Source organism: Oryzias melastigma, linkage group LG22 (assembly GCF_002922805.2).
Source record: "Oryzias melastigma strain HK-1 linkage group LG22, ASM292280v2, whole genome shotgun sequence".
Classification (NCBI taxonomy): Eukaryota; Metazoa; Chordata; class Actinopteri; order Beloniformes; family Adrianichthyidae; genus Oryzias; species Oryzias melastigma.
The window spans coordinates 9083379-9210083 of record NC_050533.1 but is presented as its reverse complement, the minus strand read 5'-3'; the positions used below and the strand labels follow the sequence as shown (position 1 = coordinate 9210083).

Genomic DNA, 126705 nt, shown 5'->3' with positions numbered 1-126705 from the left:
GGTCAGTGTCATCAGATGATGCATGCAACCTACTTCCTTTTTCATTTTTTTTTTTTTTGCATCCAGTTGTCAAACTACATATTCCTAAAAAAAATCTGCAGTTTTCTTGTTGAACCCCTCCAATCAAGTCTTTTTAAAATCATTTAAAAAGGAGAAAAAGATGGATGACGAGGGCTCATCCATCTTTAAATGCAACTGGAAACATTTTATAGGAACAGAGAAACTCTTGTTTTTAGACTGCATCAGTCCCCCCCTCAATGTGTTTTGCTGAACTAAAGGCTTAAAACCATGAATTTAGTTTTTTAAGTCAGACTTCTAGAAGTTTGTGTCTAAACCCCAGAAACTTTTTAAATTATGGCGTTTTTACAAATCTGCTGTGATGTTTTCTTTCCGGCATTCCAGTTTCAGGTGATATAAAACTAGAAGTGTGTTCCTGATCAGAGTTCGAACGGAATAACAGTCGCTGACGGATGCAGTAAAAGGCACATTCAATGATTTCATGTCATTTCTGTGTGTATCTGGTGTCTTAAGCTATTCCTTTGTGACAGTGAAGCCTCGCAGGTGTCACCAACATCCTCCCTTTTTATGATCTGTGAAGAGAGTGCGATAAAGATTTATGGGTTTGAATTTGTGTCCGCTCTGTCCCTGCTTTCTGCTGTATGCATCTCTCTGGGTTTGTTTCCTATGATTGCAAAAATGAAACGTAAAAAAACACCAATTAAAATAATTCATTTTTACAGACTCGGCTGTGTCGTGCTTGTTTTAACGCCTGGAGTTTTTGTTTTTTATTAACTAGACGGAAGGCTCTCAGAGACGCTGAACTGTAGGAACCAGGAACATTTCACGGAGACGCTCTGTGATTGTTTTGACAACTTGCGCTAAAGCTTTGCTCCTCAGGTTTCCACACTTCCATTAGCGGACCAGTCTGATACCCGGGGACGTTTCTACCACCCACCCACGCCAATCGTGGGATTGTGACCCCATAAGGCAGCGGCTTCCTAATGACAGCCTCGCTCTTGTCAACTTTAATGCACTGTCTAATTCAATCTGAGCATACAGAAAGCAAGATAAAGTGTGTGTGTCTATTTATTACTCCCTGAACTTAACTGCAGAGAAGGGATGTCATGATTAGTCAATTAGTCACGACTACTTTTTAAAATAATCAACAACTAATTTAATAGTTGTTTTTTCCCCTCAAAACTACGATGTGCACTTTTTAATGCTGCGTCTGTCATTGTCTCTGACAAACATGCTCGGTAGTGCTAATCCAGGTCAGTAGTGATGCCACAGGAAGTTCTAGAAAGAATCGGGTGCCATAGCAACACACTAACGGAGCTTGAAAGAGGGAAACTTAAAAACGAATGCAATATCTGCAAGTGTAACCCCATTGATTCTTCGTTGTGCTTATGGGAATAAATGACACACCCTCAGAGATCACCTCCATTTATTGCAGATTTTCCAGATAGAAAAGAAACGGATATCATGGTGTTAGCTGCCGTCCTAGCTCCTACATGAGAGTGACAGGTAGAGGGAGATCAGCTAATCCTTACATCAAAATAAAATGTCAAAATCTTTAACGTTTTTGTATATTTTCAGTAACAGAACTCAAATAATAACAGGATTATGGGCATAACTAAGATAAAAATGAGAATTCATATTGTTAACGTTACAGGATGTCCACCTCTCCCACCGGATAGTAAAACAGAAAGGGAAGAGAGATAGCAAGCGCTCAACAAATAAAGGAGAAACCACAGAAGAAGAACTCAACACTAAATTCAAGGGAGAAATTAACTTAGGGACAGCCAATATTTTGTGTAATTAAAATAGAAAGATCTCATCTCGATACACAAACTTCCACAGCAGCACTATGGGTGATGCATGAACACCTGAAGAGGAAGCACATTGTGACAGAGTATGATAACACTGAAGAGGGATCGTCTGCAACCTTTAACAGTAAAAGAGCCATTCGGGCTTGTTTTCTACTGATCAAAACCTATGGGAGCCGCAAACAAGTTTGTAGGATTTCCTTTCAAAATAAAAGATGCCTTGTGCCAGCCCGGATCATCCGAGTACAGCTCTGGACAGCATAAGAGAGTATGTGCTTTAAACTAATAAAGACTTTTTTAGCTTCAAGTTTAAAGCTCAACGATGGCTAAGATTTGTGTTTTACATCCAGTTTACACACGATCCAATTAGTCGACTAATTGAAAAAAATTGGTGTTTAGTCGATGATTAGAATAATCGTTTATGGTATCCCTACTGCAGGGGAACTGATGCCTTTAACTTTGACCCCTTCGGTGAAGGTGGGAAAATAATTTACGTTGAGGGGATTTGGTTGGAGGCTGATGAAAGGAGGAACGCTGACGGGAACAGGAGACGGAGAATCAAAAGAGTCTATGTGGGGCACGAAGAAAAGGAGTGAGTGCAGAAAGAGAAGAGCTGTGCAGAAATGCAGTCCTCCCTTAGCTCAGGGTCGCTGTCATTTCAAGCACAAGTGATAAAAAAAAAAAAAAAAAAACAATAACAGCTGAGCTACTGCAGAGAGCTGTTTTGTTCTGCTGAACATGCACACACTGGTGTTTGAGGGGAAGTGCTCACTTGCTCCTGCAGTGGCTGCAGTCCATTGTTGGGGGGGTCAAACTGGCTGCAGCTCCACATCTCTCGTCCCATGCAAACAAAGGAGCCCTGGCATTATTATAGCTTATTTCCAGCATGGAATTCTGCAGATAAGGTCATTGCGAGTGCTTCCCAAACACACATCAGAGAGCCGCCATTGTAGTGCTGGATGATTGCCTGCTTGGCGCTGGTGACAGTCACCGCAGAGTTTAGCCTTTTGTCTCTGGCTGAGTCACGTCCAGCCGATGGCACAGCTTAGAACTTCATCATCAAACACAATGAGGATACATTTCTATGCCCAAACAGTTTGGGGAGTTTCCGTGATCCGTTTTGTCAAATGATCTGGAGTGAGCGTCTGTCCCGCGGTACCATAAATAAACCTGATTAGATATGACATGGGGGGCTGTTATCTGACCTTCCACTTGGGGTCTGGCTAATCTCCCAGGTCAGCATCGAATCATCGCTCATGATAGCGCGGAGTTAAACACAATAATGTTGCCCCCCGGCAGCCCTCTGCTGAGTAACGCCAGTGGGAGTCCAATCCCTCAATCCTCTTACGGCCTGAAATGTGTGTTTATTATTTTTGCCTTTGAGTGGAACAATGAGCTCATAAAAGACTTTTATGAACCTGAACATAAAAGGGATTAATGTTTGGAAAATGAAGGCCAATCGAGAACTTTGAAGGGACACGTGCACGCAGGAATGTTTGTTTGTGCTAAAAACAGCCCCTCTCCCGCTGGATTGTGACTCGAGCTCAGACTGGTTGCTGTTATATAGTGAATTAGCTTCATGTGAAAGACCCTGTCTGACCCCCATTATACAGCCAGGGACACATTTAATTAGTAACAACTCACGTGAAACGACAAAATGTATTAATATTAATGGGGGTTTAATTGAGGTCGTTTTGGTCCCCCGCCGAGGCTTTCAACCTCCAAAATGGCTGACGTGTGATACTGTGAGGAGAAGGGGACCCACGGTCCGGTTCACCATTTTGTATGTGACCCAGCAGAAGATGACAACCAGTCCCCATAATTCATCCGAGGATGTCACCTTCCTGACAGATGAACAGGCGCTGTGTGTGTGAGTGTGTTGCAGGCTGGCGTTGGCGACACCCGCACACTTATAGGGACCCGATTGATTTTTAGGTTGGACTGTGCGCCGGCATAGACAAGCATGGGGTGTCCAGACGTGAAGGTCAAATCCAGCAGGATAATTAATGTCACCACTTTTTATGTAATGTTAAATCAAACCTTGGAACTGCTTCCTCTGGAGGATCAGCTGTTCAATTTAATTTAGGCTGCAGAGCGAGTCAATGAAAGCACAGGAGCCATTTCTCTTCACCCTTGGACACTGTCTCCATACCTTTAATCTTATTTTCATCAAGACCCAACAACAGGTAGACAGGGAGTCTGTCATGTTTCAACAATCTGCCCCAAAGGAGCCGCCGTTTCTGAAGAAAGTCAAGGTAAAGATGAACACAATCCCAGACGTCTCCTGAAAAATGAGAACGTTTTCTTCATCTTTCTACCAAAGGAGACAGAATTCACTCGCTCTAAATGAAGCATTTATTTCCCATGGCTATCACTCCACAAACAAAACTAATTTGCATCAACTGACTTGTAAGTTATTGCAGCCCTAAACACACATGGACCTCCAATGTAGATTGCTGTCTTCATTTTTGTTGACTCTTTTTTTCTCTCTCTCTCTTTAATGCAAATAAAATATAATTCATTTAGTCTTATTTAAAAAAAAAAAAAAAAGCTTCTGCTTTGTCATATAGGAACTGACACTGAACTGACACAATTTACATTTCTCTGACTCTAAATGACTATTAATGAAATGTTCAATTAGATATGTGGATCAAAAAACTATTTAGTCAGCAACCTACTTAAAAATATGAGACACCAGCAGTTTTTATCATAGGTATACCTCAACTATGAGAGGCAAAATAAAAATAAAAAAAAATCCAGAAAATCATATAGTCTGCTTTTTAATGATTTTTTTTGCAAACCTTGGTGGAAAATAAGTATTTGGTTAAGATTTCAGGGTCTCACAGACCTGTAACTTCTTCTGTAAGAGGATCCTCTGTCCTCAACTCGTTACTTGTATTAAAGACACCTGTTTGAACTCGTTATCTATGTAAAAGACACCTGTCCAATTCCTCAAACATTCACATTCCAATCTCCACTATAGCCAACACCAGAGCTGTCTAAGGACACCAGAAACAAAATTATTGTCCTGCACCAGTCTGAAAAGACTGAATCTGCAATAGGTAAGCAGCCTGGTGTGAAGAAATCAACTGTGGGAGCAATTATGAGGAAATGGAAGACATACAAGACCACTGATAATCTCCCTCCATCTGGGGCTCCCCGGATATTTCACCCCGTGGGGTCAAAATGATGTATCAGACGTGTCCCTCTGCTAAAGCCATTACATGTGAAAATGTTTGACTGCCATCATTGCCAACAAAGTTTATAAAACAAATATTGAGATAAACTTTTGTTATTGACTAAATACTTGTTTTCCACCATAATTTACAAATAAATTATTTAAAAATCCGACAATGTGATTTTTCTGGATTTTTTTTTTCCCCTTCATGTTGGCTCTCATAGTTTAGGTACACATGATGAAAACTACAAACCTCTCATCTTTTAAAGTAGGAGAACTTGCACACTTGGTGGCTGACTAAACACTTTTCTGTCTCAATGTGAATCTAAATTGGTACAAGTACATATCCATGAACCAGTCACTCTGGAGTAGGAGTGGGCAACACCAGACCTCAACAGCACGTTTTTCTGATATCAGTGTCACGTATGTTGGGAGAAGAAGCAGAAATGCAGACGCTGCTCCCTTTCCCTGCTCTGGAGTATGCATCTAACTAGTTGCGTAAAAAATGTTTTGCATTAGAAAAGAAACTCAATTAAAATATGGTGACTGAGCATTTCTTTCTTTCTTTTTTTTTTTTTTTTTTTTGGCAAATGACCCCCACATTGCTTTTTACATTTTAAGTATTTGCATGAACCCGTTTTTTGTTGAGGAGCTGGAGGGTGGAGCAATACTGTGTTTCTGTAGGGAACCGTGAAGCATGGAGGAAGTTCCTTGAATGTTTGGGACTTTATTTCTGCATTTATAGTTTCAGATTTAGTCAGGAATAATAATGCTCTCAGTGCTAAGAAATAAACAAACCCTGTCCAAAAAGTTAGAATAACAATTGTAATTCCAACAATATCAATTATAATTTCACATAAAAACTTAAACTTTCAAATGGAATACATTCAGGATCCACTGTTTAATTTTTTAAAAGTGCTGGTCTTGGTTAACTCTGGTTTCCTTGATCCAAAATCCCTGCAACAGCCTAACACAATGTTCAAGAGCATTTTATGATTCTTTCTGAGGATCTGGATTCAGACTATTGAAGTGTTGAAGATGGACATATCACTTCAGAAATTATTTATTTTGAATGATCATATTTTTTGTTTTAATCTTTTTGCTAAAACTGAGAAGTAAACTGTGGTTTATTCACAGTTTCTGAAATTCTGGTATCATGCCTTTATGTGCTGGAACCCCAATTTTTGTAGAAGTAAATACTTAAAATTAATTAAACAGTGGGACCCAAATCTTTGTTCAATGAAATATATATATATATATATATATATATATATATATATATATATATATATATATATATATATATATTTAATGGAATTCTGGAGTTGAATAAACTTTTTCATGAAATTCTAACTTTTTGGAAAGAGCCTGTGGCGTACCTTACCAACAGGGAAGCTTTGGCCCCAAATGTATTCAGCAGCAACCCCAAATTCACAGCCAGAGTAATTGAGAACTGTCTTCAGAGTAAAGAATAAGAAGTTCTGAAAGTGATAGCATGGCTCCCACAGAGCGATGACTTTTAAGATAATAATGATCAAGTGTGTCTGGGATTATATGAACAGACAGAAGGATGTGAGAAAGCCTACTTCCACAGAAGATTAGATCTGAGGTTGTTTTTTCAAGTTGTTTGGAACTATCCACCAGACGAATTCCTTAAAAAACTGGATGCAAGTTTACCTGTAAGAAGTTATGCTGACTTGAAGATGATAACACCTAATATTGATTTGACTTAGATTTCTCTTCCATTCATTCACTGTATTGGTTTTTGATTGATAGGCGAGAACATATAGGTATACTGGAGTGAGAAATGAGTATGTGAGAGGGTCAGAACAAATTATATTGAGTGTGCTGCTGCATAATTATTAGCTCAATTTCACACCCACAGGATATGGAAATGATTTGATTTGAACACTTTATTTAACACAGCGCAGAACTAAAAGGGGGACTCAAAAGAAAAGAAATCCCTGTTCTGGGGTTTCATAATTTGTGCTTTTTCTTGAAACAAGGCTTCTTGGCACCCATCACACAGTTGCGTGTTAGTAATAAATGTATATCACACAAACACTTTCAAACTGTAAATAATTTATTAGCAAGGAAACCTGTTACAACAAAGAACTATTCTACCAAATGCTACTTTTGCGCATTTTGGGCCAAATTAATGCAAACAAAATGTGAAAATACAAACGTAAACACAACTTCTCTAGTGTATTGTTAGTTTATCACGTTTGTAGTTCCTATTTTTATCATTATTATTATTTTAATTTCGTTTTTTTTTTTTTACTTTTAATCTTTTGTGATTGTTTTAGTTGTAAAAAATTAAAACGGCAATTATAAATAATTTTTTTTTTTACACTTTTTTTTCAAGAAATGTTTTACTTTCAATGAAAAAAATGATAAAAAATCTACATTGGTCCACAATTTTGATCAGGCAGCGTCGGCATACCTACCGAGGATGACAGGAGGACCCTTCCAGGCTCGGCGTATCACGGAAGCTACCGAGCCGGCTTTGCTATTAGGAAGAATTGTATTAGTTTATTTCTGCAGTTTAACCTCAAATGTTTTAACTTAATATTGATGCAATTGTTTTCATAGAAACCATGACATCTATTGTCTTATAGTAAAGAAAAGGACCTTAAATATCTTCATTCTTTAGCAGACTCAGTTAGCTAGCACCTGCGGTTGTGAAACTAGCGGCAACACTCAGGTAACGTTAGCTCATTTCGAATTCAAATTTATGACTTATTAGAATACGTATTAAAGCTTTAAACATCACTTGGACTTCTTCTGCTGCTATGGATTATTGTTTTTTAGTTTGGTTTGGATTAATACTTAAATGACAGCTGCTACGACTAAACAGTCCGGATGTTTAGACTGAATGCTTATTGGATAGAGAATCCACGCTCAACTTTTCTATTGGACCCTTTTGTTTACTATAAGAAAGCACTACATATGCAAAGCATCGTTTTGGTTGTAAAGTATCTGAAATGTCTTTGAAGTGATAATGATTTCCCGGTTTCTCTTCATTTTCTTTGAAATGTTTGGTGTAAAATGATAAATGGAAGATGTCTTGAAATAGAATTAGATTTGTAGACCCGCCCTGGGTATTTGTTCCCTTAGAAATCTTGAACAATCTTAGAAATCCTGAAGTTCTGAGGAAAAAAAGTATATATAAAACATCGAAAAGACTAAAGAAGTATTTGTGTAGGGGGAATGGATGATAAAAGAAAAGGGCTTTTGTTTTGCCATGCTGCGGTTGCAGAGTAGTAAGCAACAAAAAACAAGTAGAAAAAAAAAAGATAATTTGGAGTATAATTTAAACAAATAAAGAACAATGAGTGTGCTGATAAGTTTAAAAAACGAATCATAAAAATAAAAAAGATCAGATACATTGTTGCTTTTTGTCCTCACTTATATCACAAGAAAGGTGTCATGAAAGAACACATAAATAAATAAATAAAATTATTAATGGCGGTAGTAGAAAGATAACCTGTTTTTTAAATTTTTTTTATTTAAGATTAAAGTCTTGTTATTTACTTTTCTTGTTGTGGACAAAAAAGCTTTCCTTTTGCAGCTAAGCTAGCCCTATTTGTTCAGACTTGCCGTGTCAATAAAGTTACTGTATTTCTTTTAGCTTTATGGTTGTGCAATAATCTTCCTTTGCTGATATATTTGTGTTTCTATGTAGAAATTCACATTGTTGATATTGTAATAGACTTATCAATCAATGGCAAAGGAAATTTTTATTTACTTTTTGATACCATAGTTTTTAAAACGTGTTGCATTTCATATATACTTCCATGTTCCAACGTTGTTTTGGGTTATGTCTAAATGACTTAGTTGGTTCACTTTTGATGAAAAAAACTCATATATTGAAGGGGGGCCAAAGAAAGGAGCCATCACTCCCTAAAGTAATTGTTCATGCGGCAAAAGTCTTTGTTGAACTCATTAGCATACATTGTATATTTTTTATTAATAAATCCCTACTGATCTGTCTGTCAATTCCCTCCCTGGTTTAGGTTTGAGGATGTGGCTCTGCTGTGTCCTGCTGCTCTCGTTGCTGTCTGCTGTTTCTGGGGCTTCAGACTCAAAGGCAATCACAACCACGCTTACAACCAAATGGGCAAATACTCCACTGCTTCTTGAAGCCAGGTGTGACCTTGTTCTACGTATACTAGTGTCCTGTTTTGACTGTACTTAGTGTAATTTGTGTAACGCTTTGTGAGTTAATTAATGTTCAAAGACCAATTAAGTTGTGACCTTTAACGAGAGAACAAGGTTCTAATTGCTTTACAGCGGTAGATTTTGTTCCTTGACTCTCATTTTCTGACTTTGGAAATTGAAAACTGCAAATTTTAATCTGCATTTTCTGCTTTTGACACTGACACGCTTGCTTTCTCCTTGCCCTCAGTGAGTTTCTGGCTGAGGAGAGCCAGGAGAAGTTCTGGGATTTTGTGGAAGCCAATCAAAACATTGAAGGAGAGCATGATGGTAAATTGGACTCTGACACCCAGGTTTCACTTTCGATCTGTGCTGAGAGCAGCTGCGTTAATGATGCGTGCGCTGTGTCCTGGCGGTAATTACAGAGTCTGTGCACCCGTGCATGGAGCTGAACGTTATAATTTCATTTCTATCAAACCGTGACAGCTTTGCTTCTGTAAAAGTATCAAATGAAAGTTTTAATTAGAAAAGGAAAGTATTGCTTGATATTATAAGCCATCAGGATGTTTTGACTCATGCCTTGTGGGGTTTTTTATTTTGGACACAGATACAGATCTGGCCTACTATGAGCTGATTGTGAAGAAAGCTGGTGCCTTGCTCAGCTCCGTCCAGTTGAACATGCTGAAGTTTGCCCTCTCACTGAGAGCGTACTCTTCCACAGTACATTCCCTCCAGCAGGTAACCGGAGGATCACTTGAAACATCTTATTTGCCTCATTAACCATCATTTTAATTGCATAACTCATGATCATATTTGTAGATTGCTTCTACCGAGCCTCCTCCTTCTGGCTGCTCAGCTTTTATCAGCGTCCATGGAGAGAAGACATGCGATGTAGAAAAGTTGGATTCACTGTTAAAAACTGCGTCTGAAAGGTAAAAACAACGCAAATATGCACATGCATCAAGTAATTAGTGAGACTTGAGCGTAAAATCATTTTTTCTTTTAGACCAAAGCCATACTTATTCAAAGGAGATCATAGATACCCCGGATCAAATCCAGACGCTCCCGTTGTCATCCTCTACGCTCAGATGGGAAAATCCGATTTCCAGGAGTTTCATCGAGTCTTAACATCAAAAGTCAACGAAGGCTCGGCCACATATGTGCTCCGTCATTATCTGCTTGTAAGTGTTTCTCATACAAGAGCTTTAGATAAAATCTTTCCACACAACCTGAAAAAATGTGAAGTTATTCAACAAAAATATGCTTCTGAACAGTCTATTCTAAAATCTCATCAAGTTTTTGTTTTATTAAAGAAGAAAACTTCTTGTTTAAAACTTTGTGAGTGGACACAGGTGTTACAGATAACTAAAATATTAACTTCCAAGGGGAAATTATACGTTTAATATTTGATGCTTACTGTACAGAAAGTCTCATACTTGAGTTTTTATTAATATTTAACAAATTAAATAAATTAACTTTGAATGACTTGATCATTTAAATGTTAGCTAATTTATATTTCATCAAATCTAGCAATCTAATATAATGTAATAATATCTAATCCAATATATTTAGAGTTTTTGTCATTAACCGAACTCTGAATTGTTCTACATTTTAAATCAAATCAAAACAGAAAACTTGTTATTGATTGTTACATTTTAGATGGCTGTTAGTTTTTTGTGTGAATTACAAAATTTTACAGCATTGTTTTTTAATTTGAGCTTTATTAAAAAAATGGTTAAAGAACAAACATCAAGTGATGGTGCTTTACACATTAAAAATGGCAAAAATACTGGAAACAAGTTGAGTTTTTTGTTCCATAAAATTACAGACAGAAAACACACCAAATATTTAAAAAAATGTAGATTATTAGAGTAAAAATAAATCTATTGAATAAAGCTTTTTAGAATTGTAATAATTTTGGTGTAAAAGTACGCAGAGACTAAACATTTCACACCAAAACATGCAGCTTCAGAAGAGCAGGACCTGAAAGCTGAACATCCTGCAGCTGATTCTGGACCTGAGGGTCTTTGAATGTTTAGTGATGATGCAATGATGAGGAGATGAAGTGTTATTTGATGTGGTGTGGAGTGAGATGATTGAGAGCTTTAGAAGTCACAAGGAGAATTTGAATTAGATTTCTGTGCAGAGGCAAAAAAAAAACAGGTGATGTTCTACTTCTTACGGACCAGTGCTGCTGGAGTTTTGGTTAAGTAGAAGTATATATGTATATCTAATTAGATTTTTCTTATATTTTTACTTATTTTTCCAAAACCAACACACACTAATACAAATGTCTACATACATTTACAGTCTCCCTATATGTATACAAAACCTGAGAAATTTCTTACAAAGATTGAAATTGATAGGGATATGTGAGAGGGGTAAATCAAGCAAACATCAGTCATGTAAGGGTTCTGCCATCCCAAGGAACTTGAACCTTTTTGGAAATTCCAGCTGGATCCACAAATCCATAAGGATATCATCATTACCATTTCCCTTTAAGCCTTTTCATTGGTAGGATTTTGAAAATTCAAAGGTTTCTCTTTAATCCAGGTAATTAAAATTCATTTTTGTGCTATTAATAATCGCATACAAAGTAATTTATACTTAATTTTATCGGATAATTTGTCTGAAGGTCCAACTATATTTCTATCTATCATACAGTGTTTCCCAGTGATCTTTTACTTATGATTATTCAGTTTTTTCCAAAAATAAGAAAAACTTGTAATTTTATTAAAACATATTTTTCGCAGGGCAGAAGGAGCTCATTAGAAATTTGCCTCTGGGTTGTTGGTGAGACTATTGGGGTGTAAGTTGGAAGATATCCCAACATACCTTTGTTTACACTCTCCTTTTAGCTTACAGCTCCTCACATCCCTACACTAACATTAGCGTAGCAAAAAAAAAAAAAAAAAACAGCGAGCAATATCAGAGCTATGCAGCCGTACAGTTTAGAGCCACATGGGAGCTCAGACGAGGAAAGTTCAGACGTTAATGGATCTATTTGTCTACAAATGGAGCAGGGAGACTTTCACCCACTCATTGCAGTTGCTGTATCACAAACCTGAGCTTTTTCAAACCTTGGATTTTCATCTACCTCTGATCCAACACATTTTGAATGAAGAAATACTCAGAAACACAGTTTTAATCTTAAATTCTGTTATATATATCCTCAATCAACTGAAAAATGCTACAAGAACATGTTAAAAACACATTTTTCAATTACTTTTACATCTTTAGACTGGCACTAGTGTCACTCAAAGAAAGCCAGATTTCTGGTTTTCATGCTGTCTTTTTCTTTTCTTTTTTTTGTTTTGCTCCATCTAATTATGCGTAAATATTCCCAGTAGCTGTCTGGTGGACAGTAAGTTTTTGACCATGACTCTGCATATCTCTGAAGGTGATGAGCTGACAGCTTCTCCATCGCTTAGCAACCAACAGCTGGCACTGATCATTGAATGTTGTCACTAAATCAGCCTGCACATGTGTTTCTGTTGTAGGTAAAAGACGTTGATAGACCTTTTTACAACAATCTAAGCTTTGTTAAACACAGATGTGGAAAATTAGACAGCAACGTGGTTACTGTCACACTCCATGAACTCCTGTTGAATCCTTGTTTTTTTTTTTTTTATATATTTAAGCCTTTCTTTAATTTAAGCCTCAAGTCGCTTGTCAAGACGCATCAAGGGATATGACACACTTGCATTAAAGAAGAGGATGACATGTCTCTTTTCTTACATTCCTCTTCTTTTTTTTCTCCAGAACTCCAATGGAAAGAAAGTCCATCTGTCTGGATACGGAGTGGAATTGGCCATCAAGAGCCAGGAGTACAAAGCAAAGGATGACACACAAGTCCAAGGTGAACAAACTCACAGGAATACTCTCTTAACACACACTTTGTTGTTGTTCTCACATGAGTTTTGGGTTGTTTAGGGGAGGAGGTGAACGCCACAGTGATCGGAGACAAGGATCCAGTAGACGAAGTCCAGGGATTCCTGTTTGGAAAACTCAAGTTAGTGACTTTATGTTAGCTGGATCATTAAAATCTCATTATATATCACATCTTTTCTTTCCTGATGTGCAACTAACTACATCAATCAGTTCATTTCACGTCTTCTTTAGTCCATCTTTCGCTGCTGTTTCTCTCCAGAACTCTTTATCCAGAGCTGAAGGAGCAGCTGAAAGAACTGAGGAAGCATTTGGTAGAAAGCACCAATGAAATGGCTCCTCTGAAAGTCTGGCAAATGCAAGGTAGGCCTCCCTCCAAGCCACATTCCCCCTCTATCCATGTGCAAATTTTTTGCTCTTTCCCTGTGATTGACTAGATTTGTCGGTACAAACAAACAAATGGCGGCGGGAAGTATTTGCTTGTGGTATTACAAATATGTTCAACAGACCAAAGCAAACACTTCAGAATTGACAGAGGCAGCATGTCGACAGGCTGGCAGCTGTAAACTGTGAGGCTGTGTTCTCTTTCAGTTAATTCCTACAGACTTCTTTTTTTTTTTGAGTCACATTTATGAAATCAGGGCTACGAATGCTGTGAATGCTTGAAATGATTTCTGTGTGCCATCAAAAACCTGACAAAAATAAGAAATGCAGTGTTCTAACCTTCATAACAACCAGCTTAGATGGACTTGTGAACACTTTGAAGTCAGAAATTCAAGAGTTGTCTATATTTTAAAGTATGAAATATATGAATTTACTGTCCTTGCAGATTTTGATGCAAACATGCAGATAAATAAATGATAAAAAAATAGGCAGGCAAAAAATAGAAAGGTAAAATAGGTAAAAATAGTACAAATAATAGCTAATAACACTAATAAGTAACAGTTTATCAGACATTAGTGCAATTCTTAAAAGTTAAATACAAATCCATTCTGGGGGCTTAGCAGATTTTAGCCTCCTTTTCTTAAGAGTATCTTTTTTTTCTTTTTTATAACTTACTGTATTCATTTATCTTTATAGCAGTTTTTTGGGGCAATGCTTGATATCCATCTTTTTAGTACAACCCAGCCTCCTTTTTTACAGATATATTTTTGATTATATTACAGAATAATTTCACAATAAACCTAACCTGTCTAAAAATTCTCAATTCTAAGTGGTAAAGGTTGTCTTTTTTTTACTCCAAAAGACCACAAAATTTGAGATCTAACCATTTTTTAACAAAAGAGACAAAAATAAACTTAATTCAGTCTTATTTATATAGCCCAATATCATTATACAGTTTTCTCAATGGGCTTCACACCGGTAACTGTACAAAAACTTGAAATCACTCAAAATAAAAAACAATAAGTGGTTGCTAAACTAAACCGACTAAGCTAAACTGGGTATCCCTCGCTTTAGATCCTCCTCGATAGGGAAAAAGTGATTTCAGTAAGAATTGTGGGTTTGTCCTTCTTTAACTGAGGGGCACCAACACTTTTGTCTACGTCTGTATGTGCTAAATGTACATTTGTGTGTTAAAAATTTCATTTTGTGATTATTTGCAGATAATAAATGGTCAGAAAATAGTGTAATTTTTTTTTAAAATCACGATTAATTGCGATTAATTTTTTCCCAGGTTTGCGATTAATTGGTTATTTTTTAAAATTGATTAATCGGAATCCTCTGCGGCGAGGATTAGCCCTTAGCCCCTAAAAAAAACTATTTTGGACACCCCTACCCCTTTAAATTCCCCTACAGTTGGAGGGGTAGGGAGAAGCTGGAGGGGTAAAAATTCGGATTTGGCCATAAAATGGCAAAAAAAACAGGCGAAGCTCCAAAGAACTTTGAAGGATTTATTCCAATAAGATAACTCTTATTTTGTTTGTTTTAGATAAAATATGTCAAAGCTAAAAACTTTTTAAAAACCTTCATAATAAATTTTAAATGACAACAATGCAAATGGGGGGTCTGTTTTATTCCTAAGTCATAAACTTGCCAGTGACGTGAGGGACTACTAAACTATCGATGCAGAATCCGCATTATGTGAGCTACTAATGGTTTGTTTTTGAAACACAATAGCTGCAAACAGAATATTTATCAGGATAATACACTTAGTTTTGAACAAAATAAATACTACTGATATACACCATCACTATTTCTATTTTTCCTGGTATGAACCACTGAAGGAAAGCAAAGTCTTTTTAGAGATGAATAAAGAATTATTGAGTTCATCTTAATTGCAAACTCACAGTTTCTAAAAGCCTGAAGTGAATCATGAAGTGTGGTCAGGATGTGAGCCTGCAGCTGCTTTGATTGAGCTGAAGAAAGGATGTGAGGTGATGAGGGGGCCGAGCTCGACTGTCAGACTGACATGCCTGCGCCTGTCTTTATCTTCCAACCCACTGGGGCTCATTAGCTCAGCCTGTTTACAAAGAGAGGGGGACCTCAAGGGGCTGATAATCACACAGGCTACAACACCATTACAGGGATGCTCGCTGCATCGAATTAATCCTCACTGCATCTTTTCTTTTCTTAGAAACTCTGCTTCTTTGTGCGTTTTACGTGTGTTTATGTGTCGGTGGGTATATACTGCATGTAAACCTCTAATGAGGAAAAGCTGCACCTTTAGGTTTGATTCTTTGCCCTTTTATGCATTCAAATCCTTACACATTCTTGGAATTATTTCATGTCTTCCAGAGCTTTGTGAACACAAATAATTGTTGAAACCGCAGCACTCCCTCTTGTTTACCTCTTCTACTTTCTACACCCAACTTCTTTGAGATTTCAGATGTTTGGAAGAACAATAAGTAGCCTAAACTTTAACTATCTTGTTTGGAATCATTTCTCATTTAGGATATATCATTTTTACGTTGCTTTTACAACATTTTTACTGCTTTGGGATTGTAAACTTTAGCCCGCATTTTTAATTGCGCCTTCAGTGTTTTCATGCTTAAGGATAATTTTAATTAGGATGTGAAGACAAGCATGATAACTTGAAAAAATTATCTTATTAATATGGTAATTTTCTTGAATTATGATTATTTTAGTCATGGATGTCCATATGGAAGTGTTTTAACAGCAGTTAGATGAATTGCCATGACATTTCTAAACTTTAAATTGACTTTAAGCCTTATAATATTCAGACATCACAGTTAAAATGTGTCCAGAAAGCTCCTAAAAAATGATGATAGTGAAGAAAATGCATCTTTGTTTCTCTTTTTTTATCAGTTTCTTTAGTTTTATCCTCAATTTTTATTTTATTCCTGTCATTTTTCCTTTGCAGATCTGAGTTTCCAGACTGCTGCTCGCATTCTTGCAGCTCCTGCAGTCGATGCTCTCAATGTGATGAAAGACCTTAGTCAGAACTTCCCCACCAAAGCCAGGTAGAAGAAGGAAGAAGCAGAAATGAAAAAACCTTTCCGGATTTCAAACCTAAAAGCCTCTTTGCTTCTTTTGTCGCAGGTCTATCACTAAAACAGTGGTCAGCTCTGAAATCCGCAAAGAAATCATCGAAAACCAGAAGGTAAATGTTTGTCTCGTCATCCTTCTTATTTCAATATGTTTAAATTTCTCTTTATTTAATGTTTAAATCAGTAAATCATGGCTTTTTATGTCCAATAGAAAACATAAAAGTAAAATCCTAAGGATGCAAAGCACATATTTATTTTTAAACGTCTGTTTATATTTCTGGTATATGAATATCTTATTGATTTTAAAGCTTTTTAAAAGTTTTCTTTCTTTTACAAAAAGGCTAATGATCACAGTCGGTCCTCTACATCCCACATCAACACTTTCCGTCACCAGTAATTGGAAGAGACTCTTCAAAAGCAGAGCGGCTTACATTCCTTCAAATGTGTTCTTGGATAACACGTCTGTACAGTGCTGCCGAACACAAACTCACAACTGCAGTGATTACTTTTAGATGAACATTCAAACTCACCGTGGGTTTTATGTTTATGTCCGTTTGTATTTGTAGCCTTAAAATCGTACATTTTTTGGTGGTATCAGGGTCATAAATATTTAGGAGTTAAATGTCCTTGTTAGCCAGTGAATGACAGCAGCACAGCAAACATGTGTCACCTCTGGACACTTCATTAGATGAAAACCCAGTCCAATGAAAATCTCTTTTTAACGTGTTCTTGTAGCACTTTTCTCATTGTAGAGGACCTGTATAAAAGATGAAAACTACATTTTTGAATATTTCTTAATTCAAATCACATTGGATCAGAAAACCGGATGCTTGAAAAAGCTTGGACTAATGACGGCGGTCCTGAAATGGCGGTGCCAAAGTGTCCTCTCCCTCTGCGCACATCCTGGCCCGCTCACACTTTATTGTGCCAGTTTCAACATTTATGCTGTAGAGAATTGCAATTCTGGCTCAAAACTGTACGATAGGATTGATCCAATATTTCTTGTTGCTATTTTTTAAATGTCATTTTTCCTTCTTTTCTTTTATGGAAAGAAAGCTGGTGCAGGAGACAGAATGAAGGCTTTTAGGAGCATAGATCCACTAATAAGTAAAAAAAAAATAGTCAAAAAAACAATGTGGAGTGTTGTCGTCTGCTGTTTTTTTGTTAACCACAAATAAAGAGATTTAAAACAGGTAAAGTTTCAGTGTCTCAGTGCAAGGAAAGGAAGAGAGGGACACTACAGTATATTTTCTTTATCTCGTTATCAAGAGAATACGGTAAAAAAAAAAAAAAAAAAGTAGGGCAGGCTGTTTTCAGCCTCGGCATAACTCTGTGTTATTTTTGATTTTTTTAATCCCAACTGTCCGTATCTCTTTTCTTTTATGATATGACGACTTCTTATTTAGCTCTTCCCCTCCTGTTGGCGGGATGTTCTGGCAGTCGAGACTCGTTTGGATTTGGACATTAATCAATGTAAAGAACGGCGTAATTGCAGGCCGAGCACGAGCACAGCTCTTCTGGCTTCATCCTTTAGGGACATTTCTCAAAATGAGAACTCCAGTTTCTGTTTTTATTGGTTTCTCTGTGTGAAAAATTGTAAACAACATCAGACTGCAGAAGCATTTCAGCTTTGACAATGGCTTTGACTTTGCCTCGCTAATGATGAAACGGATGATTACCCCTTTTTGTTGTTGAGCCCTGCTTTTTAACACCCCCCCCACCCCTCGAAGCTGCGCTGCGTTATCTTGCGGCCAGCGTGGGTTCAGACAGACATCCTAATTACTAAAGCGGTGGTTCATTCAGCAGGTGTGCTGGATCCCACAGCGGAAATGATTATTGATTGAAGCCGTTTGGACAACAGCACTTCTTCCTCTCATATGCATGCAGACACACACAGCTAAGTGGGATGAGCAATATTTGTGTTAATCATGTCTTGTTGTAATTGCTGTGTCTGGAGTATGATTAATCGGATGTCTTTGTCTTTCTGTAATGAGATTTGACTGTGCCAGGATGACTCTGTTTTCGCCCATGCAGACAAACTCGGTGACACACACTTTCTCTAATAATTAGATCTGTTTAGCGAGGACTCTGATTGCTCCAAACAGACCGACTTTGAACGGAGCCGGCAGCGCTTGTTTGAAACTGTCAACCTGCCTCGTTACGTCTTTCTGTTGACTGCTGCCTTCAGTTTTCCAGCATAATTGACTGTGCGACGGGAGGCTGCACTGTGTGGTGGTTCTGAACTGTGTTGTACGGAGGAGCTTTTATCTTTGATGACAACAGGCCTCAGTCATTTGGCTTTTTTCTATCCACAGTTCTTCAAAGGAAATCTGGGGCTGCAGCCAGGGGACTCAGTTCTGTTCATCAATGGACTTCATATAGATCTGGAAGCACAAGATATCTTTAGGTAAACACACAAGAACCAAGGCTACATTCAGCCCAGTTCCCTCAAGTGGAATTAGCCTTTATTCTTTAATCATACTAAAGTACTTCCAGGAGTCAAATGAAGAACTATAATTCAGTTTCTTGATATTCCATATGGTTTGATGCAAATGTTTAACACGTTAAAAGTGTTGCTGTTGAGGCAAAAGCTTTTGCTTGGTTCCTGCATCGTGTTTGAGGCTAAATCAGGGGCGGAGCTAGAACTTTTTTATGGGCAGAAGACTCTGGAAGGGAGGCAAATGAGATCAACATAGAGGAAGGCCATTACAAATGAAAGGATCAAAAATACATATATATAAAAAGAAGATTGTAGGGGGGAATCCATTTGGCAATATTTCGTTTGGCGATACTTGTGTCGATTTGAAATGCTGACAAGACTGTTTAATTAATTCTTTATTAACGTCCTTCAGCGACTTAATTTTGTTTTCCACCTAAATCCCCAACTGAGCCTCTTTATGCAACTCTACACCAAATGAAAACTAAAAAAAGATCTTGTGGAAAAAACATTTTGTATTGTTTTTTTAAATTTTATTTTCTAAGTAAAAGACAAAAAATGTAAAAACAAAAGAAAAAGGAAAAAAAGACATTAAAAAATATATTTTGTGTTAAATATTCAGCCTCACGATTTTGTTTTTATGAGACATGTACTGCTTCACTAAGATGTGTACCGAATGGAAACTCTGTGCTATGTTGCTGCCAGTATCAGTATACAGTTGCGGTAAATAATACTGTGATCATTAAATAAGATGAATTTTACAACTTTATTACAATGAAATACATTATTATTCAGTTTTTTCTAAGTCATACTCTTTAAAAAAGAAAAATTGTTCTGGTACATATCGTGATACTTATCAGGGGTACGTATTGTATCGCCAGACACTTTCCAATACACATCTCTAGAAGCTTATATTGAGAAATGTTTTATCTCCGTCAATAATGAGACTCTAAAAATTAAGCTGGAATTCCACTGTTTAAGGTTCACGTGTTTGCACATGGAAGAATTTTCTTCAAAACTCCTAAATATTAATAAATGAATGGACTAGATTAGTAAAATAAAAAAAGTATGTTAGTAATGTTATTATTGTTATTATATTTAATTATATTGAAGTCATTCAATTAACAAAATTTCTAGAAAGGTCCAATTAGGAACAAGTAGATGAGTTTTCTGATCAGGTGTCTGGTTAGTAGTTCATTAAAACGTCAAAACTGTTATGTATTGGACTTTTTATCGTTTATTTTACGATTTTTGCATCTAAAACTTAAATAAGTACAATTATTTTTAATGATTTTAGTACATTTGTCGATGAAAAGTTACAATTAAGTGTTTAGTTTCATGTCATTCAACAGAAAATGTTTCTTATCAAACAATACAGTAAATTTTGTACAATTATCAGCAAAGAAACTTAAAGAATTCCTAAAAATCTGAAATTTAAAGGTTATTAAAATCCTTCTAGCCGTCACCAACATCAAGCACAGCACTCTTTGTTACCGTCACCAATGTGAAGCCACTGGTATGGAGGACACCTTTTATAAGGCCTTAAGTATATAGTTTCTGATTTACTTATATTTTGTGTTTTTTAAGGCGTTGACATTTGGACTTTGAGTCTGTATTAAAATTCTATTCTATTATTTAACTGTCTTAATTACAGTTCAATGAAATTGAGATTCATTTGCACACGGACTGACCTCTGCTGTGTTTCCTGCAGCGTGTTTGACGTGCTGCGCAGTGAAGCGCGTGTCATGGAGGGTCTGCGCTCGCTGCTCATCGAGACGCCCTACATCCACGATATCTTAAAGCTCAACGTCCAGCCCGCTGACTCCGACTACGCCGTCGACATCCGCAACCCCGCCATCTCTGTAAGAGCACACTCATCTCTGACAAAAGATTCGAGACTTTAAGAAATCTTACCAAGTAAAGTTCTGTATTCATATTTTTTTTTACTTGTAAAAAGATTTTTTTCCAGTATAAATTTTCTTTCTTAGAGAAACTTTAGAAGTTTTAGCTTCTAAATTAAATCTGCTTTAGAGTTACCAGGACTCTGAAGCTGGTAATTTGGTTGCCATGACTTCACTATACAACCTTTTTTTCTTTTCTTTTTTAGTGGATCAACAACTTGGAGACAGACCACAGGTACAGTTCTTGGCCCTACAATGTCCAGGAGCTGCTCAGACCCACTTTTCCTGGAGTCATCAGGCAGATACGCAGAAACTTTCATAATCTGGTAACTTTGTTGGCTCATAATCCCCAGCATAATCTAACAAATTGGAATCCTTAAAGTATCAACAAATGTCTTTGTTTTAGGTGATCATTTTGGACCCAACTCATGAGAACACTGCAGAACTGCTAAGTGTGGCTGAGATGTTTTACTCCAACAGCATCCCTCTCAGGTGGGTGTTGCATCATCTATGTTAGTCTCAGTGTTTGTTATGGAGCCACACAGTCTAAATGAGTAAAATTGATTTTTTTGTATTGGATGTTATGTATATTTCACGGTTTAACAGTTGAAAAAAACATTAAAATGAGGTGTTGCAGCTCAATGAAACATAAAGTTAAAATGTACTTTAGTGTTGGAGCAAGATGGGAAAAAAAACGATTTCTGTGAAGCATTTTAAATGGATGCTGATGACTCTGAACTTCAGCTGGTTTTCAAAAGCTAAACGGATCTCTGCTTTAGGATTGGGCTGGTGTTCGTTGTGTCCGATGAAGACGACGTCGACGGCATGCAGGACGCAGGAGTGGCACTCGTCAGAGCCTACAACTACATCAGCGAAGAGGTGGACAGCCAGGCTGCCTTTGATGGCGTCATCTCGGTGAGAAAATCGAAGAATTCTGTAAGAATATAGTGACTATCCAGGGATGGGACTTCACTGCATTTAAATGGTTCTCATCAGATGTTTAACCGAGTGCCAGCTGGTGGAAAGTTGAGCGTTGGTGATGTAGTTAAGGTGCTGGAGAAGAGGTTTCCCTATGTGGAGGTCAGCAGCATCCTGGGTGCAGATTCCAGCTACGACAATAACAGAAAGGTGAGTCTGAAGGAGAGAACAATATCGTTGATTCTCTTCTGAATTTGTCATCTTTAAGCCTTTTTTTTTAAAAACCAATTGTAAAAATGCACATGTTTTATTTTTTTCAGGAAGGGCGAGCGTACTACCAGCAGACGGGCGTGGGCCCGCTGCCTGTAGTCATGTACAATGGCATACCGTACAAAAAGGAACAGCTGGACCCGGATGAGCTGGAGACCGTCACCATGCAGAAAATCCTGGAGACCACCTCCGTATACCAGAGAGCCGTCTACCTGGTCAGTTAAAACTCCTACACGTTTACTACATGCTAAATCATTACATCATAAAGACAGTATAACCTCATTAGAGTCATCTGAACTCAGATTATATCATAATTAATAAGATGTTGCCTGAAGTTTTTGACTTTTTGTGCAGAACTATCTATATTCACATTACGTTCTTTAATTAAAAATTAAGCTAAATATAGCAATGCTATAAATATAAAGATATACATTGGAAATCCTGTAAGTATATAATTAAAATAAAGTAGCTATACTTTATTTTAATTATGTAGATCAGAGGTTCCCATTTGTAGTTAAACAATATTCATAAGAAAAACTGTATATGAATAATGTCTAAAATGAAACATATTAATTACAGAGAAAACTTTTTATTTATTAAAATCCCTCCCTGGATTCCACTGATGAACTCATCTGCTCTTTACTGCAGAATTCTCTTTATTTTAGCCTAAAATCCAAACTTATAAACTTTAAAAAGTCTACTTTAAGAATCATTGACATTTGAGAACTTTCAAAACTGTTCTTTAAGCTCCGTAGAGAAAGACCTCCTCCATCACTGTCAGCTCCGCGCTCAGCCAAAACATGTCCTCCTTGCTTCTGTAGTGAAATTAATTTTCCTTTCGCCTGTAGGGGGAGCTGGCTACAGACCACGACGTTGTGGACTTCATCATGAATCAACCCAACGTGGTTCCTCGCATCAACCCCAGGGTGCTGTCCACCAGCAGAACATACCTGGACCTGTCTGATACCAGTGAGCTCACCATCCTGGCATTATATATTTCTTTATCATACATTTTTTATTCTTAATGCAAACTGCAAACCAATATATAAATATTTTTAAATAATTCATTTATATGCTATTGCTGGAAATCAGTACTTGAACACTCGTCTATCAGCTAGATGCTGACCCTGTTAGTCTGCCTATAAATAGTCCATCTCCACTTATTATCCTAAATTAGAAGCACCTGTTTGATGTCATTAGCTCCATAGACATCTCTCCACCCCATACAATCAACTACTAACATAGCAAAGACCAATGAGCTGTCTAAAGACACCAGAGACATAATTGTAGACCTCTACAAGGCTGGAAATGGCTACGGGGGACCTCACTGATCTCAAGAAAGGTGAGGAATTACATGGGAGGAGCTGGTCAATGACCTGAAAAGAGCTGGGACCACCGTTTCCAAGGTTACTGTTGGTAATACACTAAGACGTCATGGTTTGAAACCATGTAGGTTCCCCTGTTAAAATCAGCACATGTCCAGACCAATTCCAGATCCAGAGGACTCGTAGGAGAAAGTCATGTGATCAGATGAGACCAAAATAGAACTTTTTGGTCTTAATTCCACTTGCAGTGTATTGAGGAAGAAGAATGATGAACAGCTACTACTGTGAACCATGAGGGTGGTAGCATGATAATGTGGGGGTATTTTTGTTCACATGAGACAAGATGACTGCACCGTGTTAAGAATAAGATGACTGGGGCCACGTATTGCAGTCAGTCAGGATGGGTCGTGGCTGGGTCTTCCAACGGTGACCTGAAGCAAACAGCCAGGATAACAATAAACTGGCTCCTTAAGCATATCCAGGCTCTGGAGTTGCCTAGCCAGTCTCCAGACATAAACCCAAAAGAACATTTTTGGAGGGAACTCAAACTCCGTGTTTGTCAGCATCAACCTAGAAGCCTGACTGATCTAGAGAAGATCTGTGTGGGGGAGTGGGCCGGAATCCAATTAAAACTACAGGAAACGTTTGATCAAATATTAACGTTGATTTTTCTCAGGTGTTCAAATATTTATTTGCAGCAGTAGTATACAAATGAATCATTTAAAAAATGATACAATGTGATATCCAGTTTTTTTTTTAACTATTATTTCTCACAGTGGACATGTACTTAAGATGAAAATTTCCCAAATCACAGGGTGTTCAAATACTAATGTGCCTCACTGTACATAAGTATCCTGGCTGCAGAAAAGCTGTGCAGCTGTTTGATAAAATGAAGGTTAATTGTTATTAATGCTGTAAAGACTACAACATTTGCTTCTTTATGGTCATGTACTCATGTTTTTAAATGTTTTTTTTAAATGTTTATGAGTCTCTATAAAAATACTGGCAGCTTTTTAATAGCACCAACAATGAGCAGAAAAAGGGTTCATGTATCTCAGTTCATGTTGTCATCAAACTTGTTTTTTCATGAAAACATGCAGCCTTTGTTATTATTTTAACAGCATCTTTATATCTTAATTGTCTGTAGAAGGAATACTTAAGTTTGGCTCATTTTCCATTGAGTTGGTTAAGATTTATTTTACTCTTTTGGACTTTTTTTCAGATTAGAATAATAGAAGTGTATATTCATAAATCAAACTGTTTCATATCATTTTTCTTTTTCATTTTCCAGATAACTTCTTTATAGATGACTACGCTCGTTTCTCGACGCTGAGCTCAAAGAAGAAGAGTGCCGCTGTCGCCAACAGCATGAACTACATGACTAAGAAAGGTGAAGTGAGGATAAAAACGTTTACATTTTTAAATCTCATGGTAATCTAAATGTTTTTCTTTAAAAAAATCAAAGTATTGTAGTACTATCAGTTTAAATGTTATATTCTTATTTGTTTATTGTGCAGTTTCTGAGCGTTAAAATCACATTTAGTCAATTTTAGGGTGTTAGAGCTGATAGAAATGCACTAACATAAACAGCGCTCGTTTGCTGAAACACTGATGAATTTCACATGAAAGCAGTCTGTTGCTGTAAATCCCATTTTTTACTTTTGTTTTGCTTCTTTCTCTTAATGACAGATGATGGATACATCCGTCCTGTCACCTTCTGGGTGGTCGGAGACTTCGACAAGCCTTCAGGACGCCAACTCCTCTACGATGCAATCAGGCACATGGTGAGAAAAAAAACTTTATTTCTCAACTCTTATGTTGACAGAAATGTGACTGTTTAAAAGCTTTTTAAACAGATTTCTGACCAGGCTTGTGAAACCCAGTTGTTTATTGGTTAATTTGATATTCTGGAAAAAGTGAACCAAAGCCATGAAAGAAATATTTGTTTAATGGTTTGCGAAATGTCAAAAAATAAATAAAGAATAGAGTTCCCCAAAACTGTAATTAATTGCAGTCCAGTTGTAGCTTTTATTGTGTTTCTCTCTGACCTGCTTCAAAACAGAAAACCAGCAATAATGTCCGTCTGGGGATGATCAACAACCCGTCAGCCAATCCCTCTGCAGAGACGAGTCGTGTGACGCGGTCCATCTGGGCCGCCATGCAGACGCAGTCGGCAAATAACGCCAAGAACTTCATCACCAAGATGGCAAAGGAGGAGACCGCCGCTGCGCTCCAGAGGGGCGTCGACATCGCAGACTTCAGTGTTGGGGTGAATAGAGACACAGTTTTTACCCTTCTGAGAGGATTATTTTAAAATTCTATGGCCGCAGAAAAATGTACAAGCAAGGAAAGAACTTTTGTAAGCTCACCATGCGAACACCATTCAAAATAAATCGAAAAACTTCTAATTCCTACATTTTATTCCCCAGTAACTTCCCAATGATGCTCACAGAGTTAGGAGGCGATAGTTTAAATTCCCTTGGAGGAATTTAAATTTGTAGCTGGTACTAAAGATTAGTGCTGGGCGATATGACGATACATATCATGTGGGTGATAAAAATTGTCTTTTCTATATGATCTATATGATTTTGAGCCCCATAGGAGATTTTAAACCCATTCATTTTTTGATGGTTTCTCCCGCTGTGATGTCATCATTCTTTAGAGGGGGTTGTTCACTATTCCCAAAATTCATTTTCGCCAGGTACTCAAAGAAGCGAAAAGAAAGAGGAGTTACAAAAACAATACTGTGCATGCAGTCCAGGCCTGCTGCAGCCCATAATCATGTTTTTTCTTCAATCATTTTTTCTTGATCAGGGGATGGATTTACCGCTCTTCAAAAGTGCATACGACAGTCCCAAGTTTGACTTCCTGCTCTCCCACGCCGCCTACTGCAGAGACGTTCTCAAACTGAGGAGAGGCCAGAGGGCGGTCATCAGCAACGGAAGAGTGAGACCGTCATCCGATTTTTGGTTGTTTTTCTGAAGATTGTTTTCAAAAATTCACGTATTCCTGCGTCTTCACTCCACAGGTGATTGGTCCGCTGGAAGAGGAGGAAGTGTTCAACCAGGATGACTTCCTGCTTCTGGAGAACATAATCCTGAAAACGTCTGGAGAGCGCATCAAAAGCAAAGTCACGCACTTTGGGATTGAGGAGGACAGGTATGCTCCTGGTTGTTTCCTCCTCATAGATGACCTGCTGTGGGCTAACGCGGCGTCTCTCTTCAGGGCCAGCGATCTCGTGATGAAGGTGGACGCTCTGCTCTCCTCTCAGCCTAAGGGAGAAGCTCGGGTAGAATACGGCTTTGCCGATGACCGCCACAGGTATTGCTTTGAATATTTTTATAGATATCGAGCTGCTTTAGAGAAACAATGCAGGTTCACTTCCACTCCTGCTATGAAACTGAAGTCAGAAGAAAAAGTCAAATCATTAAAGTCAATGTTATTCTGTGCAGAGCGGGGCATTTCTTTTTGTTTTACTGCACTCATGTATTGATTTGTTTCTCCTTGGCAGTGCTGTGAAGATCCGCCCCAAAGAGGGAGACATTTACTTTGATGTTGTTGCAGTGGTGGATCCAGTAACAAGGGATGCTCAGAAACTGGCTCCACTTCTGCTGGTGGGTCGCCCACCGTCTCTTTGTCAATGAAGAGAGTTTTCTTTCTTCTCGTCCATATAAAGTCACTCTGGTTCTAACTTTTCATGTTTTTTTATTTTTTTTTGTAGGTTCTGAAACAGCTGGTTAACGTCAACTTACGAGTCTTCATGAACTGTCAATCAAAGCTGTCAGATATGCCCCTAAAAAGGTGAGGAATGCTCCTCAACCACACCTGACATATGGCTGTTATTGCACATTATTCCTGTTTAATTGCTAAGTAACAATTTTAATCAAAACTGATTTAGAAAATGGATTTAGCTCCAAACTTGTTTTTTCACTTAAAAAATTTCAGCAGCAACACAAAATTAATTTAAGTAATAAAATAAAAAATGAATGTCAATTTTTAAAATGTCATGGATAAACACTTAAGGAGCAACCAGAATCTTAATCACAAATACTTGATTTTCAGTAAATGTGACTTTGCAGAAAAGGAGACTTTAAATTGGTTTATTTTCAGATTTTGGACTTAGAAATTCACTATCTAGTGCACATACGTGTCACAGGATTTTATGCTAATCATTTTCAGCAATAAATATTCTCAGATTATTGTGTTTAGTCTGATGAAGATCCTCTAAGAATATGAAGCTCAAAAACTGGCTGATAGAGGTTAAGCTTAAAAGGAAGGATGTAGCATTTCTGTCATGATCGTTATAATCCCCGAGACTGCTGGGAAATAAAAAGAGACTTTATGTCCTAATTTGTTATTTGGGATTAAGATAAATCACATTTCAGTGAAACAGTAGCAGATATTAAGGTTCACCTCATCCCTTAAAATGTTCAGCAAAGACTAATTTCCTTAATCGTTTTGTAATAAAATTTAGCTTCCAGTTTCTCTTAACTTTAATGGTCAAGTTTATCTTCATCAGTAAAATATCTGCTGCTGGTTTAAGCTTTATTTGTTTACTAGATCTCGTGTAGAAAGTATTAAAATTTAATTTAATTTTTTTCTTAACCCATAATTCTCCGACTTTTAAGGCGTGATGGATAAGTACAACTAGTATTTTCAAAATGTAATATTAACCGTGAATCCACTGTTTGAGCAACTTTATTAGCAGCATCCTCGCAACGTTAAGCAACATATAATGCATTATTATTGTGTTGTGTGGAAACAAGTGTCACATTAAATCCATATTTGGAGTAAAGACTCCTGGTTTTTGTCTGCTAAATTTAGATGGCTTTTATTTTGAAGTTGAAGGCCTTTCTCCTGTTTCCTTTTCTGCCAAAAAAAAAAAAAGCGTTTCTAAATATGTTTGATTTTTGTTAAGTTCTTTCACAGTCAGATGGCAAATAAAACATGTAAAAATGTCGACCCGGTACCAACTGTCCCACGGACCGTCACTGGTTTCCATCCTGGGAGTTGGGGACCACTGAGCTAACGCCTTCACGCCACATTTCCAGCTTCTACCGTTACGTGTTGGAGCCAGAGGTGGCGTTCAAGGCGGACAGCAGTTTCTCCTCCGGCCCTATGGCCACGTTCCTGGACATGCCTCAGTCTCCGCTCTTCACCTTAAACCTTCACACCCCCGAGAACTGGATGGTGGAGTCCGTTCGCACCCGCTACGACCTGGACAACATCTACATGCAAGAGGTGAACAGTCATCAACATTTGTCATTTTCCGCATTCTCTGACAAATTTATTCCAGCTAACTGTAAATATACTAAATAAAAATGTCTAAAGGAGTGTTTTAGCACTAACTTTACATCATATAACCTCCACATGAAATTCTGTGTTTTTCTTTACCTTTTATCTCTACTGACATTTTCTTAACCTCTTGTTCCTCCCAACAGTCTAAAAAACTCTTTTTGTCTGTGAAAGTTCAAGGTTTCTCCTGCTGTCTTTACGTCTCCTGGTGGTTTAGAAAGCGTCTTCTGTCTGTACGGCGCCCTAACAACCCTTCTTTCTGATGATAAGCTGCACTTTGCTTGGCCTCTGCGCTCACAGGTGGAGAACATCGTGGCAGCAGAGTACGAGTTGGAGCATCTTCTGTTGGAAGGCCATTGTTTTGACGTGAGCTCAGGCCAGCCTCCTCGTGGCCTCCAGTTCACTCTGGGAACCGCCTCCGAGCCCGTCATCGTGGACACAATCGTCATGGCAAATCTGGTGAATAGTCACTTTTTTATCTGAAAATTACAATTTTCTGTCTAGTTTTTATGATCTATTTCTTTCTCTGTAGGGTTACTTTCAGCTGAAAGCCAATCCTGGCGCCTGGATGCTGAAACTAAGAAAAGGGCGCTCTGATGAAATCTACAAGATTTACAGGTAAAGGATTTTTCTGCCGTCGTTTTGTAGCTTCTTTCGTGCTGGTCTCATTTCCTGTGCTTCGCTCTGCAGTCACGATGGCACAGACTCCCCCACTGACTCTGATGACATCATAGTGGTGCTGAACAATTTCAAGAGTAGAATCATTAAAGTCAAGGTCAGTTCTCGTGGGTGTTGTCATGACGACCACTCCTGTTGTTTTTTTTCTCAGTAAATGTATGTCCACACAGCAATCTACTATAAACTTGAAAGAGCTAAAGGCTGACTCTATCAAGGCAGCTTTACATGTGATTAAAAAAATGAAGTTTGTCATTATTTGATCACATTTTTAAGCTTCAATTTATTAATAAATTCAAATGAAATCATGAACTAATTAAGTATAACACAAATGTACAGATTTTTAAGTGTGTAATTTTTAGACTAAAGCTTTATTCTGATAAAAACATCTCAAATCAGTCATATTACTGTTTGTCCACTAGGTGTCGCCAAAATCAAACGTTTTTCTGATGATGGAGGACATGTACAAAGAAAACTAAGATTGAAATAGCATTTCTGGGAATGTCTTTATTCAAATTATTGGGAATCCGGAGCAGACGAAAGAGGAGCTTATTTGTTAGGTAGAAATAAGCTCCCATCTCTTTAGACAACTAGATCTATGTACGTCTTTGTTTTCCTCTTCCAAGCTGGCTCTAAACTGTGCGGCTGGATACCTCCGATACTGTTGTTGCACAGATAATGTTATGTTTGGAATGTGAAGGGCCGTAAGCTAAGCTAGCAGGAGAGCATGAAAAACAGAAACCATGTCCCAGAAAACAAATGTTTTTTTTTTTTTTATTTTGGCTAAAAATGTCACAATCATAATTAAAAGCTGACTGGGAACGATTTTACAGTAGATCAAAATATAATCGGAGTAGGACTTTAACAGCCAAAATGTTTCCATTTCAAAATGAAAAAAAAACTGTTTTTACTAAAAAAAAAAAAAATTATTACATTAAATTTCGGTTGTTTGCTTTCCTAACTTGTTTGTTGATGATTAGGTCCAAAAGAAACCGGATAAGTTCAATGAGGAGCTTCTGAGTGATGGAACAGAGGAAGATGACACGGGGTTCTGGAAGTCTTTAGCCAGGTGTGTCCTAGAAAGATGTTTTAATAATGGGATTTTTCTTTTATTAAAACCAGGTGCTTTTATTCTCTTTCTTTTAAATAGAAATGTCATATATTGTGTTTGCTTTGTCTTTTTTTGTAAAAGCTGTCATCTAATGATGCAAACTGTTATTTTCATAGTTCTTTTTCCAAAAATCCCCAAAATCATGGAATAAAATGTGATGAAATCCTGGTTTTAATTGTGTCTTTCAGAGGTTTTACAGGTGGAGGAAAGCCAGAGGAGCCAAAGCAGGAGAAGGACGACGTGATCAACATTTTCTCTGTAGCTTCGGGGCATCTGTATGAGAGATTCCTCAGGTGAGGCTCCGCATTCTCCAAAACCTTCCACCTGACATCCCGGCCTCGTCTGTACAAAAACTTTATTGATCGTGCTGGTCGCTTGTTCCACGTCCTGTTCAAAGCATTATTTTCATTCTGTTCTGCTTCCCTCTCAGGATTATGATGCTGTCTGTTCTGAAAAACACCAAAACTCCTGTCAAGTTCTGGTTCCTGAAGAACTATCTGTCCCCAACCTTTAAGGTAGGACTTTTTCCCCCCTTTTGTTTAACAACAATAGAAAACAGTCATGAAATTCTCTTGTGTGGTTTTGTTTGCATTTGACCTCACAGGAGTTCATCCCACACATGGCAAAGCAATATGGTTTCCAGTACGAGCTGGTCCAGTACAACTGGCCCCGCTGGCTGCACCAGCAGACGGAGAAGCAGAGAATTATTTGGGGTTATAAGATCCTCTTCCTGGACGTGCTGTTCCCGCTGGCTGTCGATAAGATCCTCTTCGTAGATGCTGACCAGGTTTGTTCGTAGGAATCTGAGCACAGAGACTAATGAATTTGTGTGAGTGAACCTCATGAGCCGCACTAACTTCTGATCTCCAGATTGTGCGCACCGACCTGAAGGAGCTGCGTGACTTTGACCTGGAGGGCGCTCCGTACGGCTACACTCCGTTCTGCGAGAGCCGCCGGGAGATGGACGGCTATCGCTTCTGGAAGTCCGGCTACTGGGCGAGCCACCTCGCCGGGCGCAAATACCACATCAGGCACGTGCAGCTCACCAACTCACTCTTGCTGTTGTGTCGTAGCACCTTTACTTGATGGTTTATTCTTCGCCGTGTGCCTCTGCAGTGCCCTGTATGTGGTGGACCTGAAGAAGTTCAGGAAGATCGCCGCTGGAGACCGACTCAGAGGACAGTACCAAGGCCTCAGCCAGGACCCCAACAGCCTGTCCAACCTGGACCAGGTGTGTCTCCTTCAACTTCTCATGACTGTTGTGATCAACATACATCGTTTTGTTCCAGAATTAAGGAGCTCTGTGAGGACTCTGTGCATCATTATGTAACAGCTGCTCTGTCTTTCCTCAGGATCTTCCCAACAACATGATCCACCAAGTTCCCATCAAGTCTCTGCCTCAGGAGTGGCTGTGGTGTGAGACCTGGTGTGACGACAGCTCCAAGAAGAAAGCAAAGACGATAGATCTGGTGAGTGTGATGTGTGACAGCCAGTTTGACTGGAAAAAATAACTTATTACGGTTTGTCTTTAATTCTTCTTTAGTTTCATTTTTTTAACATTTCATTTTGATTTATGGAAATGACTTTAAAATTTCCCTTTTTACAGAAATCAAATGATGAAGTTTGTTCATCATTTCAATCAAAAGATATTTGGAATAAAGGGAGAATTGATATTTTGTACTAATCATAAGACATTTATTAGTATATGGATATTAAATTAACATTAGCATCATCTAATCAATGGTGTCTCATAGTGTTTTAATTTTTCAACATTCCAATTTGATTTCTAGAAATACTTTTTTTTTATGTGATTTGCACTTCAAGGCCACCGTACTTCATACATCCATCCAGTTTTGCAGCACTTTGAGTATTGAAATTGCAGAGCATCCAAACACCCACTAGAGGTTAATGTAAAGAACTAAACTAAAGCTATTAAATCTAAAAAATAAAATGCGTAAAATGGACAAAATAAAATTAAATAGATATAATATAAAAATAAATATAGCGTAAAGGTATTAGAAAACCTGACCAAGTTAATGAAACAAAAATTAAACAAAAAAGCAAATTGTACCAATAGATCAAACTAATCTGATGCTTTATTTGTCAGACTAAACTTTTTTATTTTGTATTTCTTACCCGACATCAGTGCAACAACCCGATGACCAAGGAGCCCAAACTCCAGGCTGCAGTGAGGATCGTGGCGGAATGGACCGACTACGACCAAGAGATCAAACGTCTGCAGACGAGGATGCAGGAGGGAGCAAACCACACAGGGAAGCAGCAGAGTACAGGTACCCAGCACTCACTCAGAGCAGCAGAGCTGCAGCACACCTGTGTCCTCACACCTGTGTCCTCACACCTGTGTTTTGGCTGTCCCTCTGTCAGACGTCCACTCAGAGCTGTGAGGGTCGCTGCGACGGGCCAATGAGGCGACTCTGTTTAAAGAGTCAACAGGAGGATCCTCGTGTGCCTCTGGACTGCTGACACAATCGCCACAAACCAGAACTGATAAACACTTTTTTTTTTTTTTTTTGTGGGAGTAAAGCTTTTATTTTGAAGTATTTTTTTTTGTTTGTTTGTTTGGTTCCGTAACTGATTGTCGGACTTTTTCTTTAGTTTTTTTTTTTCTGTGGTTGAAGCACAAGAGGAGAATTTTACAAAAATGTCCTGATATGTTTCCAACTTCTGATTTTAGGAGGCCAAAAAAAACATCTGCTTGAACACTGGAAGAAGCGTAAAAATGTTTGCTTATTGGTACAAAATCTGCAGAATGATTGATTGTTTTGGTGCAAAGATTTTCAGAGAATGCATGTGAACGCACTGGTATGAGTTGTAACTGTTGTCATCCTGTGGCTGGAAATCCAAATTTGGACTTCTTCACATCTTTTTTACTTTTATTTCACAAAACACAAAAGGGAGCCATTAATGTCTGACTTTGCAAACACAAGTTTTCATTGTAATATTCCTGGGATTGTAATCATCGTCCTGTTTAGGCTGTCTTGGATATTTTTGTTTTAAAAAAAGAATACTCAAAGTCTTTAGCTCTGGGAGTTTTTACTTTACAAGTTTCATTTTTTCCTCTGCATTTCCAAACATACTTAAATTCAACTTCTTTCCATCACTGCCTCTAAAACTGTTCCATGCAATTTGCTGCCTGTCCGCCAGGGGGCAGCATAAACAAATTAAATTCACACATTTTTTAGAGCTTTTTGTACCAATTTTTGTTGAACAATATTTATTGTAAAATTCCCATTAAAGGGCTTATATTATAAAAAACTAACTTTTTAGTGTATTATAACTAGTGCTGTCAATTGAATTAACAAATTAATCAGATTAATCACACTTTTTACAAGGTAAATTTTATGACAATTGGTGGCTTTTGAACAAAAACAGTCCAGATTTAATTGTTTTTCTTCATTTTGTTGTCAAAAATTTAGAAATTTATCAAGTGTTAACCAGAAGTGTAAGATAAGCAGAACTCTAAAGACTTTTATGTCTACAGTATTACTCAAAGAAAACTCTAAGTTGCTGATATAGTCAAAAACCAAACATTGTTTCTGCTCCTGTAATGAACTTATACCATGGTCTGTGTGAATACTAGATTCTGATTGGCTGCTGGATATGTGTCTGTGATAAAAATGAAAGAAGTTCCAGTCACATAGCCCAAAATCTTATGTATCACTGCGCAGGCTTCTTTAAAACAAACATTTCCATATTTTGGACAAAAACGAGCAGAACTTTCTCAGTGAACTTGTGCTTTATTTAACCCAGGGGTGTCAAACATGTTAAATCCGGCCCAGTCATGAAGAGAAAAGAAATACATAAGCATGTTGGAAAAAAAAGAAGTGAAAAGCAATCTAAAGCAAAAAAAAAATAGCAAGAATGAAGTACTAAAAACTGAATATTTCTTTCTTTCTTTTGAAAGTGGCCATGTTATAAGTGGGATAATACCTGATGAAGTGTTTTAACGCATGCTGTGGAAGCCTGAACTGAGGTTGCTTCGTGAAGCATTTATAATTTGCTTTAATAGATATTAACACATTCATTTTTTTAATCGTGTGCAGTAATGTTGTCACCCAAAAACAAGCCCAAAGTGGAATTTTTGTTTCATTAGTGCATCTCTGAGTTTTCCTCTAAAACCCTGCTCTCCCAATTCACAAAAAGATTGTAACATCATAAAGTGATGAACAGCCCCTTCAAGGAAGAGTCAGCGCTGCCAGCTCCGCCCCCTGGCTAACAGACACACCCACTTTCTCCATGCAGCTATGTTTTCATTTTATTTGCACGTCCATATTTACAAGAGTGGGCGAAGAAGACACGCTGACAAGGCCGGATCAATGACGGCGTCGTGAAATGGGCGTCACCCATAAGGAGTGAAAGGCGGAGCCTAAGTGATAATTCTGAATAAGAGAATGAGCTGCAAAAAAAAAAAAAAACTCAGAAAATGTGTTCTTTAGTGTTCCAAAAGTAATATATATAAGTAAAAGTAGTCTGGAAGGTTTCAGACTTTTATTGTGATCCATTTGAAAAAAGGTTTTACAAAAGGTAACATTCAATTTTTACACCAATTCATTAAAAAAAAAAAAAAGTAAAATCACTTAAAATAAGGTTTGATACAACAAATTCTGTTAACTAAGTAATGGCTTCTATAAACATGGTGAAAACAAGATAATATACATGTAAATGAATGCTACAGACGAGAACAAACTGAGGAAATGATTACATTAGTTCAAATAAAAACGAGGTTTTCCTTTCGCGACATCTGGCCAGAACTCCCGATGGAGCCAGTTTTTTTTTTGTTTTTTTTACAAAACTATTTCATTTTTTATGTGGTGTCCAACTGGAATGATCGTTGACATAAAATAAAAAAATAATATAAACCGGCCTGGACTGAGTTTACTCCACACGGCAACATTAGTGCATGCTCTCCCCCCCGCAGCAGCTGACTTCACTCTGGGCCTTGAAAACAATCGCTGTCCGGACCAACATCGAGACGCGGAAAACTGAGACACGAGGTGAATTTACAACAAAAATACAGGAGAAAAATAAAAAACCGAACGAAAAGGACGGTGTGCTCGTGAGGACAGATGGGACATTCTGCTCAGAAGCTCTTCCTTCCTCTGAGCGGCTTGCATCCGTGTTTTCCCTCTTCAGATCTGCTAACTGTGGCACCGCCGTCCGGTTCTGACCGACACCTGCGCTCTGCTTGCAGCAGTGCATCATGGGAAACCTGCTTCCCACTGATTATTAAAGGCTTTCATTTTTTTTTTTTTTTTTTTGCAGTTTTGAATTGTAGCACAAATTCAAGAAACATTTTAAAAAAAACGATCTTTTAGTCTAAAATGTGAGTTTCCATAGGAGCTGCACTAAAAACAGACGTCGAGTTGGGGCTGCGCTGCTTCAAGCAGAGAGAGGGTTCAGTCAGAACGGAAAAACATGATCCCGCTGAGGTTCTACCGCCAGTCCGCCCGCTCTTTTTACAAACACGATTAACTCTATTACAGTTACATTTCCTGCAAAGCTTAAAAACACATGCACCTCCAGCATCTTATACAAGAGTATCATACAAATTAAGGCATTTCATCTTCTTGAGTATTCATGTTGGGTTTTGAGTGTTAACTTTTTTGTGTTTGTTTACGCTTGTATACATAGCAACCACAATTTAATGTTCTTTTTGCCCCCCTATAAAAAGACTGCAAAAAACAAAGTAAGATAACTCTCACTTAAAATATATATATATTTGTCATATATATTTACGTATATATTCATATTTAAAAAAAAAAAAAAAAAACCCAAAAGAAGGTAAGAGGGGGAGAAAAGCCCAAGAGGTCCCTGTGATTGGCCAGTTTGTGGGGGAAAAAGGTGCCCCTCCCCCTTCTTATTCCATGACCTCACCCGGCGCCACGGTGACCAGCTGCAGAGGGATCTCCTGATTGGCTACGAGGTCGTGGGCAGTGGTGGTCTGGAGGATGAGCGTGGTTCCGTCGGCGGTGATGACGGTGTCCGTGGTGGGCGGGGACGTGGTGGAGGGAGCCACGCCCTTTTTGTTCTGGTGAGTCTTTATGTGCTTGGCCAGGTGGTCGCTCCGCATGAACCTCTTGGCGCACTCCATGCACACGAACCTCTTCTCTCCTGCAGAGGAGGAGGGAGGAGTCATGATATGGCGCTATAGACCAAGCAGGGAACGTTCTCTTCCCTCAATCAAAACTGATAGAAACTTCAAAATAAGAGCTCAAAAGTTGCTATTTTTATACAATTTAAGGATAATTTGACTTAAAACAACAATATCCACAGAGATACAGGAAGTCCTTTGTGCACAGAGCAATTCGACTCCTTAACGCTGCTGGTAGGGATGGAAGCAATGTTTCTACTTTCACTTTTATCTCTTCTATTTGTTTTAATTTGTAAATTATGAACTCACTAAATAACATTTTAACACTTTTACTTATCTATCTTCCAAAAAAACCTAATTATTCCTAAAATATGACTGCAGAGTTCATGTTAGGCGCCCTCTAGTGGCCAGTTGTACACATGCATACAAAACAAAAACTCATGGAGTTAAAAAATGTGCACAACATTTAAAAAGATATATATTTTAGAGTCCTTTAGATATTATAAACAATTTAACGGTGCATTTTTCATCTCTATATACTGCCAAATGAAACCAAATCTTCATCTGCACATTATTTTTTTAATAGAGTTAAATGATTTTACTTTTTAGGATTCATAATTCAAAAGATAAATTATTAAAAACATTAAATCCAGATTGAACATTTTCTAAACTCTACTAACATACATCTGCAGATGTGCTTTAAATCCTGAGCTCTACAATATAAAAGTATACATTTAAATGAGTTCAAAATCACTAAAAAGTTGAGAAATTCCTCTTTTCAAACACAAAGAATTTTACAGAAAAATGTTAATGGAAAAACTTCTTATAATATTCGAAACTAAACAATGAAACTATTCAATATTTATTAAATGAAGGTTTTTTGTAACAATAATTTATGCATAATAAACATGGCCTCATTATAAGTTACATTTGTGAAGTTCTAGGGTTCAATTTGTCTCAGTCCTGAAGAACAATAAAGAGTTTCTCAGTTTATTGATTTTATTTTTACAATTAGCAGCACAGAATAAACAAATAATCTAATGTTGATCTGCGCCTGTTAGGGAAAATATCTTACAAAATCTGCATTTTGCTTCCATTTAATGGATATTCATCACATGTTTAAGTCTAAATATATGCATAATTCCAGCAAAACTCCCACTTATCCCAGTTTACTTTAGTGTAAGATTGTAGATTTGTGTACGATTCTCTGAAAAATGCAGGAAATTCAAAATGTTTTCAAACAGAAACTGGTCATAGTTCATCTTCGGGAAAGTTTAGGGAGAAACTTTTCTTATTTCTAAGAAGGACAAAAAGGTTAAAAGAAATAAAGTGGCAATTCCATTAAAAAAAATCATTTTATAGATTTTTTTAAGAAAATTGGTGAAATAGGTCAATAGAAAACATTATGAGCTAATGAAAAATGACATACGAGGGAAATAACTGATAGTTATAGTTAGTAAATCACTGTAAACACAAACTTAAACTTAATTTCTTTAATTTCCCTTTAAAACTCTAATACCATGAAGATGCTATGACTGATTCCTGTAAATATGAGAGCCCGCCCCCTGAGGGGAGGAGACACTGACCTGTGTGTGTCCTCCTGTGCCTCTGCAGCTCGTCGCTCCTGGTGAATCTCTTCCCACAGTACACCCAGTTGCAGACGAAGGGCCTCTCTCCGCTGTGCCAGCGCAAGTGAGCTCTCAGGTGAGACGTTTTCCCGTACACCTTCCCACAGCCGGCGATGTGGCAGATGTGCTGCTTCTTCTTCCCCATGCCGGAGCCTCTGTGACACGGAGGGAGCGACGGCGTGGAATGAGCGTTTGTTAAAGTTGACGTTTGGAGTGATTTTGGCAGAGACCCCCACCTTCCTCCGGACTCTTTGCAGTTGGGGCAGGTGCAGGCTACCCTGCGGAGCCTCTTGCCCTCCCCGCTGGGAGTCTCCATGTCCTCGTCTCCCATCTGCACCCGCAGGTTGTTCAGGTCGCTGGGGTTCAGCGTGGAGTCTCCGCTCAGCTGCCACTCCTCTGAGTCCGGCTCCTCTTTTATCTGAATACCTGAACAGAAGCAGGAGGAGTCAGGAGACTGCCTGTGTGGAGAAAAACTCAACTTAAGAAGTTCTTTGCGCATCCGTACCAACAGGACTGCCGGAGTTCTCTCCCTGTGTGTACTGAATTCCAGATTGCGACACAGAGTTTACGGTGACCGTCTGCAGGTTGGGCAGGCTGACCTGGCCTGTCTGGGTTAATGGAAGGGTCTGGACCGGGGCGAGGGTCAACTGCTGCGCCTGGCCCTGCCCCTGGGGTAATTGAAGGCCCTGGAGTGACTGGACGCCCTGAACCTGTTGGGAGACCAGGATTAAGTCTGTGCTCCAAGGATTTTTGTTGTGGAATCTGAGGATTTTTCAAGCTACCTGAAAGGTTTGCCATTGGATCTGTCCGGTAGCTGTAACGGTTTGGGCCTGGATGAGGAAGGTCCCGGGATTGACCAGCTGCACGCTCTGCAGAGTCTGACCTGAGGCGGTCAGGTCCTGGGCCTGCGCCACCTGCGCCTGACTGTCTCCGGACAGCTGCAGGATGGGCTGGGAGATTGTGGTGGCGCTGGACGATGAAACCTAAAGGAAAAAAAAACAGATTCCGATTAGAAATGGAAACAACATTTATTTCTTATCAGAGACGCCTTAAGGGAGCGAGATAAGCTTTCAGCAAAACAATTTTGATATAAAAAAAACAAAAACATTTTTCTGGACAGCAGGGATAGGCTCCAGCAACCCAATGACCATTAAAGGTCAAAAGTGTGTTCTTTATAAAACTTAACAGCTAAAACTATTTCAAATATGAAATTAACATCAAGTTAGACCTTCAAATATTACATAAAAACAGATGAGCTAAATGTTTATGAGATACTGAAGTGCTCTGTCTGCTATTAATTGGAAATTTAAGAATCAGAAATGATCAATTACTAATTTTTCTTACATATTTTTTTTCACATTTTGACACATTTGTCTATTTTTGTCTGTTTTCCATTAATATATATATATATATATATATATATATATATATATACATACATACACATATATGAACACACTTATGTTTATTAAGTAATATATCGTTTTTTACTTGTCTGTATCATTAAACTTTTAAAAATCTGTATTCAACTTTCACTTTAATAAAGTTTTTTTTTCTAGAACTAATTTATCAGATAAAAGTTCAAACAAAAAAAGCAACTTTAGCTCCTTTTCATGTGAAATGAATCTTTAAAGTTCAGTTTGTTCAGTTCTGAGATGACATGACTTCATGCATCTTTTCAGTGACTGTAATAAGAAACACGTGTTGACCTGGATTTGCTGCATGTGGTTGTGGGAGTGGAAGTTTTCTGAGGATGAGGGATCAGACACGCCTGCAGACACGGCGGTCGCCTGGGTCAGCACCCCGGTGCCGTCGATGGTTTCCGGAAGCTGAGAGGAGTTGGAAGAAGAAGCGGCGCCTGCAGCGGCGGTGGTGGTTGGCACATAGAGATCTTGGTTGGCGTTGGCATCACTCTGTTTGGCACCGCCGTCTTGTCCCTGACTCTCCAGCGTCTGGCCGCTCATGATCAGCTGGCCCTCTGGGGTCACCCCCGTTGCAATGGGGACCGTCTGAGCCCCCGTCAGCCCCAGAGACTCCAGGTCCACGCTGTTTATGGGGACGAACGTTATGTTGCCGGGCAGCCCTACGGGTACGGTGCCCGTGTAGGCAGAACCTCCAGCCAACGAGACGCCTTGGATCGACTGAACTTGACCCGCCTGTGTCAGGAGATCTGAGGTTGTCGTAGTTGCACCGCTAATCCCAATGGCGCCCTGGCTGCCATCTTGGAGCAGCTGTATCTGCCCTGTACCGTCGTCCAACCCTTGCGTCTGGAATCCCGCAATTGTCCCGTCCACATTTTGGATTTGGGGGATGACCTACAAGGTAAACAGACATCAAGTGAGCCTCTTTTCAGTAAACGAAACTCTGTTTGGATCAAACGTAGGAGTTTTATTCTACCTGATACTGAATGCCCGACATCCCGTTGGGAGCAGCCTCACTCCCCGATGCTGTAACATAAATGGGTTGGCTGGGAAGACTCCCGATTGGAAGCACGTACTGTCCGTTGGATGTGACAATCCCAGAGTTTGGAATGTGGACAACTCCTTGGTCTTCCTTCCCAGACGAAACGGGGGTTAAAACTTCCCATCGGTTGGAAGCGGTCAGCTGGACGGCAGACATATCTGACGCCTGCAAGGAAAATTCATCAACTTAATCAAATAAAAACGATCTTCCAATTGGAACACTTCAGAAATCAGGCTGATTGTTTATTTTTGTGAATTGAGACAATATAAAAGCATATAAAGCACAAGCAGGTAAATAGATTTTGATGTGCAGAATGGAAAGTCCTAAAACAGAAGTGGCCATTAAAACATGGAGAAGATAAAAGCAGAGTGGGGGATGGGCGGCTATTACAACATGAACGCTACTGTCGCGAATATGGACGATCCTCCCGCTATATGATTCCATCTGTAATCTAAGGTAGACGGGCTATCTTCCAGAGAGCCGACCCAAGCGACTGACTTCAGTGTCCTACCCACTATGGGCGGGTTTTACAGGGGTAAAGTGGGTGGCCGTTATTGAGGGGAACACAGGAAGTGTACGGCTTTCACCCCATCCCATCAAAATTGTAAAACGTGTGAACTTCATGCTCTCATAATCACAACCAGAACACCGATAGCGATCGAGCTAGAAAACATGGGATACCTGGGTTTCCGCTGCGCCGCCGGCTTGCAGAAACTCGCTTTGACTGCTGTCCACGTCCGCGGACGCCATTTCTCCTTGTTTCAGAGGCTGCTCTGGCGCTAACAGGGAGAGGGGGGGAAACTCAGCAAAACTCTGTAATCTTCAACTCCTGCTTGCCAGAAAAGCCCACAAAGCATCCCCACTCTCCAATCCAAAAGGAGCTGACAGCTGAAAAAATCTACTTTGCAGCGGGGATTCTCGGGCGTTTTGGGCCCAGATCGACTGTTTACTTTGTCAACTCCGAGGCCAGCCAGCTAGCTCTGTTAGCTAACCATATCTAGCTAGTTAGCATTAGCGCTAGCGATAAAAAGACGCAGCTCACTCCGCCGCAGCGCTCAAACTCACCGATTAGTTGCAGATTCGATGCGCTAAATCTTTACGTACCAGTCATATCGTGAATGGTAGTAAGCGGAAAGATTACCAGATGAACTAAACTCCGAACATGATTATTTTATCAAAGGCGGGCTAGTGTTGATTCGGTGAATTCGGGACGATTTTTTTCTATTTTGATTGACGGTGCGGGAAACACAAAAAGGTGGGACTAACAAAGCTTCACCGTCGAATTTGCATCGCATTACAGGAAGTCCCGCCTTTCTCCTTTCACACTATTGGGCGAGCAAGAAATTCACTCAAATCTGATTGGCTACGAGAGACGTCAATCATTTTTTGTAGTACGTGTGTTTCCTGTTTATTGAACTACACGAAAAGGAATGCAGTTTAAATCCTAACAGACATTATCGCAAAGTAGTGAGATTTTCATCAAGTAAATACTCTTTTCATCTGTTTTCAAGCAATTAAAAGATGAAAATACTAAATTCTTGTTTGAAAAAAATAATGGTTCGGCTTATAAGTCGCAAGAAAAGAGCAAAATAGTTCTTAAGTCATGAAACTAATGTTCTTTGTTGTTCGCATTCACCTGAAACAGAAAATCACAAGCTTTGTGCACAGCCCACATTTTATTATACAAAACGTGAAAAACATTTAGAAAACAATCTGTTTTATTATGTTTAAAGGTTTGAACAAAGACTAAAGTTACTGTTATTAATTTCAAGGATCTGGTAAATCAAAAAACATACATTTTTGGACTCTTTAAAAATGTTTTTTTTTTTTTTTATAAGGACAAAGTAACATGACTTAACGATTTGTTTAAATTGCTTGATTAAAGTTTTAACTATCGCAATACTTTTTTTTAACAAATTACATCTTCCTAACTCGTAATTACTTGAGAAACTTGAGATGCTAAACTATTAATTCTAGTTCTGCAACTTCAACTTCTTTAATTATATTTTTGGATATTTAGATATTTTCTGATTTGCTTTTAGGGATCTCTAAATCGGTCTATGTTTATTCATTTCCAAGTGCACAGCAACCTATTAAACTTGTAGTTTTTTGCACTTATTAAAATTTGATGAGTTAGTGCAAAGCTGGGTATTTATTTTATTTTTTCTTGAATAAATAAATCATGATTTTGTGCTTGCCTGCAGAATGACTTTTTATGTGCCCCTTTTTTGGGTTGCTTTTATTTTGATGATGAAGAATTGAAGTCTCAAGTCAAACTATTTCATTTGTTTAAAAAAAAAAAAAAAAAAGCATGACGTATTACCAAAGTAAAACTACCATACTCTTATAAAAAGGCTGTACCATTGTTAATTGCAGACCCATTTCATTAATAGGAGTTTATCAAGATGTAAAAAAAGACACTATAAAAAAAAACATTAACCACTATATTTAAAGTTATTGAAAAAATAAATTGAAGGAATGCTACCCCTGAGAAGATGCCTCAGGAGACAGCAAGCTCTACTAGCACCTAAAAATCCAAACAAAAATATTCCCAGAGTTTTTTTCTTTTCAAGAAAATGTATGCATTTCAAATTAAAATGTTTTCTGCCCACTTTCTTTACCTGCTCCCCCTTGTTCAGTCACCCAGCTACTGTTGGGCAAAGCTGGGGTACATCCTGGAAAGTTTAGTGTTTCTTTACAGGGCCACAAGAGACATGAATCCACATCTTCACATCACACTTTAAGGTAATCATACCAGTGAAGCGTGTGTTTGGACTGAAAAAAACCCATGCATATGTGTGAACATGCAAACTCCCACCAGAAAAGACCCAGTGCTAACACCTACACCCACTGTTGAGTCCATTTCAAATCGTCTTTGATAAAGAAAAGCTTCCAGCTCTTTCGTTTTAACCTTCAAACCACTCAATTTTTCTACATTTTTAACAGAAAATATAAAAACAAATAAAGAACCACAAAGAACAATAGATTTTTCCCCTGTTTTTATTGGCACATGCATCTTGATAAGCTGACATTAAGTACTCCTCACTTTTTTCCCCATTTGAGTCCACAATGTGCCAGGAGGTTTGAAAGGTGATTGAGCGTAAATAAACACATTCACATGGCGGAGGCAGCAACAATGAATATCAGTGGCTTTTCTGTTGTACGGTCCAATAAAGATCCAACCGGCAAGATGAAGTTAATGTGAAAATGTGTTGTGAAAATGTGTTTCTTTTAAACCAAAACAAGTCAATAAAAGCAGCTTATATAACATTTCGGTTCGGGCATTTCATCAAGCACTGTAGCAGGCCGCTCTTTTAAAAAATTTCCAAAACTGCACAGCATTTCCCTCAGCAAAACGTGGAATGATGGTTTTCATTCTTTTCTAGATAAAAAAAAAAAAAAGACATCCGTGATGTTTTATTGATTACTTTCTTTAAAATTTGCAACCAAAATGTAAAAGTTGATCAAAAGAAGTGAGCCTGCAAAAGAAAACTGCCAATTAGTTTATCATTCTAATGTCAATTCATAGTCTAAATAATTACAAAATATGAACAAAAAAAAGTCTCAGTTAAGCATCTGAGTTTTATAATAGTCAGGAAAGAGATTTTATATTTAACACAAACAGTGGCTTCTTTCTTACCACACTAAATTTATGCTCACACTTGTAGCCGAGTTGTCTCCTCAGACTTTAAATAGTAAAACAGTTTAAGTGTCAGACAGGTTTGGAAATTTGAATGCATCATTTACCTGTTCACAGAACCATGACCACTCAAAATTCAAAAGAGAAGAGTGAAAACCAACACAGCGCAACTCCTTGGGATTTCACTGGGCTGTACCTCCCACAGTAAAAGGCGCAGTCCTGTTATTTTTTCTTGGGTGCGTTGGGTGTGTTGAATTTGAAAAATATAATGTCGCCGTCCTCCACGACGTAGTTCCTGCCCTGTTGTCTGTATTTCCCAGCAGCCTGAGAGAGGATGAGATTCAGATGAAGCGAACGGGAGACGTGCAGGAACACGATGAGCTACCATCCAAACACCAACCTTTACTGCACTTTCGCTGCCCTCCTCTTTAAAGTCGGAGTACTTCATGACCTCGGCCATGATGAAGCCTTTCTCAAAGTCTGTGTGGATCTTTCCTGCAGCCTGAGGAGCTTTGGCACCTTTCTGTTGAACACAAAATCTCTCAAAATTATTCTCCTTTACATCAAAACAGATGCATATATTTTTATTCTTTCAAAGTTCTAAAATTCTAAAACTAAGGGCTTCTAAAAAAGATTATATTCAGCATAAAAAGAGAAATGTTCATATATTTCTCAGTTTTCGCCAAAGACTTACATTCAATTTTAGATCTTTTATTGAATTCTTAAGTAGATCTGTTAGAAATATTTTACAAATATTGTTAACTTGGGCATCTAAAATGGATCATTCAGGTCAAACATGAGGCGAGAGTTTTAGATATGAACCCCTACATTTATTTTAGGTGTAGAATACAGCATTTTTAGGTAAATGTACATTTCCTTCTTACCCTGATGGTCCACGCTCGCACCTCATCTGGCCCCGCTGTGAAGAAGTATTCCAGCTGCAGCGCGGCATAACCCGTCTTTATTATTTTGGTCAAAACACTAGAATAAAAAGGAATAAAAACAATTATTAAACCTCCTGTGTATCATAAAATATGTGAGAGAAAAAATGATTTTTTTATATTATATTTGCACAAATTTTCAAAAGATTTAACATTTTCCACACTGTTGTGATGCTCTTCAGCACAATAATCTTAATAATCTTAACACAAATGGACATTTTAACGTTCAATCCATGAAGTGCTTAAATAAATGTCTGCTTACAGTTGTCAGAATAAAATATCAGATTCATTAGATTTTAAGTTTTGGCTCTTAGAGTCTCACTCCAACTATATTTTTATCTTGTAAAATCATTCCCAGTCTAATAATCTAATAATCATTATTATATTATTATATAGTTTTTAGCTAAAATAATAATAAAAAAAAAACGTTGCAGTTTTTTAGGACCTATTTTCTGCAGAGCAGCCGAAGCTCATTAGAAATTCGTAAGTGTAAGTAACCCCACGTGGATATCCCAGCATTCCTTTGTTTGCATTCTCACCCGCTACCTTAAAAATGAAAGAGAAACCTGCTTGCAGACAAGATAACATCATTCATCGGAATCTGAAATTATGCAACTAACCCAAAAACAAAAAAGGCAAACAATTTTGGAGCTATCCAAACTTAATCTGTCTTTAAGAAGAGGATTCAGAACTGAAGCGGAGAGATTTTGGTAGTTGCTTCGTCACAAACTGACACTTTTTCAAACCGCGAGTTTCTATCTGCTCCTGATTCAACACGATTTTAATAAAGAAATATTAATAAAAAAGCTGTTTTAATCTTGAACTCTTCTATACATGTCCTCCATTATGAAAAAAAAACATAAAAACATGTTAAAAACACCAAAATCTTTCATAAATATCCAGTTTGAAAAAGATCATAGCTGATTATAGTTAGTTTGCAAGATCCCTGTTCTGCTCCACTCTGATGCAGACACATAGATCCCTCCCATGTATACGTTTGTTTCCTCGTGGCTCAAAAATTTTACGACTTGATAATTCCAATATTGCTCACCAGTTTTGTTGCACCGGTACTTTTAGGTTGGGGATGTTAGGAGCAGCAAGCTAGCAGGAGAGCACGTAAACAGAGAGAGCTCTAAGTTGTGGGTGATGGGTAGTGGGGGCGGTGTTGCTCCACGGCAACAGTCAAAACTCAGAGGTGAATTTTCTAGTGAGCTCTGCAGAAAATATATCATAGAAAACAACATTTTTTTTGCTAAAAATTGCATAATCATAGTTAAAAAACCACAGGGAGCGCTGTTACAAGAGATGAAAAGATGATCGGAGTGAGACTTTAAACTAAGTCTGTAACAAATCAGCACCGTGCTCTCACAAGCTAACTACATCAGCCACTGAGATATCAAAACGCATACGGATGGAATTAAATTTAAAGTATAGAGGTAAACGTCTCACCTTTGTGTTTTTTGTTCCTCGCAGTATTTATTCCTCTCCTCCTCCTCCATGTCCAGCAGTTTGGACTCCAAAGCTCCACTCAGGGGAATGACCACGGCACCAGGATCATGAACATCTACCCACTCTTTGATTTTTGCCAACCTGAAAATAAAAACACGGCATGTAAAAAAAGCTATTCTGTATAACACATAAATATTTAAAAGTAGATTTTAGACAGTACCATTTGTTCTTTTTTCTAATGTAATCCTTCTCTGAAAGATTAACCAGGTAGATCATGGGCTTAGATGTCAGAAACAGGTATTTGTTTAAAACCTCGATCTGCAGAGACAATTAGAAAAACCATGACTTGGACTGTTCTGGATCTGGTCAACCAAGGAAATGCCGAAACTCGAAACCGAAGTAGAAATAGAAATAAATTTGTACCTCTTTGTCATTCCAATCAGGGTAAAATCTGACGTGCTTCTTCTCGTCCACCACCCAGTTCCTTATCTTCATCATGGTATCCTAAAGGAGCACAAATGGTAAATCATAGGCTCTAATGCTGATTCAGTCATGAACAAGAAAGTCGCTTCACTCACATATTCAGGTTTGAGTTTCTTATCTCCTCCCCTGACAGCCGTTTTCTCTAGCTTGTCGATGATCGGACCGATCATCTCTTCGTCCTTTAGTCGCAGCTCCTCGTGGATGATCTCAATGTCTCTCACCGGGTCCACATTGCCCTCCACGTGGATGATATCCTCATCATCGAATGCACCTTAGACACAAAAAGACACTTCAAAATCCACAAACTGGATAAACGTTGAAGCGCGCTCTGATAGAGTATCTGCGGCAACTCACGAGTCATTTTAAAGATGGCGTCGCAGGCACTGATGTGGGACAGGAAGGCGTTTCCAAGTCCCTGCCCCGCGTGAGCTCCTTTCACCAAACCGGCGATGTCCACGACGTTCAGGAAAGCAGGAACTTTACTGCAGAGACGGACGGGATCAGAGGTCCACAGGAGCAGGGGAATACAGTCAGCTGTCAGAACACACACCTGGCTGGTTTGTGATACTGGCAGAGGAAATCGAAGCGTTCATCCGGTACCGGAACCCTGCTTTCATTTGGGTCGATTGTGCAGAATGGGAAGTTTTCAGCTGCTGCTTGACTTTTAGTCAGAACGTTGAAAAATGTTGATTTTCTGAAAGACATAAAATGGTTTTACAGACAATCAAGTCGCTGAGAAGTCTAAACAACTCAATTTAATCACACAAACGTCACCACAAATGTCCATTTACCCAACATTAGGCAATCCCACGATTCCAATTTTCAGAGATGTTCCAAATCGCCCGATTAATGGAGGCTGTTTCGGGGCTTCGGTCTTTTTCGGAGGCATCTGCAAGAGTTGGTTAAACTTACAAACTGTTTTTATCATCTTCTTAATACGACTTTGAGATGAACATTTACTCTAAACCGACTAAGTAAAGGCTTTATTCGTTTTTATCAACACAGCAAACATGTGGAAGCAGCTCATTCAAACAGCATGCTAGCATTAGCTCGTGACCAACAGGAGCCACTCCTCTCCAAACGAGAATATAAGACCTAAACATGATCGTTTTTGTATCTTCCGGTCACTAAAAACGTCGTAGGATCTTCTACAGATGAAATACAAATATGTATGTTACCTTTATGGGTGGTTTTCCCTCTGAGCTACGTGGATGATAAACTCAGATGTGTGCTCACACCGACCGTTCCACTGGAAAGGCAAACTGGTTAGCAAAGCGGAAGTTTTTTGACGAGGAACGACGCTGATTGGTCAGTTGGAGACTCGAATGTTACGCAAAAGGCGTGCCAACTATTGACTGAATACTAATAATATTAATAGCATAAATGTATATGTTTTTATATCTTAAAACTAACTGTCCTGTCGCAACACATAGTTTAAATAAATTGGAAATGAAAGTTCATTTTTGTCATAAAATATAGGCCAACAATTATTCAAAACTGGGTTACACTTTTATTTCAATTAGTGCATTCAACTAAGTAGCCTTTTTTTATTCTAATTTTTTGTAATTTTATTTTTCTCTTTTTAAAAATAATATTAATAACTTTTGTGTATATTCCTAGCAATGCAGTTTTATTATATTGCATTTGTGCTTTTATAAAATTGATTGAACTAAAAGTTCATAATATATTTTATCAACTAAAAAAAATAATTTCTTACATTACATATGCCACTGTAGTGATACGTTGCATTTTTAGTTATTTATTTTTAATTTACAAAGCCAAAATAAAAGCAGAAATTTTTTACAGTATTGTTTTGCGTAATTACAGCTACATTTAAAATGTACATGCTGCCAAATTGTTTTGCAAAATATATATATAATTTTAAAATATCCAACACCCTGAATAGCCACAACTGCATATTTGATTTAAATTTAATTTTTTTCCTACAATCAACAAATTACCAAAAAGAACACTTTTTGTACCTAACCTGTTACAAAGAATGTTTTGTCAAAATTACCAAATTTGATCATTTTTGGCTTCTAAAAGTAATGGGATAAACAACAGGAGTGAAAGACTGGCAATGGAATGACAGCTAGTGACTTTATTTACTTGTATACAAAAAGTAAAATAAAACAAACAGCATGTAGAATATGACAAACTAGGACCATGACTGTCGATCTATGTAAAAAAAATCAAACAAAATGACAAAAATGCATTTGGATAAAAATAAAATCAGCAGTGAATCTTAACCAGACTCAACACAGTTTATTTTACACATGGTAACAGGTTGCCTGACAAACTACTGTTTGCCACTGTGTTAAGAAAAAGACTCATTTTTATTTAAAAGGAAAGGGACACAGCTTCCCCACACAATGTTCAGTTCTCACATGATCCACTTTTCCTACAATTTATTCTGGGACATTGAGCGACTACATGTACCATTTTTATGAAAACAGTTGTATATGTTTTATATATGAACATGTCCAAAAATTGTGTTTCCAAGTACAAAATCTGGCCAAAACAACAAACAAAAAACAAAAGCAGGGAAAAGTAACACTGATGATCTTTGAGGCTCAGTAGTGACCTGCAAAAAGAAAAGAAGAAATAATTAACAAGTAAGTAAAATATAAATATTTCATTTCATGACAACCCCTACAAAATAGATCTGAAAAAAAAGAATGAAAATACATACGTGGTGAGTAAGATCGAGATCTGGATCGGTATCCCCTGCTGTAATATGGAGATGGAGATCTGCGCCTAAATAAGAACAACAATCTCATCACAAAACTATTTTTTCTTCCATAGCATGTAGCTTAAACGCTGAGGCGAACTAACCTGTATGATCGGTACTCCCGATCATCATATCGATCATAGTCCCGATCATACCCTCTATCATAACCTCTGTCGTAGCCCCTGTCATACCCTCTGTCATAATCTCTTGAGCCACGACGAGAGCCGCCGCCACCACCACTGCCACCACCTCCACCGCCGCCGCCTCCGCCACTGAAAATGAAAGATCATTACAGCGCCTCACCAACAAAAACATTTCGTTACAAAATGTTAGATTTTGGAACACTCACTATGTGGGACGTCCCATGTAGATTCCAGGTGTTGGCGTGTGGGCTCGTTTGGTAATGGAATAATCCACTCGGATCCTGCGCCCATCCAGTTCCATTCCGTTAGCTTGCTCCTTTGCCTACAATAAATAATTATTGCAGATACTTTAAAAAAAAAACTTTAAAGAATTTTTTTTGTTGTGAATTTATATTTACTTCTTTGGAATCCTCAGGATTTTCAAAGTAGACAAAGGCAAACCCTCTCGAGCGACGAGACTGTTGGTCATAAACTATGTTCACTTCACTCAGTGGGCCGTACTTGGAGAAAACTTCCCGCAGGTCTCTCTCAGTGGTGTAAAGGCTCAGACCAAACACACCAAGACAGATGCTGGGGTCAGGGTTCCCCTGTGGGATTAAAAACACAGAAGGTAAAGATGAGACAAAAAAAAAAAAAATCATGACTTTAGTCAAATCAGCAAATAGACCCTACCCTGTTGCCAATATGTCTGCGGCGATTTGACATCGGAGAACGGCTATGGCTCCTATGGCGCCGTCGGTAGTCTGAGCTACGAGATCGGCTTCTGGAACGCCGACGACGGGAATGGGAACGAGAACGGGAGTAGCGTCTGCGTGAACTGCGATGAGACCGAGACCTAAAAAAAGATTTTTGTTTGGATTTACCAATAAAAATACATTATACATAAAAAAGAAAAAAGTAACAACTGAACAACTGTTATACCTAGATTTTGATCTTGACCGGGATCGAGACCTGGACCTCGAATGACGAGAACCATCTTTGGAGCGTGCTGGTGAGTGGCTAGTTGATTTAGCAGAACCCCGAGGGGAAGCACTCCTCGAGTGACCTCTCGAATCCTGATCAGAGCAGACAATAAAGTCAGGTGGCGAATAAAAATCCACAACAAAGTATAAAATTATTAGCACAAGAAGAGGTGGTGCTTGCGCCTTAAATGTTCCAGTAGAAGTGTTTCATGTTGTTTAGCAAATTAAAAAAAAAATTAAAATTACTTTTTAACAAAGACAAGATTTATAAATTATTTAGCTGACAGACTGGATTTAAATGAAATCTACAACAATGGCGGGATTGATCAGTGATGTGTCTGATAAAAAGAAGAAAAAAAGCAAGCATGCTAAGGAGAAAGAAACAGGGTGAAAGAGTACAACAAACAGACTGTTAGGAAATAACTCATACCCAGGTATACTTCTGATCTTAACTTCATTACTTCATAACAACCCTTCATTTCTTCTTTCTTCCGTTTGAATTTCTGACTTCTTTTTTCCTCTTCCTCTTCCCCATTTTTACCATCCCATCGCCAATAACAACACTAGAAGTGGGGTCAGATCTTGATCGCTTCTGTTCAGCCTCCAATACATTAGCATGCATCAACACCATCAGCTTCAAACATTTAAAACTTCACATCTTGAGCCTTTTGCATTCTTCCAACCTCAACCTTGACAAAGAACAAACAAGGGTGATAAGGCATGTTGAGTTTCGTTTGAAAACAAAAAGAAAAACAACAAAATACAAGGAAAAAAAACAACAAAATGTTGCATTAGCTTAGAAATTCCAGACATATTTATAAAGTAACATTTAAAATACTTGAAAGACAAAACATGTATGCATTAAGTTTACACTAGATAAATAATTTTGCCAATATATAATAGATAAAGTGGTCCTAGCAATTAGCAGCAACCTTCACCGACAAATATGGCTGAAGGCCGCGTGGTTTTTCCACGAAGTAATCGATATGAATATACATATTTACTGCTAGAAAGACAAATTAAAGACAAAAATGTATGAATTAATGTGAAACAATTCAACTTCAAAGATATAATAAACTAAGTATTACATATTTTTTGCAGTATCCGACATCAAAGGTTTACATCGCTGCATGAAGCTAAGCTAGTTGGAGCTTTAAGCTAATGACATCCAAGCGGATGTTTAAAACTAAACTAAAAAACTCACCTCCTTCTTAAAATCTTTTTCGGTGTCACTCATTTTGAAGCTATGAAATATGTTCTGAAAGGAATGATACCGTAGCAATCAAATAAACTAAATCTAGCTTAGTGCTGCTTACACCGAGCTCCCTAACCAACCTTCTCCAATGTTCTATGCAGCGACGGACATGACGCATAATTCCGTTTCCGGTCAGATTTTCCCACCTTTTTTGACAAAGCACCCAAACCACCATTTTTTTAAATACGAGTTCAAACTATCTTAGTTCTTATGTATTCTCCCATTAATTATCAGTTACTTACAACAAGAAATACATTTTTAAAGTTCCCTCTAGTAGCAATTACATTATAAAATGAACCAGTAGTGTTTTTTCTTTTCAACATGAATTTGAAATAAAATAGTTTCCTGACATTTATCTTGTGACAAAAAAGTTGACACTTTATAAATTTTACTAAATGTATATGGTTGAAAAGTCTGTAAAATGAATATCTTTCTAGCTTACATTTAATTTTATTAGTGAATATTTTAGTTATTTTGGGGAAAGAAATACACAAAGTTTCAGAAGTCAAACTTTATACAAACATTCACACACAAAGGAACTTCTCATCCAGAAAATTAATAAATAAAATGTATGCTTGTTATTCAGATATACCCATCCAAATATAGAGCCTTACTCACGTCTGTATTTTTAACAAAAAAAAAAATATTCAATTTTTTATTACATGACATTGCTTTCTTCCATTTTAAATCTGCTGGGAGGGAAAACAATTAGAAAACAACACTAGTGAACTGCAGCAATTGCATTTATTGACTTCTTAGTCTAGCTCCTTTGAGCTCAAAAATCCAAATATCTTATGCATACTTAAAATGCAAGCTAAGTGTTGGAGGGCTGAAGGCACTTTTAGCAACACGTTATGGCAAAACATTAACTTGAACTAAGTCAATAAAAAGCCATTCATTCAGTCAGTAGTGCCAAAGTTTGCGCAACACATTTACACACCTCAGAAATCTCTAATTATTATTTAGAGAATGGTGTTTATTAATGTCCCCATCATGGGAAAAGACAAAAAAAAAATTAAGACTAGTGTTTTGCTTTAATGGTTCTCAGTGAAATTTCAACCAGTCAAGTCCAACTCTTTGGTCCATGAATTCTTTGAGATCCGTGAACACATCTGATGATCCCACTGAAAACACATTTCATTGCAACCCTTTATAGCAGCTTCTGATGGAGGATCTCCCAAATCATTAATTTCCTGAAGAGAGGCATGTGGCACTGAAAAAGAAAGAAGATTTTTAAGTTTGATTTAAAAAATAATATTTAAAGTATAATAAATGTAGAAAGAGTCAAAATTTCTTTTGGATTTTCAACTGTTCTAAATGTGCTTGAAACACAGACAACAATGTGAGTAATCTAAACTAAATCCCAATAACATTACTTTTATATACGGTAAGTAGAAAATGCTGGTACCTGCTTAAAGGTGAAGGACTTTTCTTTTGCAATAAAGTCTGCATATTTACAAACAAAAACACCGCAGTCGCTCCCGTTTTTCTGCTGGGGAAGTTCCTGTTCAAATAACACAGAGGTCATTAAAGTCACAGTGACAGGAAAACACATTTGGACATTGATGGGTTTACTTACACAGGCCTTTAGGCTCCCAATTGTCCATTTGGCACTGTCCAGTTCTTTGCCTTTTTTTGCTATGTGCTCCTCTTTAATGTAAAGTCTGGAAAACAAATAAAATCCAAGACATTTTTAAAACACAAAATAACAAAGTCTGTGGAACTAACAAGAACGGATCTGTAAAAAACAAATAAACAAACATAAGACAAGGACTCACAAAAGTAGACTGCAGATGTCCTCATGTCTCTGACCCATAGAGTCATACGACTTCACTGTCTTCGACCTGAAATCTATAACCTAAGGATGAAATGTTGATCAGAACATAAAGATCCTAATAGTCTGTTGCCAATTTTATGCTCAAATTATTTCAAGAGTGTCACTTTATATCTTGAAGTCCTACAATATTCAAAACACAATTTTCATCGGAGTGGGTATTTAAACAGATTTACGTAGATTGAAAAAAAAAAAAAAAACAGAAAAAAAAAATCCAGTTTCTCTTGTAATGAATCAACTTACAGCCATTGCCCAGTGAACGCCGAGATGCAGAGGAACCAGAATGAGATCAAAGAGAAAGAGGTCGACGGCCTTCGTCCAGCGCCTCACAGCAGCGTGTCCTCCAGCCTGCCCTCCTCCCCGCAGCTTCGGGAAAAAGAAGGTGCTAAAGGAGTACACTTTCAGTCTGCTCGGCTCTCCGGAGCAGCGCTCCATGATCAGGGAAAGATAGAAGTTTATAACCTTTAAACAAAAAACAATCAAAACATTTATCAGTTAATGCACATTTACACAAACTTTGAAAAAAAAAATCTCAGAAACAAGAAAAATAAGTTTACTTATTTTTTTTTAAATAAGAAGGAAGGATAGCTTAACATAGAAAAAAAAAAATACAAGGAAACTAAAAAATAATTTCCCACCTCGTCATTGAGCCAGCCTCCCTCCTGCAGCGTGGCCAGATCTCGTTGTGTGATTCGCAGTTTGAACGCGGAACTTAAAACCCGGTTGGGATCACTTTGGGTCAGAGCTCCAGTCACCTCTGCTGCCATTTCCTGCAAAGTGACATAAGTCGAGTCAGTGCATTTCTTCTGCCAGTTTGATCACAGCGAGCTGAACATTTCCTCTCACCCTGGTCAGCCTCGGTACGTCCTCATCGCTGTGCCTTGCATATGTCGTGTATAAAGGTTGTGCATCATAAATGCTGCCAGCAGGTGAACTTCTGTCCACTAAACTCAACCGTGTGGCCACTTCAGTAGAAAGATCCAGCTCTGTGGTTTGCTTTGCCTGCAACACAATTATTTAGAGGAAACAATCATGATCGCCTACAAATAAGTCAAATAAGTTCAGATGCAAGAAAAGGAAAGGAAGCATCAGCTACCTTTGCACATCTAACAGGGTGTGTATCTTCAAAGCTTCCAGTGATAGACTTATTTAAGGTCAGGCCCCCCCACCTAAAGAAAGATCAAGTTCGAGTAAACAAAACTATTGATCATTTTAGACAGAACTTGAGAGAAAACCTCACAAACCTGTTTGCAGTTGCAGACACGTTTCTGTGTGTGAACACATTTGGCGCAGCTGTAAAAGATAACATCTTGTGTTGGAATTCACCATGAATAATGAACCAAATATAGGAAGCATTTAACAGCAGAGATGTTGCCGGCCACACCTAAGAAACACGCCTAGATCAGCTGATTCTGACAGAGCGAAAAGCAGCTTTAAACTTCGTCAGAATCAGACAAAGAATGCCAACACTCGAGAAAATGAGAAGGATTTTGGCCAAAACTTACAAAAATATGTCATGCTGTTTGTTGGCCATTTAAAATAAAAGTGAAAGTAAAACAAAAACCTCAAGTTAACCAGTTATTACAGTAATATGACAGTGTGTGTTTTTCATTTCTGGGGATCATTATTTGGATTATACCCCATGAGCGGGAATGCAGAGTAACTTCCCAGTTGTGATGGTGTGATGAGCAACAGATGCACACCCGGTGGTTCTTATAAGAGCATCAGTTGCAGAACCCACGATGCACCCCTCCTCGAGCCTACCCTTTCTCTTCCTTCCTTACAGTTGCAAGAAAAAGTATGGGAACCATTTGAGTTTACTTGGATATTGCAGAATTACTGAGCTGATCCCAGTTTATCTGAACTGCTGTAATAGTGGTGGAAAGACCAACTACCCACCTTGTAACAGTACAACATACAGGATTAAGCAAATACTGAAGACTCAAATAAAGCAGGAGACACCACCCACCTGGATATCCCACTTTCCTGGATGCTGAATCAAAGGATTTTCCAGAGGCTTCGGTTTTGTGACTAACTTGTGAGAGCGATTCACTGCAACCAGATAAAACAAAATCCATGACTAATCAGCAAAAACGTTTCACCAAAACGGATTTTAAATGTTCATTTGAATCAACGAGGATACTCACTCTTGTGGTTTGGTCTGACTGAAGGGGAGAGGCTGACTTTTGCTGTATTTTTCTCTCACTATTTCCAATAAGCGTCTGTAGTGCTCCTTGTCATTCTGTTTAATAGCCTAGTGAAAGATAGTAAAGAGCCAAGAATTAAATCTTAACATTTCTAATGAGGCATTGAAATTAGTCTTGTTTGTTATTTTACAACACAGTTTAAAAAGCAGTTAATCAAACCCGTTAAATCAGTGTGTAAAAAACAGCATGGAAAAACAGGCACTTCCGCATGAAATGAGGGTTAATCTAATTTACCTCTTCGACAGTAAGACTTGGTTTAGAGCAGCGGCTGTGTCCAGTGCCAGAGCACGTCAAGTCAGGATTAGTAGTCCCCACCCTGAACACTGGTCTGGAAGGCAGCAGTTGGAGAGAACCTCTCCTCTCCTTGTCCCTCCCTCGGTCTGGTAGCCCAGCAGGAAGAGCTGTCCCGCTTAAATCCAGAAGAAAAAACAGCATTAGTAATACAGCGCTGACAAACTCAAGGTGGTTTTTGCATTAAGGAAAAATCTAAAATTCAGCATCACTTACCTGTATTTCCTCATCAAAGGAGGTAAGGAGCTCTGAAAGGGATTATTCCCACTCTTGTCATTTAACCCACTCACTGCCTTATCTGTGACAAAAAAAAAAAAAAAACATACCGATTATTTACAATACTTTCACTCTCTAGTGCAATGTACATCTACGTACCCATTCCAGACTCGGTATTGCTCAGCCATGACATCTGAAGCTCATCAATACCCATCAGAGTGACAGGCTGGATACATAAAGGGAGAGTAGGGTAATCAGATAAAACACTATATAAGTGTTTGACATATGTGACAATAACACTGACAATTTAAAGTATTTGTGTTAAATACACATTTAGCTTCATCAAAATCTTTATAAGATATATGTTTGGAATTAAAATGTTGGAAAACTTGATGTGAAATATCTTCAGTAAAGTTGTGACGTCCTCATTTAGTCCCACTTTGATCATTTTTTGATTTATTGCAAAAGGAGTTTTAATTATGATTATGCCGTTTATAATCAAATAAACTAAAAAAAGCAGCAGGAATTCATTAGAAATTCACCTTAAAATTGTGGAGTGAGCCTCCCTTCATTTTTCGTCATCTTTTTTTTTTTTACACCCTCTCTCACTAGCTTACAGCCCCTCACAACCCAACCTAACATTACTGGTGCAGCAAAAACGAGGTGCAATATTGGGGTTATCCAGCCGTACAGTTTTGAGCCAGATTCCAGCTCAGACAAGCAAAACAAGACGTACATGGATCTTTTTGTCGGCAAGCGGATGCATCAGAATAGAGCAGAACACAGAGCTTATAGATTTGTAGATTAAGCTTCTTCAAACAGCATTTTTATTCATCTGATTCAGAACAATTTGAACAAAGAAATACCCAGAAACGCTATTGAATCTTAATTTTTGGATATTGCACTGTAATCGGCTGGCCCAGGATCAGAGTCACAAATCTTGTTTCACCCTGTGGGGAAATGACAAATAAGAGTCCTTGATTGCTAAATGTTCTCCATCATAAAAATGCTAAAAACCCAATTTTAAATCAAAGCAGATATATAGATATTATAGTTATATCATCGTGAAGACAATGGAGGCAACTTTTGACCAAATACATCCATCTGAATGTGTGGTGGACCCACCTGCCACTCTTCATATCGATTCAGTGTCTCACACTGGGACGGAGGAGGTTTCTGCAGCCTGAGTAGACGGGCCACCCCAGTAAAGGTCTTCTTCACGAAGGTGATCACTACATCTGAAACACCATCACCAACGATACGTAAAACACATCTTAACAGATTTAATGAGAAGCTTCAGGTAAAAAAGCTTGACTAACCTCGCCTTCGTCTTTTCACTTCTATTTGGTCGCTGTGGCAAAAATCATCTGTAACGTAAATACTGTGACAGAAAAATACAGAAATATTTAGATATTAATACCATATCATACAAAAATAACCCTTTTAGGGTGCATTCCATTATTATCATGCTGTAGTAATGATTTAAAGTGTGCATATTTGTTTATCGATCACTTACAAATATAAACATATCACTTGTTCCTCAATTATTTTCACTTTTAGAGCAAATATGTACAAATTTTAAGTTTGACATTTGCAAATCACAAAAACAACAGAATGTCACAGCATTATTTTCTGGGAAAACTACTTTATTAAAGGTAAAATAGTAAGTAGATTATATATAGACTGTCATATGAAACTCAAATTAATAATAGTTGGAATACTTATTAATTTCTTTTCTGCAAACGTTTCAGAATCCAAACCAAGACGTGTTTAATAGCTTCAAAATCGATATAATGGCATTTATTCTCTAAATGTATTTTTGATTGTTTAAGTATGGTTATTTTGATGCTAGCTAGTTAGGCTACTTACGTTGACTATTGACAAAAACGTACGCAGTTTTATAACCAAAAACAAGGCGGTTATTTAGTACATTTACACACTTATTGACATTTACCGACCTCTGGTAGTTCCGTTTTGCCGGTCTGGCGCTGTTCCCCAGCCGTCGTGCAGCAGTTTTTACGCAGGTTCGAGTGAATTCTTCCTCGCTATCGATACTTTTCCCGGCTAAATCCTGTGGGCTTTGACCCGATATGGGCTCAAATAACGACGAAATGCCGTCAACTATCCATTTATACATCCCAGACAAATGTGACAGAAGTGTAACGAGATCTTCCACGCGGGCCAGGACGGTTTGTGTTAAAGGTAAGGTGTCAAAACAACAATCTACGACATGCGCCTGCCGTTACTTTAGCTTAGCATTGCTGTACTGGTGCGAAAGACCTGCGTCACCTTGAATGGCGAACGTTTTGAACGCCAACAGAAAAAAAGGTGGGCGGAGTCCTGAGGTGAGACAGAGTTGTGTTTTCCGGCTGTCTGCGGTATCTTCTGGTGTAGTAAACGAACAACTCTTGAGGAAATGGGTAAAGCGTCAATGAAAACGCGGATGCTCATTGGCTATGTTGGGTAACGTTTACATAATAAAAGATTTACACACCTGAACATAATTTATAACGCTAATTTATTCAATTTAGGAAGTCATCTTGAACGGATAGTTAGAAATAACATGTTTGCTTTATGATTAAAACACTTTTTCTGTAACTCATCCAGTTTAAGATAATTAATAAATAAAAAAAAAATCCTGTGATAAAGCATGTCATTTTGAAACCAGATGTAAAGTCTTTATGACTAAAACAACTTATCTTTATTCAACATTGCATGTCGAGTAGTTTCAAGTATCGGAAACAAAACATGTTTACATATATACAAATCAGTCTCATTTGTATAGCACTAAACAATAGTTTAAAAACAATAAAATCACAGAAAAAACGTGCTATTACAGCATCTTCTGTGGACACACAAAAATATGTAAATTGTTTAATAATAAAAATAAAAACAATTCCTTAGAAAACATGTTTAATGTTATTACATTTGAACAAAATTGAACAAGGTTGATATTTTGGTGTTTCATGGGAGTAAGGCATGATAAACTGTTGAATAACATCAAGGCAGGCAAACTTCAGTCGGAGTAATCAGACTACTTTGGACGGGTCTGGAGGACGGCAGAACCTAACGGGAAACAAAACATACAGAAGGAAAATTAGTAAAACAACCAACCATCCTTTTCAGTCTTCTGCAACGTACAATCAGTCACCAGTAAAAAGTACAATAATAATTGTACCCGTTTATCAATATGAATATGGAGATGTATGCTACTTTTATTGTCAGCTTAACTAGCTGCTTTAATTAATTTATAAGAGTTAATTTTAGTTTTGTGCTTTCAGTGGTCAAACCACAAATTAATAAATCATTAAAAATGTCCTGTTATGTGAAATACTTAAAAACACCATCAATGTGTAAACGACTTCTTTAAAGACCCAGTCCAACAAAAACTCTGTTTCTGTGTTCTAAACATGTTGCGGGATACATACATTAAACAAAATTAAGCCTAAATTAGTATTATTTTTTTACATTTTCTTTATTGAAATACCTGAAAATCAGGAACAGACAAAAATGCAGTTGGAAAAAGCATGTAGAAGAAATGTAAAAGCTACAATCAGCAGTCCACAAGCTTCCTGTTCCACTTCATTCTGATGCATCCACTTGCAGGTAAATAGATCCATACACGTCTTTGTTTTCCTTGTCCGAGCTGGTATCTGGCTCAAAACTGTATGGCTGGATATCTCTGATATTGCTCGCCATTTTTGTTGGAGTGATAATGTTAAGTTGGGACTGTGAGGGTCTGTAAACTAGCAGGAGAGCATGTAAACAGTCCAGCACACAACTCAAGAGACACATTTCTAAAGAACGCCTGGTACTCTGCAGAAATGATGATCAAAAGATAAACTTAAAAAAAGAAAACGTACAGTAAAAGTTTACACAAAAAAATGCACGAGCACTGAGCAAAAACAAACTTTTATGTCAGCCGAGCTTCTAACATGTGCAGCAAATGCAGTTAAGAGCAGATCTGAAAGGCCAGTCCTCAAAGACATTGTTGTTTGGTGGGGTGAGTGTTGCACTCACACTCACCTGGGCTAGACAGGTAAAGGGGTGACAAGCAGCTCAGGTACAGCCATGTTCTATTCTCCTGCAGCCAGCGCTGCCGATAGCCAATCATATCAGGGGAACAGGCTGACTGCATCCTCCTTTCCTCTTTAGGGGACAGGACTAAATCTGTCCTGCTTACTAGGTTGAAAGATGGTAAAACAAATTTGGTTGAATTTGTAAATAGTTAAATGCACCCAGGTCCCGAAAGTGCCAGATAACCAGTGGTAAGGCCAGTATCAGACTACACATCGTTTTTGCTTGATAAATGATTATACAATATTTTTTTGTTAACCGTCATCATTTGTTTTTTTCAAATATACTGCTTAAATTTTGTTAATTTGGAACAATATTGTGTAGTCTGATGTTTTTACCATCATGCATCATTTCCCAGAGTGATGGTAAATGACACCATTCCATCCAAAAATCCCAAATCAGAAAAAAAAACTTATCCAAATTTGAAATCTTTGCACAGATATTGGTCTACATGTTGTCCTGGGGAGTTCCAGAAAAAAAATTGACAAACAAAAAACAAAATTCACCAGCTTTGCATTGCTGTTGGGATGGAAAAAATCTGGTAAATGTAAACTAAGCAGATAAAATACAACAAAAAATGTGTACTTTTATTGTTTGCAGCATTAAAAATGTAAAGAATGTATTTCTTTAATTTTGTTATTTCTGTCTCATTCAAAACTTTTCCTGATCTGGGATGTACTAAGGTGCTCAGAACCCACTAAGTGATGTGGCAGTGCAGGTTGATGATGAAATGCTGATAAACCATCACCATTTCTGTGGATATTTTTTGTTTCCATCTTATTTAGCAATGAATAAAATAACGTGACGAGACGTGAGCCGATCCCTTGACCTCGAAGCCTCATTTTATTTTCCAATGGCCTTTGTGCACCAAATGAGTAAAAGCGTAAAATTCAAAAAGCAATTCTCTAGGTTTTATTCTTACTTAAACTCATCATTTCTCACTTTGCTTTGCTCCCACCAACCGTTGTTGGACTTTTTCTAGATGATGGATGTATTCTGTCAGCGATCGCTCCGGATCCTGAGATGTTCCATCTGAACGGACAGAGGCCATGGTGGAACTGGAATGGGACCTGAACAGGTAAGATAACAGTATATCTGATTAAGTGGATAAACACCTCATAGTACTAATTAGAAGACAAAATTCAAACCTGTTGTGCAACCTGAAGGGCGATTTACTCGGTGGCACAAGAGATGAAACCGTGGCTCTTTGGACGGCGTTACTTTCTCTGTTCTGGGTCAAATCTGATTTGGATCTTGGCTGCTGCTGTCTTAAGACGTCCACTTTAGGTCCTTTAAAATACAAAAAAAAATCTCTTATACACAATTAGAGGACTAATATAACCTGTGTATGCAGAACTAACCAGCAGCATGCCCAGTAGCAGACAATGACGGCCTTCGAATTGCTTTTTGCCATTTCCTAGTCAAAAACTTCATTCTAAAAAAAATATAAAAATAATTAATTATTTTTTCCATGTGATACAGATGAAATATATTCTAATGTGCAAATCTCTACCTTGAGAGTGCAACGACGACTTGAACAGCAGCTCTAAATCGTCTGATGGGTCTGCGGGGGGCTGAAAGGGGGGTTGAAGGTCGCGCTCCCATGCGAGCAATCAGACACAGTGTGGCCTGTTCACACTCCTGGAATCCTCCCAGCAACAGCAACAGGTACCGCTTCTGATAAACCAGAGCTTTCCTGAAGCTCTCAGCGCGCAGGTAACGCTCATAGTAACGCTGCAACTGCAAAGCAATAAACGCAAATGGTTAGACTGTTTTTTTTTTGTTTTTTTTTAAACATACCAAACCAAAATTTGAATTTACATGTAACTTATTTAACACAAAGTTTTTCAAGTTTGTGTGAGGGTGTTCCCATGTGTTCACTGACCCTGCTGCTGCTGCTCGGGTCATTGATGGGTCGGTTCTCTCTTTCGGTGCTCACAGCAGAGAGTTCGTTTTCTGTGCGCCGAAGCTGCTTCTCTAATGTGGAGAGTCTGTGTTTGTAGGTGGACCTCTCCTGACTAAAAGAGGCTATTCGCTCATTTAGTTCAGAGTTCTCTTTTAGTAACGTCTCCAGCAGGTTAGAGGATGACGAGGACATCTGTTGAGAGAAATGTGAACATTTTAAGAATGATATATGTATTTGTCTAAAAATATAAAAACACAAACTATTAGTGTTTCTAGTTGGAGATAATTTTTAAAGCACCTGTTGGTGTTTTTGTGAGATGCTAGAATGAATCCCTTCAGTTTCAGTGTGGAAATGTGCTGAAGCAGACTGTTGTTCTGAAGTTTCTCCAGCTAGCCTTTGAGCAGCCATTTCTTTTTCCTCTTTTTCAAGTTCTGCCAGAGTTTGCTGGAGCTCCTGCACACGCTGTTGGTCCTGCTGCCTCAGCGACTGCAACTCCAGCTTAAGAGACATTTGGGAGATTTTAATGTTTGTAAAAATCAAAAATAATAGAGAAAGTTAATGTTTTCTCACCAGTTTATTTTTGGTCCTCTCTTGCCTCCTCTCTCGCTCCATCTGCTCTTGCCTGATCTTTCTGGTTTCCCTCTCCCACTGCTCCTCCATCTCTTTCTCCTTATTCTTCAGCAGTTGGAGCCTCTCCTTCAGCTCAGCCACTTCCTTCTCCTGGTGTCGGCGCCGCTCCTGCTCAGCCTCTAAAGCACAACTGATTTCACGTTTTTGTTCTTTTAAAGTCCTGATTAAAACCCTGTGCTTTGCAGCAGCGTCCTGCTCCCTCTGAAGCTCCTCTCTCCTGGTTTTATCCTCTTCCTCCCATTTCCTCCTGCTTTGCAGCAGTTCAGTCCTCAGTTTCTCTGCAGCGTCGGCCAGGCCTTCACCCTGCCTCCTCTCCTGCTCCAACTGGGAGCGCAAATCGGAGATGAACTTCCTGTCTCTGGCGGCATCGGCCTCATGTCTTCTGCTGAGCTGGTTCATCTCTTGTGAGCAGCGTTCCCTCTCGTCATCGATTTTCCTGTGAGAATCTGCGAGCTTAGAGTGCATCTCAGCCAGTCGTGACTCCGCTTCATCCAGGAGTTGGCCTAGATGAGTTTTTTCTTTCAAGTTGAGCTCTTGTTGTTGGGCAGAATGTTGGCGTCCATCTTCAAGTATCTTCAAGGTGTCTTCAAGGCGTTTCTCAAGCAGCGCACTGCGGGACTGTTCAATCTGGAGTTCTTGCCTGAGGTTACTGCAGGTCACCATCTCCTGTTTAACCTGACTCTTTAGAGACAAAACCTCAGATTTCAGCTCCTCAGAAGACACTTGCAAGGCCTAGAATGTAAGAGTAAAAGCTTTAACATTTTTTTTTGCTCTAAAAGATCCAAAAACATTTAACTTCTTTACAAACAAAGCACTTACTTCTCTCTGTTCTTCCTTATCCCTTTCTTTGCAGAGGTTTAGAGCCTTTTCTTGTTCCAGTTCACGCTGAAGCTCCTGGACTCTGGCCTTTTCCCTCTGTAAAGCCTCATCGTGTTCTTCTAGAGTCAGCCTGCAACAACAAAAATGCTAATTAATGTATTTATAAGCAGCTTAGTACCAAATTATTAATGCTTGTTAATGTCTTACAAGTAGTTTTAAGAACAGTTATTATAAAAAGCTACCAAAAATAGATTTTTTTAAAATCTCATCAACCAGTAAGGCAGCAATTTTTTCTAAGAAAAACAAACTTTTGAGGAAAAAAAAATTATTCTGGTGAGTGCAAAAAAAAAAGAAAGAAAAGGCATCATATCTGAAATGTGAATTAAGTTTTATGTGAAGAAATGTAATGCTTTGAAGATTTTCTCCATTACCAGAAGTAGCAAACGTCAAGTTTCCACAAATAGGTGAGCTGACATTAACTTTGCTCGTATTTATTTGTTGACTTAATGTGTTAAATATGGGATTAAATTTAAAATTTGTTGGATTTTTGTCAAAAGAAGTGCACTAAACACAATTACATTAATGAAAAATGGGAAATTGAAGGAAGTCTGACAATATCTAATATGATTGGTTAAATCTCAATGGAGTTGTACAAACTCGTATACATGGTAGGAACTTAAATGGAAGTACCTGACAAGATTCTCTATCACCCCAAAGCCAACAAGTTAAGTTGAAATAGAAAATTTTAAAAAATGAAGAAAAAAATATGGCATATATCTGATGGAAGCCATCACTTTTTCTATTTGTCTCAGAAAATCTGTGTTTATTAAAATATGGACCAACTGAGTTGAACATATTAAGCCTTTACAGCCAGACTAGATTTTTTTCTGCATTGGACACAGTCATAATGAAAATAGGCCTGTTCAGTATGTACTGGTTAACATTACCTCTTTTCTCTCCCTTGTTGAAGTTTTGTGCGTTTGCAACTTATGTAAAAATAAATAAATAAATAAAAAGAATATGACAGAGAGTGGATCATGTATCTGTATTGCTCTAAGAATTAAACTTTTGCTTGAATACCACTTACTGGAAATTTAGAGTTAAAAAATTTGAAATGTGTTAAAAGTATCCGTTTACCTGAGAGAAAGTATCTTGTTCTTGTGTTCCTTCAGAGTATCATGAGCACATTGTAGCTGCTTCTGCTTCTCCTCCAGCTCTGTCCTCATATGAACATCAACTGCTCCATCAATTTGCAGCTGAGCTGTCCGCCTGTTATCCTCACATAAATCCACCTAAGTGAGCAAGAGTAAAGATTACAGTTGAAAATAAAATTAAAATTCAGCAGAACTGTAAATGAAGTACATATTTTACTGAGAACCTAAACATAATTAGAATGAGACTTTCATGGAACATAAAACTAAGAACAAGAAAGATTCATGAAAATTAAGCTTTTACAATAAACCAACAGAACTCACTTGTGAGTGCCTCTGTGCCATTCGACAGAGCAGCTCTCTGAGAGCGATCACAGTCTCCTGCAGCGCTCTTTTCTCCTGCTGCCAGCTCATGGGAGGATGAGGCAGCTGTGATTCATTCTCATAGTCCAGAGGACCAGAGTTGTCCTTAGACTGAGTTTGACTGCATGAGTAGGCTGAAACGTTCTGTTTCACTGAAGGGCTGACGCGGCGCTGGCTTAAAGTGAGAATTTTGCAGCTTTCGTGATAGACCTTTCTCAACAGACCCTGAAAACATTTAAAACCAAGTGAGAAATACTTCAAAATACACCTTGAAAAGGCAATACAAATTGTGTTTAGATCATACCTGTAGCTCTGGAGACATCAGATCCTCACTGTAGCTCATACTGCCAGCGGCACTATCAGTGTTCACGGCGGGATTCATTCCTCTGCAGCGGAGATACTCAACGAACTGAGCATCCAGCCTTTCGGTCTGTTCGAGCTCCACTTTCAGCCTGGCACCCAGTTCTGAACTTACATCTGAACCAAAAGAACATACAAAAGTTTGTTCAGCAGCAAATGACAAAAACACAAAGGAGGCTACAAACAGTGGGGATGTAAGAACTTCAAAATCAAACCGATAAGAACCACAAAGAAACGTTTCTGTGTTGGTGTGTAGCACTACACTTTGAAATGGGCTAGGCAATGAGCTCAAACAATGTTCAAATATCCATAAATGTAATACTGTATGAAGACACTTGTTTCACAATATGGTGATGACGGGACTTAAACGTTATTGGATGTTCAAACTAATTCCAAATATAACAACGTGTAAACTTGGACAGTGTGAAAATTAAAAGCATTCCTTAAAATCTGAAATTTGAATTTTCAGATTTTAAGTGATAATCCCACATATTAAAGAGCTTCTATCATGCAAAAATCAACTTTTTGAGTTTTTACGTGTATATTGATATATAATGCATGTGCTGCATTTATATAATGTACAGCACACAATCTTTTCTGAAGTTCTTTGCTCAACATTTGTTGCTTTTAAAAGTAATATTTAAATAAATGTGTCTTGACATTTAAAGGGCCCATTTCATGCAAAAATCAACTTTTTTGAGCTTTAAAGTGCATCTTAATTTCCTCCTGCTAGAGTGCAAAAATACTACTTACTGCTGCCGTAGCCATCACTGGCCCATTCTTGTGCTGATATGGATGAGGCAGAGTCAAATGGAGATGGGGGAGCCGTCTGGTCTAGTCCTTCCAACTCATGCACCTAAGAAGATTATATTAAGGACATGTGATTATTAAAAAATAAGATGTTTTTTTTTCTAGAACATGTATGCAAAACAAAAAAAAAACTGCACAGCATACCTTTTCAGCATCGATTGAGTCAACCAATGAAAAGTTGTCAGACACTGACAGAGAGCCTGGGGAGTGGGTTCTCTGTGTGGACGGATCAGGGGTGATGGTTCTGGATTGCAGAGGCTCCATTACAACCCTGGGAGAGATTTTGACCTTAGGGGGATCCAGACCAGGACTGTTTACACCACTGAGCCCAGACAGATGAGAATCAAGGACAGAGGTGTGGAAATGTTCCGGGATTCTGTCCTCAGAGCATTGGAGTCTTCGTAAAACCTCTGGAGAACTCAGAGACGCTTCATTGAGAGCCACAGTATCCTTGAAAGCTGTGAGAGATATTTGGGATTGGAAGGAAAATGATCAATGTGTGCATTTGCTGCCATCTCACTTTTAAGAAAGGTTTTTTTGATCCAATTTAAAAGACCCACTCCGATAAAAATCAAGGTTATGGTGTTTTTAACATGTTTGTGACATTCTTCTGATGATCCATGAAATATATAAAGAAGATTAAGATCAAAATTGAATTTCTGAGGATTTTTTTTTTTTTATTAAAATCGTTGTGAATCAGGCAGGAGCAGATGAAAACATGAGGTTAAAAAAAAAAAAAAAAAAAGACGTTATTTGTGACGTAGAAAATTTGCTCAAGCTCCTTGCTCCAATCTCTCAGCAACTGGCAAGGGAAAAGGGGCGGGGTTGCTCCGCATCAACTAAGAGGCAAACTTCTAATAAACTCTTGCCACTCAGCAGAAACCATGTTCTAGAGATTGACAAGTTTGTTGATTTAGGCAAAAAACTATGGAGAGAAAATAGCATCCTCTCGATTCATGTGTGCGTAATTTTTAAAGATGTGTGTGTAGTTAGTTGCAGGCTGTTGTAATTTTAAGTTGTGCATGTGTACATTTTATTTTTTTTTAATTTAAAAACGCATGAGCAAATCCAAAGTTACAAACAAATCAAGAATTACAAACGCACAAATCGGGGTGACACTATTTTCTCTCTATGAAAAAAACAACAATAATACCGTAATTAAAAGACCACTAGGAACGCTTTAAAAATAAATCAAAAGATTATCAGAGTGGGTCTTTAATATCACAAAATAAAGGTTTAATTTACCAAGTCAGTTTTTTCTTTGTGATTAATCATATTAAAAAAAAGCATGGACACAGAAAATAAACACTGACTTTTCTGTGAGTATTCCTGGTGGTGAGAAAATATGTTCTGTTCATGACAATGTTGTCGCAGCAGCTGGAGCTCTCTTTGCTGATAGGCCAGTTCTTCTTCCTGTACGGTCAGGTCTTTCTGAAGACGCTGGAGTTCTGCCTTTAGTCTCCGATTGTCGGTCTCCAGATCAACGAGAGCACGGTCTTTGGTCTTAGAGCAAAGCGGAAGAACATCATATTACAAGCTAGCTGAGAAGATGGAATTATAACTACACAAATATTATCTTTGTTCTCACCTGTCCTTCTTCATGGAGTTGGTGAGCCTTCTCTGAGCTGGTGCTCAGTCCATGTTTCACTGCAGTTAGCTCTGACCTGAGCACTTGATTCTCTGCCTTTAAGTCATCAAACTCCAACTCTTTTTGCCTCAAAGCTGCATCTGCTTTAGCTAGGGTCACATCAGCATGAGTCTGTAGAAAAAACATGCAGTACTATTATTATCACAGTTTCTTTAATGTGTAATCTTTCCTAAAAACAATGATGCCAGTTTCACATTTCAAACTAGCGGGTGAAGCGCTTGAGGAGTGTGCTGCAACCACAGCAGCCATATTTGCCAAAATCTTAAAAACACCTGGAAGACGGGCAGAATATGGACGCACTACAACCTGAACTGACGGTTCTCTTCAAAAACCAATTTTGCTTCTTACCCGTTCCTTAAACAAAACGAAAACACGGCACAGCTTTAAAACCCAACAGCTACCAGAGATCCTCCCTCCTCCTTCTTCCTCATTTTCATGTCACTTCCTCTCTACGAGTAAGTCTCAGCAGTCGCAGCGCTTTCGCCACACGTCATTTAAGCGATGCCTCCTAAGTACAACCAGATGTGGTCCTGCATGCAGTCTCTCACTGAGCCACATGGTAAAAGGAAAGTGACGAGAACTGATTTACTGACTAAAAGAATGGATTTAAAGTAAACATAGTTCAGTTAAAGCATGAAAAAGCTAAATATGCATTCAAATTTAAGATGTTTACCTCAAGTTATTATAAAATATAAAAAATTAAGCTGCAAATTAACATTTAAGCATTTAAAAATTAAACAAAAAAAAAGATCCTCCCACCAAGACTGCCTTCTGATCTTCTTCTCGTCTTGTTTCTTGATCTTTAAGCTTCATAGTCAAGTCCTGGATAAGAGCTTTCATTGAAGATGATTGAGATTCCAGCTTCACAATTTCCTCCAGCAGCTGACCTTCTCTCCGTCTAAGCAGCTCACACTCGGCAGAGAGCTCTCCTCTTGTGGCCTCAAGAGATTTAATCTGCGACCGCCCCTCAGCGACCAGCTTCTCCATGTCCACCATCTCTGCTCTCATCTCCTGGACTTGTCTTTCAAGCGTGTGCCCAGCTTCTCGAAGGATCTCCATTTCCGTTTTCATTTCCTCCTCTTTGGTTTTTAACGTCTCCATCTCTTTTCCGCTGGCCTGTTTGTTTTTTTGTAATTCCAAAACCAGGGATTGAAGGTGAGCCATCTCTTCATGTGAGGGGCTTACGTCTTTGACTTGAGCTTTCCAACTGTCCCTCTCCTTCTCTGCAAGTTTCCTCGTCTCCTTCTCCTCCTCCAGCTCAGCTTCCTTCACTTTGAGAAGATCCTGGATTTCATCAAGTTTTTTCCTCTCCGCTTTGAGCCTTTTTCCAAATTCTTCCCCTTGTCCTCTGTATTCTTCCTCCTGGGTGAGCAGAAGTCGCTCCAGACTCTCCTTCTCTGCTGCAGCAGTCTCGAGCTGGCTCTGGAGGCTTCTGAGACGAGATCGAAGCGAATGTGAGGATGCAGAATGAGTCTGGTTGAGCTCGTGCTTCAAGCTGCTCGGCTTCCCTCCCGTCTCTTGTTCCGGGAGAACACAGCGAGGTTCTGGGCTGGGTGCAGGTGAGGGGTTGAAGCTGTCTCCATCCTGAGAGTCACTGACTTCATGCAGGTTGGGGCCTAATGTGGCAAGCTCTGCTTGGAGTGTGCTGATGACTTCGTGAAGGCGCTCCTCTTCTTCCTGTTTGTCATGGCGGACTCTTGCGATTTCAGACTGAAGACGCTCAACTTGAGAACGCAGATCCTCAATTTCACCCTCTAGAGCCTTTAAATAAAGATAGATTTCACAACAGACAATAAAAAAAATGTCAATATTTATTTGAGATCAAAAATATGCAACCAAATCCTCAACTATTGAGTGTGATCTTACATGGACTTTGTCGTCTCGTGCACTCTCCAGCTCCTGTTCCAGTCTTTGGACTTCACTACTCAGGTGGTCAATCTCCTGGTTTTTCTCCAGAATAAGAGCTGAGGGAAGAGTCTCCTCCTCAGTTTCTTCCACTTGGATGTATTCCTCCTTTTCCTCTGCATTTATGGTGAGGGTTGAAACCTTTTCCTGAAATCAGTTTTGCATTTTGACTTGGTTAGAAGAAGTTTTTTTTTTTAAAGAAATATACCCTTTTTGAAGTGACATCAGACCAAATGGCGACAACGCCATCAGTGTATAAAAGTTACTTCTGGTTTAAGGTATGGACTGGCAAAGCAGAGAACTGATTGCTGTTTAACATAATTTTGTGTGAATATTCAAAGAGAACCCAACCAACTGTAATGGAAAATTGATCAATATTTTATTTTATAAATGTCCTACCTAATTATATCCGTTTTCCTCTCTTAGATAGTTTACAAATGTCAGTAATCCTGCCTACAGAACACCGCTTAGATGCTTCCCCAAATTCCAATGGACGATATTATTTCCATCTTACAACCCAATCAAAGTTAGAAAAAGGTTACAAGTACTTCATTGAATGCTAACAATGGCTTCGGGTATGAGACGTGGAGCAGCAAAACATTTTTTTTGCCCAGTTAAAAGTTGCCTAAATTGCTCATAAAAAAAAATCACCAAAACTGAGCAAAAGTAAAACAATTTCAGTGTGTCTTACATTAAAGTAAAACTAATTACTTTTTCATTATTTTCTACTACGGTCAGTGAGCTGCTGTTCAGTCGCAGTTCCAACGTTGCTCCCCTTTGCTTTTGCTCATAACTGTGTCCGATCTCTGGGAACACTTTTTTTGAAAAGATCAAATTAATTTGAAACTGTGCCAAAAGAGTCTATTTTTCAATAATTTTCTAAATACATACTGAACTTTTTTCTTGGCCGCTCTTACTTTGAAAGCGGAATATACGTGGCTTAATAGCTGTGTAACGAGATGAGATCTTTCCATTTTTATTACACAAAATATTGGTTGTCCCCAAGTTCATTTCTCCCCCTGAATTAAGTGTCAAGTTGGTAGCCCCTTCTTAGTTCGTTTTTCTTCTGTGGTTTCTTCTTTATATGTTGTGCGCTCGCTTTCCCTCCCCCCTTTCTGTTTTACTGTCCGGTGGGAGAGGTGGGTGTCCTGTAATGTTAACAATATGAATCCTCATTTTATCTTAGTTATGCCCATAATCCGGGCATTATTTAAATGCCGTTACTGAAAAAATATACAAAAACTTGAAAGATTTTGACATTTTAATGTAATGTAAGGATTAGCTGATTTCCCTCTACCTGTCACTCTCATGTAGCTAGGACGGGCAGCTAACAACCGTGATTTCTGTCTGTCCTTTCTGAAAAATTGTCAGATCCACAATAAATGGAGGTGGTCTCCGAGGGTGCTGCTGTGTTTCTACGTCATTTATTCCCATAAACACAACGCAGAATTGATCCGGTTACAGCTGCACATAAAATATTCGCTGTGCCAAACCATTCCTCTTTTTACAATTACTTCATAAAATACCCTGTAAAATAATAACTACATTTAGCCTTGGAAGCAATTAAAATACGTGCGGACATTCAGCAATGTGTATCTTAACATCAGCCAAAATAGAAACCATTGGAACAATGTCTGCTCAAATGAATCCATATTTTTAACAGAACCTTCAATATTGGAGGATATCATAATTTTTTATTTTGATTTGTGAACAATCTAAGAGAGGAAAACTAATACAGTGAGGTAGGACATTCATAAAAGAAATATTGTAAATATTTTCTATTACAATTGGTGAGGTTACTTTTTATTATTTACATAAAATTGAGTTCAAGAGCGTTCAGTTCTTAGCTTTGCCGGTCTAAACCCATAAATCGGAAGTCACTTTTGTCACCATTTTGTGTGACGGTACCATGAAAAGAGTTCATTACCTCATTTCAGAAAAAAAGTAAGTTTGACTTGAGACTAACTGCAGTAGTATTGTGTATTTTCAGACTGATTTGATCTGAATTTCAGCGTTTTACCTTCAGGTAAGAAATCTGCTCCTGGAGCTCCTGAACATGAGCTGCATTCCTTTCTGTTAGTAGCTGCAACTGAAGTGTCAGGTGCTTCAATTCAACCTCTTTGAGACTCAAGTCTTTTTGCACAGTCTCCAATTGGTCAAGCAAAATGTCAGCCTGAAAGATACAAATCAACATTTGTTTAGATAGATATCACACACAAAGTTCATAATTGAAAACTGTAAAGCAGTCAAAACAGAAAACAGCAATTCAAACTGTGGACTCCATGCTTGCATGTACCAAAAGGTGGCACTGTAATCACACAAGTGAATCGATGTTTGCTTTTATTCAGCTTAATCAGCCATAAACCCACTTTTACACAAATTCTGACCTCTTGTTCTTTGCTGTGTAGTTTCTGCTGAGCCGTGTCCAAGGCATCCCTAAGCTCGTGGGTGGGGTCATGTGCGTTGTCATGGTAACAGTGTCGTGTTTCATCCAGCTTGGATTGCAGGGCAGAGATTTGAAGCCTGCTGGACAGCTGCTGCTGCTCTAATATAAGCTTATCCTGACAGGAGGAGGAAAATATCAGCATGGGGAATGAAACAGGAAGTGAAAAGAAAACTATTTTATTCATTCTTACTTGTTTGAGCTCCTGTTCTCGTTGCTTCACTTTGTGCAGCTCTTGCTCCAGCTGCTGGAAAGTTCTAACACTCTCAGCGCTGTTGAGCAGAGCTTGCTCCAACTCTCGGATGCGCCCCGCTAGCTTGTCAATCTCCTCATTGCGCTCTGCAAGATCACGCTGGGCTTGCTGATTGGCCGTCATTAAAGAATCATAATCCTCGGTTTTGTCTTTGATGATAGCATTAAGAGTCTCCAACTGAAATGGAAAAATTATACATGTAAATACAACATGTAATCAAGCTTCTAGATGAGTAAAGTAGTAAATCTACTGCTCTATGAGGGGGAAAAATGCAAATTAGGAGTCTGCAGCAAGTTGTCTAAAGACCCACTCCAATAAAAACAGTGTTTTGACGTGTTCTCGTAGAATTTTCTCATAATGGAGGACATGTAAAATAATTTAAGATTAAAACTGCAAAACTTATTGTTTGAAAAGGCTCATGTTTGTAATGAAGCAACTGCCAAAGTCTCACTTCTCTGTTACAATTCTGAAATAGTCACTTGCAGACAAATAGATCCATGTACGTTTTCATTTTCCTGATCTGAGCTGGCATCCTGCTCTGAACTCTATGGCTGTATAGCTGTGATATCGCTCACCATTTTTTTTTTTGCAATACTAATGTTAGCTTGGGCTTGTGAGGTGCTATAAGCTAGAGGGAGAGAGTTTAAACAAAGGAATGTTGGGAAATTAGCATTGCTAACTTCTATGCCAACAGTCTTACGGTCTTAAAAAAAGACACAGGCTTTTTGATTTTGGCTAAAAACTGCATAATCATAATTAAAAGATCACTGGGAATGATTTAACAATAGAAAAAAAAATAGTTGGAGTGGGACTTTAAAGAGAAGCCAATCGAGGTATCAATGCCATGCAACTGCAGAAACTAAGTGATCAAAAAGTGAGTGAATATTAGAAAATAGGTTGAAGTTGTAAAATGTATGCATGCACATACACAAAAAAAACTAGAAAACTATTGCACTAAAGAAAATATAGGACAAATCATGAATCAGAGTCAAAGGACCTAAAAGAAGTCAGCTAAAGTTAGAAGTCATACCTGCAGAACCAAGTCCTCAAACTACAGCAATCCATCCAGCACAGAGACAAACACATGGCAACAGTCAGGGACAACGACAAGCAGGCATTCATCATTAAACCTTTAAGCAGTCCACTAAACTACAAGTATCTATAACTATAAATACAAGTTTCTAAATATAAAAAAGTGTAAACACACCCAACCAACTCAATAAACATTTAAAAACATTTTTTTTCTGGAGTTTTTTTTACATCTGTAGCTCTGAGTCACAAAACAATTAAATCCACTAAGATATGAAGAGAATTCATCCAATCTCAAAGAATCGCCTTTAACATCTTTTCATCAGCAAAAACTAAATATCTACAACTTTAATTAATAAACACCAGTGTATTTTATTATTGTGTAGGAATTCAGATTTAATTCACAGCTTGATTGCGGTTTAAGGAAATTGTCAGGTATTAGTTTTTACAGATTTTTTTGAAGTTCTGCCAATGTGACTGGCAAACAAAAACTGTGATTTTTAGAAAAGAATTTATTTTTTTTAGGTTTGCAACTGTGCCTTGAAATATTGCAGACTATTTTGTTGACAGCCTTTACTGTCAACCAGGTGGTCTCACACTCAATAAAAATCTTCTACAAGTCCAGAATGAGATTTCCATGTTCAGTGACCATGAAATGCACTCAAATCATCACAGCTGCTCTTCATCGTGATCAATAAAGTTTGTTTTCAACTTTGCTCTTTCCTTTAAGCTTTCTTTAAACCTTGCTAAATGTTTCATTTCTGTTTATCTGAAATGATTATTTTGCGGTTGCACATATTTAATTTTAAAATATCTTAAGACTTTATCCGCCCCTGGCCCTCACCCTGCTGCCTCTGTTGTCCACACTGGTAGGTTGTCTCAGTTGAGCCTCAAGCCGGCGGATCTCTTGCTGGAACTCGTCTCGCTCGTGTTCACGCTCCACAGCTTGCTCCTGGAGGCACAAGGAGAAATTACATCAGCAGGCTGAGTCATCAGCACCCCTATGAGAAAGACTAGAAATATAACAGCTTTCGAAAAGCCAAAAAATATAAAAGGTAACTAAAGCTTTTTCATGTTAGGTAGGAATAGGTAGGAAATCAATAATAAATTGACTTGTAAATGAATAAACCTGGAAAAATAAAACCTACTTCTATGAATTGCCTGTCGTGTTTTAGCTGCTTCTCAAGAGCTTGGACACGCTGGTTCAGGTCCTCGGTGTGAGTCTTGTTGTGCAGCTCAGTCTCCAGAACTTTGGTTTCCTGCTCTTCAAGTTCTCTCTCTAGGTGTCGGAGGTGCACGGTCAGAGTCTTGTGGTCCTTTTCTGCCTGCCGCTGCAAATCCAGCCTATCTTGGGTCAAACGCTCCGTCTCTGCCAACAAAGCTTGAAAAAATATAGAGAAATAGAGCACTGTTAAAAAATAAAATACATGTACAGTATATAAAGAAGGTTACAGAGGCAAAATGTAAGCAAGCTAGGCTTAAAGAAGAAAACGACACCGCACAAGGTAAGAATAAATTGAAATACAAAACCACCTCGATAAATTATGATTATTTGATACATCTTAAATTGCTTAAGATAAGATGTTAAAACGCATTCCTTGAAACCTGAACAGAACTTTGTGAGCAATAAAATCTGCAGTAATAATTTGCATTTAATGTTATCAAGATAGTTTAAAGAATTGGTTGACCCAGAAACATTTTTACCTCACCAAACCTGGCCCTTCTTTCCAAAAGACTTGGACATCCCTAATTTAACATTTACTTTTTTGGCTGTAAAAAAATCCTATCAAAAAACTGCACACAAACAAAGAAAAGCCACAAACCAAAAACATTTTTATGGCTTTAGAAACATCACACACCACTGCAAATTGCAAAAATACACAACCGTCTCCTTTTTAGCTCACAAACCTTTGTCAGGATTTATAATGAAGCAATGGTCTATGGAGAGAAAACATATCTAAGCCAAGATTTTACAGAAAAGTTTACAACTTTCTTTTAAAAATTTCAATAGAAACATTTTAATCATTTCAAACGTCTTCAGTTCACCTTTTTCCCGTTCCCCAAGTCCAGCTGAAAGATGGTCCTTCTGGCGAAGAAGACTTGCGTTCTCCTCGATGAGCTCCTGATGCTTCAATCTAAGGCTTTCCATCTCTTCAGCAAAGCCTTGCATCTGTTGAAACTTCATTTTCAGATCCTCCAGCTCCTCCACGAGCCTTTCTTCTCGATTCTCCTTCTGCTGAAGAGACTCTTCTAGAACAGCTTTTTCAGCCACGTATCCCTCCAGAAGCCCTGAACAAAAACACAGGCGGAATATGATTTTTGTGAAAAAACTAAATAAATTACTCAATTAGAAACTTAAGCAGAGAACATGTTGAGTCAGTGAAATACAAGAGGGACTTATTATATGAACACATACCCTCTGCCTTGTGGAGCTCTAACTGGAGTTGACTCTTCAGCTTGGCCTCCTCATCAAGTTGCTCTAAAAGGAGCTTGTGCTGTTCCAAGAGTTGCACCGAGTCTTCTTTACCTTTGGAAAACTTCTCCTCCAGCGAAAGATGGACATTTCTAGTCTCTTCAAGCTGAGAAAAAAAAAGTCATAAGAAAGTTAGCGTGCAAAAAGAAAGATTTAGGATTTAGCTTGGAAATATCCGTCTCCATCAAAAATATTATTTTACCTGGGTATTGGCTTGGTTGAGAAGGTCAAGCAGCATGTCTACTGCCTGACGTAATCTGCAGCAGGCGTTCAAAACAGATTCTTCTCCTACAGGATTGATCTGAGAGTCTGAGACCAGCAAACTCTCACAGAGGAGTTGGGTCATCTCCAAGTCATCAGATGTTAAATCTGCAACTGAAATACCCGAGAAACCAAAAACTTTAATATAATTTCACAAATAAAAAAGAAAAAAAATTAATTCATTAAAAATCTGCACAGCAGAACGTTAATCCAAGACGGTTGTACCCGACTCCTGAGCATCTTTGCTCTCTGTTAAGCTCCTCTGTTGGGTCGCCTGCTCTGATGTTTTACTTCTAGTATTGATCTTTTGTCCGATCTGTTCCTCTGTTGCTCTGATGCTACGAAACATCTCAACCAGGACTTTAGCCAACTTTTCATTTGTATGATGAAGTTTGAATCTGGTGGAAGAAGATGTATAAGAAAACACAGACACAAGAAATTCACAAGTATATCTTAAGCACACTTACTTTTCTTCTTTGGCTGCCTGTAAATCATCTGTGAGCATCTGTAGAAGGTTGGCTCCTTCCTGACTTTCTCGCTCCCTTCGTTGAAGAAGGGTGTCCATAGTCTCCATTTCTGCACTTTTTCCCTGAAGCTCTCCCTGCAGACATCCAACTTCTGCACGGAGCTGAGAAAAAAATATTTCTGATTTTAGTTTTACTAATACTTCAAGAAGAGTTTAACACTCATTTTTTATGATCTACAAATCACATCTACAACATCACAGCATGCCATTTTATATACAAAAAAGGTGCACCATTTAAGATTATATCCCAGAAAAATCAAAGATTGAAACAAGGGAACATGTTAAAACTAAAACAGTAATAAAATACAATAACAGAACAATTGTTTGATGTGACAAAGACAAAAAGCACAGGTTTACCTTTAATGCTGATCTATACTAGAAGTACATTTAACCATCCATGATACAGAAATCCCATATAAAACCACCTCAGCATAAAGATTAGAAATCACAAAAACCACAATAAATCTTTTTTTTCTAGATCCTAATTTCTTTTCCTCCCTTCATCTCCTCTACAACCATTCCTTCCCTCTTTTCCCCTCTCACTACAAACTCATCTTATGCAGACACCTGCCTCATCTAAACAATGTCATTGCCATGACAACAGCCCCCTCCCAACAGCTTTTAAAGCCCTCAGTCATGGAGACCTGAGAGCATGTTAATATCTTACTTAGGTGGATAGTGTCATGGAGATAAAAAAAAAAAAATACAAATGTTAGACTTCTACATTATTGACCGCCTCAAAAACAACAAAAAAAAGCACAAAATCAGTACAAAATTGAAAAAGATTAAACATATTTTTAACAAAACAACTAGATATTTTAGATGTCTCAGTTTACAAAAACCACAACAAATCAAACATTTTAAACCAGTAGATTAATACAAATAAAGAAAAAAGTGCACTAAAAATAAGGGCTTACAACAAAGATGGTTGTTAATGAACAACGTTTACTGTTCTGCATATAACTTCTAATTTTAGAAAATATGGAAAAATGCTAAAATTATGTAAAGTACCCCAAAGAGTTATAGAAAAAAGGAAAATACCACCAAAGGAAATAGTGGAAATGAATAAGTGAACTAAATAACAAAAAGTGAAACAACCAGTTAGAATACTATTTGCATTTAATCTAATTAGTAGATGAGAATTAAAACGTATGGTTGACTTGGTTTTGCAGACATAGTATCTTAGTAATTTTTTGTCCACAGAAGTTAAACAAACTTCAAAATTATGATAGGTTTATTGTGTTTTTGTTGTTGTTTTTTTTTAATTAAAAAAGTATAATGTAAAGTATAATATTTTATATTTGGCTTTACAACCCTTTTCTTTAATCTGTAAAACCTAAAATAAAAAATCTGCTGTAATTGTAAAACAAAAAGGGAATGTTGTGATGTGTTGTTGTGTATCCCGTACCTGGGCGACCACAGCGTCAAGTTGCTGCAGCTGAACAGTGAGCTGGCTCATTTTGTTTGTGTAGCTCTGTTCCTTTTCCTGTTGATCAGATGCGAAGCTCCGCCTTAAGTCTTCAAGCTCCACCTCCTTCTGCGCTTCAAATTCCGTCTTCAAAAAAAAAAAAAAAATTAGAGCTGAGGTTGATGATGAAATAATAGATTGTAAAAAAATATATATTTTTTAAATAGAAATAGATGTTAACTAAACATGTTTCTCATACCCAACTGACAAATCAAATGTTCAAATGCTGAATGTCTATTAAAAAAAGCCTCCAGCTTTAAAATCTTCTGCATCAAAGGATAAAAAGCTTAGATCCATCCCATTTAGCCACTGTTCAGATGCAGCAGCACAAACCACAATCACACAGATTTAGAACAGAGGCATACTGACGTAAACACTTCTAGATGTATGACAGCGGGATTATGGGAAACTGGGTTTGAATGAAGCAGAAGTGGGACAGAATCCAAGATAGAGAACCATCACTAGGAGGGAACTGGTACAGCTGGAGCTTAAGCAGAGCAGTGGCACTCGCACAGCGCACATAATCCACTGCTATTACATAATGATTCAGCCTGAATTACAAGTATATACTGCTATGCAAATAATCTGAAAAATAATCTTAAACTCGTGAGTTTTTACTTGTTTATCTTTTTGCAAACTTGATTGTTAGGTTAAAAAACAATTAGAAATTGAATTTGTAAAGCAATCATTTTATCTCTTTTACCATCAGCTGATTAATCTTGTCCTGCAGCTTCTCTTCTGATCTGACTTTGAGGAGCTCCACCTCTTCCAGGTAATGCTGCCGTTGCCTTGACGACGACTCTTCAAGCTCCCGGCGAGCAGCCTCCAGTTCTCGTGCAGATGTCCCTCTCAGCTCCTACAGCGAAAAAATGTGCTTTTTAAATGATGCAGTCAGACCACGATTCAAAAGTTTAGTCGTTGTTGGTAGCGCAAAAATCCAAAACAAACAAATCTTATAAAAGAAGATGTGGATGGCAATTTAAACATAACAAACCTGAAGTTGGAGATTAAACTGTTGGGTTAGCTGGTCTTTTTCAGAAGTGTAAGTATTTGTCAGATCCTCCAGGGCAGCATTGTGGTGCTGTTCAAGATCAAAAACCTTTTGAAAAATGGGACAAGAAACGGGGGAGAAAAAAAAAAAAAAAAATCATATATCTGGTTTACTAGAAGAAGCACAATTAAAAGAGTACGAGTGAATCATTACTGACGGAAGCATTGATAAAATTTTCAGAATTCACTTTAGATTCTAGCATTGCATCCAATATGACTTCTGTCTTGTCATTTCATTAAATTCAGCAAATTAAATTTTAAGTAATTTACCCCCTTGATGCAAATATGTATCGAACAACTTCTTCTCTAAATTTAACTTAATTTAGCAAAATGTGGCCTAAAAATATAATTAGATAGCAACTTATTTTGTACCTGCTTCTTGAGTGCTTCCAAAGCCTTGCAGTGTTCAGCATCCAAGGCCTCTTTCTGAGAAGCCAGCTCATTCTGTGAAAACAAGTCGACAAAAATTCAGGGACAAAACATTAAAAGAATGCTGCTACTTCCATAATTATCTATTGATTGCTCGCCCTTCTCTTTTCTCACCTTCTGAACGAAGCTGAGCTCTGCTGCCATGGCTTTAAACTTTTCCATGTGAACTTGAGCCAGCTCCTTCCGCAGTTCTTCTCTGACGGACATCTGTTCTGTCGTAAATTGCTCCAAAATATTTTTGTGTTCTGCATCCTTGAAAATAAGCTCTTGCTTATGCTTCTCCTGGAGTTGAACGATATCATTTCGAAGTGCCTAAAATATATTCAGTATATTAGCTAAGAAAAAACTCAAACTAGAAAACCAATCAAAAGCTGTTAAGACCTCTTCCTTACTTGCACTTCCTTCAAGTAAGTGGCTTCCAAAGTGTCCATATTACCCAGCATCCTCTTTTCTAGTTCGTCCATCTCTTCTTGATGTTTGCGAGACAATTCTGCTTCTAATGCTTCCAACTGCACCTGATTGGTCTCCTGAAAAACGGCCTCCAGGCGTTCAAGGTCTTCCTTTCGTTTGGAATGGAGTGCTGCCTCCAAGGCAACCAGCTCTGCGTGGTGCTTAGATTCAAGCTCAGTGACTACAGCTGCTAGCTGGCTTTTGTGACTGGCAGCAAGTGAATTTAGTTGTGAATGATGTTTGGCATTTAGTGCATCCATCTCTTGAGAGTGATCGTTCAGTTGCATCATTCTCTCCTGCTCCCACTCTGCTTTGCACTCGTTTTTAAGTTCTGCAAAAGACGATTCGTATTTTTGGACCAGTTGCTGCTCCAGTGCTGCTTTTTCCTCCTGAAACCTAAACAACGAAGAAACAAAAAGGTAAAGTCAGTGTCTCAAATACATCTCTATGGCCTTGGATCCCTTTTAGATCTCACCTCTGCTGGGCTTGGTGCAATCTCTCCTCACTCTGCTTCTGAAGTTGAATGGTGAGCTCTTTGATTTCTGCAGACATGTAGTTCTTTGCCTTTTCCGGTTCGGTGTCATACTGAGTCTCCGGTTTCATCACAGGGGAATGTGGGACTTCAAGACAAAACAAACAAGAAAAAAAAAAAAATATGATTTGACAAGTGAACAACAATAAATGTTTTCCTTCCAAAAATGTTCTTACTCTCGTTGTCCAAAATCGCCTGAAAAGACTTCTCCTTCTCTCGATGGAGATTTTTTGTTGGAGACTTCTCACTTTCCTTTTCAGAGTTTAATGGAGACACTTCACTTTTGGGCTTTTCCTGAAGCTCTTTTATTTTCTCTTCCAGATGCTTTCTTTCTTGATTCAGAGCTTTCTCGAGATGGTCGAGCTATTTAAACAAGAGTAAACATGTTACAAACATTGATTTCCATGTATAATACAACATCTGTACATTTATTTGATCCAAATGACATTCTGTTGCCTTTTGTGAATTCTGCTCCATCTCTTCATCACGCTGCTTGCTTAGGTTCTCTAGTCTTTTCTCCAGAATGTGGATGATTTGCATCTTTGCGTGCAGCTCCTCAGTTAGACACCACATCCTTTGTTCTATTTCAGCCTAAAAAAAGAAATAATAAATGAACAAATGCAGTGTATGTATTTGACTAACAAACAAACAAAAAGTTCTCACCTCAGCTTGCCTTGCCGCCTCCAAGTGGACTATAGTAAGTTGCTCCTGTAAGTCTATGACAGAATTTTTTTAACATTTATTTATTCAATTTTCTGAAAGTAATCACTATTTTAAGATAAGACTGTATGTGTTTGTGTATAGAACCTTGTAAATGAACGTCAGAAGGTTTGGCTTCAAGTTGCTCTACTTCCAGGGCATACATCATCTTTAGTTCCTGAAGTTCTTTATGATGATCCTCAGTGATGTCTGAGCGCATCTGTTCAAGTGACAGTTCATACACATTAAGCAAAAATGGTAAAGAATTAGCTTTATAATAACTTAAGCTTCAGTCTGACCTGCTGGAGTTCTTCTTTAAAAGAGTAAGCCATAGAAGACTTCATATTAGAAAGCTCCAGGGCGTGTTTCTCCTCCAACTCAAGCTTCAAAGTATTGAGTATTCCCTGCATAAAACAAAGCAACATGATGTTTTAGATCCCAAATGACCAGAAAAATATGTCAACTAACCTGGTTTTAATTCTAAATCACGTACGACAGACAGCAGGTTACATGAACATTTCTTACCTGCTGTTCCTCAAATTTAGCAGCATCAGGGACATGTTTTTTCTCTACAACTTGAACCTGAGATAAAGTACTGAAATACACACCAAAAATGAAGAGAAATTAGACAGTGAAATAAGATTACAGCAGAAAATGTATCTAATATATACAGCAAGTTTTATACCCATCTTCTGACGTTAAAACGACCGACTCCTCCAAGGCACTTTCTACAAGCCGCATCTGTAGCAGAGCTATTTCCTCTTTGTAACTTTCTTCTGATGCATGCAAACGCTTCTCAAAATACCTGAAAAATTAACAACATGCATTAATTTATAAATAGAAAAACAGTGAATCAAATGACCAACTTAAAGTTAATCACATTAATCTTCAGATATAGGTGAGATAAGATTAAATAATTGAATTTTCTTGTAGTTTTTTTGTATGAGCTCATTCTTGTGCAACAATACCTCCTCAGGTTTTCCAGCTCAGCTTCATTCTGCTCCTTAATTTCCTGCTTTTGTTCATTAAATTCTGTCTTCAGGCGTTCAATGTCATCAACATGAGAGGAGCGAGCCAACAGCTGCTCCTTGAGCTCTGCAAGACAACAAATTGGGCAGACAAAATATATACAACTATTAATTGAAATGTACAAAATGCATATAAAGAGTTTGATGTCTTTATTTTCATTTTTTGTATATTAAAAATAATCAGTCTTTTGCTCAAAAACAGGCATATTTTATTCTCTAAATCTCATAGGTGAAATGTCACCAAGGCAACAAAGCTATAACCAAGGCAGATGTCCCGCTTGTGCACGGACCTCCAAGCTCTCGTCGACTGGCCCTCATGCTCTCCAGCTGGGTCCACAGCTGACCCACTTCTTCTTCTGAGTTTTGCTTGACCAAGGCTTTCTCCTCTTCCAGCCGAACAACCTGGTCGACAAAGAGGTAGATCAATATTTTATGTTTTTTGAAAACAACTCAATTTATTTGCAAAGAAATGTAAATTTTACACATAAAAAAAACTGCAGAGTTTACACACTTTACTGACCTCTTGTTGCAGTGATCGCTCTTTTTCTTCATAGCGGAGGGCTTGTTGATCCTTCTCCTGGAGCTCTGTTTTGTGCTGGCACACCAAGTTCTCCAAGGAATCTAATAAGTATGAAAAATTGTTTAAAAAAATAATCATTGAGAGCCAAAAGCAGTTGCTTGCTTTTGGTCATTTAATGGAGATTTTAGCATGTTGACTTTACTATATTTGACACAGAGAAATAGAAAAATAATGACCTCGTTCTTTCAGAACTTGCTTTAGTTCTTCCTCTAGTTTATGAACCTGTTCCTTGCTGAAGGTCTGAAGTTCCTCCATTCTAGCCTGTGCCTCCTGCAGCTCTGCCTGAACCTGGCTCAAAGCTGCTTTGGCTTCAGATAAAGCTTTAGTGGTCTGTGTGAGAGAGCTCTGTGTGCTGGTCAGTTCAGCCTGAGTGCAGGTGAGAGTGTTTTTTATGTCAGAGAAAGACATCTGGAAATTCTTTGCCTCCGTCTCCAACTGAGCCTTAAGAGCCTAAAAACGGAAGCAAATCCTGTAAATTAAAAGCAAAATAAGGAGAAAAGGCAACAAATAAAATTTCTTGAAGTTTGACCTGCATCTCTTTGGAATGCTTTTCCTCCAATGATGCTCTCTCCTCAGCAACACGGACCTCCCACTGGTCTATTAAAGCATCTGAGCATAAACACAAAAAAATGCTCACCGGGTGCTAAAATACCATCAAAAATTGTTAATAGCCGACAGACACCAATGTCTTCTGCACTCACCCATCTTTTGTTGGTGCAGAAGACGCTCCTCCTGTTCCTGACTCTCTTTGGTATGGTCCACTTCCAATTTAACATTCGTCGTGTTCACATCCAGTGAGGTCAGGCTCAGACGCAAGGCTTCGAGATCCAAGGTCTTTTGGACCTAAATACAATAAGACAGTTTTGACAGCTTTTCCGTGAAGTTTCAATGAAACACTGAGCAATAGAACAGACTTAGATTAATAGAAATAATAATGCTAATTGACTATTATTGAAGTAATTGTTCTTCAATAATAAGAAAAATAAAAAAAAACCTACAACTATTCAACATGAAGAAGCTGAGCCTGTAAGTGACATACTTGTATCTGCTGCAGCTCAGCCTGGTGAGCAGCTTCCATGCTTTCCCTCAGCTCCAAGGACACTTCAGCCCTGAGTAGATTCAGCTCCTCTTTGTGCTTAGCAGTGAGTTCTGATATGACTCTTTCATGTTCACGCTCAGTAACCTACAAAGAAAATTAATGAGCACTTAAAAAAAAAAAAACAAAAAAACAAAAACTTGGAAAAAATGTGCAAACTGCAACAAAAATGCAAGAACGGATACCTGTTTGATTAGACTAATTTGTCGCTTTTGTTCCTCCTCCATCTTGGCTTGAAGCTTTGTTAACTCCGTCTCCATTTGGGTGTTTAACTTAGAAATCTATACATTTGTGAAGGAAAAATATAAAGGTAAATTAAAGGGAAAATAATACAGGATCATTCAAGTCTTTTTTTTAAATTTTGCCTCTTGTTGATGTTTCTCCGTTAGGTCCTTTATCTGTTCCTGGTGAGAAGAGCTGAGTTTTTGGGTGGCCTCCTGCACAGCGAGGACCTGCTTCTCCAGAAGAGCCTTCACCTCATTTTCCTTCTCCTTCACCTGCTCCCTCAGCAGACTGGTCTCATCAAGGAGTTGTTCCTTCTCCTGTTTCTCCATCTCCCATTTCTCTCTCTCATCAGCCAACTTTTTTGGTGAATCATGCAAGTTATTAACAGCATTTAGCATAAAAGATACAAGGTATAACTTTACTCACCTCAACATCCTTTGCTTTTAATATGCTCTCAAACTGCTCAAGCTCCTCCTCTAAGACTTGCTCCATCTTTTTTATCTGTTCCTCCATCTGCTGCTCCTTTGCCTTGGCCTCCTCCCTCTGTTGCACAGATTGAGTTTGGGCTTCCTCCAAACTTGTGAGGTTTTGTTGCAGACATAAGATTTGAGCTTCCAGCTCGCTTTTGACTTTTTCGGCCCATTGCAAAGAGTCGTGGTTGCTAAGCAATTCTTTCTGCAATTTCTCCACCTCTTTTTGTACATTTACGACCTGAGCGCGGGTCGTTTCAAGTTCTTTTAATACACCCTCAAGCTCGACAGTCTTTTGAGTCAACAGTGCTGATGTGGTTTCATATTCAGCTTTTGTTTTCTCCAGTTCTGAAGTGAGGTAGTCACTGTGCTCCTTGGGGAAAAAAAACAATTAGGACAAATTGAATCATTTTTGCCAAATTAAAGTTTATATAAAAAAGATCAAGTATTTTTATTTACTTTTCAAACAAAACCCACTAATTCCTATGTTCTTACCTGCAAAGTTTGGATCTTAAAGTCATCTCCACACTTCTGGCTCTCTTCAGTTGAGTCTGCCGTTAAATTTGTTTGCTCCTCTTGATCATTTTCAAAAACCAGAACAGATTTGTTCTCATTTTCTGTTACCTCATTAACTAATGTATTATCATCTGCTTCTACAAAGGTGAGCAGGAACGTCTCAGAAGAGCTCTCAGCTTCTTCTACAATCATCACTGCTGAACCATCTTCTTCCTCCCTTCTTTCTATTAGGGTGCCAGTTTCCATTCGACGATCTTCCATATAGGTTTTCATCTCTTCCTCGATATCTCTTCTCTTCTGTTTCTCTTCTTCAAGCTCCCAGAGAGCATGTCTGAGCTCTTCTGTTACTTGGGCCCACCTGGATAGAATTGAATAATTATTTAGTTAGTTAGAGCAAATAATGGATATTTTTCATTATTTATTTAAAAGAAAATATCTTCAAGAGGCCAGGCCAAACAAGATCATTGTCATATTGTTAGAACAATAAATAAACTCACATTGAACATTTTATCAAATATAAAATACTTATTTTTCATAAGATTTACGCTTTTATTAATGCTTCGTTTTATAGATCACTATCATCCAAGAGTAAAGATTGCATGTATTTTTTCTTACCCTATTGCAAAATAGAACACAAAAGAATTACTTCTACATTTTCAAATTCACTCGTCTGAACATTTGTGCATTCAGCCAATTTCTTAAAAAATAAAGAAAATTTGGAAATTCAGTTCTCAAATTTAACATTCGTTTAGTTTTTTTTTTTTTTTAATTTTTGACAGCAACATGATTCTTCTATTTTTTTGATCAATAACTGGCTCAAACGTGACAAAAATTAAACACAATCAACACTAGTTTTTTTTTTTTTTTAGCGGCTGGGTGGCTCAGTGGGCTAGGTGAAGGGCTGGCACTCAGGAGCCCTGGGTTCGATTCCAGGGTTGTCCACTGATCCCCACCCAGTTTGGGTCCTTAGGCAAGACCCTTGACGCTGATGCCTAACTGGGTCCCTGTGCCCCTCATGTACAGGGTTGCGTCAGGAAGGGCATCCGGCGTAAAAAAAACTCTGCCAAATCACTGATGCGAAACAGTGGGTGCTGTTACGCTGTGGCGACCCCGAAAGGGATAAGCCGAAAGTGAACTACAACACTAGTATTTCTTTCCTCATTTCTCCCTGGCCCGCAGAGCAGCAGCTGACTGTAAACAGAATGTGGACTACATTCAATGGATTCATAATTATTTATATTTCAGTACGACTAGAATCATGCAGTCAACTGTAATAAATCTGATGATAAAATTAGAAAAATCTGTTTTTTATGTGGTCCTAAAAAATGTTAGTTCAGTTGATGTTTCTAACTGTGTTGCCTCATGAGAATAAAAATAAACAAATGCATCACAAGTTAATTGGATTTTAAATTATACACATTATGCAAGTAGAGATTATATAAGACAAACAATAACATACAAACAACAGCTTACTACACACCTGCTCCTTGCTTCCTCCAGCTCTTCAGCACTCTGGAGGACTTCCTCCTTTAAGACATCCAGCTCCCGCTCCTTCAGAGCGAGCTCCTCCTGCAGCTCCAAACACTGCTGATTCAGCAAGTCCTTCTCCAAGTCTGTCTTCTCAAACTGCTGCTGGGACATCTGACTCAAGTCCAGCTCACCGGAGCTGAAGTTCTGATGCCATTTCGAGAGAGACTGAGGAGTGGAATCACCAGCTTCATTGATATTGTGTTGGAACGAGATGTTTTGAAAGTGCTCGTGTTCTTCAGAGGGATGGTTGGAAATGGACAACAGAGGCTGGTCTTGAAGTGCATCGCTGTTGAGCTCAAAACTGTGAATCAAAGCCGAAAACAAGTAGTTAATTTAATTAAAATGCAATGTAATCTATAAAACAGAGTTAAAATGTACAGATTTTGTTCTTTACCTGTAGTCTGCAGAAATGTCCAGCTGACTGCACTGTTCAAAGCTCTCATTAACTGCAGACGATTGAGAGAATCCCAGAGGTGCTGAAGCCAGGTATCGCTCCATGAGAATATCTCCTTGTATTGAGGCATCTATGCTGTCCTGATCAGGTCCTCTTTCCACATTGGCTTCCTCAACAGAAGTCTTCTCAGAATCAATACTAACATTTTTGGGACTTTGATGGTTTTCAGAAGCTTTTAGTTCTTTGATTTCATCATCTCTTTGCTGAAGTTCTTGTTCTCTTTGCTCCAAAATCTGCCGGATAAGCTCAATCTCCTTTCTGTGCTCCTCCTTTAGCCTCTTTATCTCTTCTTCTTGTCTCTGTCTTTCATCCTCCACGTTCTGCAGGTAAAGGCCAGAGCTTTCTCCATTTTCTTCCTTATGAAGCCTGAGCCTCAATTCATGTATCTCTCTGTCTTTCTCTTCTTTGTATTGCTGGATCACAAGGCACTGTGTTTGTACTTGGCTTAACTGAGTCTGAAGATTTTGTAGCGTTGCCTCATTTTCTCTTCGTTCCACCTCTCTTCCTTGTTTTTCTTTCTCCAGTAATGACAGCACGTGGCGTTTTTTCTCCATCTCCTCCGCTAGTTCTGAACTGATGCGTTGGTTCTTCTTTTTTTCTTCCTCCAGCTCAAACCTCAACTTGTGCAGTATAGTGTTAATCTCACCATCACTGTCAAGATTAAAGCTTTCAGTAACAGCGTGAGAATCAGGACATTCTTTTGCCAGCTCCTCAACTAAGTTGTTTTTGAGATCTTGTGAAGGTAGTGAATGATGATGATGCTGATGAACATTCAAGACTTCAGCTCCTGACTGAACTTTGATACGCTGAAATTCAACACTCGTCTGGACGCAAAACAAAACGAAAAACATCAGAGTAAGTTAAATAGACACAATCAAATGCCAAAGTTCTGCCATTAGGAAAAACTGTTACCTGCTGGAGTTGTTTCTGCAGAGCTCGAATCTGATCTGCAAGAGAGTGGGCCTCCAGCTGTACCAGGTCTCTACTTGCCAGAGCATCTTGGAGGTTGGAGCTGAGTTTGGCAATGATCTCATTACGCTTCTCAACAGCCAACTGCAACTGCTAAAGATGCAAAGATGGAGGTGTAAAATAGATCAAGTTAAAAAAAAAAAAAAAAAGTCTAATCATCGAAGGGACTGAGCAACAGTGGCTGTAGAGGAGCAAACAAAGGACAGCAGGCTATAGCGTTTACACAACTGTGTTTTTGCCATAGAGGCAACCAGTGAGCCATAAAACACACATCATCAAAAAGATAGCAATACATGCAAATTATACAATATATTTCTTTCAAAATCATAATTAAAAAATAGCTCCAGGAGAACCAGCTGTCATTTCTGAAACAGTATGCCGAGTTGATAAATCAACTCACTCATTAAGTTAATTGTTGAACATTATGAAGCAATTATCATTAGAAGCCTAATTTAAAAAAAGTCTAAAACCTAATAAAGGACAAGGAGAAAATTAAAACAATGTTCCCACTTTTAGACTAGTATGACACATTCTCTCACTTGAATCTAAATTTAATGGAATGGTGCAACATTATAGATAAAAACACTGTACATTTTAGTAAAAGAAAAAAAAAAGATACCTTGAGCTGTTCTTTGCCAGTCAGTGCAGCTAGCTCTTCCTCTCCCAAAACTTCCACAGGAGATGGGCAACGCTCTGGAGTGGGAGGCTGTTTACTTGACTCATCACCCTGAACATCTGAATCATCTACCTTTAAGGCCTCCTGGAGAAATAAACCCAAATATGAATTAACTCTTATTTTAATCATGTCCGTCATTTGAGCATTGGCATCCTGCAACTTATATTTCTGATTTACTAAAGTTGGTGAACCTTTGTAACTAAAAGAAAGAAACTACAAGCAGCTTCAGTTAATCATCATGCCCATGTTGCTATGACAACATGCCCAACAGACAGTATAATGGTTAGTGACCTAGTTCTCCGTTATGTTTATCAAGAGGAACAGGCAACCAACACAAAAAAATAATCTAACAGAATTGAACTACAACATAAAGTGAAGCGATTTTCCAAAACATTAGTAACGAAAACACAAATAATAATCTGGTGTGCACCTACCTTGTGATTGGTTTCTGTGGCACTTCCTGATGGAGGAGTTGGCTCTACGTGACAGTCTTGCGTTGGGCTGTCATTCTTCGGGTCAGCCTGACTCTTCCTCTTCTGCGTCTTTTTCGCCTCCCCCGCGTTGCTTTTCGCCCGCTTCTGTCTGAAGCTAGCAAGCTGCGCAGGAAGGACAGCGAGAGGTAGATGGACACGTAGGTCAGGACGACTGAGCACCAAACTACGAGCATGATGGCGCTCAGGTGTCAGGGAGCAAAGGTTTGGCTTAGCCAGTTAAGATGTCAAGCAACAAAAACAAAACACTTCCTGTAACATATACAAAGGTTGATATATTTTTAAAAGTTCAAAAAGAACAAAATATTAGAGGCATATACATTGTTGTATTAGTTAATAGAGTGTGAAAAAAGGCAGCACAGCAAGAAGAAATTCCTAATTAAACCCAAAATAGACAACACCATAATTTGCAGATATGCATTTCATAATGAGGTGAAGATTTCCTATGAGCACAGCAGCCCCAGTTTTTAATAACCCAGAATGAACAACGTCAGCAAAACAGAAATGGAAAAAGATGTAAAATTCCCCAGAAAACTAGGCGCAAATCTGCCAGCATTCATTTTTGAGAAAAAAAAAAGTCAATTCCAAGTAATGCCTGGTACTTTTTAGATAATCTTGAAGTCTTTCACAAAAATATCCTAATGTGAACATGGGAAGTTGCTCCACAGAAAAAATACAATCCAGAATAAAGCAGAGTAAAATAGTCTGAAATCCAGAGCAGAGTCAATCCACTTCTCTGGTGAAGACCGCTTGTTGTATTGCATCTCTCTTCTGGTTTGTCTCCTCTATAAGCAGCTCAAAACAGATTACAGCAGTTCTCATTGTGAAAAAAGACACTTGATCATTTTCTAACAGTGATTAACTTCTTTTCTTCTTTTTCTCAGTAAGCACACCAGTACGTTAATCCAAAAATGTAGCTCTGTGACGGCTCCAGATGCAGTTCTTGCAGAGAGCTGGCACCAAAACCGTCTTCTCTCACTCATATCCTAAAATTCACAGCTGAAGCAAATGGACAGAGCTGAGAAATCTACAAACTGTGTTGAAGCATATGTCTAGACTAAGAACAGAGGGTGGAGACAGAGAGAAGCATTCATACAGAGGAGGAGACAAACCTCTGTCTAATAAAAACAGCACCGGATCAGTAATTTAATTCAATTTGAGAAAACATGGCTTTCTTTTATTACTTTATTAAATTACCCAAACATCAATCTTGAAAGACCTCATTAGCGTGCAACATTTGTTTCTGGTAGAATGCATTGCCTGATTCAATGTTCAGAGAGCACAATTATTTTTGAATAATTAGTATTCTCTAAATTACAAGAAAATACACCAACTACTGTATATTTGTTTCCATCTTGCCATCATACTGGCCGCTGTAGAATATCAAATTGTAGAGAGACATCTGCCTGATAAGCTGTGTGTAGCCCAAGGCCATTTCCACACCGCTGACATTCAGAGTTTACTCCAGTGGAATCAAATGTAACCAGGCATCTTAATGCTGCTTCCATGCTCACAAGAACCCAAGACAGAGTGTTTCTGGGTTTATTAGGTCACATTTCCGGTCTATGTTTGAATAATCTTCACAGATTAGTGACGCCTAAAACAAAGCAGAACAACAGATTTCGAAAAAACAAGCAGGAGGCAACCGTCAGGTCCACATTACCATAGCAACATTACTTGCCAGGCCAGAGCGCAATATTTTATGAAATCTCATGAGCCCAGTGCACCATCTAATGGCTCGAAACCAAAACTACAGTGCACACATTTCAGTGACACAGCAGTTACTCCTTAAAATGACAGGTTTCCATTCAGCTAATATTGCCGACAATGTGAATAGATATTTTTGGTAAACTGACGTGTCAGAAGTGATGGATTTCTCTTTTCAAGCTCATCATTTTCTAAAAGAATAATGCAGAGAGAAAATAAATAAATAAGCAATTTTACAATCATTATAAGTAGTCCCATCTCAATACCCATTTTATCTGAATAATTATCTGCTTCTTAATTATTATAAAACAGTTGTTGTGAAACTTAAGCAAAATAGATATTAATGTTTCATTAACTGACCAGACATGACATTGTGACTTTGTGAGACTAGCCTAAAGTTTCTATTTGGGCAATTTTAAAATATTTTTCAAAAAATTAAAGTGAATAGCAATTCAGATTGAAGGTATTGAGATAGGTCTTCATTCCCCCAAAAATGATTCAAGGAAGAAAAACCCAAGGGCAGAAAACATAAAGACCAACTCAGTTTTGTCACATTGCAACTGTAAATCCCTCTACCAAACACACATGTTCAATACTTACTGACTGGCTTTGTTGCACAATAGAAGAATTCTGGTTTACAAAAAACACACAAAAATAAACAAGCAATGCTTCTGTGAATGGATTTAAAATTGTATATAATAAACTAAAGTAGTACACTGAAATAAATTACACATTTAATAGGATAGATGTTTAAGGCTAGGTTAAACAAATGTATTTGAGCTGTATGTATATGTTAGAATTCTTATTAAAATCAATATAGAAATATGATTGGGATTTCTTTATTGTTTGTCAATTTTAAAAGTGTATTTTGCCCAAAATAAAAATGCAAACACCAAATGAAAATGTTCACAAACCAATTAATATACTTCTACTCCATTATTACTAAAAACACCATAACTCTATCAAGGTGATTTACTGTTTTTAGTAAGGTTTTCTTTAAGTCTATTTTCCATTTGACTGTGAAGGCATGTTAGGAGCGTCATCACCTTCTCAGGCATAAATTACAGATGTATGGTCCAGGGGTCTGCAACCTTTTATGCCAAAAGAGCCACAGAAACTGAACCAGTTTCTTAAAAAAACAAAACCCAAATATAAATCATTTATGTTTTTGTGGTCATTAAATTGATCAAATATAGCTTTTAAAAACAACAAAACTTCAACAGTGGTTTATTTTTCTAATGTAAAAATTTAACTTGATTACTTTTGACAGCAGCACAGCAGCTCCTTTCAAAATAAAATACATTCTGTTACATCCTGCCACAGCATATTTACTTGAACTAAAAATGGAAGAAAGTCAAACATGACAAATTTCATCATTTCTCCTTCTACTCATTTTACTATCAAAAATAAACATGAAAACATTGGTGTAGAATCAAATTGAAAAGAAAAACATTATACCTGTATATCTATTTGCATTAAGGATGCACATTTACTTTAAGAACTTTGCATCTGAACAGCAACAAGACACTATTATGCAACATAAAAAAATATAGGCTTGAAACTTATTCTAATAATAAATAACTGTCAAAAGATTACATACTTTTTTCCATCATTTTTGCTAAGTTACCTGACATGTTAAAAACCTAAACAGAAATGGCAACACGTATTTAACTAAAAGAAATAAAGTAAAACTACAATTCTCCAAATATTACATGTATTAATTCAATTTGTTAGCATCTGCCTTCAAAGCCAAAGAGCCACAACGAAGAAATAAGAGCAGCATGAGGTCCTGAAGACTCAGGTTGCAGACCCCTGGTACGTTACATTAAAGACTTCCGCAAAATATACCTCCGCTTTTGCAAATATATATATTACAACAAAAAAAAATTCGGGTGAAGTTTACAAAAAAAAATAATAATAATAATCAAGAAACGCGGAACTGTTCCGTTTTAGCTCCAAAGGTGTTTCGATTAGTATTAGGAAGCAAACTACATATTGTATGCAAAAACATTAACACACGACTTCTCCTCATAGGAAAACATTCGATTTACTAGCCAAATACCTCACAAAAAATATTAATAATAATTTCCCCAAGAGGAAATTGCCAAGCAAAAAACTGCAACACCAGACTGCAAATACGTTATTAGGAACGTACAATAACCAATGAAAACGAATAACTTTGTAGTAAATAAATGTGAATAATATGCTAACCGTTAGCACTAATGTGTTAGCTTGTGTTCAATGTTCACAAACCTTGGCTCGCCCCGCTTCTAACTTCCTTTGCCGTTCATCTTCATCCATGACTTGTTTTTACACGATAATATTTCCAGTTAGGACATTGTTCACGGTAAAATAAAATAAAAAGTTATAGCGCACATCCAAATAACTTGTCGTAATGTTTTTCAGCCTATTAGCGACACAACTGTCAATAGATGAGATTCAATATGGCCGCCAAGACGGTTCAACTCCGCCCTTATGGGGTTTGTTTGGGCGTAGGAACCAATCAAATTGTAACCTATTTTGATTTAAGCCAATGAAATCAGACTTTACTAGGACAACAGAAACTCATAGTGTTATGCACCAATCAGAAGTAGAGCACTACCAACCAATGAGTATAGTCCATTAAGCCGCCGGATTTTAACAGACGACTGATTTAGCCTAGCAATTCTGTTACCACACTCTTTCATATTTAGGGGGCTATAAACTTTGGTTTTATATGTTTAAATGTGTAAAATAACACATTAATAACAATAATAATAGTTTCCACTATGTGGGATCAATAAAGTTTATTCTAGAATACAGTAAAATGTCAAATAATACCACTTTGGGGTTGTTTATAGTGAGGAATGAATGTTATAATACACCCAAAAGCTTAAAAAGTGATTTAGCCTGGTATAGACCTTTTAAAGAAACAATAGTTTTGCTGCCAAGGATTTTCTTTTTATTTTGATAGTTTAGATGAGATTTACAAGGTTTGACTTTTCATTCATACCTTTTCTAGGGGGAATCAGGCTTGACATCTTATATCAAAATGCAAAACATTAGGTCTAAGTTGTAATGTGCTTCTTCCTAATAGTTTTTTATATGTAGGTCATCAATCCAAAAGGTATTAGATACATCATTGTCTAAAATGAAAGATAAAAAAAACCCTGAAAGTAATTATGGTTTAGTATGCAAACATAAATGCATGGAACGCTTGTTTCTTAACTGATTTTAAAACTTCTTTACAGCTGCAAAAATATTTGCAAAGATGGCTCTCTAATTAAAGCCTTTTTTTAATTGCTTAAAAAAATATGATCCTCAAAATTGAAATTTGTGAATGCATGAACTAATTGAGGTCAGGTCAATACATTTTAATCTAAATTTGTCCTTTTTTATTCACATCCCACACCAATATATTGGGATTTTTAGTTCAAAAGTGAATTAACAAGCACAAAATTTAATAATAAATATCTTAAAGGTGTTTTTAAAAAACTATTCTTGGATACTGAATGATAATCAATGGATTATCATTCCATTGATCAACATCCCTTCTAGTTTGATGGCAAAAAATAATTGAAACAAGAAAAAAAAATAGTTGCAGTGCATTTAATAGATGAATTGTACAAAATGGTATTATACAGGATTTATAAAACAATAATAACAAAACAAAAATAATCAGTGCATCCCTATCCTTTACATCCCTTTACAAGAGTGCACAAACATTTCCCTATTTCTGTCCCGGTTTACTTTACTCACAGCTGTCAGGTATCATGGCACTCCTTTTTTAAGGTTGAAATAACTTAAAAATATGTATTTGAAAATATACAATGTAAAGTCGCATCCTCTTGATTTACAAATAATTAAAGTGCTTAATTCTTCAATAACCTCCATTAATGTAAATTTGCTTAAATAAAAATAAAAGCTGACGTGGTGTACAAGAGGTGAAAAGTGAGGTGGCCCTTTCAATGAGAAGACATTCATGCACTTGGAATTGCAGTTGCTTTAGAGGCAAAATCTTCAAAATTACATGCTTAAAAATACCTCTAAACAAAACCCGATAAAAGTCATTTGAAAAGGAATAAATGTTAAGCGTCAATAATTTCATGTCTGTTAAAAATAAAATTCTCTGACCATAGGATACAGAATGTAGGCTAACAGATGAGGGAATCTTATTAGATCAATGATTTGCTATTTCATTGATATTAAAAAAAAACATTTTTGAAAGTTATCTTTTATATAAGGATCCATCTGCACCATTGGATTTGGAGCAAAATGAATCAATTAAGAATATTTACTAGTCCAGCAACAATTTCAAAGGTCATTTAAATTTAATACCAGTAAATATCCAAAAATGTTTGAAAAAAAAGAAAGTACAGAGCACATATTGTAAAATAAACAGTCCCTATTTAGATTGAGAACATTTTTATACAAGATGATAAAAAAGACACGTTTTGAGTACCATCAATTCTAGAAGCTCCATGATTTCTGTTTAAGTTATTTGTTAAAATGTTTTTTTCTGCCACCTTAATTGCTGTAATAAATTGAGCTGATATGAAAATGGATATCATTACATGGGCTAACTGCATTTTCAAATCCGGCAAAATCTTTTCCAGATGGCTACCCCACTTGAGTTTTTGAAGGATTGCAGACAATCCCCCCTGCACATGTCTGTCTGTCAGAAAAAAATGTCAGTTCTGGAAACATTTGGAATAGAGTGTGGATGATTAACGGAGTGCCCCAAACGGCTGGATTACGTAACCTGAAATGAGAAGAAGAGAACAAAAGCATTTATAGATATCCTTGTTTATATATATCTAATGCATCAAGGGTGTTAACCTTGTGGATGTGAGGAGGCATTTCATCCTCAGAACTCTCCTCAGGTACAGACTCGTGGTGTCTTGGTGCTGCTTGACCATCCTCTGCCCACCCACCCATAGGCACACGAGCCACCCTTACTGCCCTTCCTGCAGCGCTTAAATGATCTAAAAACAGTTACAAAGAACAAAAAGATGAAGAAATACCACCTAAATACTAAACAGTAAATTAAAAACAAAAAAAAAGTTTAAAATCAAAATGTTTTTTTTAAGTTGCACCAGTATAACTTTTGAAGTAGTACGAAGAAGGAAGACAATTCCCTCTTTGTAATTTTTTAACTTTTCTTAAAATAAATAAACTGTGAGATGAAACACAAAAGGAAATCCTTTTTTTTTGCCTTTTTTGTCCTTCATACTTATTACAACCAACATTAAAATGAATTTAATCAATGAGAGATCCTACAGTCTGAGGGGATACAGCAATTTTAAACAGCCTCGGAAGGGTTTTTGTGTGTTTTTGTGTTTCTGTGTGGGGCAAAACATGGAATTATCTGTGTAATGGACACAGGCAGTCAAAATATTCACTTTTTCAAAACACCTTATAAAAAATGGTTTGGTCAATGTACAGTGGGGATGTGGGATGGTGAAGTGTTTTGCTAGAAATTATTATAATCATTTTTTGTTATTGTTGTTGTTTAGGCTCTGTTGTTAATCACTTTCCTTTATCTTCAGTTTTTTCATTTGCATGTTGGCTGTAAATCCATAAAAATGAAAAGTTTTCAAAATGTAAATACCTGTGGCAGGTCCACTGTGGCGCCGCTGACTCTGTGATTTTTCCTCTTCTTGGCCCTTAGAATTACTGCTGCTAGCTGAAGTGGCATTTGGGCTGGAGACCACAGTGGGGAAAGTGTGCGAGCGCGGGAAAGTCTTAGACTGAGGATTGTGGTCGCTTCTTACTTCGTCTGGGATGCTGTCGCTGCTTTCGTCGCTCTCGCGTCTGTGCCACGTGTGGCGGGACAGCTCACCCCGAGACTGTTGTTTGTGGAGCTTCAGGGAGCAAAGCACAACAAGGTGTTAATATGATTAATCAAATGTGTGAAATATCCATAAACGGCAGGAGATTTACCTCGTGTATGTAAAGTGCGTGGATGCTCATCTCAGTAGAGGCGTACTCTGATAAAACCATGCTAGTAAGCTGGCCCTCCCATGCACTGCTCCCAGAGCTTACAGTGCGAGCATCAGTTCTGAGGAAAGCAGAGGAAAAATTTGAAGGAAACTGGCCAAAGAGAATGCCTAAAAGAAGCCAAATTAGGAGATTTGCTCACCCGGAACCACTCATTGCTTTGGCTGTGAAGCCACTAGCTCTTTGTGCCATACTCAGACTGCCTCTCAAATGAAGACTGCTGCTGACTGGAGAAAGGGAGCGCAAGGCAGATGCTCCATCACTTAAGCCAGCTGCTGCATTGATCAAAGAGCTGTCGCGACCAAAATGAACTGAGGCCAGAGTGGAGGGCCCTGCTAAGAGGTTTGCTACGAGGCTCCTTGGCTAGAACATTCAGAAAAGGAGAGTATTATATCTCTGAAAGGTTAAAACGAACATGTTTGAATACTAGTCTTTCTCCGTACTTCAGACTCTGACAGGGAGAGCGGATGTGTTTCAGAGGGAGCCCCTGCAGCCTCTCTGTGAACTCGCTCTTTCAGCTGGCTAATGAAGTGTGTGGTCTCCTGAGGAGGCTGCCAGTGTGGGTTGGTGATGGCAAAGTGCATCAGCGATAACTCTGTTTTTCCATCCTCTGCCTGTTGGTAGATAGAAGCCTCTGTCTTTCCCTCTGACATCCACTAATGAACGAAAACAAAACACCAATTAATCTTCACAAAAATAATCGAGTTCCATCTGAGAGATAGTCCCTCACCGCAGGATGTCCATGCTGCCGGATGTCCATCTGAGCGAAGGAGCAAGTGTCTCCGACTCCGACAACTTCTACAGTGAAGTTCCTGAAGAAATCAATGATCTCCAGGGATTTCCTCCTCAGGGAGAAGATGAGGATGATGGGAGTCACCACAGGACTTAGCAGCTCTTCTAAAATAAACACCTGCAACCAAATGAAACAACAAATAAAAACTAAAACAAAAAATATTTCTCAGAAAAAACATCCTAAAATGAACTACTGTGTAACAGTTCATCTAGCTCAAATGACTCCCCTTTATCTTGCTTTTAATTGATAAAATAATAATGTCCCTCTATTAAAAAAGCTCATTAATGACTGAAAACAGGCCTTTTATGAAAGCTGTGATATTCGGACACAGGATTCAGATGCTTTATAGTCAATTTTGTTTGTTAATATTTGCATAACTTACTGCCTTGTACTGGAAGAGCTGTGAGAACTGGTCTCGTGTCTCATATCTGTGCGCGTTGCCCTGCCAGTGGTCGGGCATATAGTGAATATGAGCCAGGATGACCCGCAGCAGCTGCTCTGGACAGAACACCATGTGCTTATCTGGGATAAAAGACCTGCAGGGAAACAGGGAGGTACACACCTATAACCACATTGATTCAACTTGATTTAACTGTTAAAACTATTGATTTGTGTGTGTTTTCAGATATTGAAAATTTAAGTTTCACATAAAACACCCCAAAATTAAATTTGTATTTGTGACTTTAGATTTTTCATTAGCTGAAAAATACATTTGCTTTATGTAAAACTTTCAAAAGATTTTAAAAATTAGTTGTTTTTTTTCTAATTGACTAACAAATTAGGAACATTTTTTTAATAGAATAAACCAAAATTAGATAAATATATCCATAAAACTACTACTTCTGGTAAATTAAATTACTCAAATCTTATCAAAGGGAATCTCAACACAAAGCAGATTTCTCTGGTTAAATTATATTATTTAGATATTTAACCGTGACTAAATATGGGTGTAATGCAAAATTAACTATAGAACAGCTTTAGCTTTAAAAAAAAAAAAACAGTATCATCATTACCTACAAATGGTGATACAGACGCCAAGCAGAGTAATGGACGACAGAACATGCTCTACTGCAAGAACATCCTCATCGTAGATTGTCAGAGCAATGAGAACAGCCAGAAGAGACCCAGCAAAAAACGCAACATTTTTGGCCACAACTGTCAGCAGCGGGGAAAGAAAACAATTCATGTACTTGGATGAAGCCTGAAAAAAAGAGGAACACAAAATTAACAGAATATAATCAACTTCATAAGCAATAACAACACATTCAGACTTTTTTTGCAAGTCTGCACTGACCTTGTAGCCTTTACTAAGGCGTGACATGAGCTCGTGGTCCAGCTCGTTAAAATGACGCAAGTAACACCGTCCATAAAGGGACCAACACCTTGCCCCGAGAGAACCGGGCTCTCGCTTGATCACCTACACACATAAGCAAACAGAAATGCTTAGAATATTCACCTGCTAAATAAATACAAAAGTCACATATTTTTTTGTGGGTGGGAACGGTGTACCTCAGTGTAGCTGAAGAAAGCATAAAGAATTTGCCAAACCAAAATGACTGGACACAGAAGCAGATTGGCAATTCCAATCCACAGAATCCGGGACGCCAGCCTGTCAGCGAGCTCAAGCCTGTTTCCTCCTCTCTTATATTCTGACTTTAAACTCCACTCGTTCTCAAATAGTGAGCCTAAAGAGAAAAAACAGCATAAATAGAGTAAAAATGACCAGATATGGAGAAATGAGCCATAAACCAAATAAGTCACAAACAAACCTGGCCCCCAAAAGAAGATGAGCTCAAAGTTGTATTTGAGACCCCGAGTGAAAAACACAACTTCTCCAAGGACAGGAAGTCGAAACCGTACAGGCAGAAGGGATTTATTCACCATGGCAACCTGAAGAACCACATGAATAAAAGTTTATCCCTGAAAACAAACACAAGTCCCATTAAGATTCCACCAGAAGTGCACACACCATGTAGTTTTTAAAGCGGAGGATGCGATGATAAATGTCAAGCTCCGTCAGTTCCTTCTTGTGAATGCAGATCTGGTGCTCCTTCTGGATCTCTATGATCCTGGCCTGAACTTCCTGCCATGTTGCATAGGGAAGCTCTGACTGAAGCACAAAAACACAAAAACTGTTAAAAGTTTGGCTTTTTAACATGTCGACACAGCAAATGGTGGGGAATATCTCAACATTTGTCCGTCTCACCATTGACATCTTGAGGGCGTTTTTGTAAAAGGATCGGATCTCCCAGTAACAGCAAACGTTGTAGAGGAATTTGACCAGGCGATGGAGCCAAAACACCCCGGAGATGATCAGGACAAAGATGACAAATCCATTATCTCGAATACTGACGGAAAAAAGATGGACTTTAATTTTCTTAGACAAATGTGAAAATTAACAAATTAGTTCATCTTTTAAAATATATATGTAAAATATATGTTCAGTTTAATAAATACAGGAAATGATCAAACTGATGGTATAAGATAAAGCTTAAAAACAAAAAGAACCGCTGTAAAAGTACCACATATTTGTAACCTGATGTCTAATGAGTAGACTGTGGTACGTTTTATGATCCAGTTTGGCTAATGTTCTTAAGATGATTTGAATACAAAAGATGCTTGAAAAAAAACAGTAAAAAATCAATTATGTTTTTTGGATATAGAATATTTATACTGAGAAATGATCTGTGGTGCTCAGATTATGAGTGGTTCAGAGAACATGGAAAAACTAAATTAATATAAAACTGGGTGCTGCAGAGATTAGTCAGTGACCACATTAATTTAGTCTTTTGCTAAGAAAAATGCACAAAAAAATGACTCTTCCAATATCAAGAGCTTGACAGAAAATTATACAAATATGGGTGGAAAATGGTTATGAGATTCTATTAGCTAATCAAAATCATAGTTAGATTGGTGATGTAAGTTGGTATCTAGAGTTGAGTGATTTTAGGCACGAGAGTTATGATGCATAAAAAGTGTTAAACTCACCGTTTACTGCAAACATCCATAGGAATCAATGCGTCCGGCAAAGTGACTTTGGAAGAATCAGTGTGGTTTACAAACTTGTTGGCAAAGAGGACGTCATAATCCACACAGTTGGCAAGGAACACGGTGAAGCAGACCACAAACAGCAACTGACTGCACAAAAAGAGAAGTATGGGGGTAAATAAAGGGGATGTGGTGGAGAGATTAAAGATGAATGAAAAAAAAATGGTTTCAAATAAGTAAGATGAGCTACTGACACCATAATGTGAAAAAAATTAGAGTGTGGGAAAAGAAAAACATTGGTAAAGATGGACGGGATACGTACACCAACTCAAAGAGCTCTCCCAACAGCATGCAGGTAAATCCATTTTTCTGATGCAGGTTATAGACGTAGCATGAATTAAGGAAAAGTCTAAACAAGGTTGGAAATCAACAAAAAAGAGCATTTCAATTTCTTAAGAAAAAAAAACAATTAAGCACAAGGATATTCTCTGGAAAAACAGATCCAGGTTCTCGATATGGTGCCACTGAGCTGCAACGGATTAATTTTTTAATTAGTACATCATGAAGGCGAGTCTCAGTTTCTACGATTTGTTTAGAGGTGTCATACATTTGGCTCCTTCTGCGACATGCATCAGCAGGTTCTCCTCTCCGGGAGGAGAGTCGCTGTAGGACGCCTCCAGACGCTGGTACTCCGTATCAAAGTGCGCCATGGCGACAGCAGCTTCAGTCTCACAAAGCAGCCACTGCTACAAACTGTCAAAAAAAAAAATAAAGATTCAAACATCAGCAAAAAAAGAATTAATCCTAGAAATATTACATATTGTTTTTCATCTTTTGACTGACTGTGAAAGTATTCCCAGTGGTCTTTTATTTACGATTATGATGTTTTTGTCGTTTCTGCAGAACGGTAGTAGATCATTAATTATGAGCGGGATTGTTGGTAGGAAGTAAGTCAGCTCTCATTTCCCATCATCTTTTTGTTTAAAGCTATCTTACAGCTCCTCGCACCTCCAATCTAACAAATGCCGAGCAATATCGGAGCCATCCAGGAGCAAAGTTATGAGCTAGATGTGGTTGTTTACAAAGGGAGACATCAGAATGGAGCAGAGCAGAGAGCTTATGGCTTGCTGTTGTAGATTCTACATCACATCTACAAATGTATTCCTAAAAAAAATGTTTCGTCTGCTCCTGATTCACAACAGTGTGAATAAATAAATACTCAGAAAAGAAATTTTAGGCTTAGTTTTCCTCATATATTTTCTCCATCAGGAGAAAAATGCCAAAAGAATATGTTAAAAACACCAAAACCATGATTTTCATAAGAGTGCTATTGTTTTTAAATTATTTTACGTAGCTAATTAGTCATTACAAATATTTTCTCTTTCTTAAATGGGTTAGCAGTAAATTAAAATGTGCCAAATCTTCATGTTTTACCGTCCCGGTTTTTAATAAACATGAAACTTTAACCAAAAATGGTATCTACTTAAACTTTGTTATGACATTAACACAAGAAATGTTTTTCTGAGGATATTTAAAAAGAACTAAGAAGCCCTGTAGATAAATTGTTTCCATTGACTCAACTGTTGTTTTCTTTTTGTCATACATTCAGTCTTTTTTAGGTCAAAATAGGAACCAAAGACTGGAAAACAAGAATCTATGATTCATATATGCAGGGGAATATATATAAATGACTTACATCCTTATCAGAGCAGTGCAACCCATCCTGCTATTGGAGGGAGTGGGGCCACATTTCCTGCTACATGAAAATAAAAATGATTAAAAACTCAAAACAGAACATCAAAACGTGCTTGGCTACCTCGTCCGATACAGTGATAGGATGTGGACTGAGGTCGCATTATTTCTTCACAGAAATAAAAACTGAAAGCTAACACGTTCTAAATACAGAATTATCTACATTCTAATAACCTAATTTGCAAATTATTTTCATCTGTGACTCAGCAAAAACACGAAAATAACACAGAATTGGCTGAAATCGTATTGTTGTTGTCGTGTTTTGACAGCGCAGGCCTACCTGGCTTTCCCCAAATTACCACCTTTGTGGTCCCGCAGCATGAAGCTCGAACCGACCGGTTCCTCTGCTCCCCCTGGGTCAATCTGGATTCAAAGGTCCCGGAGATTTCTATAAATAATTTGGTCCTATTTTCGATTTCTCCGACTTCCCCGCTGAACTCGAACACTCGCCAGTTTCATTTTCGAAACAGCAAACACTGATGCCTGTCAGGTTTGAAGGACAGGTACTCCGTCCAATCAGAAAGAGAGAGTTCAGGAGTGAAGAAATACTAACCAATCAAATTTGGATAAAGGCGGGGACTTAGAGCCGCGTTTTGTCTCAATGACACATCCTGTGTGTGTCTACCGCCATCATGTGGTAGGTTGACAATAATACAAATATTTTAGTCAAATTGTCTCACACTATAATTGAGTTAACATATATTTACTTCAATAAAAGTAAAACAAATACTGCAAAAATAGTAAAAATGTAACCAACAAATAATAAAAACTTAGAGCACGATGAAGCTGGTGTGATTCAATAATTTCTTGTATAAATCTTTATCAACTAAATAAATAAGTAGAAAAAAATAATTGGAGAGTTACAATCAATCAGGTTAATCAATTTATATACCTACAATCCAACCAGATCAATCTGCTTGAGGCAAGTTGTTCATCATATAGATCTATACCATTAAAAAAAATCAAAATTACATAAACCAATAATACATATTGGAAAATACCATTTGGATTTAGAAATAGTAGGTTTATTTTACTACATCGTAAAAACAACCAAGTGCTTTCACATCGAACTACCAACTTGATGGCAGCAAAAAATTATCAAACCATCATTACAGTACAGTCCAATGTGTGGAAACACTTTGAATTTTGCATCTGACCATACAGAGTGGTATAACATTTTAATACTTTCCGTAAACTGTATTTCTCGTGCACATTGCAAAGATGATTGTTTGCAATCTTCAGTCAATACTGGCCTTGATGAATATTCATGTGATTATTGAGCTTTACGAATGGTATAGCTCACTGTACAGTCACATTGGTCATTCTTTTAACATCAAAACCGTCATGTGTGAGAATAAAACTTGGTGAAATATTTTCAAAAAAATCAAAGTTGTCTCACTTATTTTTTAATAGGGAAATAATTTATTAAAACCTTGCATTTTTTATTAGAGCAAGATGTTTAAATTGCTGATGTGTGTAAAAATACAGTCTACTGCATGTAATCCAGTTATTATATTAATCAGGATAATTTAATCTGTTGTGGCGAGGATTAAGCTCCACTTAAATAATCAAGAGGAAAACAACCCCCGCCCCCTTTATAAACATCAAATTCACATACAGTATAGGTTGAAACCGAGCAGTGATTGTCTAAAATCCTCACAAATAAAGAAAAGGCTTTTATTTTGTAAATTTAATTATTAATTAATAGTATTTTGGCAAAATAAAACGTTGTTTTCTGCCTAAATAAATATGAACATTGTAATTTTATATTTTTTTGATCATAGGAGATAAATAATTAGATCAATTTTAATCTCCTTTGTGTGTATCTGAAAGCATGCATGTTCTGCTGAAGGCAGCGGCCGGCTGATTAAATTACCCCAACAGCCTGTTGGGAATTACAAGGTTTTACTGACAGCTAAACAGGCTGCTGTGCAAACCCATGGGGGGTGCAGGGAATGCATGGGTGGGGAAGTTCTGTGGGGGATTTCTGTGATGGAGGGGCAGAAAAAGAATCCGGATGAGGTCATTTCTCCAGAGTGATTTAATTCGATTCCTGTTCATGCACTCATGTAAACCCGACTTAGCAGGTATGAAATCTCCACTTCTCCATCTCCAGTTCCCAGATCTACAAATGATGCTGGTTTCCCTCTCCTTGTTTAATGGCATTGTTTTTTTTTAATTGAATATTGTTTTTTTAAAAAAAAAAAAAAAAAGAATGAAATATAGCATTATCGTGCAGCCTATTTTAATGTAAAATCACTCCATAGATTGAATTGCTGACATACTCCAAAATCAATATATTTTAATTACTTGCTGAAAGCTTTTAGCTGATCCCGAACGACTTCCTGGGAGTTATGACAAGAGGTCATAAAGAAAATTGTTTTCTCTAATTTACAGCTCTTTGCAGGGTCCTTGTATTTGGTTTTATAATTCTTTCTCACGTCGTTTTTATAGTTTTATCGCAGCAAGAGAGACTATTGCTTCAGGTGGTTCTGTTAAACTGGACCAAGTGAGTGTGACGATATCCATTGAAATGTCTGTTTTCCGGTTCCAATCAAGTCAATTCAGTTGCCATTTTTCCATGATACAGTTGTTGCCAAGTTGGAGCCAGATGACATAAATGTTTCCATGGCAACCACTCTCACCAATTAGCAGTGAGCTTGTTGGAAAACCCCACCTCTTTTGCTGAGTCTGTTAATCAAAGGTGGGGGACAGCAGGCACCACATGCTTTAGTTGAGGCATCCTATTGGTCGGTTTATAACTTGAGTAACTTGCAATAAAGAAAAAATAGTAAGATCATGTTAAAGACAGATAGTAGAGAAAGAATGTTTATTCTGACAAATAGGTTGACTGAGTAATAGCTACTGATAATTTTGTCTCTGCACATTTATACAATTAAAAACATGGAATTGTACAAGTGTGTAATGACAAATAAACAGTATTCTATTCTGTTCTATTCTATTCCTACTTGTTGATGTCAGTCTTTAATAAGATTAAATTCAGATGAACTATGGAATTACTTTTTCAGTGTAAGTTGCATTTCTGTAAAGTGCAACAAAAATGCCAAAAAACATTTAACCTTGTAATTCAAATCCAGATGCATTTTGTCAATTTCTAATGAAATCCTGATGTCTTCAGAAACAACAGTTTTTTAGTAATAATTAAAAAGACACTAGAAATGCTTCTGAAATAGATCAAAATATGATTGGAGTGTAACATGTTTTAGGATTTAAAACTGATGACCTAAAGGGGAAACTGATGAGTCATCTGGAGCTCTGATAATTAATTAAAGCCTCAAACATAAAAAAGGCAATTATCTTCCTACAAAATCAAATTTTTTCTTGATTGAATCTTTAAACACCAGTTTTATGGCTCGATAAAACCAGACTGTGTGGTTTTGGAAAGGAAGTGGCACAGAAATGAAATGGATCATTTATCTCACTGCTGCAATGGGTTCTGTTACAATTCTCCTTTTGTCCTTAGAGTATCAGGTATCTCAATATCAGTGTGTAGTTTTGTGTGTACACAGTGAAGTGTGTATTCACCACGACGTCATGGGTCGTTGGGACATTTAGTGTCCCGGGCTTTGAGAAATGAACTCTGACACCAAGCTGCAGGATTTTTATCACATGAATTGCAGATAAAAACTTTAACACATTTTAGGTTCAACGTGTTTGTTTGTAGAGGAATTGTTTCTTTTACAAATGAGACAAAAACGACCCTGTTGAGCGTCTTGCCTGAAAGTCATTGATAAATCTATGGATTTTTATTGCTTGAAATAAGCCTATAAACAAACACAAGTTTGTAGCTTCTGAATTCTATTTCAAATTTTGGTTGAGATTACAGTTGCGTTATTCAAATCTTTGTGAATCAGGAGCAGACGAAAACATTCAGTTTGTATCAGTTTGTAGTTTTTTGTTTTTTTCTTGTCTGTGCTGGTATCTGGCTCAAAACTGTACAAAGGGATGATGGGAAGTGTGGGCAGGCTTACGTCTCTCTAACCACAACTCAGAGACCACTCTGTCGCTCTATAGAAACTATGTCCTTAAACAACAGTTTTTTTTGTTTATTTTTTTGGCTAAAACCAGCATAATCATAATAAAAAAACAGCTGCAAATGGTTTAAGAAAAATCAAAAGCTTATAGCAGTGGGACTTTTAATGAGTGTAGATGCAAATTATATATGAAAACCACTAGGATTCTATTCTTGGATCCAGAATACAATTAAAAAATAAGAACCAGAACTGAAATTGTGACTTAGTAAAAAAAAAGATAAATTTTACTTGTTTGATCCTTTCAGAAGCTGCCACAAATCCGATTTTCCTCCCAGAACAAACGCAAACTAACACATTGTGGTTGATGTTCAACCCAGACGTTCGCACTGACTTTGTCTGCATCCCTTTGATTTTTTAAGGTGTCCTCTTACACCACCATTAACAGATGTGATGCCGTGAAAAGAAAGGAGACTCACAAATGAGCTGGAGACCAGAGAGAGAGGGTAATAAATGAAGAGATTTATGGATGCTACGGTCGTAAAACTGATTGGCTGTGACATCGTGAATGATGTCTTTCAGCACATGCACACACACACACAACTCTCAAACGTGTACTAAATCTTATCGTTACTCAGTGGCGGTTCTGGTTTGAACGGCATCATGGGCAAAGGACTCCATATGGCGACCACCCCGCCCATCCAATCCCCCCTGAAGAACAGTTGATGAGTTTGACAGTCCTAAAATGAATTTGTTGATTATTTAAAGGAACATACACAGTTTTGTGAAATTTCATCTTGATTGACTGAACGAAAAAGCCAATTCAAATTGTAAGAATAAAAGAAAAACCTTTATTTCAGTCACAGTTAACCTAACAACAGCTAGCTTCTAACTGAACTAGTTGGTTTATAATTGCCTCGTTAGTTGAGTAATTTAGTTAAACAGGAAATGTAATATATTTTTGATGCATGCTACATATAAAACATTGTTTTATTAGAAATTCATGTTTATCAACGTGAGTAATTTCGTTGTGCAGATTCATTTAGTCCTTCTTTCTTTATTTAGGCTTCTAATGATTTAGCTCTAATCTTTGCTTCCATAATACATTTTATAAATGTTCACAATTGCGGATGGCATCTCAGGTCTTAATTAGTAACTAAACGACAAGTAAACAAGAACATCAAAAAACGTAGTGTCACAAACATAAGCTTAATAATATATGAAACAATAAGTACATGTAAATACAGTCATGTGAAAAAATTAGTACACCCTCATTAAATAATTAGCTCTGTCTTAAAAAAATGTTCCTTTATCAATGTCCAATCTAATTTTTAAAAATGTCTAAAAAAAAGGGATTTAATAAAAATCTAACTAAAAACTACTATTATTTTACTCATAGAAAAAAAATGAAAAAAATTGGACCTCCTATTACCTATTTTTGTTCTTTTGGTTAAAATGGCATCATTGAAACACTTTTTTGGGGCATCTATCTATTATCTCCTTAATGCGTCTGAACTTAAACATAAGCAGAAATTACATTCTTTTGAAAGGACATCTCAAAGAAAGCTTTAAATAGGCTTTAAAACAATAAAAGTTATATCACTTGGTTCACTCAACGATGTTCAAATAATATTGAATTTCTCAAAATATGTTGGAAAATATTCAGGCTTTCGTACGATGTCCAAATCTTTTCATATGACTGAATTTACATGATCCTGCATACAGGACTCCCGAGGTGGTAATGACAAACCACCAATCCTTCTTCATTCTGAATAAATCAGAATGAGAATACCTTTGTTGTCCAGAACAGATTTTAGATTCACTTGTGTCTTAAATCATATTGGAGGTGAAGATGAGGACTCAGCTCTTTAAATAGATGCTCTGACTCCAGCATCCACCAACACACATGTATGACAGTAAGACTAGGAGGCTGACAGAAGGAGAAAGAGAGTGCTGTGGTCAGATGAGTAAGCAAAGTTCTGCTTCAGTCCAAACCACAAGGCTGAACGTGAAGGTCATTTAAAGCAAGAACAATATAAAAGTGCAGACAAGTATGTCTGGATTTTTTCATGTATTTTGTATTTCACATTGCTTTTGTCAGTTTGTTCACATGTGAATTTGGTTTTGTTTAATCCAGTAATTCTCATAATGGCTTTAACTAATATTATATTGTCCTCATAGAAGAGATTTACTTCTGAATGTACCTGAAGGTGAAGACTATAATTATGTTTTGGAAATACATTTAACTTGTGAATTTCCTGATCACTCATATATTTGTTTGCATCTGCCTTTATCCAAATGCACAGTCCTTTAACAATGCGCGGGGCCCGGATGTCAGCTCCGATTCTTCGGCTGTCCCTGTGATGAAGATGGAGTACAGCTAGGTAACGCTCCCCCTTCGTTCCTCCAGGGCTCTGGTGGAGAACAGCCTGACGTTAACAATGCTTCTGCCCCAAAGAGGCCCGAGCCTGCTGAGATTTATGAAGGCAACACCTGGCATCTCTCAGAAGGACAAAACATCCACTTCATAACAACCTTCTGCTTTGAGTTTATTTACATACAGAATCATCGCTGGTAGAATGTTCAAGTTAGGAATCAGAAATACAAATTCACTAAATCTATTTGGTTTGTTTTTATTCTGCTAAAGACGTATCAGCTTGTATTTAACGCAGACTAGTCAGTATTTTTGTCCAAAATCAAAAAAGGGTGATAGTAGTTCATTAGAGATTCACCTACCTCACCCTTTGGTGTAAGCCTGCTCCCATTTCCCATCATCCATTCGTTGTCACTCTCTCCCGCTAAGCCCCTCACAACCCAAACTTAATGTGGGTGGTGCTGCAAAAATAGTGAGCAATACCAGAACTATCCAGCTGCACAGTTTTGAGCCACATGGCAGCTCAGAGGAGGAAAACAAAGATGGATCTAGTCGTCTACAAGCGAATGCATCAGAATGAACCGAATTACTTGACTTTGCAGCTTCTACGTCACAGCTACAACCTTTTTCCTAGAGAACTTTTTCATCTGCTCCTGATTTACAACAATTTGAATAAAGAAATGCTAATAAATGTAATTTTAATCTTTCTTTTTTACATTTATGTCCTAAATCATGAGAAACAAATGCTGCAAGAACATGTTAAAAATACCCAAAACACACTTTTCATTAAGCTTTCCTTTTAATTTAGACTAATTGATTAAATAAAACATTTAAAGCAATAAAATTCAGTTGCCAATGCAGGCAATAAAACAAAATGTGAATACTTAATCTGTTGTTATGCAAGATTGAACAAATAACTTGAGTGATTAATGTCTTTAAATTGTTAAGGTTGTTAAAATAATAACAAAAAAAGATCAATTAATTTCATTTTTAGAGTTAAATATTGAGGTCAAATGGTTAAAAATTTGAGGAAAAAGTGGAACAATTGAATAAAGGGCTGTCCTTGAGTTGATGTGATGGTTGCGTGCACCGCCCCGCATCGGTGAGCTGCGTAAAAATCTCCCCCTGCCTCCGGACTGGTTCTCTCAGCCACGCACCATACAACGACACACACACACAAAATACCACAACAAAATTCTGGGCCATTCAAACGCAGTGGACCTGGAGAGCCGCGCACATCCGACGGATCCCCGGCGTGGACAAATTTGAATCAGCCTCTTTGGGATTTCTCTCCGCGCGTTTTTTCATGGAGCACGCCGCTTTGCTGAGGTGTGTTTGAGCCCAAATTCACTGAATGGAAAGCAGGAGCACGGAGACACCGCCACGCTTCCCCCCATCGTGCCCACCTTCTCATCGGTGAGGTTTGCACACCCGAGCCGGTGTCTGCGCTCTGCCGGGCCGGGCCGGGCCGGGCGCGCGTCATCAGGGAGGACCAAGGATGGAGTCATTTTTCGCAGAGGTAAGCCATGGAGAATGTGTGCCACTGTAACCAAGCTGAAGTCAGATTATGCATTCGCCCATTCGATAACGCCGATCTGGAAAGATGCGCGTATTTTTTCTGCCAGATATTTTGATATTTTACGCATGGAGACGGCAGGTGTTGCTTTGACTCCTTGTTGTTTTCTGTCACCATAATGAGTCTGATTTATGGGTTTGCACTACCAAACCAGCACCTTTTTTAATTCATTATCACCGCCGAGCATCAGGGCCCGGCAGCCGGCTTGGTGGATTAATTCCACGCAGATCTGCAGAGAAAAATTGGCCAAAGGAGCGACAAGCTTTTTTTGCATCTATAATATAAAGCTGGCTTTTGGATTAGTCTGCTTTAGGTGGAGCATGCAGCATCAGCACCAGAAATCAGTTGGTTTTCCTGCATCTTGAAGGGGATGGAGATGGGGATCCATGGGTGGGTTTGGCCCGGTGGAGGAGTGAAGGGGGAGGGGGTGACTCCTTGGTGTGAAAAGGAGGAGGAGGAATACAGAAAAATAAATACAAATAATATTATTTTTTTGATTGAATCTGTTAATTCTGACCTCTCCATGACTAAATCACATTCAGAGTGGTGGGCATGTGCAGCCTTAATGGTCACCTCCCTCAGGCAGTGCAAGCTTTCCAACAGCCACTTGCTTCGCTATTTGTCTCTGCTCTCAATTCTGTGGCACACACACACAAACAGTCATGCTCTCTAATTTCACCATCTATGTTCTCCAAGTTACATCTTAGGTTAATCCGATATGTGCCAAACTGCCCCTCATCTCGTCGGTGATGTCATCTATAGGTGTGATTTCATCCATATGCATGGCGGGTGGTGAGGTTACTCCTGTCTGTATATTAATTGCTTATTTCTTGGAAGAATTCACCACCTAGCATCACTTTGGATCATCATATACAAAGAACTGTGACCGCCCCATCCTTTGCTTCATTTCCCATCAGTCTGTTTGTGATATATCGATTGTTGCATTGATTAACCGACCACCAACCCCACAGTCCCCTCAGCAGACTGAAAGCCTCAGTGAGTTCTGAAAATGGACTGATTTATTGAGTTATGATGCTCAGGCCTGCCGCCCAACAAGCTGAGTATTTGATACCCAAAGTCCAGACATCCTCCCGGGAAGAGTCTGTCAAATTTCTCTCTTCAATCATAGGATTGAGTCTGCCTGGGCCTGAGTAAGCCTGCTCTTATTTCCCATAATCTCTTAGTTCTCCCACTATTTTACAGCCCCTCACAACCCCAACCAGTGCAGTCTTGATCCAAATGCTAGCTCAGACGAGGAAAACAAAGACGTACATGGATCTATTTGTCTGCAATTTCTCCATTATGAGAATAATTCTACAAGAACATGTTGATAACACCAAAAACACCATTTTCATTGTATTCAGGAAAGGATAAGTTTCAGTCAAAAATGTCAATTCTACAAGTTCTTACAGGTTGCAACTCAAATGTTTAGTCTCATTTACAGAACATCTAAAGAGGGATATAAATATAACAACCAGTAAGCCACATCAGCTTGATCCTAAAAGGCTTACACTCAAAGTTGCAAACAGTAATCTCCATTTCTGTCTTTTTACTCTGCAACATAAGTATACACAGAACGACTATTTTAAAGACCAACACCAGTGAGTTTCTTTTTTGTTTTTTCTTACATATTCTTGCAGTATTTTTCTCTTGATGGATGACATATATTAAAAACAAGATAAAGCTTACATTTTATTTAGTTGTGAGTATTTCTTTTTAAAATTTATTGTGAATCAGGAGCAGACAAAACAAAGTATTGATGCATCCACTTGCAGACAAATAGATCCATGGACGTCTTCATTTGGCCTCTGACTTTAAACTGTATAGCTGCAAAGCTCCAAAATTGCTTGCCATTTTTGTTACACCAATTTTGTTAGGTTGTGAGGGGTTGTAAGCCAGCAGGAGAGCATATACATAGATGGATGATGGGAAATGAGGGAAGGCTTATTTTTAAGGGTGCAGCCCCCAAGTCAGAGACAAATTTCTGATTCGCCCTGCAGAAATGTTGTCCTAGAAAATGACACAGGTTTAAAAAATTGTGTAAAAACAGCATAATTATAAATAAAAGACCACTGGGAACTCCTTTAACATAGATCAAAAGATGATCATAGTGGGTCTTTTAAGTGAATTTAATCTTGAAAAAATTAGAATTAGCTTTATGTTTTATTAGCTAATGCTAAAGTTATAAAAAGCATTGGAAAAATATGAAAACTCTCCCATTAAAACTAATAAATACTAACAGCAGTTATTGTGATTAAATAAAACTATATTGCACAATTCCATAACCTGCAGCTGTTCATCAGCATGTTTCAGAACAGGATTAATTCACAGATTGTGACAAAAACATTTTTTTTTTATGTATTTACTGCTGAGTGGCCACATAATGTCAGAGCATTGAAAGCCGTTCACACTGAGTTTTGGAGCACACAGGTTCCAAACCATGTATTTTTCCATATGACACGGTTACTGCGTGAAGCAGTTCAGTGGAGGGAAGGAAGCAGTCGCTGGAGATGTGTGACCTATATTCACCAGCTCCAAACACATTTGTTCTGCTCAGGAGCTGAAGCCGCTCTCCCTCTCCTCCATACCCCTTCTTCTGATGCTCTCACTGCCTCTTATTCCTGTTGCTCAGTCGGCGTCGGCGTCTCGTTAGTCTCCTTTTGTCCCTTTTCTGCCTCCAGCTCTCCATCTTCGGTTATCTCTCTTTTCTGCTATTTTGAAACTTTTTTCTAGCTCCTCCAAAGCAGACTATTTCCCTACTGAGGTGAATTCAGTTCATACTTTGTTGGTCTTTGAGTAGAGGTGCTAGTTTGCTAGTTTTCTCTGTTTTCTTTTTTTTTCTTTTTTTTTTGCTTGTCTGACTTTTTTAATGAGATTGCAGCTCAACTAATGATATTGCACATCAAACAGTTAACAGAAAAATTCAGATAATCAAAATTTCCAAAAAAAAGTTGATTATCTGTACAGATTTCCCTCGTTTATGTTCCAAAAATAACCTGCAATTGGTTAAATCTATAAAAGTAGGATTATAGACGTTTTTAAGGCTTTAAAACCCTTCACTACACACTTTATACACTTTAGACAGTAGAATTGTTGCGCTTTTCTGTCTTGTTTTACCTCTAAAAGTTTAAATCTGTGTAAAAAATATATATAATTTAAGCAAAGATTTATGTAAATGTTGAAACTAAATGTGTTATGTGCAAGAGAAGGGACACAGAGACTGATTGACATAATAAATAGCCAATCAGGATGCAGAACAAAGTGCTCTGTTATAGAACTTGCAAAATTGCTCTGAAAAAACAGCAAGAACACAAAAGATAACCCGCAATATAACAAGCGAACACTGTAATGTTATTTCTTTTACTGATGATAAAGTATTTGACCTGAATTGAACTGTGCAGTTCAATAGGCATCTTTAAAAGGTTATCAGTGATGCTTTCATGTTAGAGTTATGAATAGTTAAGACCTATTGACAGTGTTGGGCCAATTTGAAATCAGTTTTTGACTTCCTGATTGTTGCCCTCTTGGCAGGATATGACATCACAGAAATCTGCTAAAAGACGAACAAGCCGGATCTCTGCTGAAAAAACTTCATCTATCAATCTTAAAATTGATATTATAAATTAAAATGATGATTTTGAACATATCCATCCACAGGAAAGTGTGATATGTATCCACAAGGGTAAAAAGAAAAATTGTTAAAGTTGGCTGTGTGCCTGATTTGGCTTTTTTGGGGCTATAATCCTAAATGTTGGCACATTCTTTATAGACGTCTTTGTTGCCTGTGCTTATATAAATCTCACCAAAACCTTGTAGCAACAGAAAGCACATTTATGCCCTTTTTAAAAAATCTATAATAATAATCTCACTAAATTTTGGTCAGAATTATTGTTTTATTTTTAGAATGTTGGGCTGAAAAATCCTCTCTAAGAAGGATGAATGGGTGAAGAGTTTAATCTGCTTGAGAGTGAATGATCTGGTGCAGAATTCTTGAATTGTGTGTGTATTGTGAAAGGATTTTAGGTCACTTGTCATTGCAGCACATGACTCTTTACTAAATGGATATTATTTATTTAAAGTAATTAAAAATTAACAAGAAGTGCAATTAAAAGCAACAAAAATATTTAAAGACAACACTTAAGTCTTTTGGTTTAAACCCAGACTCCCAGCATCCTCCACTGCTAGGAGAGTTAAAGGCTGTTTCCATGGTTTCCCCGCTGTTGCCATGGAGTCCTGTTGCCAGGGTGTTGGTGGGGGTGTAGACGGTTGACTGTATTTTAGGCAAAGATGAGAGAGAGCACGGTAATTAGCAGGATTGTCTGAGAGAATTGGCACTTTCTGAACACAAAAACACACACATGTGCGCACACAAATTACCATTCAGCTGCTCGCATCCGTTGTTATTTTCAGTGACTGTAATTCAGCTGTTGAATCTGATCTGGTTCAGGATGGAGAAATCCCTTATTGGACTGATTTAGAATTGACAGCAGGTTCAAAGGTTATCCGTCCGGAGTTAAAGATGTTTCAGAATAATAGTAAAACAGAAAATCAGATTAAAGATGTCTAAAACTCCTTTATGTTTGCCGTGCAACAAGCTTTGACCTCATATGGCTTCTGCATACAAACGTGTCAGATCAGACTCCCACCACTAAAGAGTAATACTTTTCTGGTTAGTAAGAAGTTGCTGAAGCTGATTAGGTTGTGTATTTCAAAGAATAAATCTCAAATTCAGTAAAAATCTTGTTTTTTAGTGTGTTAATACAATAATTTTTGTGAAAAAATAAAATTAAAATAATGTTTTGTGCTTATTTTGTAGCAGTTTTCTGATTATGGAGGGCAAATATAAAGAAAATGAAGCTTAAAATTGCATTTCTGGGTATCTCTTTAATGTAATGTAATGTAAGTTAATGTTAGTTTGGGGGTGTGAGGGGTTATGGGCTAGAAGGAAGGTGTGTAAACAAATGAATGATGGGAAATTAGGCCTGAATTTCTGATTTGCTCTGCAGAAACTTTGTCCTAGAAAACAACACAGGTTTTTTGATTTGGCCTAAACACGGCGCAATCCTAAATTAACAATCACTGGGAACGCTTTTAAAATAGATCAAAAGATGATTGAACTATAAAAAGAAGCGATTCCTCTAAATTTCTATTAGAAAACTTAAAAAATTTAATTCTACAGTGGATCGCAAATCATTTTTTTTGAGAATTTGGAAATTCTTTCCCTTCGAGGGTGCATCCTTCTGCAAAAACACTTCATTTCTGGTTCTCTTCCACTCGTCTGTGCCTCTAATTTAAATATTTTCTTTATGATACAAATTTAATGAGCTGCAAGCAAATCAGTAAATGATGCAAAAGGAGTGAGGCCAAGTTTGAACAAAACAGCAGCTTTATGACACTTTCACACTCATGAGGACAGTACTTTACCTCAAAACACAACTCTATATTTTCAATTAAATGCAAAGTCTAAACATATGTTTGTTCTACATGTTTTTAAAATTCTGTTTTTACCTATTTTGATGTTTTCTTTGTTTATTCTTCAAATCCTACAAATGTATGTGCAATGCAAGGTGAGCAGGATGATTTAGCTGTTGCATCATTAACCAAAATTGTTCAAAAAATAACAGTAATAATAAAAACTTACTTTAAATCTGGCAAAACGGATTCTTTAAAAGACTTCTTTAAAAGATTTTCATGATCAAACTGTGAATTTAAATCTCAATTTTTTAACCCCCAGAACACTTTCATTAACCTGCCTACAGTGTTAACGTGTGCTATAATCTCAGTGACTGACAGATGTGACTTAAAAAACAGGCGGGTGACCCACACACACACCCACACACACACCCCCACACACACCCACGTACACAAACAGATGTTACCGTCCTTCCAGCTGCCATAATCAGCCCAAAGCCGCGTTGCGTGATTATATTATCACCTTAAATGGAATATTGCTGACACGGTTTAGCTCTCTGACTTAAAAAAATGGCACTGACCAAAGGGATCAGGGGGATCCTTTGTGGGACCCTAATAAAAAAGGATTTCTACATTTAGAGGTAAGAAAGGTAAAAAAGAATTCTAATTCTAGAAGTATTAAACATTTTCTGGATTATACGTTTTTAAATATTCTATTCAAAATTGTCACAAGCAGTATTTATTTTTCCTCAGCTAAAGAAAAGCAAACCTCTATTTTATGTATTTTTTTGATAACTTTTGCTGTTTTACGGGTCAGTTTGAACTCCTAAGGTTTTGTTTTAGGAAATATGACGTTTATCGGACTCACTCATCTATGAAACTGCTTTTTAGCAAAGTTTTGCTCCTATTTGTGTAATAACAGGATTTCTGGATGGTTAAAAGTTTTCGTAAAAACAATATAATTAATTTTGTCTTATAATACCTTTTTAAGTAAAAGAGAACTTATTACTTAGACATACACCCATCAAAACTAACCAATCTTTTATTTAATTTATCATTTTTTTTACCTTTATTTTTATTGTGTTTTATAGTTAATAACATCTACATGTAGGGAAAAAATGAAAAAAATACTGTTAATACAAAGCTTTAGGCGTGAAAAATTCTCTTTTTTCCACATGTTGGCAACATTTTCCCCTTTTTTGCAAAAAAAAAATGTATTATGTATTATAGTTGAAACATCAAATTTTCCATTGAGAAATGATTTATATGATCTCCACCCAGTTATTCTTTCTAGGAGGGTTTTTAATTCCTTTTTTACTGATGACTACACTAAATTTTAAGCTTAATTAGGACTAAAATATGGTTTTATAATGCTATGTTTCTGTTAGGTGCCAGTGTGAACCAAATTCATAATAAAAATGGTTTTCCTAAAACCACAAGATAGTTTGTCCATTTTAGTGAAAGGGAATCATACAATTGTTTTCTATCAACCAATTTTCAGCTAATAACTTAAAATTAGGCTAGAAAAAAGAGTGTATGTGTTGATAGAGAAAACAATTCTAGCAGCTTATAACAAGTTAATGGACTGTTTTCACTTTTCTGTTCACTGTTTTTGCATTATTTCTTAATTTTAAAATAACTGACATTGAAAAATTGGCAAAAACTTTAATTGTCTTTTTATAGACAGCAAAAAGATTGTTGTTTTACACAAAGGTTGCCTGGGAAAAAAGCACATTTATTTCCAGTTTTGTTTTAATTATAATTATTTACATTTTGAAGTTTTTGTAGAGGGTTAATCAAGATATACCATGAATGTGGTGCTTTTTTAAAATATTTATCAATATTTATTTAAAGTTTTGATTGAAAATGTTGGCACTGATTAAAAAAACACGTTTAGGTACTGTAAAAAAGTGAAAAGAAATAAGCAAAAAAAGACAACAAATGCACATTCTTTTAAACTCTTTTTTAAATAATGTTTTAGAATTTTGTTGTCTAGTAAATTATACATTGCATCCTTTTTAAAATATAATTTTTTATGGATTTTCTAAAGGTGTTATTAACTCTTATGAGAAATCACATTTGGTGATAAAAAATCTTTTTTATGTTGTTTATGTTTGTTTAGAAAGAAAAAAATTTGATGTGTTTTTATTAGTTAATATTTGATTTGAATATTCATTCAAAATAAGATTTTACTCTAATTCAACTGTCTACTGCTGTCTGTGTAGCTTAGTTCCTGCTTTGAATGTATTTGAAAAACATATCCATGTCTTGATCAAGGGAGCTGGAAGCAAGAAAATGGAGCTGAAAACCTAAGATGACCTTCGCTGATTTGATAAATTTGTGACGTCTATATATTTTATAGATCTAATAGCGCAAAAAGGATGGAGGCTATTCAATGCTCATGACTACTGCTGTCTGTCTTCGTCTGCAATCAAAGAGGAAGCGGGGGCATTTGACACCCAAAGGAGACAGAAGGGAAAAGAATGGCTGTTTTGGTGGATGCAGTTTGTGATGATAGCAGGTTGTTTATAATCCTGGCGCCTCGTTTTTCCCATCAGTCTGGGAACAGGGGGCTATTTTTCTAAGAGTCGAGATAGTAAAACAAACAAAAAAATGCCCTGTTTTTTAAAAATGTAATCTTTTTTATTTATGCAATGAGCCTGTCTTAAGGCGGGTTCTAAGAAACCATTATTGATGGATTTAATAGAGGTCAGAGGTTAATTTCTCCAGTTAAGCCAGGATCTACTAAAGTGATTGTGATCATGAGCACAGGCCTCAGGGCTGTGGAGATCATCAGATCACTGTGATGACCCAGAGTGCTGGAATCTCCAGAGTTAAAGATGAGTCTGAACAAGTGCAGAGAAGACAGTATCAGAAGAAAGTATTTATATCCTTAGAAGTGATTCATTCATTCAAACAGAGTCCAACGCTAGAATGTAAGGTTTTTTCTATGCATGCTTGAATGCTCTACAATAACAGATGTATTTTTTGACATTGAATAACACTGAAACAATTGAAAGTGTAGTTATTTCCCTAGATTTGTGTTATGCTGAGTGTCCATATTGTGTGAAGAGGGCTCTTGATAACTTATTTTCTATTGACCCTAAAACAAATGATAACATATGCTGCATTTTTAGGCATCATTGAAGAGATCACATCCAAGAAATCTAATTTAAGTTCATTTTCTTTTCTATTTGCCCATTTGCTCATCAAGTGACCTACTTTTACCAGATCGTCTGACTCACTGGTTAATAAATTAACATTTAAAAAAATTGGAAATCTGGTTGATTTCAAAATAATTCAAGCCATCTGAAGAATATATAAAAAAAAAAATTCCAGAGCATCTGAAGTCTCTTCCATAGTAATTAATATATTCTCAGAGGATCAAATATTTTATGAAACCAGATATGATAACAAATGCTGAACTTCACTGTGTTTACAGACATTAAATATTTGTCAATGGATACAGAAAATAAACTATAAAGCAACAATAAAGTGTAATTTGATGAATAAATAGAAGGAAGTCAGCATAATTCATTGATCTGTGGCTTTTTTTATTATTATTTTACTTATCATAATTGATTGTCTTTAGCATATTTGCTTAAATCTTGTAATTTTTTCAAAATACTTTTTGTATAAATTTAAGTTTGTATTAGACTGAAAAAAGGAGGATTAAACCCTTTCAAACATGCATAATATTGACTGTTATACTTCTATTGTTGATGTTTATTTTTTATTTTTCAGTTCAAAATAAAAAAAAAACTCAACTAGAGTAAAAAAAACACAATTAAACAAAAAAAATGAACTGAAATGAACTGTTTAAGCCATAAAATGACTTTTTTTGCTTTACACGAGTGTATAAATGACATTTCATATTTATTTTACTTTAAATTATAATGTTTTAATCAAAAATCATCAATCAGTTGCTTTTATAGATGTCATTGTTACATACTGCCTTAATTATTTTTAAATAAAAATATTAATCTGATAACAACTCCCAGTGTTTGAGTATCTGCTGACTATCTACTGAGCACACAATGGAGCTAAAGACTCAGTGAGTAAATGGTACAGCTCACGTTGTTTTTCCTTTCTAGTAATTCAAGAATTTCCAACCCTATAAATTGTGGAATAATCCAATTCCTCTGATATAAAGAGCTGCACCAACTTCAAGTTTCACTGTTGCTTCTGATGCATTTTCTATTTAATCATATCTGTCTGCATTGACTCCAGTCGTTTGAAGGGCTTGAATACTTTGTTGTAATTACTTACAGCTAGAGTCTGTGCACCATTTCCTGCCTTAAGTAACCCGGGTGGTAATCAGACTGAACGATTGCACTAAAGCAGAGACCCAGCTATTAAAAAAAAAAAAAACCCTCCACAGTGATTTTTCTCGCCTGCCATCCACAGTTTCAGCTGACGAGCACTCAAAGCTCTCTGGTGAGAAGAGATGTTGAGACATAATTGAAGCAAGGATGACTTTACATAAACCTCATTTGTAGTGGTTACACTGCTTAACCTCACTGTTTGTCTCTGTGCTTGTGTGATTCAGGGTACCCGTGTTTGGGTCAAAGAGAAGGAGCAGCTTCTTCCTGCAACCGTGAACTCCTGTGGAGATGGAACGCTTGTGGTCACTACTGATTATGGAGAGGTAAGAAAAACATACACTCATAAACTCTTTTTTTATTGCATTAAGTATAAAATAATGTCTAATATAATCTTTAAGACATTTTGCACTGCAAAAACCAGGCTTGATTTAATTGTGGAATTAAGTGGGGTTTTTTGGTGGTAAAAGAGCTAATAAAATGTTGACAGATCCATACCTAAAGAGTCACATTTGTAGATAATGGTGTCATCTTGATATTGAGAAACTACAACATCCTACTTTAAGAAATGTTCTGCATAAAATCAGTTTTAATGTTATAAATACCATACAGACTAACGCCTTAGTCACATGTACCTGTACGGGAACTGACCTCTACGAGTACTGCAGGTCTTTCGGGCCAGTGAAGGGTCGTAGAGAGGAGTAGCGGCATTGCAGGGTAGCGCAGATGTGTCTTGCGGTTCCCTTTGAGACTCTTCACAGCCAGCAAGGCCAAGTGGGGCCCATATGTTTGAAAATGTGGGCCCTGAATGGGTTTGTCCACAGTTTCCATGGTGGCACCACCTGTATTTACCCACATTGGCTCTGGTGCCCACTTTTAAACCATATGGGGTCCACTTGGCCTTGCTAGCTGGGTTGTGTTCACCTTAACGGGCGTCATGAATATGGAATGTATGATCGTTGTAGCCGCCATTGTTGTTACTATATCACATGATCAGGAGGTGAATTTGAATTAGTGCACTTGTTCAGGTTGTGGTGGTTTGTGTTTGGAGAGGGTAGAACAGGTCCTGGTAGTTTTTGTCGACTGCTTCATCTAACACATACATCTGGAATGATTTTGAAAATAAGCCATATTTTTTGTACTCCAGAACAAATACAAGAACAGAGGATCTCCCTCAGCATTAAAGCCGCATTGTCATGTGTGTGGTAAATGTATTGTGAAGTATTTGCAAGGATAATATAAGTTGCACACACTTAGGATGTAGAGGTGATGCCGTTGTCCGCACCTTATAATGCGGCGTACCGCCTACTGGCTCCTTACCGACTGTGTGTAAATGCTGCTCATACAGGGTGTGCACGTTATACATACAGTAAATGCTCGACGGATATCCACATTGTCAGGAGTCAGCACTCTGTCTCCCCCTCTGGTTCTCCGATCACCCACAAAATACTTAAGCACTGCAAAAAACCTTACTCAGTGCGAAGTATTGTTTGTGCCACCCTGCCTGTATTACTGAGCGTTTCTATCTGGGCCTGATCTTCACACCCTGCTTTATCTCTGAATGCCTGTTGTCTGCCCTGTCCCTTGACTGGACTCTGACAACCCTACTCTCTTCTTGGATAATCAAATGCTCGTTATTGACCTCTGCCTGTCTGACCGTGATTTAGTTTTGTGGACTTTTAGTTGTGCTTAGTTACTGTCTGAACTGATAAACCTGCTGCACGTGGAACCAGCTGTTTGCCCCTTTCTGACACACATGAACTACACTCTGATTGTCTAATATCCGAACTTTTAACAGTACAAAGCACTCAACAAGGAGCGCATCACTCGAACATTGCTAATGTGCCCCTTGCACAGAGTGCAGGTTTTGAGGAAACGGGTTGAAAAAGTGAAAACTTTGTACAACCATTCCATCCTTACTTATTCTCACGTGTTGTGTAAGTTTTCATTATGACCTGCTGTCCAGCATGCCTGTAGAAAAAGAACATGCATAAACATTTTTGCTCTATGGGTTTGCTGATCTTAAAATTTCTGCCATGTTTGCCCATTTTTTGCCTGCAGACAGCCTGTTTGCACCTATAAGAGCAAATGTGTCTACAGTAAAACTGATTGCAAGAGCAGACATTTAGAAGATACAGTGAAACTGAAATGCAGAGTGATTGGTTCACTAAAGTGGTTGCTTGCAGGTTATTATCTTCAAGGTGGAGTCATGGAAAGGTCAGAATAAAGGGGAAACAGCTGTGCAGGTTCATCCTCTAAGAGGTAGATCAATAGAAACTCCTCATGATGCTCCCCTTTCCTCTCCTTCCTCCCCGTCTTTATCCTCCTACGTATTCAGAATTCATCTCTGTACATTTAGCCAAGGGGAAAACAAACCTACAACACTGTGGAACGGACAAAAAGGTTGTCGTCTAAAAGATCCTCTTTTTGCAGCAACCACTGACTTACTGTCAAAATACTGTGGTTGAAGCATAAGTTTGAATTCAATTTAAAGTGTGTGTGTGCTAACAGAGTCGGTTTGAACACAGATTCTTTGGTTTTCATGGTTTTTTAATGTTTGAGGAGTTTGGCTCACACATGTCCATGCGCTCTAGTTGGCAGGATTTGAAGACGGAGCTATAAATAGTCTTTATTCTTTTGCAGGATTTTAAGAGCAACATTCTCCCTTTATACCCCCTAAAGAGCCTCGAAACCAATGGCTTCATGTTCTTGTTATCATTCTAGGTACATATTCGGCTCTGAAAGCCTTCCCGTGCTTTAATTCAGCAGATGCAGTGTGATGCAACAGGGACGGACAGGCAATTCCCTAAAATAGAAGTTACAGGAACCGGCGTTCTCTTTGCTCTGGATTATGAACCGCCCAACCCCCACCCAGCTCCGCCTGCCTCTCTCCTGCTGGCTGTTGCTGTTTAAATGTTGCCGCTGTGGGAGATGGTAAATATTTGATAGGGAATAAGCATAATTTGGGTGACGGGTTCTTCTGCTTTTCACAAGTGGAGTGTTTAGCCCAAAGTTCTCCAATGTTAGTTCACTTTTCCCATTAATCTTTGGTTATAGTTTCAGGGTGTGTTCAGACTGGACACATTTGGTTTGTTGAAGTGAGCCAGAGTTTGTTTCCCTGAATAATCTGGAACAAATTTTCAGTCTGAATACGCCCGACCTGATCCTGGTCCGAGACCAGGAACCGCTCCTTGACCCATCTTTCAAAGTGGTCTCAGTTTGTTTCCAGTCGGACTGAGTTTTCGATTTTCTGAGTTTTACAATTTTAATCTGAGCGGTTCGTTAAACCTTTGCTCTTCTGGTCTCGGTGCTGGAGTCAGGGTTCCCACCTTCAGTTTTATATTCTGTTGCATCATTAACCATGATTTGAAAGTTGTACACACATTTTCCAGTTTAAAAGTATGTTTAGGAGAATCAAATTGGAGAGTTATGTTAAAGGTAATTGATTTCACGTTGCTTCTTTTGGTGTATTTTATGGTATTGATTGTGAATGGCGGGGTCATCTAAACTATATATATTGTTTATATACAGAGATACATAAGTATTTTGATTTAGCAAAATACGAACATTTTTATTTGTTGTTTCCTTTCATTTATGAAGATGTAGGGCTGTGTTTTGTTCTGTAAATGATTTTTTTCCTGATGCCTCATGAAAGAAAGAAAAAACTAAAGAACATTCTAGTAGAAACACATCTACCTACATCCATGTGCTTGCTCAGCTTTGCTAGAATGAGCTATGAAGTATAAAATATGCAAGGTATGGATATATGTGTGTCAGTTTGTATTTTGTATGTGTGTAGAAGTGTGTACAGGTTTGTTTGGTCAGTGATCATGTATGTGCTTATTTGTGTCTGTATAGATAATTGTGTGAATGTGTGTTTGTGTACTAATATTCCCAAACAACATTAAAGAGTGAGAAAAAGGAAATAAAGAATAATAAAGTGGAATTACAGTCCACTTTATTATTCTTTTTCTAAAGATTTAACTGGGCATCCTCGTCTGTCATAGAAAGAGCTGCTTGATGCAGTGAATAGAGTTCTTCCTGCAAAATGTTGAAACCATTCGGCCATATTTTCAGTGTTTCCTCCCACACTCGTGCACTACATGTGCACACACTATGAATTTGCAATTAGTCTTTTATTTTTTTGTCTGACCTGGATTTCAAAAGCTTGCATTAAAGCAGCACTGAAGGCTGGCATGGGCAGAGGAACGGCTGCAGGGAGGCATTACTTTGTAAAAATATGTTAGAAAAAAAGAAAAACCTCTTTTAATTTATGACATAACGTTTATAAACAGTCTTCTAAAAAGTGCAATTTACCTCATTATTGAGCTTTAAGCACCAACGATGCAATAAAATAATAATTCTATATACATTTTTAATGCTATTTGATAACCTCTCTTGTCTCTTATTCATCATAGTAGTCAGAAAAGCTCGACACTTTAGCTTTTGAGATTCTTCCCAGCAATCCTAGAGCTCCATTATGATTTGAAGTGAGGGATTATATTACACCATGAACCTGAGTGTTCCCCGGTATTAATCCGACAGACAGTGGTCTGACAGATCAGACCCAAGGTCAGTGAGGAGGGCTGCAGGTGCATACAGTTCTGTGTGATACTGTATCTGCTCTGCTCTGGTAACCAGAAAATGTAGGCCACTGTGCCGGCAGCTCTCTTTTCGCTCCCTCTCCAGTGTTATCTCTCCTCACATTTGCTGCGGCTAACATGAAGTCGGATGAGGAGGCTTGTCTCCCCTGGCTCTGCTCCTGAATCATGCAAAGCAGCTTCAGTTCTGACATCAAAGAGCATCTCAGAAAGACTGCATGTGCTGCACCGTGATGTACGCCTGTCCTAAAAGGAGCCAGTGGGGCACAGCAAAGGCAGGAAGGAAACAAAAAATGACAAAACAGAAGCACATTTTTGATTTATGGAAGTGGACATAAAAAAGCAATTGGGACAAATTGGTTTAAATGTAATGCCCTAAATACTCTCCATTTTAATTTTATTTTTTACATACATACATATATATATATATATATATTTATAAACTTTTTTTTCTATTAATTGGACACGAGGGAGGCTCAAAATTTAGAACAAAACATCTAATGCATTTGTCAATATTGCTCCTGTGATTTCTGCAAAATAATCTGCATGCCTGCTTAATATTTTACGCGGGTGGAGAGTATGATAATGTTCTGATAACTTTGCCGTAAGAAACCAGCTATCACTGCAAAAGCTGTGCTAATAAAAGAATAAAAATTCATTTTCACTGAGTGAATCTGAGTTTAAGAAGATAACAATTTAGAACATTAATTAGAATATCAAATATGTCCAAAAACGCACACAACTGGAAAAAAGTTGATCTAATAATGATACTTGAAACACAAAGTGTAGTTTTTTTGTTTTTCTTTCAGCATTATGTCTATAATGTTTGCGTACACAACAACGCCACTTAGTTTTTTGGAGAATCAATCCAAAATCAGTATCAAATATGACATTTATTCCATTTAAAATCATAATTATGCCACACAGCTGAAATCCAAATTGTAGTTTGATATTTCTTCTCTTTTTCTTTTTCTTAACTGTCAACATTGTCTTCTCCCTGTTCTCCTTCGTGATTAATTATTTAAAAAATGGTGCTCTACTTAGACACTCAGATGTAAAGTGTGAAGAACATCAACCACAGCACAGTTTTAGTCATCCTAACTGAC

General features: G+C 37.7%; 8 protein-coding genes across 20 annotated transcripts in view; 2 read left to right on the top strand and 6 right to left on the bottom strand.

Moving 5' to 3' along the window:
• Positions 1-7432: 7432 nt before the first annotated feature.
• Positions 7433-34867, top strand: uggt1 (UDP-glucose glycoprotein glucosyltransferase 1). The gene is made up of 40 exons (XM_024278589.2): positions 7433-7708; positions 9021-9153; positions 9413-9492; positions 9770-9900; positions 9982-10094; positions 10169-10343; positions 12925-13021; positions 13096-13174; positions 13313-13413; positions 16373-16472; positions 16552-16612; positions 18815-18906; positions 20648-20798; positions 21044-21163; positions 21244-21329; positions 21617-21752; positions 21834-21965; positions 22076-22240; positions 22874-22994; positions 24642-24740; positions 25040-25134; positions 25413-25619; positions 26165-26296; positions 26379-26509; positions 26576-26671; positions 26862-26964; positions 27072-27151; positions 28402-28591; positions 28946-29104; positions 29178-29263; positions 29336-29420; positions 30301-30389; positions 30620-30724; positions 30862-30946; positions 31036-31218; positions 31302-31462; positions 31548-31662; positions 31784-31900; positions 32578-32722; positions 32817-34867. Exons 2-40 carry the CDS (start codon positions 9029-9031, stop codon positions 32834-32836), a joined length of 4548 nt encoding a protein of 1515 aa, XP_024134357.1. The 5' UTR covers positions 7433-7708; positions 9021-9028; the 3' UTR covers positions 32837-34867.
• A 363-nt stretch (positions 34868-35230) lies between these two features.
• On the bottom strand, positions 35231-41926 carry LOC112150150 (transcription factor Sp3). Of its 4 annotated transcripts, XM_024278297.2 has the most exons (9): positions 41700-41926; positions 41316-41413; positions 40569-40799; positions 39881-40486; positions 38954-39154; positions 38677-38881; positions 38408-38597; positions 38130-38326; positions 35231-36563 (listed from the first exon to the last, which is right to left on the bottom strand). In XM_024278297.2, the coding sequence occupies exons 2-9, from the start codon at positions 41382-41384 to the stop codon at positions 36310-36312; spliced, it is 1953 nt and encodes a 650-aa protein (XP_024134065.1). In that variant the 5' UTR covers positions 41385-41413; positions 41700-41926; the 3' UTR covers positions 35231-36309. The 4 variants fall into 4 exon arrangements, with proteins under 4 accessions (XP_024134065.1, XP_024133979.1, XP_024134144.1 ...); XM_024278211.2 differs by having other exon boundaries at positions 41316-41926; XM_024278376.2 differs by lacking the exon at positions 41316-41413 and having other exon boundaries at positions 41700-41925.
• Positions 41927-43616: 1690 nt separating this feature from the next.
• Positions 43617-48485, bottom strand: LOC112150052 (obg-like ATPase 1). The gene is made up of 11 exons (XM_024278097.1): positions 48326-48485; positions 47939-48036; positions 47698-47841; positions 47502-47629; positions 47243-47418; positions 47088-47168; positions 46885-46982; positions 46665-46805; positions 45159-45255; positions 44675-44797; positions 43617-44598 (listed from the first exon to the last, which is right to left on the bottom strand). Exons 2-11 carry the CDS (start codon positions 48034-48036, stop codon positions 44497-44499), a joined length of 1188 nt encoding a protein of 395 aa, XP_024133865.1. The 5' UTR covers positions 48326-48485; the 3' UTR covers positions 43617-44496.
• Positions 48486-49228: 743 nt separating this feature from the next.
• On the bottom strand, positions 49229-52365 carry LOC112149959 (transformer-2 protein homolog alpha). The gene is made up of 8 exons (XM_024278016.2): positions 52188-52365; positions 50943-51076; positions 50694-50856; positions 50420-50608; positions 50228-50343; positions 49983-50150; positions 49840-49904; positions 49229-49731 (listed from the first exon to the last, which is right to left on the bottom strand). Exons 1-8 carry the CDS (start codon positions 52218-52220, stop codon positions 49721-49723), a joined length of 879 nt encoding a protein of 292 aa, XP_024133784.1. The 5' UTR covers positions 52221-52365; the 3' UTR covers positions 49229-49720.
• A 369-nt stretch (positions 52366-52734) lies between these two features.
• On the bottom strand, positions 52735-59221 carry senp2 (SUMO specific peptidase 2). The gene is made up of 17 exons (XM_024277896.2): positions 58745-59221; positions 58106-58167; positions 57912-58024; positions 56946-57012; positions 56787-56868; positions 56514-56688; positions 56220-56326; positions 56042-56124; positions 55317-55365; positions 55169-55241; positions 54919-55074; positions 54711-54842; positions 54316-54534; positions 54017-54096; positions 53818-53902; positions 53647-53742; positions 52735-53451 (listed from the first exon to the last, which is right to left on the bottom strand). Exons 1-17 carry the CDS (start codon positions 58921-58923, stop codon positions 53389-53391), a joined length of 1821 nt encoding a protein of 606 aa, XP_024133664.1. The 5' UTR covers positions 58924-59221; the 3' UTR covers positions 52735-53388.
• A 243-nt stretch (positions 59222-59464) lies between these two features.
• On the bottom strand, positions 59465-94272 carry pcnt (pericentrin). 8 transcript variants are annotated; one of them, XM_036210018.1, is made up of 62 exons: positions 94064-94272; positions 92411-92440; positions 90047-90208; positions 89556-89696; positions 88880-89029; positions 87908-88791; positions 87464-87814; positions 85963-86341; positions 85424-85840; positions 85138-85353; positions 84958-85053; positions 84716-84859; positions 84378-84519; positions 84206-84285; positions 83853-84126; positions 83617-83717; positions 83387-83498; positions 83037-83163; positions 82754-82873; positions 82594-82663; positions 82368-82472; positions 82177-82288; positions 82033-82085; positions 81826-81960; positions 81546-81732; positions 81313-81457; positions 80780-81233; positions 80502-80699; positions 80331-80402; positions 79903-80007; positions 79612-79764; positions 78849-78995; positions 77382-77542; positions 77140-77312; positions 76856-77028; positions 76597-76759; positions 76227-76469; positions 75329-75561; positions 75025-75132; positions 74182-74202; positions 73092-73328; positions 72843-73016; positions 72476-72628; positions 70417-70602; positions 69310-70311; positions 68491-68661; positions 68216-68405; positions 67047-67360; positions 66846-66948; positions 66037-66209; positions 65694-65957; positions 65356-65510; positions 64219-64348; positions 63340-64131; positions 63067-63267; positions 62749-62961; positions 62377-62603; positions 62225-62298; positions 62012-62153; positions 61806-61933; positions 60813-60968; positions 59465-59852 (listed from the first exon to the last, which is right to left on the bottom strand). In XM_036210018.1, exons 1-62 carry the CDS (start codon positions 94109-94111, stop codon positions 59821-59823), a joined length of 12402 nt encoding a protein of 4133 aa, XP_036065911.1. In that variant the 5' UTR covers positions 94112-94272; the 3' UTR covers positions 59465-59820. The 8 variants fall into 8 exon arrangements, with proteins under 8 accessions (XP_036065911.1, XP_036065910.1, XP_024133388.1 ...); XM_036210017.1 differs by having other exon boundaries at positions 76856-77041; positions 77144-77312; XM_024277620.2 differs by lacking the exon at positions 60813-60968 and having other exon boundaries at positions 61786-61933; positions 76856-77041; positions 77144-77312.
• Positions 94273-95382: 1110 nt separating this feature from the next.
• atg9a (ATG9 autophagy related 9 homolog A (S. cerevisiae)) lies at positions 95383-103816 on the bottom strand. Of its 2 annotated transcripts, none has more exons than XM_024273549.2 (20): positions 103603-103816; positions 103267-103326; positions 102178-102323; positions 102056-102099; positions 101893-101957; positions 101571-101720; positions 100789-100930; positions 100552-100692; positions 100352-100472; positions 100092-100267; positions 99877-99999; positions 99596-99783; positions 98965-99118; positions 98520-98699; positions 98233-98445; positions 97932-98152; positions 97733-97850; positions 97401-97653; positions 96629-96774; positions 95383-96551 (listed from the first exon to the last, which is right to left on the bottom strand). In XM_024273549.2, exons 3-20 carry the CDS (start codon positions 102278-102280, stop codon positions 96543-96545), a joined length of 2547 nt encoding a protein of 848 aa, XP_024129317.1. In that variant the 5' UTR covers positions 102281-102323; positions 103267-103326; positions 103603-103816; the 3' UTR covers positions 95383-96542. The 2 variants fall into 2 exon arrangements, with proteins under 2 accessions (XP_024129317.1, XP_036065916.1); XM_036210023.1 differs by having other exon boundaries at positions 103267-103323.
• A 7009-nt stretch (positions 103817-110825) lies between these two features.
• The window catches only part of myo10l1 (myosin X, like 1), a 43325-nt gene continuing 27445 nt past the window's right edge, over positions 110826-126705 (top strand). For both annotated transcript variants that reach the window (XM_024288021.2, XM_024287947.2), the window contains exons 1-2: positions 110826-111207; positions 121226-121324. In XM_024288021.2, the coding sequence (XP_024143789.1) occupies positions 111187-111207; positions 121226-121324 (120 nt within the window). In that variant the 5' untranslated portion in view covers positions 110826-111186. The remainder of the gene's footprint in view (positions 111208-121225; positions 121325-126705) is intronic.

What these genes read in the sequence shown, in the direction of transcription:
- atg9a (XM_024273549.2), bottom strand. Translation starts at nt 102,280, where the DNA reads ATGGCGCACTTTGATACGGAGTACCAGCGTCTGGAGGCGTCCTACAGC. An exon ending in TGGATCTGTTTTTCCAGAGA is followed by an intron (nt 101,958 to 102,055) that starts ATATCCTTGTGC and finishes AATTCATGCTAC; the next exon opens with GTCTATAACCTGCATCAGAA. An exon ending in ATGGATGTTTGCAGTAAACG is followed by an intron (nt 100,931 to 101,570) that starts GTGAGTTTAACA and finishes TTTTTCCGTCAG; the next exon opens with TATTCGAGATAATGGATTTG.
- LOC112150052 (XM_024278097.1), bottom strand. Translation starts at nt 48,036, where the DNA reads ATGCCTCCGAAAAAGACCGAAGCCCCGAAACAGCCTCCATTAATCGGG. An exon ending in CGCCATCTTTAAAATGACTC is followed by an intron (nt 47,419 to 47,501) that starts GTGAGTTGCCGC and finishes TTTGTGTCTAAG; the next exon opens with GTGCATTCGATGATGAGGAT. An exon ending in CTGATTGGAATGACAAAGAG is followed by an intron (nt 46,983 to 47,087) that starts GTACAAATTTAT and finishes TTGTCTCTGCAG; the next exon opens with ATCGAGGTTTTAAACAAATA.
- LOC112150150 (XM_024278211.2), bottom strand. Translation starts at nt 41,384, where the DNA reads ATGGCGTCCGCGGACGTGGACAGCAGTCAAAGCGAGTTTCTGCAAGCC. An exon ending in TCCAATGGCAAACCTTTCAG is followed by an intron (nt 38,882 to 38,953) that starts GTAGCTTGAAAA and finishes GTCTCCCAACAG; the next exon opens with GTTCAGGGCGTCCAGTCACT. An exon ending in GAACTCCGGCAGTCCTGTTG is followed by an intron (nt 38,598 to 38,676) that starts GTACGGATGCGC and finishes GCTTCTGTTCAG; the next exon opens with GTATTCAGATAAAAGAGGAG.
- LOC112149959 (XM_024278016.2), bottom strand. Translation starts at nt 52,220, where the DNA reads ATGAGTGACACCGAAAAAGATTTTAAGAAGGAG. An exon ending in CGGTCAAGATCAAAATCTAG is followed by an intron (nt 50,857 to 50,942) that starts GTATAACAGTTG and finishes ATCTTTTTTTAG; the next exon opens with GTCTCGGTCTCATCGCAGTT. An exon ending in ATCCTGAGGATTCCAAAGAA is followed by an intron (nt 50,344 to 50,419) that starts GTAAATATAAAT and finishes TATTTATTGTAG; the next exon opens with GCAAAGGAGCAAGCTAACGG.
- pcnt (XM_036210017.1), bottom strand. Translation starts at nt 94,111, where the DNA reads ATGGATGAAGATGAACGGCAAAGGAAGTTAGAAGCGGGGCGAGCCAAG. An exon ending in ACGACAGGCAATTCATAGAA is followed by an intron (nt 75,133 to 75,328) that starts GTAGGTTTTATT and finishes TTGTGCCTCCAG; the next exon opens with GAGCAAGCTGTGGAGCGTGA. An exon ending in TCTCACAAAAACACCAACAG is followed by an intron (nt 62,962 to 63,066) that starts GTGCTTTAAAAA and finishes TTCTCTCAACAG; the next exon opens with ATGTCCTCGTCATCCTCTAA.
- senp2 (XM_024277896.2), bottom strand. Translation starts at nt 58,923, where the DNA reads ATGTATAAATGGATAGTTGACGGCATTTCGTCGTTATTTGAGCCCATA. An exon ending in CAAGTCTTACTGTCGAAGAG is followed by an intron (nt 56,327 to 56,513) that starts GTAAATTAGATT and finishes ATCTTTCACTAG; the next exon opens with GCTATTAAACAGAATGACAA. An exon ending in GACATCTGCAGTCTACTTTT is followed by an intron (nt 53,903 to 54,016) that starts GTGAGTCCTTGT and finishes TTTGTTTTCCAG; the next exon opens with ACTTTACATTAAAGAGGAGC.
- uggt1 (XM_024278589.2), top strand. Translation starts at nt 9,029, where the DNA reads ATGTGGCTCTGCTGTGTCCTGCTGCTCTCGTTGCTGTCTGCTGTTTCT. An exon ending in GGATGACACACAAGTCCAAG is followed by an intron (nt 13,022 to 13,095) that starts GTGAACAAACTC and finishes TGGGTTGTTTAG; the next exon opens with GGGAGGAGGTGAACGCCACA. An exon ending in GCTACGACAATAACAGAAAG is followed by an intron (nt 21,966 to 22,075) that starts GTGAGTCTGAAG and finishes TATTTTTTTCAG; the next exon opens with GAAGGGCGAGCGTACTACCA.